Source organism: Camelus ferus, chromosome 33 (assembly GCF_009834535.1).
Source record: "Camelus ferus isolate YT-003-E chromosome 33, BCGSAC_Cfer_1.0, whole genome shotgun sequence".
In the NCBI taxonomy this organism is placed as follows: Eukaryota; Metazoa; Chordata; class Mammalia; order Artiodactyla; family Camelidae; genus Camelus; species Camelus ferus.
The window spans coordinates 17,831,398-17,971,563 of record NC_045728.1 but is presented as its reverse complement, the minus strand read 5'-3'; the positions used below and the strand labels follow the sequence as shown (position 1 = coordinate 17,971,563).

The following is a 140,166-nucleotide window of genomic DNA, read 5'->3' as shown; positions in this document are numbered from 1 at the left end:
TATAGTTTCCCAAGTACAGGTCTTTTGCCTCCTTATGTAGGTATATTCCTAAATATTTTATTCTTTTTGATGCAGTGGTAAATAGGATTGTTTCCTTAATTTCTTTTTATTATATTTCATTGTTAGTATATATAAATGCAACAGATTTCTGTATATTGATTTTATATCCTGTAACTGTCAGATTCATTGACGAGCTCTTGTAGTTTTCTGATGTCATCTTCAGGATTTTCTATGTGTAGTACCATGTCATCTGCAAACAGTGAGAGTTTACTTCTTTTCCAGTTTGGATTCCTTTTATTTCATTTTCTTCTCTGATTGCTGTGGCTAGGACTTTCCAAACTATGATGAATAATGTGGTGAGAGAGGGTATCCTTGTATTGTTCCTGACCTTACAGGAAATTCTTTCAGCTTTCCACTGTTGAGTATGATGTTAGCTGTGGCCTTGTCAAATGTGGCCTTTATTATATTGAGGTATGTTCCTTCTTTGCCCACTTTCTGGAGAGTTTTTATTATAAATGGATGTTGACTTTTTTCAAAAGATTTTTTTTGCATGTACTGAGTTGGTCATATAGCTTTTATTCTTCAATCTGTTAAGGTGGTGTATCACATTGATTGGTTTATGAATATTGAGTGATCCTTGCATCCCTGGGATAAATCCTACTTGATCATGGTGTATGATCCTTTCAATGTATTGTTGAAATGGGTTTGCTAGTATTTTGCTGAGAATTTTTGCATGTATGTTCATTAGTGATATAGACCTGTAATTTTCATTTTTTGTGATATCTTTGTCTGGTTTTAGTATCAGGGTGATGCTGGTCTCACAGAATGAGTTTAGATGTGCTCCTTCTTCTGAAATTTTTTGGAATAGTTTCAGAAGGATAGGTGTTAAGATCAGGAGCAAGATAAGCATGCCCATTCTTGCCACTTTTATTCAACATAGTATTAGAAGTCCTAGCCATAGCAATCAGACAATAAAATGAAGTAAAAGGAATCCAAATTAGAAAGAAAGATGTAGAACTGTTACTGTTTGCAGATGACGTGATGTTATACATAGAAAATCTTAAAGATACCACCAAAAAACTAGCAGAACTCATCAATCAATCTGGTAAAGTTGCAGGATGCAAAATTGATATACAGAAATCTATTGCGTTTCTGTGCACTAACATAAACTGTCAGAATAAGAAATTAGGAAAACCATTCCATTCACAATCTTATCAAAAAAAGAATATAATACCTAGGAATAAATCTAACTAAGGAGGTAAAAGACTTAACACAAGAAAACTGTAAGACACTGATGAAAGAAATTGAAAATAACACAAACAAATGGAAAAATACACTATGCTCATGGATTGGAAAAATTAATATTGTTAAAATGACCATAATACACAAGACAAACTATAGAATCAATGCAATCTCTATCAAAATATCAATGGCATTTTTCACAGGACTGTTAACAAATAATTCTAACAATTCTAACAAATAATTTTGTATGGAAAAGACTCCAAATAGCCAAACCATCTTAAGAAAGAACAAAACAGGAGGTATCATGCTCCCTGACCTCCAACTATACTGCAAATCTATGGTAATCAGAAGAGTATGGTACTGGCACAAAATAGACACATAGATCAATGGAACAGAATAGAGAGCCCAGAAATGAACCTACACTTATATGGGCAGTTAATCTATGACAAAAGAGGCAAGAATATACAATGGGGAAAAGACAGCCTAGTGGTGTTGGGACAACTGGACAGCTACATGTAAAAGAATCAAACAGGACTACTTTCTCATTCCATATGCAAAAATAAACTCCAAATGAATTAAGGACATAGCTGAAGACTTGAAACCATAAAACTTCTAGAAGAAAGCATTGGCAGTATGCTTTTTGACATCAATTTTAGCAATACTTTTTTGGATATGTTTTTTCAGGCAAGGGAAACAAGAGCAAAAATAAGCAAATAGGTCTACATCAAACTAAGACGCTTTTGCACATCCACCATCCACAGTTAGGTTGCACAAAAATCTAACAGCCTGTGAGTAAACAGGAGGTCTGGTCCTTATGAGATCAGGTCATATGTGGAATCTAAAAAAACAAAACAGAACAAAACAAAAGATAAATACAAAACAGAAATAGACTCATAGACATAGAATACAAACTTGTGGTTGCCAAGGGGGCAGAGGGGTGGGAAGGGATAGACTGGGATTTCAAAATGTAGAATAGATAAACAAGATTATACTGTATAGCACAGGGAAATATATACAAGATCTTGTGGTAGCTCACAGGGAAAAAAAATGTGACAATGAATATATATATGTTCATGTATAACTGAAAAATTGTGCTCTACACTGGAATTTGACACACTGTTGTAAAATGACTATAACTCAATAAAAAATGTTTAAAAAAATAAAAAGAAAGCTCTGGGTTCTCTCTTTAAAGGAAGCCATGTTGTGGTGAGGAAATTGCTATGTATGCTTTCATCTGCAAATAACAGGAAAACCACCTACAGTTGCTGGAAATACAGAGGTTCATTTTTCTCACTTATCAAGAAGTTAAAGGTTGGTCCTGGTTCTCTGATTCAGAGACATCAGGGTTGATGCATCCATGATTCTCTTGACTTTTCTCTCATGGTTAGAAGATGGCACTGCAGATCCAGCCATCAATTCTGCATTCAAGAGAGAAAGAATGGGGTAGAGGGAAAAAGGCAACACTATTCTCATCTGTTTTATTTTATTTTATTTTTCAGGAAAGCAGAATCTTTCTCCGAATCCCCTCTCTCTTGATCAGCAGGCTCCAGTTTTGTCCCATGGCCCAGACCTGGGTCCTTTGGCCATCTCTAGATGCAAGGAAAAATGGAAAAGCAAGTATTCTGCTTTTTCAGGTTGCGTAGTGGAAGGTATAAATGGACATGAGGTTTGGGGATGGCTCTTTTAGGAGCCATTTAACATGATCTTCCACAACCCCACATTCTTTCCTACTGAGTAGGAAGCGAGGCAGAGTTAATTTCTCAAGCGCAATATGCTGGCACTTGTGCCATGGCAGTTTATTACATAAACGTGATGTCCAGACACAGCAGACAGGAGCCACTGTACTCCACGAGGTCACAGAAAAGAAAGAGCACAGCATATTGTGCACCAGAAATGGGGGGAAAAAGTGGCCAGAGGACAGTGAGTGTTGAAAGAGTTAAGAGTGAAAGGGGGAAGAGTCACAGAGACGTTGACACAGAGCAGCATGCAGAAGACAGCAGCCTGAGGACCCACGTCGGGAGCAGAAAGGGAAGAAATGCAGATGCTGTAGCCAGGGCATCACATTTGAGAACATGCAGAAGAGCATCCTCTGTGCAATGCCTACACCTGGTTGGAAGAGATTAAGGAAGTCTGAGGGTGGAGTCAAGTTGATACTGTGTATCACTGTCATTTTGATCTTACCATACACCTGGACTGGTGTGGGAAACCAATCTGATGTATCATTAAAGCTGTACTTGACAAATACAGTTCTTTTATAATTTTGAAGAAAAAGATACTTTGACATAAGTAAGAATCATCTGGTAGTTGAGAGATCACTTAAGAGTAAAAACATAGAAGCCAGAGCAATGGAGATAAATTCTCCACTCAATTCTATGTTTCAATTCCCTAAATTTCAATTCTTTTTATGCTATTAATTAAATTAATTTTCTTCATGGGCCCAGATCATTGCAAATCATACCTGTGTGTGTATACATACAACAAAGCTTTCTTTCTTGTTCTCTTTTATTTTACTAATTTATCAATCCAAAAACTACTTACAGAGCACCCATTCTTTCCTTCTACACCTTTCCTACTTCCCGCCCTGCAAACCTTAAGGGAGTCATGATGGGAATTACAGGTGGCGGTTTGGGTTGAGAAGATACAACAGAAAACATATCCAGTCTGGATTGATACGCAGAAACTTCTCTTCTCCCCTCCTCCCTCCAAGAACCCCGTCTCAGGTCCAGGAAGCAGATCTCAGTAATAAGTCAGAAGGATTAATTACATGTCTAGCTCTACCCCTGCCATGCTGGGTAGATCACAAGACTTCTCTCTGTTTCATTGCCTTTTTTTTAACTAAGACAAAACTAGTATTATTCTTTTCTTTTTCCTTCTCCTTTCATCTCTCTTGTCTGACTACCTAACATATTTGTTACACAGATAAATGAGATATTGCCGGTCACATTTCTCTGGGAAAAAGCAAAACCAAACTATACATGAAAATCTTTTCCCTTCAATTGAGCTTTTATGCCTACCACCAATGGGTCCGCTTGGAAGCAAGGATGTGCAACTGTCTTGAGAGTATCAGAGAACTCCGTCATCTGCGTTCTCAGGCTGCCTTTTCTATAGATAGACTGGTAACTGAATGCATATTTGCTTTCTTCACTGTCTTCACTGATACCTCAGTCTAAGGCACGTCTATGTATGACATCACATTGTTCTCTGTAATTTTCCTTTTTACTATCATTGCATTCATTTGCATAACCTATGTTTGTAGAGTACTTACACTGCACCCAACACTCATTGTTCTAAGCTTTGGGATACAAGAGTGAATGGGACAAAATTCTATGTGCTCTTAAATCTTGAATCCCTTGGAGAAACACACAATAAATCACACACACACACACACATACACACATACACAATGTCAGGGGGTGATAAAAACTAAAAAGAAAATAAAGCAGGACAAGAGAAAGAGATGGGGAGGCTGTGATGCTTTCATGGGTTAATAGTTTAGTTTAGCAGTCAGGGAGGTCCTCTCTGAAAAAGTTACCATTTGAACAGAGACATGCATGAGTGAAGAAAGAGCCATTGTAATATCCAGGTGAACAACATTCTAGGCAGAGGGACACAAATGCCAAGGTCCCAAAGTGGAACGTACAGGGCAAATGCAAGGAATAGCAAGAAGAGTAAGGGGGAAGGTGAGCAGAGAGGCAGACAAGCATCGGGTGTAGGAAGCCTTGTATGTCATGGCAAAGAATTTACTCTAGGTGTATGGGAAGCCATTGAAGGGATATGAACAAGGAAATGACATGATCCGACCTATGTTTCAAAAAGTTCCCTCTGGCTGCTGTGGGGGAGAATAGAACAAAAGGGTAGAACCAAAAAGGTGAGTTTGGAATCTCAACAGATGATAGAAAATGATGTCTCGAACTAAAATGGTACTGACGAAGGTGGTGAGAGACTGTAAAATTGTGAGGTAACTTGAAAATAAATCCAATGAGATTTTTTGGTCAGTTGAATGAGGGCTATGAAAGAAAGAAAAATTATGGCCAGTTCCAAGATTTTTGTACTCATGAACTGAATGAATAGGGGTTCCATTTAATAAAAGAGTGAACACTCGGGGAGAAGCAGAATTGTGGAGAGTGGAGAAAGGAACTCAGAGTTCAGTTCAGGATGTGTTTAGTTTGAGATGCTATTAGAAATATGAGAGGGGATGTCGAGTAGGCAGATAGATACAGAAGTGTCAAATTCAGAAAAATGGTTGGGCTGCAGATATGAATTTAGGAGTCATATCATGAAATTGGAAATCAATTGAAGAAAAGGAGGGTGTGATCAACTGTATCAAATGCTTCTGAGAAGCTAAGAAAGATTGACTGAGAACTGTCCATTGGATTTAGCCATATGAAGATCAGCAGTGACCTTGACCAGATGGACATTGCTGATCTTGACCAGATCAGTACATTATCGGGATCAAAATCCTTAGAGTTTTGACTAGACAATTATTATATAAAGATCTGTTACATCAATCTCTGCAGCCAAATTGTAAATTTCATGGAAGTAAGGATGCTGTCTCTTTTAGTCACTATTTTATCTCTGTTGTTTGGCCCAGTGCCTGGTGCCTCGTAAACCCTCTGCAAATATTTGTGGAATATTCCATTCTGTTCAGATTATTTCAAAAGAATTTATTGTCAGCAATTCTCTTGAGGTTGTACAGTGTTTGGGGACTTAGCAGCGGTTACAACGGATTGGAAAGGGTCATTTACAAAGTTGTTAAAGGACCAGTCTTTTCTTTTGATAAATATTGACTTTCTAAGTTTACAGTGGTGAATGTGTCTCAAGACTGCATGGTAAGCAGGAAATGCCTGATATTTGGTAACCTGAGGTTTAAAAATACATGCATGTTTTAACTACTAGTTGGTGTATAAAGTAAAAAATTAACTTTGAGAGAAGTCATGAGAAAGAAACAGAATTTCTCCTATGGTTATTATCTTGCAGGAGGAAACGAACACCCTGCAGTGTTCAGAGGGCTGGACTTCTATCTTTGAGCACATTTTCAGCACTGATTTAGGACAGGTAAGAGCTAAGATTTCCCATTTGTTCATATTAGCTCAGATTATCCCTTTTCCTAAATTCCCAGAAGCAAACTAAATACCATAAAAACTCAGCAATTTTTTTCTCAGCTCCCCGAGGAACATTCAGTAAATTACTGCTTTAGTGCCTGAAACAGCTCCTTCTATCCCCAAAGCTTTAATGCGGATCCCCATTTGCTCTGAGTTTATGGATTTGGTAGTCTGGCTCAACGAGTCACTACATAGACACAGAAAGCTGGATGTTTCCCCATGACCAGGTGGAATAATAATTAAAATCAGGGCAACCAGATTCAAAGATGATTGAAATACACCCAGGAGGAACTAGAGACCATTTGGAAAGGCTACAAGACTCCCGTCATATAAAATCTACTTTTGACAATGATGGTGGATAAAAATGAGCCTCTTGAAAAAAAAGCATTTTGGAGGAAAACAGAAAGGAAATCGCAATTTTCCAGAATTTCACGTGCTATTAATATACAGTGTGTATTGGTATTAATATACCAAGCAAATGACCAGACCTAGGGAAACGTTAGGGGAAGGGAGAACTCAGTCAGTGAGTGATTGAAGTCTGTAACACATTCAAACTGCGAAATACAGCAATAGCGCTGAACTCCTCCCACTCTTAATTACCACTGAAACTGAAAACGCACTGCAGACTACCGTGTGGTGTGTTGTTCGACTTCCTCTTGCCCTTTGACCAGAAAAGAAAGAGGAGACTCACAGGGTCAGGGCCAAAGGTAGAGAAAGGCTCACTGCTTATTGCTATGATGTTTTTGGACCCACAAGCCTGGTAGCTTTCTCCCTTAAGTACTGAATCTGAAAAATAGTTCTATTTTACATGTTCTGGAGGACAGAATTAATTCTGGCTCTAAGTGCCTGTGAGTATAAGCTTTAGTTATTTAGAGCAGACTAAACCTAGAGGAATATGGGTCCCATTGAAAGCCTATGGCTGAAAGTCATATTCTCAGCCTGCTTCTAACACTGGTGATTCATTAGTTCAGTCCACACGGATCACTGAGCACCTACTATGTGCTACTCTCAGTGCCAAGCCTGAGGTTTTAAACGTACAAATGATAAGCAGAAACAAACGTGTAAACCTATTACGGCAATGGAGTATTAAAGGGCTCCTCCATAAGGAAGGAGGGAGTGGTCGGTCTTGGTGGGCACATACTTGTGAGGCTTCAGAGAGGACTGTTAGGTGGAATCTCAAATGGTAACAGGTGAGCAGCTGTGGAAGGAGGGGGAGGCTGAGCGCAAGGTGCCAGTGGATGGAGGCAGAAAATAGCCTGATGAATTGAGGGACGAAATCAAAAAAGCAGAGAGAGAATTGGAGAGAGTTCCAAGGGCCAGGAGGTAGGGGATGAGGGGGAGAGAAGGGAGAGCAAGACAAAAAATAGCAGGTGGTACTTACTACTGGTAAGCAAGAAGATGTGTCCTCCTCCTTGAAACTTGAACAGACTTTGTGCTTAAGATGGGGATATATTGCCACGTTAAAGTTAGTCAGTCTGCTTCCTGGGAGTCATAAGCCAAAGTTACATTTATACTATCTTGAGACTGTAAAACTAATTCTTTCCCCTTCACGTGTTCTGGCACTGGTTGGGGTTCTTAATTGGTTGAGGTGACCCAACTTCAAGGCATCTGAGCACACGGTGGTCCTGCTGACTTTCAACACTAACCACAGAGTATGTGGGGGTGCCTTTGGGGATCACCTTGCTGCCCCTATTATGCTGCAATGATGCTCTTTCTTTTTATAGTCAGAGTGAATCACCATTCTACGCTTGAACTGTCTTTTCTGTGTGCCAAGAAATGAACAGGTAAGAGTTGCATTTTCCAATTCTTTGGAATCTTTACTGTGTCCCTTGACTGAAGCCTTTCCGCCTTGGATTCTAAACCCAAGGGCCATGGCTCGTTCCAGGAAGGTGGGCAATGAAATGTACCAGTGTAGTGTAACTAGCGTTTTTGTGTCTCAGGGAAGAGTCCATCTGAAAACCAGTCTTGAAAACCTTCTTTAGTCAGCAAGTCACAGGGAGTTCCCCACAAAGCCATGTGTGTGAGCTGGGGGAGAACTGATCTCCTAGCCCCAAAGGCAAGGCAGTGTCCTCTTTCACACCAAGACCACTCACAGCGGAGAATCCCACCCTTGGGGAGCAGTGCCGGGATCTGATGTTAGAACAGCCAAGTGTCAGGGCTTTAAGCTCTCCATCACTTAAACGTTATACAAATGTTCAACTGAAAGTTTTTAGTTCTCTAAATCTTCATTCCATTTGGAAGTTCAAGGTAGGGATTCAACTTTATTCTTTTCCCAAATGACTAACCAGTTGTCCAAAAAACACAATTCTTTTCACCACTTTGTTACATAATCGAAACTCATTTATATCTACTTCTGTACTCCATATTTTGTTTTATTCATCGCCTGTCTATTCCTACAGCAGTGTATCAGAAGTAAATACTGCAGTTTGAATAACTGGCAAAGTCCTCCCCAATATCCTTCCATATTAGGGTCTTCCTGGCTCTTTTGGCATATTTTTAATTCTCTCAAGTTTTAAAATTGTTTTGCCAGGTTCCAAAAGAATGACATTAAAATTTTATTGGGCTATAATAAATTTATATGCTGGTTTTAGGAGAAACGGACGTCTTTACAACATATATCTTTCAAGCCAAGAATACGAGATGCCTCCTTGTTTATGTAGATCTTCTTCCTCATTGGACACTGATTCTTAGTGATAGCAACTAGTTTATTCTCAAGAGAGTTTTTTTTTTGTTTTTTTTTAATTACTAATCTTGCTGTGAGAAGCAAGTTCAACAGAATGAAGTCATTTCCTGCTGGGTCACCAAGTACTCTTGACAGTTAGCATAAACTCATTCATGTATTGTTGAAAACAGTGTTGTGATGATTAACTATCCAAGATTCCAGGTTGGAGTTTTTGGGGTTTTTTTGAACTGAATATAGGCGGATGGCCAGTTGAAAAAAAACTGCTTGGAAAATTCAAGACATTCAGAAACCACCAATGTATATTTTTGTTATTTGCCTGTGAAGAATTTCTTTTGTTGAAAGATTGTGTCATTATTCCAGAGCAGGAATGGAGGCTATAATGTTAACTTGGCCACAAATTTGTGGCACCTCTGAGAATTGTTTGCGTAAATGCGCTGGCTCAAAGCCGCATCTACTGGTTCAAAACCTATTCCAATATTGACAAGACAATAAAGAAGAACAGTGCATGCCAAGTTATTTATCAAAGCTTGCCAGAGAAGTCACCATGCCTGCTTTCCTTTTCTGTTGCGTATTCAATACCTAACACAGTGCATTGTGTATAATTGGTGCTTAACTATCTGTTGCAGGAATGAGTGGAGTCTTCAGCAAGGGTTATATGCATGCTTTTAAAGGTAAAAATTTGAAGGGTGTAATTTGCTTCCAGCCTGGCTGACTACCGTGCCCTCTGCTTCCAGGTAGCTCAGACTGCTGACATCTCCTGCCTTTGCCTCCCTGATAACCTTCTCACAGCCTGCTTTTGACACTTGGTCAGCAACTCCCAGTCAACCTTCCAGTCCAGTGCTGGGTGTTCCCAAGAAGCTGGCTTCTGTTTTCCTTCCCATCAGCCTTCTGTCACCAAAGGTCCTTTGTGCCTCCTACCCAGCCAAGTCCCAATACCTTTAACAGCCAGTAACATTTTGCTGCTGGCACCAGAATCAGAGAGTACCACATTATAATTTGAGTGTTGGGATGATACCTTCATGAAAGATTTTTGCCTGGTCTCCATGTCTTGAGGAGTAGGCTAGTGGGCTAGAATGAGTCACTCATAGCCAGAATGAGGCAATGAAAATACTTGAGTTTACGAGTAAGAATGATGTTAAGTCAAAGAGAACACACAGTGAAAGAGAAGCGTGTCTACACAAGTAATCAAAGCCAGGAGAGTCTGTGACTGGCGTTAGGAGCAGGAAAAGTATGTCAAGGGATGGGAGACTAGAGCATATTGAAGGATCTATTCAAGAGAGCTGCAGTCCGAGCTGAGTTTTCCCATACTCTCAGAGACACATGGCACGGGCAGTCTGAATTTATTTAAATTTATTAAAGGATGAAGAAAATATATAAAAGAATGATTGTTAAAGAGGCTATTACATCTAAGTGAGAATTATTAAAAGGCTAGGAGAGTCACAGGGGGAACAGAAAGGCCAGGAATAGATTCCAAAATCATTTCAGAAACAGAGTCAGTGGGAATGAATGGCTATATGGCCAAAAGTTATGAATTCTTGAAGTACTAGTTGAAGTAGGGAGAAAGTGCAAACAGAAAAAATTCAAATGTAAGAATATGGCCCATAAAGATCAATAGACTTTGTAAAAATTCAGAAGGTGCCATCACAACTTCACGGGTCCTTTTAAAATTGGCTATTTAAAATGCATTATCATTTCTGTTTATGAAAATTCTGTAAGACTGACATCCTTTAAAATTATTTCCATTTTAACAATACTGAGAGTGTGACTTACCCAGGTTTACATAGCAGCTTGGAGACACATCTGTAAGGAGAATTTCGGGCTTTTAATCTCCATGGCCTGCTATTGGACCCCTCGCAGTCCCAGGCCAACTCAGACTTACACACACACACACACACACACACACACACACAATCTCCTAAATTTTTAACATGATTTCTGAGACTAAAATTAAAGTGATTTCTCTATTATCAATACTTCTAGATATAAGTAGATAGATAAATAAATGTATAAATAAATATTGTTCAGTGTTTCTGGAACAAGGGAGGCGGCCCCATTTTTACACCTTTTTCAGGAAGTCTAGAGTGACAAGTAAGATCACTGGTACCTCCCTCTCCCCACCTCCTTCTCCCTCCCTTTACCCTTTTCTTCCTTCCTTCTTCCTTTCAGTTTTTTTTTTTTCTAGCAAACATTTGTGGAGTGCTAATGAGTGCCAGCTCATGCTGGACTCTGAGAGATATGGAAATAAAAAGACTGAGTCCCCTAACCTCCGGGGCAGTGGGGGTCAAGCTTGCAAGAGCTGTCTCAGAGAACATTTGAGGGTGCTTGAGGGGAATTTGAGTGCTGAAAAGCCTGCTCTCAGATACTGGGGTGAAAAAGGGTAAAGGTTTTTCCCAATCCTGGCAGGAGCCGCCTGAGATGGGGGAGGGAGGGAAGGGGACGTGCCTTCCCATGGGACACAAGGTCACAGTCATATGAGTACAACAGAGGGTTGTGTGACACAGATAGGCGGCCACTCTGTCCCACCCCCTCCCCAGCACACAGGGGCTGTGAACTTGGAAGAGTCAAGTGGCATTCTTTGGCAGAACAGCTAGGGAGAAAATCTTTCTTTTGGTTGTGGAAAGAGCTGGAACTTTTAGCGAAGCTACATAGATTTCAGTTTTTGCCTCTACCAATTACCAGCTGAGCAATCTTGAGTAAATAATTGCTGTGAGCCCTGGCTTCTCCATCTGTGAACATCCCAGGAGATAACGATGAATGATCCTGTTTCCTGAATTATGTGAATTACTTTTTAATCCTTACAACAGCCCTATGAAATAATTACGCTGATGAGTCCCATAATACAGATGAGGAAACTGAGGCTTAGGGAGGTTGTGCATATTTTCAAAATTTACATACCCAGTAAATGGCAGAGCTGGAATTTGAACTTATGTCGTGACTTAAAATGCTATGTCTCTGACCATTTACATTCTTCTGCCTTTCTTCCAAAGATCTGTATGAGGAACTAAGTGAAATCAAGTTTTACTGAAATGTTGGTAATTAACTTGACTATGAAATGCCTAACTGTTCTGATACTTACAATCTTAGTTTTAGTTAGAGAATAGATTTAAGCCTATGTATTTATACTATTTTTTCAAGCATAATTCCCTTTCTAATTAAAATTTTCCCTTAATTTTCACATTTTTATTTTTTAGTTTGTTTTGTCACATAATTGCCTTTTAAAAAAATTCATTATTTTTACATAATTGCTTCTTTTGTTTTTAATTGAAGTATAGTTTACAATGTTGTGTCAGTTTACATAACTGCTTTTTAAGGAAGGAAAAATCTTTTGAACATTGTAAAAATGGTTAAATAATTAGCATACTCTTATCAGGGTAGTATATACCTTTATTAACTGTGATCAGCCATAAATGGTCATTCTTTTCTTGACTCAGCAGTGACACGGGAAAGGATCGGGTGACTGGGAGCTGAGAACCTGGGTTCTAATCCAAGGTCTGAGTTCACTGGCCTGTGTTTATTTTAGGCCAGCCGCTCTTTTTGGGCTGCTATTGCTTCACATTAAAACAAAGATACTAGATGAGATGACTCGAAAAGTCCTTGTAGCATGAACAGACTGTGATTCCTTGTAATTTTAAAAGAGGATGTAGTTCAGAAGAACAAAATTAAAATCAATTTCTGTTTTAAGACTCTTGACAGTAATATACAAAGTGGCTCTCAGCAAGTGATAGACGAGAAACAGAAACTGAATTTAAGAAATTTGACTTGATAATTTCTAAGTTCTTTCCAGCTTTGAAATTCTATCATCCAAATCATACTAAGTGACCTCAGAGTACTTTGTAATATTTCAAAGGACTTTCAATTCATTTATCCTTTCTGATTCTCATAGGGACAGTATGGAGTAGTGAGGGGCCTTCTGGGCCAAGCTCTGTCCACTACACCACAGCATTCTCCTGACTCAATAAATATCAACTGTTAAAGAAGATTGCTTAATTCAAACTATATTTTATTCTAGTCAGCGAGATGAGTAATCCCCAGTGATGAATTCCTTTTTTTGAAAGTCCAAAGTCCTTAGTTCATCAGTTTTTGAGTCATTTGTCAGGTCAACAAGGTTAGGACAGACAATATTTGCAACTTTCCCCAAATTCAAAATCAGAAAAGCTGCAGAGTGAGTTTTGCTTTTTCTTTTCAACTTAAAAAACTCAAGTAGTGGGGAAGGATATAGCTCAAGGAGTGGAGTGCATGCTTAGCGTGCACGAGGTCTTGGGTTCAATCCCCAGTACCTCCTCTAAAAGTAAATAAATAAACCTAATTACCTGCCCCCCCCAAAAAAAGATTAAAAAACAGTCAAGTGAATAATATACTAAACTATCTTATCCTAAAAACCATGAGCCTATGAAGATATTTAGCATCTGTGTCTGAGCAGCTTGTCTTTCAATTACAGATACCTGTATGAAACATTTGGTTGTGTTTGTAGAAAAGATTAATTAAGCATGTTTCCACTCTTTCAAAATATTAATATATTCATTATTGTTGAAGTAGCTTGTTACTTTTTATGGCAGTTTTACACACACATAATAAGAAAAAAATTTTATCCACACAGAGGAGTATACAGTGACTATAATCTCCATACCATGTGGTCCAGGCTGCTCTTCAGAAATAAGCCCTGTTAACAGCTACTGTTGCTCCTTCATGTCGCAGTTGCCATTTTAATTTAAAATTATATGCTTACAGCTCTATTTCTCAATTTTTCAGCTTTAGAAAGTATCTCCTGACTTCTGCCTAGGAAAGATGAGCAATTTCTTGTGTTTATATATCCTCGCAATTTCTTGTGTTTACAGATCCTCACAAGTTCTTGTGTTTATAGATCCTCACAACTTCTTGTGTTTATAGATCCTCGCAACTTCCCTGTATCCTTCCACCACCTAATTTGTGTTAGTTATATTATTTATAATAGAGTTATGTTATAGTTCTAATTTTTCTAACAATTATATTTTAAATTAGTCTTAGTAACTTTAAATAATATACCTAAATTTCTACTTCTGGATTTCTTTATTAAGACAAACTTAAAAAAAAAGATAGGTTTTTTTTTAAGTATTTGCATTTCTTTTTTTTATGATTTCTTTGTTTTGGGGATACTTAGATTTATTCATTCTTTTTTTTTTTTTTTTTAATTTAAATGGAGGTACTGGGAATTGAGCATAGAACTTCGTGCATGCTCAGCACGCACTCTACCACTGAGCTATACCCTCCTCTGCTAAGATAGACTTTTTTAAAAATTGAAATATAGTCAGTTACAATGTATCAATTTCTGGTGTACAGCACAATGTCCCAGTCATACATATGCATATATATTTGTTTTCATATTCTTTTTCATTAAAGGTTATTATAAGATACTAAATATAGTTCCCTGTACTATATAGAATAAATTTTTTTAAAATCTATTTTTATATATAGTGTAAGATAGACTTTTGACTTCCAGTTATATAAGAGTGTCCATCTGTCAATACACCTCTCATGTATAGATATATCTGTATCTATATATCTATACGTGCATGATCAAGGTTTAATATATTTACATTTTTCTCTGTAATTATAACTAAAAGTCTTCTGAAGAGTAAAAGAGCCAGTCCGTATAAAGCATTCAGCATGGTGCCAGGAACTTAGGTCCTCTATAACTACCAGCTCTTATTATCGACTGAGTAGTTGGATGATCCTCCTTTGAGAAGGAAATGTAAACTTATTTATGAAACATTTGCAGCTTAAATGAGATTCTTCTAAGCTGGAAGAACAAATAGATCCTCCCTCCCTCCTTCCTTTACTCCTTTTCTTGATTTCTTCACTTCCTCTGGCTCCTACTCAGAAAGCATTGCTTCTTGTTTTCTTTCATGGGCTGCGATTTGTTAGATTGTTTCTTTGAGGTTTGTTTGTTTTGTCTTGTTTTATTTTGTGTAGGAAGTAAGCTTTTGAATTCTTGAATGTCTAAAAATAGGCAACTGGCTACCTGGCTGTAACAAGTTCCCCTTAGAAGTGCCAGGTCCAGACTGGTTCAAGATTGAACTCTGCAGGGAATGAGATTTATTCCAAGGTTTATTAAATTTCTGGTTGTCACTCCCCCTCCTACTTCTGCTTAGGTCTTTTGCACCGAAACAGTGGACCAAAGGGCAAAGATCTTAATCATGCAAGACTCGGACCCAAGACCTGGAACTCAGGAATACTTCCAATTTAGTGTTCATTCCCCAAACTAAGGCAGAACGGTGCCCTGTTTCAACAGGAAGTAGTCAGAACAGTCATCACCCCACTCCCTCAAAGATTTGGTGAAAATTAAAACAGGAGGGGGGACTGAAACAGAGCTCCAAAAAAAAAAAAAAAAAAGGAAAAGAAACAAACAGAGTTCTCCTGCTGAGTTTATGATTAACTTCTCCATACAAAACTTTATTCTCTTTCTTGTCCTGCCCTGTTCCTCTCATGATTGAAGAGTATCAAAAAAAAGGTGGTGGTGGGGGGAATGAAACCAAGTAGGACCCTGAGGGACCCTCCCTGATACATAAGCCTCTCTGTGTCCCCGTTTCTTATTTGTAGAAAAAGGCGTTCGTCTCCTAGGCCTTCCCCAAGTTCCAAAGAGCAGACTCAAGCGGTTACTAATTAGACACGTGAGGATGCAGAAACAAAAGAAAAGCAGTCAAGCAAGAGATGTACTGACAGCTTAAACAGTTCAGCAATAAAACAGTCACAGGGCTCCTCATGTCTCCTCAAGGGGTACACACAACAATCTGATGCTTTAAGTTGTTCTGCAGAAAAGAAGTCAGCCCCCCCCCCCCCCACCGCTAACCTGGTGGAGGATGGTGATGGCAAGCTGACCACAAGCACAGACTCCTGACTGGTTGGAACCAGAAGGTTGATGATTCAGATTCCTCGGGAAACATCACTCTGTTACCGCAGCACCAACTAATCAGAAGAACGCCCGTGAGCCGACCACACTTCCTGTGACCTCCACGTCCCCCCCGCCCCATCTCTAATGTTGCTTTTAAAACCTCTTGCCTGAAAGCCGTCAGGGAGTTTCGGTCTTCCAAGCAAGACCTGCCAGTTCCCCTTGCTTGGTGCCCTGCAATACATGCTGTAAAATGGTCTTTTTTAGCCCTCACATTTGATGGACAGTTTGGCCAGCTTTCGAAGTCTAAGTTTCATTTTATCCCCTTAGAACTTTGAAGACATTTTGCCAATAGAATGCAAGATTCACAAGGGTAGGATTTTGGTCTGTTTGATTCTCTGACATATTCCAAGGACCTAAAATAGTGTCTAGCACACAGTATACACTCAATAAACATATTTGTTTCATTAGTGACTTGTCTTCTGATACTAGTATCGCTGAAAAGAAGTTGCATGATAGTCAGATTGTCATTCTTTTTAACTACTCGCCTCTTTGAAAGCTTTTAGGGTTTTCTTTCTGTTCTTCAGAGTTCTAAAATTTCACCAAGGTGTCTAGATGTGCTTTTGTTTGCTTGTTTTTCCTGCTCTGTAATTGATGGGCTTTGTTAATCCAAAAACTCTTTAGTGTAGATTTATTTCATTATTTTCTTGACTATTTCTTTTTCTCCATAGTCCCTCTACCATCTAGAATCACATTTAGAAAAATATTAGATTTCGTAGTACTAAATTCCACGTGTCTTAATTTTTTTCTCATATTCTTTGTTATTTTACTTCCTATCTCCCAGGTAACCAACTTGATCTTTTTGTATGGCTATATTATTATTTAGCAATTCCACTGAAATTTTTATCTGTAGTTTCCAAGAACTCTTTCAGGTTCTCTGACTGTTACTTTTCATCACAAACTGTAATTGTCCTATGCATGCAATAGATTATAAATTCCTCTGATGACGCTAATTAGCATTTTATTGCTTTTATTGGAATTGTTTTAAATATTAATTTTCTTAAGTGGCTAATGTAGGTGTTAGCAATATGATTGATATGTGTGTAGGTATAGATTAGGTTTTGAAAAATTCTCTTTAACTGCTTGGATTATCTTTTTTCCTTCAGCCTCCATTATTTGTTTTTCCAAGGCTTTCCTTTAACATTGTTTTTTCTTACAAGTTTGATGTTCCCTGTTGTCCATTTATAGGAGTGAACGAAACAAACACCTTAATTTAGTGTAGGTAGCTTGTGGGTTTCCTTTTTAATTGTTTAGACTTGTTTTTCCAAGAAGCTTCTTCTCGTGAATAGAATGACAGCAGTTTTTGTGTTAGTAGGTGGGGTCTGTGGACAGGAAGGCTTCTCTGTAGGGTTTCCTGTGGGCAGAGAGCAGGCAAGCAGGCCGGGGAACCAGAGGTTTCCAGATGGAGCGGGGGAGGTGCATTTTAAGTCTGATTTAAGTACAGTGAACTCTGAGTTTGTTGTCAAAATCCAGAATTCCTTCATTGTCATGATCTTGTATACCTGAGGCCACAAAATCCTCACCAGGAACCCTCTCTGGCTGAGAGCTTGCTTTCTAGAGGGCAGTGGGGCTGGCTTTTAGCTTGAGGGCAGAAGTCTCAGCTGCCAGGCTCTGTTTGCCCAGGTCAGAGGAAAGGGGCCCGGCTGTCCCTAGGCACTGAGCCTGGGTTTTTAATGAGGCCACTTAGGATTGTCCCACGCCCATCGCTGTATTGTTGACTGTGAGCTCCCCTCTGGGGCCCCCTTAGGAAAACACATGCTCATTTCTTGTGCCCTGGCCTGCAGTGTCTGATACACTTTCTCTCAGTCCACCCATCTGTCTTCTGCCTTTCAGAAATTTCTCAGAACTTCTGGTCTGCTGATGGCACACTTTCTTGTTTCCTATTCCAGTTATTATCTCCTCTTTAAAGAATTTTTTTCTGTCACCCCGATGGCCATATGGGAGGTCGCAGAGGTAAATGCATGTGCTTCCTCTACCATTGTGTGTGTGTGTGTGTGTGTGTGTGTGTGTGTGTGTGTGTGTGTGTGTGTATTAATATGCATTTGAAAAGCAAATACAATAGCACATCTAGTTAATTCTTTTGAGGAAGATGGAGTCCAGTAAATTAACAGACTACGATCTCTGAATTCCTTCGTTGGTTCAAATATTTTGCTCAGTGTATGCTTATTAAAAACCTTAATGTGGAACAACATGTCAGAAATTACAGTTATAAAGTCTGAAAATTAAAAAAAAAAATAAAGTGGTATTTTTAGAATTATTTTACAGAATTCTTTGTACACCAAAATGAGTATTTGGCCATTGTTGCTTTTCCAGTCCCCTCACCTCTGGCTTTAGACTTGAGTACCCCACCTCCACCGTAAGTCTGAAGCACTGCTTGCCAAGGCATTGTTTTAAGGACATTTCTGTAATAAGTGCTGTTCAACTCTTCTGTCCTCTGGCTTATCCACGTTATTTGGATTCTCCTGATTCAGATTGCTATCCTCAGAAATTTCTTAAGTGTTTGGGTTTCTTAAGGTTAGGACAAAATATTAAGACTAAGACAATCAAAAAACTCTTTATTAGAAAAAGCAGAATCCATATCTGAACAGAGCAATGTGCTTAACAGTAATAAATCTGGCAAACCTAGGCTCTACCATGCACTAACCCTGTACCCCGGGCAAATGATTTAAACTTTCTAAGCGCCACTTTTCTGAACTTGAAAATGACCATAATAAAAGTACTTACCTCAGAAGTTTTGGGAATTAAGATAATATACATAAATCCCTTAGCACAGTCCCTGACTTATTAGATGCCTACAATCATTATTAACATCCACAAATAATTCACATCTCTGTTACAGGGCAGTTCTGGAATAAACATCCAATTTCTTCTTGTTAAGATATTGCTAAAATGTAAGGAAACATTTCTTACTTTCCTGTTCCATCTTTAGGCATTTTTTTGGTAGCAAAATAAATATAACATAAAATTTACCATTTCAGTCATTTTTGAGTGTACAGTTCAGTAGCCATTGCCACCATCCATCTCCAGAACTCTTTTTATCTTTAAAAATGGAAGCTCTGTACCTATTAAATAATCATTCCTCATTTCCCATTCCCTTCATCCCTTGGCAACCAGCGTTCTGCATTCTGTCTCTATGACTTTGACTACTCCAGACACTGCAAATAAGTAGAATCATACAATATTTGTCCTTTTGGGACTAGCTTATTTCACTTAGTATAATGTCCTCAAGTTTCAGTGTAGCATGTGTTAGAATTTCATTCCTTTTAAAGACTGAATAATATTCCATTATTTGTATACACATTTTGTTTACCTGTTCGTCTGTCGATGGACACAGGTTGCTTTTTGGCTGTTGTGAGTAATGATGCTATGAACACGGGTGTACAAATCTCTTTTCAAATCTCTGCTGTCATTCCTCTTGGGTATAAACCCAGAAGTGAAAGCGTTGGGTCATATGGCCCCTGACTTTTTAATTCTTACTCTTCTCCTTTGGGGTACCATGCCAGTTTGCATTCCCGTATTGGAGGAGTTTATCAGTCAGTCACATACCAGATTTCTTTTCTTCTCTGTTTCATAGATAAAAATGCTGGTACCTCTTTTCAAAGAGGGGAGATGGGGTCCTTCTCCTCAGCTGGCACAGAGTCAACCTGTGCTGTTTCACCAGGATGACTCACCTGGCAGATCCACTCACCGGTTCCACAGGCTCCTCCGAGGACCAGGAGTCATTCTGAAGCCCTGTTCATTTATTTTTTCAGTTTTCAGTTTTATTAGGTAGAACTGTTACAATTTGACTGCACATATACAACATATTGCATGTAAATACGTATACAGAATATACTGCACATATCTTTTAAAATTTACATATATGTACTGTTCATTGTTACTGAGAATGTTTAGAGCTTCAGCTTTTTAAACTTACATAGTTATCAAAGGGATAAAGCCAACCACAAAATAAGAATTAATTCAAAAACATGCATACATCCCACTATTAACAGCAACATTCTTTATAATTGCCAAGATATGGGAGCATCCTAAGTGCACATCAACAGATAAATGGATAAAGAAGAGGCAGCATATATACGTAATGGACTTCAACTCAGCCATTTGTGGCCCTGAACCACTGTTTATTTGAGAGGGGAGCATCCTTTCAGCAAGCCACCAGAAACACTTCCACAAGGACTACCCTCAACTACTCTAAGAGTAAGGAAGTAACTAGGAGGCCTTCTACCTCTCCCTGAAAACTCACTGCCATTTAACAGTGCTACCAACGGTATCCGGGTACCGGAAATGCACCAGGTGTGTGCTAGGCAACAGGGGTGCAAGGGTTCGTGAGGGTTGGCCTCTCTGTTTAGCGGGGAGCTTGTAAGTCTTCCTCCATATCCCCTCAGAATAGAGTATAACCAGACTGTCTCACCCAAGGATGTTAAAAAAGTTGTCAAAGAGTATTTTCATGTGCTTTGACAATGGTGGATCTTGGTATAGCAGGTTCTGTAATTGGACATTTTATAGCCCCTGTAAGGAAAAGAACACAAAGTTACAGATTCAAAATGAGATATAACGTTTTAGAAAGGATCAGAGCAAATGAAGGGGGCTCTCCTGAAACATAAAAACATAAGCTTTATTAACTTCACAGTAAGTCTGCTTCTGGATTTGAGTTATATTAAGAAGATCCTTTATCCTCGCCGTCTCTCCTTTAATAGTCCTACAATGTGCCTAAAGTTTCTGCCATGATTCTCATTCCACAGTTAAGAAATGAAAGAGTTTAGTGATATTGGAAATGTTTGGGTACCAGATAACACTTAAGCCTATCAGGCTTGGAGGATAAACAAGGTTTTTGTTTTTTTAAATGTTCATTGCAGAAAATTTGGAAAGGCACAAAGAGAAAAACAGATTCATCTATTAATTTTTCTACTGCCCAAGGATAATCATTCCCATCATTTTGGTATCTTCCCAGTCTATTTTATATTTCCTCAAATTTGTAACCTGCTCTTAAATTGATGATGATGATGATGATGATGGTGATGATGTTGCACAACAATACTCAGTAACATTTCCAAGTCATGCATTTCATCAATATATACTTAAACATTTAAAGAAATTTTTTCTTAAGAAAAGGAAAAATAAGACTTCCAAACACTATTGTTGAACTGATCCTCAAAGCTAGACAGATGGCTAGTACCAAAAAAAAAAAAGGCAGCTGCTGCCACCTAGAGGAAAATGCTAAAAAAGTACTGAAATGAGATTTTAAGATGATGTTTATTAAGCTGAGATTTCAAGGGGGCCAATTCTGTTGCTGTTTTTCTTCCTTTTGCCAATTTGGCTTTTCTCTCCTTTTAAAAAATTATTTATTTGAATAGGCAATAGCTTTACTAGCTTAACATTTTAAGTAACGAAATGGTGGACAGTGAAAAGTAGGTATTTTCCCATTCCCGCTGGCCTGACCATAGTTCCCGTCCATAGAAGTAGTCACTGTTGGCAATTCTTTGTGTATCGTTCTAGAAATTGTACATACATAAGATTCAGTGTCTGTGCATATGAACATATGGATTCATATATTTATTCCACTCCCCAAAGTAGTAGTGTATTGAACTCACTTCTCTCCACTTTGTTTCATTTTCATTATCTGGTTATTCATGTCAGCATATATTGTTTAGCTTTTTTTAGTGCTTGCATTGTTCTCCATTTGACCATGATCTCTTTCACCAGCCTTCAGCTGACAGATATTTAAATTGTCTCTGTTTTTCCTATTTCTTGTCTGGTGATGTAGTGAGGTTCTTTGTAAATAAATCCTTGTACATGTGTCAAAAATATGTATAGATTATAATCCTGGAAAGGAAATTATTGAGGCTTTTGATTTCTTATCCAGCTCTCTCTCCCCTTCCCTTCCTCCCCTTTTCCCAATATAATTATATCAGAATGTCTAGTTAAGTCGAAAGTCAGTGTTTACATAACTGACTGTCAAGTATTATTCACCACTGAACCAAGTAGTGTATTTCAATCATATCTTCTTGCTTAACCTTCTGCTTTTCCTGGCATTAACACTTGCTAATCACCCCTGGCCAAATTGCTTAGTTTTCTACATCCCATCACTATATTTTGACTTGGCAGACTTTTAGTAATAATTTTTGCCCAAGTTCTCAAACACATTAAATAATCTATCAGTTCTGTTTTTCTCCTTAAATGTCTCCCTTCCACACTTGCACAGGCCTCTGTTCTAGGGATGGTTGCTTGCCAGGTGCGATAAACATCTATCATCTGAGGACTTCCCCTCTGCCACTCTCCTGGGTGCATCCTCTGTTTTTTTCTGGTTCTAATGTCCTCCTCTGTCTTGTTTACTCCACATTGTGTTGTATTACTCTCTTTGGTAGTTTCCTCCTAAATGATGCAAGGTAGGCAGATTATTCAAGACTTGCATGTCTGAAAATGTCTGAAATGCCTTCTTTTCCCCTTACTTTTGGTGGGAGTTTGGCTGGATATAAAGTTTTCAGTTATGAGAAGTTTTATCTCAGAATTTTGAGGGTGTTGCCCTATTGTCTTCTAATAGTCTGTGTTGCTGTTTTAAAGGCTGAAGCCAGGCAGATTGCTGATCCAAGTACAAGGGGTAGCCTGGTTTTTCATTCAGGAAGCTTTTAGGATCTTTATTCCGGTGTTCTGAAATTTTAGCATGATGTGCCTTAGAGAGTGTGGCAGGGCCAAAAAGTATGCCTGCCTTCTACTGTGCAGAGGGCTTGTGAGAAAGCCCTTGCCTGGCCCTGTGGGACATCCCCCAGCCCCCTTGCCTCCAGGAAGAACCTTGTGATCCAGTTCTCTCCAACAGAAGGAATGTGGGTAGAAAGGATCACATGGTGGTGAGATCAGAGGAACTGACTGAGGTCAGGGAGGAGAGAAACACGGATACACCTCACTCTTGGCTGACCATTATGGAGCAAGTGTGGGGAGGGGGACCCAATGTCGCTTCTTACTTCCACTCAGCCTCCAGTTTCAGCCCCACTCCCCACTCCTGCCCCTGCGCGGTGCTTGGCGACCCTGTGCTGTCCTCTCTGGGAGAAATCACTCGATTATTTCTTTCACAACCTTTTCTCCAGGCTCCTATGTTTGCAATTTTCTCTACTCTGATAAGTAAATTGGCTCTCATTCATTCATTTTTTCCACCTTCTAAAAATTCATCAAAATTCTTTCCTGCTGTTCTCTTTGTCTTGATGAGTTACATCATTTTCTCTCCTTTAACTATAGCTTTGGTGCTGTTTGGGTGGATCCACAAGTGTTATTAGTTTCCTAGGGCTGCTAAGCCAATTACCATGAAATTGGTGACTAAAAACAACAAAAATATATTCTCTCACATTTCTGGAGGCCAGAAATCTGAAAATGGTTTCACTGGACTGAAATCAAGGTGAGTGAGGGAGGGCAGGGCCGCGTTGCCCTGTAGACTCTGGGGGAGAATCTGCCCCTGGCTCGTCCAGCTTTTGGTGGCTGCAAGCATTCCCTGGCTCATGGCTGCGTCACTCTGATCTGCACCCCTGCAGTCACACTGCGTTCCCTTGTGTCTGTGACACATCTCCCTATATCTCTCTCCAGTGAAGACGCTTGTTGTTGCATTTAGGGCCCACTCAGACAATTTAGGGTAATCCCTTTATTCCATGGGGCTTAACTTAATCACGTCTGCAAAGTCTTTGTCATTTACAGTAACATTCATAGGTTCTGGGGATTAGGATGGGGACATATCTTTGGGAGCCATTATTTATCCTACCACAGGGAGGGAAGATAAAAGCATATGATCAGTCTATTGTTTTTAATGGAGATCCTTTCCATGTTTTCTTCTAGTACTTTTATTTCTATTTTGGGGGGCATGGGGGGAGGTAATTAGCTTTCTTTCTTTCTTTCTTTCTTTCTTTCTTTCTTTCTTTCTTTCTTTCTTTCTGTACTGGGGATCAAACCCAGGATGCCATGCATGCTGAGCTTGCACTCTGCCACTGAGCTATATACCCTCCCCACCCTCTTCTAGTACTTTTAGATTTTCTTTTATACATTTAGATCTTTGATCCAGTTGGAATTTGTTTCAAAATGGAGCGGCTCTATTATCCCAAACAGTAATTATTAAATGTTTATTCTTTCCGTTTTAGAGAGAAAACAAAGGTAGCTCACTCTTAAGAGGAATAAAAAATTAAAACGCTAACATTTATTTTACTGGAATCAGTTCAAGAGCATAAAAAAAAGAAAGCTAAAAAATAGATATAATTTTGGAGAAATTACCTCTGCTCACTTTGGATTCTGGAGAATGTGAGTGACGTGCGCCCACCCCCTAGGCATGGAGAACAGAAAGCCCCCTTCTGCAGTATCATTCCTCAGCTGATGGGAACACCCCAGCCTCAGGCAGCAGGATGGAATATTACAGGCATTAGCATTACTCCTACAGACTAACAGTGGGAGAATGGTGTGGGGCGGGGATGGATGTCCTCAGCTTCCTTCTGGCTTTTCAGCTTCACAAAGAACAACACACTTTGAGGCCTGCAAAGCCTGTCACTGCAGAGCATGTAGCTGGTGGTAAGAAGACAGAGCAAGCCTGGTCCCCAGTCAGACTTCCCAGGGACCACAGGCCTGGCTGTGCCCCCACCTAACCTGAACAAGTACAAAATATTCAAGCTTCACCCCATTTCAGACACACCCTGGGGCAAATAGCCCGTTGCCTCCTCTGGGCTTTCTGTGCAGGCTGCGAAGAAAGATTTTTCGATCTTGGCCTTCTTTTCACTTATTTAAGGACAATTTAGAGTAGACCAGGAATAATTGTTTTCTTGTTAAGCACTATAATTTAGCTCCTTTCTGGACTTTGTGTGTGTGAGTCACTTTTTGCGGCCGTGCCAGGAGATGCAAATAAAAGAATATTATTTCTGAAAACTTGAGATTTCAAGCTGAGTCTTTCATTTCTATTGGCTTGTTAGTTTTTGTCTTCATTGTGACATTCATTTCATTGAAGAATGACAGAATCTGAATCATGTTTTTGTTACAAGTGCTAATGCAACAAGCTCCTTCTCAGCTTCACATTATGTCTTTTGTATATGGGTCATTAGCTGTTGGCTTTCTTCTTCTCCACGTCCTCTTTCTCACTTACACATCTATTTCTGGGGTCCTAGATCTGTCTCTATGGGTGATATAAATTTTTGTGTGCGTTTTACATATATATATTTCTTTTACTTTTCTTACCTCTCAGTAACCCTCTTTATCAAAGTTTGACTATTTTATACTTGTCCAACACCTGATCTTCCTCCTTGTAATAGTACAAAAACTCCATCTAATTCTGTATCTTTCTTTTCAATGTGCTCAGTGAGTGAAGAAAGGAGGTAGTGAGTTGGAAGGGAGAATGAGCTGTGGACAAAGAAAGAAGAAAAGAAGAGGGAGGTATATAATAAGAGCTGGTGGCTCTTAAAGAAGATCTTGGGAAGAAATTTGAACCCAATATCAGAAAGCACATTTAATTTTGAACTGTATGGAATGCCTGGCACATGAACAAATGTCAGAACAGTAATAAAAAGTTAGGACCAGCAGGAATAAAAAGTTTCCTCACATCTCCTATTTTTAACCTTGGCTTTTTGTGAAAATCTTAGCAGAAAGCACAATTGCCTGGTTTACAAACTACTTATGTTTGTAAAAGTTGTTAAGGTGGGAGCAGAGATTTTAGAATCAAAAAGACTTGGTTTTAATTTTCAGCTTTGGTATGTGATCTTGGTCAAATTACGTAAAAGCTTTAGCTTTTTCGTAGTAACTTCATCTCCGGAGTGATAAAGGAGAAAATGTATGTAAAAACCTTAGTGCAGTGCTTGGCACTTTAACTGACCCAGAATGTCGATTAATTCATCTTGCAAATATTTATAATATGTTTGCTGTGTCTGCCGGGTCCTAAGGATGCTGTGGGGAATGGAACAGATAAGATCCCTGCCCTTACAGAGCTTACACTCTAGTGGAAAAGGCAGATAATAAACATGTAAGCAAATAAATAAAATGATTTATTTATTTATGTGGCCGGGAGCAGCAGAGAGGACCTATGTTAGCTGAGGAAGTCACAGAGGCTTCACCACAGCCTGAAAGATGAGAATGAGCCAGTGGACCCAAGTGTCGTTTCAGGCAGAAGACTCTGGATCCCTGGCTTAGAGACTGGGCTCCACTCGCTGTCAGAGGCCATCAGGGCAAGGTCCCCCCTAGCCTTCTTGTGGCCTTTCTATAGCCCTGCTCTGAGAATAGGCTTTGACTGGGCCTATGACTTTCCATCCTCATCGAGCTCCTTATCCAACTGAAATTCAGTGGTCAAACATTATAACCATCTCCTTAAACATACTCTAAACTGCCTGGTCCATCTCGTGGAACTTTACTCTCTTGGCGCAACCTAACCTTGTTAAATCCAGCTGTCCACCCTCCACTGCATCTGCACCCACTGAGTGTAGCCAAAGAGCAGCGTGCAACCTCATTGACTCATCTCATTTCACATTCCTGGAGGTCCTTGTGCAGCCTAGCCAATCATATGAGATTTCCTGGGACCTTCTCTTCTCCACTCTTGATGAAGAGAGGGGATGGCGCATATGATCCCTGCCCTCCCTCACCAGGCGGATAAGAGAGGGGCAGCCCTGGGAGTCCCAGCTCACTGAGTCCTGGGCCCCTTCCTGCCACTCTCTCTCCACCAACACCATGTCATCCCACTCCCCAAAGCCCAGCTCCCTTCTCTCTAGAAATGTATCCTTATTCAGTTAAACCCACAAATCCTGTTCAAAGAATCAAGGGGGCAGGTGACTCTTGGTAACTGACAGGAGCTTACATCAGAGGAGTAGCGGTACATAAGGTCATTTTAAATCAGTTGTCGCATTAATCTTGGGGTAATCATCAACTTCTGTCTCTGAGGTTTGCTATGATGATGATGCGTGGCGACCGTCTTAGACGTGGTAGAGTATTAGCGCATCCATGAACTCTAATCCAATATTTGTAATTCAGTCAATTTTATGAACATCACAATGGTCAAATTTTTCAGAAATTTTATGAGTCTGGTTATTAATTCGTCAATTAATTAGAATCGCAAGCCTTCTTTTTACACGTCTTTTGCTTTCTCTGCCTCTAGTGCATGCGTGTTCACCATAAAACCACACCCTTAAGGCTTTAATTAGAATATAAAGGCTAGTTTTATAATTTTAAAATAACTATTAATCTTTTACTTCTAATCCAAAGAGTATCACAAATCCACCTCCATCCCATCTTGGTTCCTAAAGTTCAAAGTTTTGCACACTTGCAAAAACAAACCCTTGGTGTTCAAATTAAAATCAGACCGGTTTTCTTCCCATTTCACGTTGCTTTTCTCTGCTGTATAATCTATGAGTTCATCGTGGGGTTCATCACCTCCCCTCACTCCAGGTGACTAGAGACACAGCCCTGGCTGCTTGCCGAATGGGCTCTCAGGGGCTGGAATCCACAGTGGATTCCCAATTCAAATCCCCTCTTTGTGAGATTTCACAATCTGTCTAAGACTGTTTCCTTCCTACTCTGGCTCCATCTACTGGACAAAAATGACCGAAGCTGCCTACGTTTCTCCATTATGGCTTTGTTCACAATCTTCATATTAAGCAGAACTCTAATACATCTTCCCTTAACATTGTACGTGAATTTGACTCTGTCAAGTTCTATTCCTGGACAGAAGGAGTTTAAGTGGTTTTTGATCATACCTGCTGGACACATTTTCTTCCTTGGAGGAAAGTTGCAGTGTTCTTAAGAGCAACTAATGACTTTGGTTAGTGGGGGCTTATGGAAGCTAGAATCTTCCATTCATTTTCACTGATCCTCAGGTACTGCTTTCAATGTGCAAAAGTTCCCTTTCTGGAAGATCTTCCATTGATCATTGTCACCTCTACTAGAACCACAGGGACTGACCTGGGTCTTGGGTTCTGAGGGAACATGTTGCTTATACAGATTTCCAGTCACTTCGCCCTCCTTATCTCAGGGAAATCTGGTCTACCAGGTTATCTACGTATTTCTAACACCACTTGGAACCGCATTTCTGGCTGTTTCACTTTACTTGTACTCTCAAGTCCAAGGATAAATATCTTTAGTTCATTAATTCTTTCAACTAATATTTATTGAATACCTACTATGGTCAAAACATTGATTTACTTAAACTCAATTATTTACTATACTCTTATTGGGAGTGTATTAAAGTTGCTACCCTCCTGAAGAGTATATTCTAGGAGGTGGGGGGAGGGTGAGCATGAAGGCAGACAATATAAGTAAGTAAACATAAAGACTGTCAGATGACCAGTAAGTGCTATAAAAAACAATAAAGCAAGGGAAGGAGATGAGGGGTGAGGGGTAGGCGGTTGTTATTTTATGATTTGCCAAGGCCTCACTAAAAATATAACATTTGAAAAGACACCCAAAGAAAGTGAGGGAGTGAGGCATGTGGTTTTCAGGGGGAAAAGCATTTCAGATAGAAGAAACAGCAAGTATAAGGCCCTGAGGTAGAAAGCCTGAAACAGGAAATAAGATCAGATGGGAGCAGATCGTGGGGGATCTTGTAAGCCATTGTAAAGCTCTTACTTCTGCATGGAATGAAATGGGAAGCCATCTGAGTATTTTGAGCAGAGGTATGACATGATCTGACTTAAATTTTTAATAAAATTGGTGTTGAAAAGAAACTACAAGGATAGCAAATGCAGAAGCAGAGGAATAAGCTACAGGGATATTGCCACAGTCCAGGCAAGAAGTGATGGTGGCTCGCTACCAGGGAGGTAGCAGCTGAAGCATAAGAAGTAGGCTAATTTTAACAGATCCTAAGGATAGAGCTGACAAATTTGCTGACGGATTGATTACATGGGGGATGGAAGAGTGATGGCTGTGAGGTTTTTAGCCTAAGAAAACCAGAGGAGAGAGTTTCCATTAGTTGAGTCAGAGAAGACAATGGGAAGAGAACATTTTTCTCGTGGAGGATGATTCAGAAATCAGTTATCTCATTTAGCATATGTTAATTTGAGAGCCCTTTTAGACAGTCAAGTAAAGATGTCAGGTAGGTAGTTGGAAAATCAGATTTGGAATTCAGGCTACAGGCCTGAGCTGAAGATACAAATGTATACTTCAGCAGCATATAGGTGTAGAGATGTATTTTTACAGCCAAGAGTCTCCATAAGATCCCCCAGCAGAAGGAGGGCAAATAAAAAGTTTGAGGACTGATCCCAAGGGTGCTCCAATATTTAGAGTTGGGGACATGAGGACAAACCAGTAAAGAAGACTGAGAGGGAGTAGAACCAAGAAATGTATCTTTAACAGCCACATGTAAATCAATGAACTTAAAACACCCCCTCACAGCACACACAAAAATAAACTCAAAATGGTTTAAAAACTTAAGAATAAGACATGACACCATAAAACTCCTAAAAGAGAACATAGGTAAACATTCTCTGACATAAATCATAGCAATGTCTTCTTAGGTCAGTCTCCCAAGGCAAAAGAAATAAAAGAAAAAATGAACAAATGGAACCTAATCAAAGATAAGTTTTTGCTCAGCAAAGGAAACCAGAAACAAACAAAAAGATAACCTACAGAATGGGAGAAAATATTTGCCAATGATGCAACCGACAAGGGCTTAATTTCCAAAATATATAAACAGCTCATACAGCTCAATATCAAACAAACACAAACAAACAACCCAATCAAAAAATGGGCAGAAAGATCTAAATAGACATTTCTTCAAAGAAGACATGCAGATGGCCAACAGGCACATGAAAAGATGCTCAACATTGCTAATTATCAGGGGAATGCAAATTGAAACCATAGTGAGACATCACCTCATTCCTGACAGAATAACCATCATCAAAACATCTGTAAGTAATAAATGCTGGAGAGGGTGTGGAGAAAAAGGAATCTTCCTACATTGTTGGTGGGAATGTAGTTTGGTGCAGCCACTATGGAAAACAGTATGGAGGTTCCTTAAAGAACTAAAAACAGACTTACCATGTGATCCAGCAATCCTACTCCTGGGCATGTATCTGGAGAGAACTCTAATTTGAAGAGACACATGCACCTCAATGTTCATAGCAGCACTATTTACAATACTCAAGACATGGAAGCAACTTAAATGTCCATTGACAGATGATTGCATAAAGAAGATGTGACACACAAACACACACACACACACACACACAATGGAATACTACTCTACCATAAAGAAGAATGAAATAATGCCATTTGCAGAAACATGGATGGACCTAGAGATTATCATACTAAGTGAAGTAAGTCAGAGAAAGAATATTATATGATATCACTTATATGTGAAATCTAAAAAATGATACAAATGAACTATTTACAAAATAGAAACAGACTCACAGACATAGAAAACAAACTTATGGTTACCAAAGGGGAAGGGGGTGAATAAATTAGGAGTTTGGGAGTAACAGACACAAACTACTGCAGATAAAGTGGATAAGGAATAAGGATTTACTGTACAGCACAGGGAACTATATTCAATAACTTGTAACAACCTATAATGGAAAAGAATCTGAAAAAGAATATATATGTATAGCTGAATCACTTTGCTATACACCAGCTAATACAACACTGTAAATCGACTATACGTCAATTAAAAAAAAATGTGTCCTTAAAGATGAGGGGAAGAAGCATTTGTAGAGGGAAAGAATAGTTGGCATGACAAATGCCACTGATGGATCAAAAAGAGGACTGAAAATTGACCATGACATTCACCATGTGGAAATCATTGATGACCTTGACTCAGGCGATCTCAGGGAAGTGATGAAGTGGAAGGCTGACTTTAATGGTTTAAAAACAGAATGGGAGGAGACAAATGGAACATAGAATACACATAACTCTCCTGAGGAGTTTTTCTGTAAAGAGGGACAGAGAAATAAAACAGTAGCTGGAAAGGGATGTGTTTTTAAACCAAATCCATAGAGGTATTTTACATACAATAAAATGCTTAAAATTTAAGTATATTTTTCTGTGAGTTTTGACAAATGTCTACAAACTAGTAACCACCATGGCAATCAGCGTACAGGACACTTGCTTCATCCTAGAAAGCATCCTCACACTTCTTGCTATCAGCACTTCCTCATCCTCAAACCCAGGCAACCACTGATCGCGTTTCCATTACTATAGATTCTGCCAGTTCTGGACTTAATATCATGGCATCATACGATATGAAATTGTTACTGAAGGCAGGTTCGTGTACCTGCCACACCATGAGGTCAAAAAAACATTGAAATTTGGAGCAGAGAAAGGTTTATTGCAGATCCGAGCAAGGAGGACAGGGTGGCTCATGTCCAAGAAAATCCCAAACTCCCTGAAGGGTTTCAGCAAAACATATTTAAAGGCCAGTTAAAGGACGGGGCTGTTGCAGGGTGCGTGATCAGCTCAGGCACAATTCTCTGGTTGATGTTGCGGTAACCAGGTCAACACCATCAACCTCCAGGCGCCAGAAGGTCTGGAGGCTACACGCTTTCGATCATCAAGTAGTTCATTTCTTCCCTTTGGTGGTGGCTTTTAGCATCAGAAAAACCCAGAACATATACATGAGATACTATTATCTGGGTACTTCAGAGAGGAGCTACAGCAGAGGATATGGGTGGGGGTGTCCTGATCCTGGAAGGCCTCACAGGTCCTGCTTGGTTACACAATCTTTTGAATCTTGAGACTCATCCTTACTGCTGTGTTTATTAGCAGATTATTCCTTTTTTATTGCTGACTTATATTCTATGGTTGGACATACATGATTTGGTTATCTACTTGCTGATGGGACACTGAAGTTGTTTATAAATTATATAAATATATGTATTTATAATGTATATATGAGTATAGTAGACACAGAGGCAAATAAAAGATTTTTAACCATGTGTGGTGATGGATGTTAACTAATTTAGTGATAATTTTGCAAAATATCTGGTAGCGAGCCTCTGACAGCGAGTGGAGCCCAGTCCTTAAGCCAACTATAGAATCATGTTATATACCTGAATGTTAATTTCTTCACATTTTTGTAATACAAAGATATTTTATTGAATTCTGCATGACCACTTTAAGATGATTTGTGAACATGTAAACATTTATGTATACTATATCATTATATGTAAGTAATATACACCATTTATATGTGGATAATCCATTATATCATTTATGTATAAATAATTTTTATATAATTATATTTACATGTATTATATATATTTAATTTTGTCTGGATTAACTTGGTCTTTTTATGTGAGGAAAATCTTTTCTAAACTACCACTTAGATGTCAAGGAATATAATGTTAGCACACACAAAATAATTAGTATTTATTTATACTCTGTGGTAATAGATAATAGATACTATGATGAAAATGAATTAAAATCTGATTGCATACAAGAAATGTTTTTGCTTTTCTTTCATCCAAATATATCAGGCCATTCTCCTTTCTTTTGTGTACAAAGGCTCATGTTGACTGAGCAAGCCAAAGTAGAAGAACTACTCGAATGAGTTAAAGGAAAACCAAGTGCATTGAATCTCTGGATTATATAGCCATGGAAGGGATATGAGATCTTTAAGTGAGAAAAGTAGATTGAGTTCTTGACTCACCACTTGTAAACTATGTGTCCTTGGGCAAGATACTCAAACATTCCCCTGAATTCCAGTTTTTCATTGTAAAATAAAAGCAGTAACAGCGATAATGTAATAGGGAAGAACACATCTGACTCCATGTTAGATCTGTTCCTTTAGCTCTGTTTAACCCTGTGCTCTGTTTCCTGTGCTTAGTCATGCCGGTTCTGCACCTTTTGTGAAAGAATTTTTCCTAGAGCCAGAGACAGACAGGGGAGCCTAAGGCCCTGACCTTTCAGGGTATAACAGTTTTCCATTCATATAGAGATAAAGAGTTGCAGAACAGAGAATAACATTTGTCTTGTTGGAGGTTTACGGAAATATCATGACATGACCTATGTGGACAGCTGCAAGAACAAAGGACTCCTACACCAAGAAGTTTGCAACAACCAGCAACATCCACTCCCCTTTTCTATAAAAGGAGCCTGAATTCTGACTCGGGGAAGATGGATCTCCAGGCCATTAGTCTGCCATCTTCTCGGTCTGCTGGCTTTCCAGATGAAGTCATTATTCTTTGCCCCAACACCTCCTCTCCTGATTTATCGACCTGTTGGGCAGCAAGCAGAATGAGTATGGGCTTGGTAACAATAACATGCACAAGTTAGGTGCCAAGCTGGTCCTGCATGTTCATCACCTTCTTTAGTCTTCACATCAACCTTCTGAGGTGGGAACTGTTATTTTCAACCTACAGATGATGAACCTGAGGCTTGAGAAATTAGGTAATTTGTCCAAGATCTCACAGTAAAGAAGGGATGAGGTAAGGATTCAGTCTGACTCCAGAGCCCACAATGTGAACTATTACACTATATACCTTACCACAGTAATATAATGTGATAATCAGAGTAGCTAATGTAAGTGATAATGCTTAAATTGCTTTACACATGTTATTTTCACCTCATTAGAGCGGGTATCGTTAATCAAGAGAGGGCCTCAAGATATAAAGAAATGAACACTGAGATTGTTGGTCCTGGGTCCTGGAATTCGAGTCCTGAGAGCTCCATAGATTAGCTGAGTGATTGTAGCAAGTCACCTTCAATTTTATTAATCTATAAAAATGATTAAGTATCATTTAGATCCTTCTAGCTAAAAGATTATGTCATTTTGCTGTTTTATTGACCTTCTGGATGTAGCCATCTCTCCTCTGCTGGCTCGATGGTTTCCTGCAGGAGACTTCGTTGCATTCTCCTTCCTTGTTCCCACCTCCTGAATGCCTTGAGTTCATATACAAGATTATGAAAAAGCACTGCATGCTTAGAAATACCTGTGAACAATTGAATGACACATCTTTTTTCCTTTTGAAAGTTTTGCTTATTCTGTTTTGTCTTGAGGTGATGTATTTACACTGTCCAAAAGTCAAAATGAGTCGTACACTGAGGAGTCTTGTTCCCTGCCCTGCCCCATCTACTGTATTTTCCTTTGCCCCCATTTATTTCTTCCTTAGACTCCTTCTAGAGGATCATCTATGCAAGTTCAAGCAATAGGAATATAAATATTTTTATCTTTTCCCCTTTCTTAACACACAAAAAATGGTGCATTATATTCCCTGTTATAAAATTTGCCTCTTTCATTTAACAATATACTTTGCAAATTACCTTGTAACTGGGCCAAACCCTATGGGGCTTTCTCGGGACAGACTCCTCCCCATGTCCTCTGCTGTGGCTCCTCTCTGAAATACCTAGATAATAGCATCTCCTGAGTTGTTTTTCAGATGCTAAAACTCCCACCAAATGGAGGAATTTAACTACCTGATGATCATGAGCCCTTAGACCTACTGGCACCTAAGGACTAATAATGTTGACCACTAATAATGTCAACCAACCAGAGAATTGTGTATGAGCTGATTACCATACCCTGCAAGCCCCCTCCCTCATCTGGCCTCTAAAAATGCTTTGCTGAAACCCTTCACAGAGTTCAGGGCTTTAGGGCACAAGCCACCCGTTCTCCTAGTATTGGCACCTTTATAATAAATGCTGCACTTTCCTTCACCACAACTGTGTCAGGAGATTGGCTTTCCTGCACAGGGGCCAGCAGACCCAAGTTTGATTCGGTAACCTTACACCAGTCCACACAAAGAACTTCCTTCACCTTATTATTTTTTTTCCAGCTGTGCATTATTCAGTTGTGGGGCAATGCCATAGTTTGTTTAACTAATCTTCTAACGAAGGACACTTGAAGAGCATTTCTAATGTTTTGCTATTACAGACGATGCCGCAAGTGAGTAACGTGGTACACAAATCACTTCATATTACACACGGCTGTGTCTGTGGGACAGATTCCCACAAGAGAGATTCCTGGGTTTAAGAGTAAATGAATTTATAATTTTTATAACTATTATAGTTTTAAGACTATTACAGTTACATAACTAAGTTGTATAGAGGTTGGATCATATACACCAACTAGGACTATATCGGAGTGCCTGCTTCCAGTCATGCTTCACCAGTTATGCTGTCAAATGCTGGATTTTTAAGTAATCTGATAAGGAAAATGGGAATATGGAGTGATTTTCATTTGCATGAATATGTAGCTTTTGGAAAAAGAGTTGGGAAGTTGAAATATCCATCAAAATTCGAGGTAAGTTTTGGTACAAGTGGATTCCTCAAAGCAGACCCCAAGTCTGAAGCTTTGCAGCAGACTGATACACAACAACTCACTCTGGAACAAAACAAAAGTATTTTTCTGTAACTCAAAGACTTATGTTAAGCAAGTTCAAGGAAGTTTGGCAATTGCTCTGTAGTTACTCAATCTTAATCCAGAAAGAGCAAATGCTGCATTCCTGGAAACTGGCCTTGAGCTCCCTCTCAGCCCTGTTAACTGAATTTTATTTATAGTTGGGTTCTAGTTGTGCCCACATATTAATAACCCCAAATTAATAACTGCGTATTAATAAACTCCAAAGGCAAAATGATACACAGACAATGTCTTCAACAGATATTGTAGAGCAAAAATGGTACAAACAAGATGGAAACTGGAGGAAATCCCTTCTGATATTGAGTCAGTCTCTCTCTTTCTCTCTCTCTCACATATATACACACACACAGACACACACACACACACACCAGCAGAAGCATTTCTTTCAGAATTAAAGAAATGGAACACTGTTGGTGGGAATGTAAATTGGTGCAGCCACTATGGAGAACAGTATGGAGATTCCTTTAAAAATTAAACATTGATTTACCACATGATCCAGCAATCCCATTTCTGGGCATATACCCTGGAGAAAAATATAATTCAAAAAGACACATGCACCCCAATGTTCATAGCAGCTCTATTTACAATTGCCAAGACATGTAAACAAACCAAATGTCCATCAACAGATGACTGGATAAAGAAGCTGTGATATATATATATCTCTCAAATTGTACATTTGAAATATATATATGAATATATGTATATGGTTGTGATATGTAAGTGTGACACACACACACACACACACATACACGCACAATGGAATACTACTCTGCCATAAAGAAGAATGAAATAATGCCATTTGCAGAAACACGGATGGACCTGGAGATCATCATTCGAAGTGAAGCAAGCCAGAAAGAGAAAGAAAAATGCTGTATGACATTACTTATATGTGAAATCTGAAAAAAGGGACGCAAATGAACTTACCTACGAAATAGAAACAGACTCAGAGACATAGAGAACAAACTTATGGTTACCAGAGGGTAAAGGGGGTAGGAAGAGATAAATTGGGAATTCGAAAATTGCACCTCTTGGGGAGTGATGGCAATGTTAACTCTCTTGATTGTGGTGGTGGTTTCAGTGGTGTAGACATCTATCAAAATTCATCAAATTGTACATTTGAAATATGTGTAGTTTTCTGTAGAGGAATCATACCACAATAAAGGTGTTAGAAAAAACAAAGAAATGGAAATGTGTAGATTCTGTTCTAGTTTTCCTCTCAGCTCCAAGGGTGAATAAATCCACTTTTTGTAAGGATGTAATATAAAATATGTCATGTTTCTATTATGTGTGTATGTTATAAAAACTACTATATTGAAGGCCATCTAGTATCATTTCCTTTGGTAACACTTCACATTTAATTTAAATATAAACTGTGCCTCAGTTTATTCATCAATAGAATGGCAGTAATGCTGATAGCCACCTCATAGGGTTTTTGTGAAGATTTAAAAAGCCCAAAAATGTAAAGTGAGTGCTTGGCCCAGAGTAAGCATTCAATAAATGTTAGCTATTATCATATGTATTCCTTTGTTAGTAAGAAATTTCATGGAACTACCGAGTCTTTGGACATGGTATCCATGGAAGGCACACATTACTTCCATATATTCAGGAAAGTCTTCAAGCCTTAATTAATGCACAGTGGTCAAAATCAGCACAGAAAGTATGAGTGGTGGTGGAAAAGAGTCCTCTAATGGTTAGTGTTAATGCTAAGCTTGTTTGATATTTAAACCCAAGTGTGGGAGGCAAAATAATGGTGCACACACACGTCCATGCCCTAGTCCTTGGACCCTATGAAAATGTTCACTTGCAGGGCAACAGAATTTTTGCAGATGTTATGAGGAGTAGGAACCTTGAGAATGATTATCCTGTATTATCCAGATGGGCCTAAATAAATCGCATGAGTTCTTAAAAGTGAGGACTTTTCCTGTTGTGGTCAAAGAGAGAGATGTTGATGGAAAAAGCGTCAGAGAGATGTGAATGAGGACTCACCAGCAGACCAGTTGTTGTGGGCTCTGAAAAGGAAAGTGGGCCAAGGAATGCAGGTGGCCCCTAAAACCAGGAAAAGGCAAGGAAGCAGGTTTTCTACTTAAGCATCCAGAAGGGAATGAGGGCCTGCCCACTCCTTGATTTTAGCTCAATTTGGATCCATCCTATACAGCCGTGAGGTAATCAATTTGTTACAGCAGCAAAATGAACTGATAAACTGTTGACTGAAGAAAACCACGCAATATGAGAGCTGTGAGTTTCAGTGTTATTGGGGGACCTAATGAGGAATACAGTTGGGGAGATGGCCTCTCAGGTAGCTCTGAGGAGCTGCTCTGGAGAGGCTGGGGGTGAGGAGCTCAGGAGATCCGTGATTTTGGAGAAGGGGGATGTGCAATCAAGCACATCTTGGTACAAGTTTACTGTTAGTCATGAGGAACAGACACCTCAGTTAATGATTTTAGTGCTTTTCTAAGTATGGGAAAACACAAGAATCTGGGTTCATGAAACTTCTAAAAATATCTAACCATCTAAGGGGTCTGTTCTGTCAATTTTCCTGGAGCATGGAGAGCCTGATCCCCAATCTTCACCCTGAATTCTTTCCAGGGTGTGTTGCAGATCAGTGAGTGCAGTGGCTAATAACTCAATTTCTGTAGAGCTGGGTGGTGAGCGACATTCCTTAGCTGGCAACACCAACGTAGCAACCTTTTGCAAGGACATAGAACTTAAGTCCATTTATTACATGCTTTGTACTAAAAGAATTCAAATGAAACATCATGAACCTACAAATCATATGAAAACTATACATTCCACCGGCTTGAACCACAGATGAATTAGGCACACAAAATGCTGCTTTGCTGTGCTGCAGCATTCTAGATGGCTTAGCTCAGGCCTGAGGATGAAGAAGGCTTCTGAGGTTTCAACAAGAGCATCAAATCATTGGTCCTTCAGGACAACGCTGAATCTGTCTCTTCTGGGAGACTCCCACCTAGAGGTATAAGGGCACTGGGTGATTTTATGATGTTTGGTGAAACTGGATCTTTTGGAAATTCTTTGGGCAAGAAATAGTTCGGCCCAAATTTCAGAAATTTTCAAGTATAGCATACATCACATTACTAAAATTGTAGCGTGGAAGGAATTCCAACAACTTTATCTGATAAAACTAAATGAAAATAGGTGGATATTTTGCAGTTCACCATTTTTTTTTATTAATAGACTTTATTTATTTTAGAGCAGTGTCAGGTTCACAGCAGAACTGAGCATATCTACAGAGAGTTGCACACAGTCCTCCCCACCCACACATATATACTCCCCTACCCTCAACATCCCCCATCAGTGCGGCGTATTTGGTACAATCGATGAACCAACATGGGCACATTATTATCAACCAAAGTCCATAGCTTACAGTAGGGCTCACTCTTGATGTTGTACATTCTATGGGTTTTGACAAATACATCATGACATGTAGCCACCACTATAGTATCCTACAGAATACTTTCATTGCCCTAAAAATCCCTTGTGCTCCATGTATTCATTCCTTCTGCCCTCCCTCTCCCCAAGCCCCTGGAAACCACGATCTTTTTATTGTTTCTGTAGCTCTGCCTTTTCCAGAATGTCATTTGGTTGGAAATGTACAGTTTGTAGCCTTTTCAGACTGGCTTCTTTCATTTAGTAGTATGTCTTTTAAGTTTCTTCCATGTCTTTCATGGCTTGATAGCTCATTTCTTTCTTTTTTTTTTCACTGCCCATGTAGTTTTAACTTACATATGTGTACTCTTCATTGTTTCTAAGAACGTTTAGAGATTTAGCTTTTTAAACATACATAGTTATCAAAGGACTATAACCACCACAAAATAAGAATTAATTCAAAAAGATATATACACCCTGCTATTGCAGTTGCCAAGACATGGAAGCATCCCAAGTGCATATCAATAGTTGAATAGATAATGAAGATGTAGCATATATATATGTAATGGAATACAACTCACCCGTAAGAAAGAAGGGTATTTTGCCATTTGTAGCCCTTCATTCACTTCAAAAACCAGAATTTTATAACTGGCATAAACATTTCCATTACATCAAAAACATCAAAATACCTAGAAATAAACTTAACCAAGGAGGTTATTTATACTCTGAAAACTGAAATGACACAAAGAAATGGAAAGATTTCTTGTACTCTTGGATTGGAAGAATAAACACTATCAAAATGGCCATACTACCCAAAGCAATCCACAGATCCAATTCAATCTTCATCAGAGTACTCACAACATTCCACGACGGAACTAGAACAAACAATTCCAAAATTTATAAGGCACCACAAACACAAAAAAGACCTAAAAAAGATTGCTTTGGCTGTTTGGGGTCTCTTGTAGTTCACTTTTTTCAATAGCAATCATGGAAATAAAGACGGACTAAAGTATGTTACTGACTTGCAGTGCAATATGGTCCAGAAAAAATACACTAATGTTGAAATATCAGAATTTTATAAATATCTCAGGGGCAATTAAGTTATATGTAAATCCATCTGGAAAGTTTCTGTCTTCTGAAGTACTTATATTGTAGAACCAAGATAAGTAAATAACTCTTATTCTAACTTATTTCAATGGCACTGTGGTCTCCATGACATCTTTTTTTTTGAGATTTACTGATACTTTATGACCCAGTACGTTGTCAATTTTATGTGTTCTCTTTGAATTTGTTGGAAAATTGGATTAGTCAACAAAGTACAGTTGACTGCCCATGTCAGATTTACTATATTCTTACTGAATGTTTGATCTATTAGTTACTAAGAGAGGCATGTTAAAAAAATCTCACAATATGTTGCATATTTGCTCATTCCCATGAAGCTCTGTCTTATATAATAGTGTATACATATATAATCACATATATAGGCTATGTTGTTAGATACTTGTAAGTTTAGAATCATAAGATATTGCAGGCTAATTTAAATGTTTAGCATTATAGAGTGGCCTCATTTATCCTTTATAATGTATTTTTCCCCTGAAAGTCTATTTAATCAAATAGCGACACAGCAAATCAACTTTCTTTGCATTGTATTTGCATATGATTTCTTTTTCTGTCCTTTTTGTCTTTAACCTTTTTGTCTTTATAATTTTGATGTGTCTCTTCTAAATGTGGTGAAGTCAGAATTTTTCCTTCCTATATGAAAGTCTGCCTTCTCATAGGTCAATTTAACTCATTTACTTGTGATATACTAGGACTTATTTTCAAGATTTCATTGTATCCTTTTAAAATACATGCTTTTTAAACGCATTCTTCCCTCCTTTTATTTTTTCTTTGGGAGCTTACATGGCGTATTTGTCAGGATAGAGGCTAAACTATAATAATAACAAGGAAACTTTAAAGTAAGTAACTTAAAGTGCATAAATGGTAGCTTCTCAGCACTAATGAATTTATCTACAAAACAGAAACAGACTCACAGACATAGTAAATAATCTTATGGTTACCGAGGTGGGGAAAAGGGATGGGAAGGGATAAATTGGGAGTTGGAGAAGTGCAAATACTAACTACTATATATAAAATAGTTAAAAAACAAGTTTCTTCTGTACAGCATGAGGAAATATATTCAATATCTTGTAGTAGCCTATAATGAAAAAGAATATGAAAATGAACATATGTATGTATATATATGACGTAAACATTATGCTGTATAGCAGAAGTCGACATGTTGTAAGTGACTATACTTCATTTAAAAAAATTAATATGCAGATCAAGAAGACTGTAATAAAGATGGAAAATAAAAACAAAACACAGTATCTGTGAATTGCACGAAAGTGCAATATAAATGAATGAATGAATGAATGAATGAATGAATGAATAAGCAAATGCTAACTCCTCACTCATGGAACATTTCAGAAGTGGGCCAGGATGGGGATGGGGTGAGGGGAGACCACAATAACACAGGTAGGCAACTCTGCTACATGAGGTCCTTTAGGAATTGGCCCTGCCATTGTGCTCTCTGAATTCTTAACTTTCCTTTATTTTTGCATCTCACGTGACCACTCTGGTTGTTGTCATTTTCTAGCCAGTGGGAGAGGAAAACAGAGAAGGCTTCCTTATAAAAAGATTATCTGGTTGCACACATCACTCCCACTTGTGTACAACCAGCCGAAACTGTAATAGGGACACGCCCAGCTGAAAAAGAAGCTGAGAAATGTGGCCTCTGGCTGCCAAGTCATGTGCTTAGCTAAGATCCAGGGTACTCTGTTACTAAAAAGAAGGAAGGGAAAAAGGATTCTGCCAATAACACTTTGATCTTATTACTTCTCTCCTGATTTATATGATATATTGGTCCAGCAGTATAGTTCTATCTTGCTTTTATCTTTATTCTCTGATAAGATCAATAATAATGTTATAATCAAGTGTTATTTAGAGTTATCCACACAGTTGCCAGTTTTTTTGCTTATCATCTCTTCTTGGTTTTAGTCCTTCCTTTTGGGCTCCATTTCAGTATTCTCGAAGAATGCTGTTAATTGTCCGCTGTTGCAGAACAAACTGCTCTAAAGTATAATGAAGTGAAACAACATTTATTGTCTCACAGCTTCTGGCTGTCAGAATTTGGTGCGGCTTTGTTAGGCCCTCTGCTTCGGGGTCGCTCCCAGGCTGTGATCAAGGTGTCACTTGGGGTTGTGGTCCTCTCAAGGCTCAACTGAGGGAGTATCTGTTTCTCACCTCCCTCAAATGGTGGTTGAGAGGGTTCAGTTCTTTGTGAGTGGACATCTGGACTAAGCTCTTGGTTGCCTGCTGACTGTTTGCCCAAAGCCACCCTCTGTTCCTTCCCCTGTGAGCCTCTCCAACATGCCCGCTTCTTCATCAAAGCACGTCAGCCAGGAGGGCAATAGAGGAGGAAAGCTGGCAAGACAGAAATCCCAGCCTTTTATAACCTAATCATAGAAGTGACATCCCATCACTTTTGCTGTATTTGTTAGAAGTAAATTGCTAGGTCCAGCCCACACTCAAGAGGAGGGGATTACACCAAGGCATGAATTCCAACAGGTGGCGATTATTGGAGGCCATATCAGAAGCTGCCTACCACAAATGTTCTCCTTAAAAGTTCTTTTAGTGAGAGTCTGAGGGCAATAGTGCTATCAATTCTTGTCCGTTTAAAAATGTCTTTATTTCAGCCTCATCTATTTCCTCTGAGACTTCGAATAGAAGTATGTCAGACCACTCAGTATTGTAACACGGGTCAGTGATGCCTGGTACGTTTTTCCCCCTAGCCTTTCTTATCTTTGGATGTCATTTTGGAAAGTTTCTATTGCTATGTCTTCAGGCTAGCCGATCTTTGCTTCTGCAATACTACTGATCTCTAACCTTTGTACATTTAGACATTTCAAAATATGCTTCCAAATGGCTCATCATCAAAGGGTAAACAGCGTGGAAACTTGAAAATCTTTAAACTCAACGATAAAGAAAATATTTTGTCTCACGCTCTGGATGCAGCCAAACATACAATTTAGGAAGATTTAAACACTTAGAGAAATTTAAATACTTCTTTTAAGAAACAAAATTGAAAATTAAATAGATAAACGAGTTTATACTGTATAGCACAGGGAACTATATCTGATATGTTGTAGTAGCTTACGGTGAAAAAGAATATGAAAACGAATATATGTACATTCATGTATGACTGAAGAATTGTGCCATACACCAGAAATTGACACGTTGTAAACTGACTATACTTTATTAAAGAAAAGAAAAATTAATGAGCTAAATATCAAAATCAGGAAGTTAGAAAAAGAACAAATAAGTAAATCTAAAGAACTTAGAATGAAGAAAATTACAAAGATGAATGAATAAATAAATTAGAAAACAAAGATACAACAAAAGATCAACGTCCAAAGCTGTTAATTTGAAAAGATGAATAAAGTAAAGTTTTGAAAAGATTATTCAGAGAAAAAAGGAAGAAGACTCAGAAAATAGATATGAAATATAAAAATAATATAGCTATAGATATATCAGAAATTTTTTAAAAAGATAAGTAAATACTAGGAAGATTTTTATGCCAATAAGTATTGCAAATTAGGTAACATACACAATTTGCTAGGAAATTATAACTTTCTAAACCAGCTTTTGGTTTTGGGGGGTGGTAATTAGATCTATCTATTTATTTATTTTAACGGAGGTACTGGGGATGGAACCCAGGACCTCCTGCATGCTAAGCACGCACTACCACTGAGCATACCCTCCCCCCTAAACCAGCTTTTGAATAGAGAACATGAATAAACTTGCAAGTGTGACAGATAAGTAAAGGGAGGTAATCAAGCATTTATCCCACTTTTCCTATACAGCTCTATTTCAGGATATCTGAAGAGGAAATGAGTGCCAGTCTATCTTTATAGAAGTAGCCTAGGTAATCAAAGAAGAATGATTGGTAGAATTGGAACACCAGCATTTTGCATCCCCAAGTGAACTGTCCTCAGGGTCACAAAAAAGACAACCAACAATTAACATTCAAGGGATGTGTTTAGAAGTATCTAAAAAGTAAACTTAACAAAGAAATGGGACCCGAAACAAGAGCAAGCCAGTTGCTGTTCTTATTTGCACATAATGATTTAATTGTAAGCAATGACAGAGGAATTTATAGTGTGTAAGGTTCACAAAAGTTGTGTGTGTCAGAGAATGGTTCTTGCAAAGACTGACCTGAGTCCTGGAGGCTGGCTACAAGTTAGCCAGGCGCAGGCAGAGGAGTACACAACATAATGCAGGGGAGAAAGGTAAGAGGCAGGACCAATGGGAGGTGGAAAAGGGCTTGATCAGCATTGAGGGTCCAGCTGAGCACGTTGTTTTATTCTACTACTGGTGATAGAGTATACTTTCAATGGTGATGGAACATTCAAGAATTTCACTGAAAAAGTGAAAATAATGGAAACCTCATTTAAAATGGAGTTGGGGAGCCCTGAATGGGGAGCTCTCACACATCACCACTCATTGCCCTTTGCAGATCCCAGCAGGAAGAAGCATACGTTGAGCTCCCTAACAGGAAGCAGCTTAGTTTACACACCCCAGTAAGAGGAAAGATTTTCTCCTCTCCCAGCAACAGCCCAGCCAATGAGAAACCACTACACTCAGCCAATGAGAAGCTGCCACTACAATGAACTCTCATTCTCCTCTAATGAACTTTTGCTCTAAACAACCCCTCTTAACTTACTCCTCTTCTCTGTAAAAGCAAGCCCCTTTTCTTTGTTCTCTGACCTTGCCTGTGTTTGCCATAGCTTTCTTGAATTGCAATTTCTGTAAAGTTTCTGAATAAACTCACTTTGCTGGTTATTTTATCTCTAAATTTGACAACAGTAATATGATCAGATCAATATTTTAATAAGATTAGCCTACTGGCAGTATGGAGGATACCTTAGAGCAAGATAAGCTTGCAGGCAGGAAAACCAATAAAGACAAATACAGCAATTTATTTAAATATCAGTTATACCTTTAAATTTAGGAAACTCACCAATATCATCAGCCTTATTAATGAATCACCTGGGGGTGGAGTGAGTAATTTCTTGGAGTGAAATATGCTTAGATTTAATTTCATACTCCTTTTTAAAAATTTAGAGAATGATAATTTCTGACCTTATTCCTAAATTCTACAGGTTGTGTAGAATCTTAGCACCTACTACCGAATATAGAGTTGAAAACCATATGTAATATAAATATATATTTACAATATAACATATATAATATAATATATAATATAATAATATAATATAATAATAAAGTTTTATGAAAAACATGTGTAAATATATAATAAAAATAATAAAGTGGTCATTTCTTGTGCTTATGCCCTGGACTTGGGACCAGGAATTCAAATTTTGGATTTACAACTCAACAGCAGTATAATTCTAAGTCACAACCACTGTGTACCTCGGTGTCTTCACTGTAAAATAAAAGGGCACCGATTATTTTGTTCACTGCTCTCTCTCCAGCACTAGCATAGTGATTTGCACACTGCTAACATCAATAAATGTTTATTCATTAAAGGCATATTTACTCTACAGAGTTGCTGTGCTAGTGAAATGAGATAAAAATCGTGAACATTGCCAGAACAAATAATCCCAAAATTTATATGGGACCACAAAAGACCCAGAATTGCCAAAACAATCCTGAGGAAAAATGACAAAGGTAGAGGCATAACCGTTCCAGACTTCAGAGAATACTACAAAGTTACAGTAATTAAAACAGCATGGTATTGGCATAAAAACCGACATATAGATCAATGGAGCAGAAGAGAGAGTCCAGAAATAAACCTACACACCTACTTCATTTAATCTATGACAAAGGAGGCAAGAATATACAATGCAGAGAAGACAGTCTTTTCAACAAGTGGTGGCTGGGAAAACAGGACACCTACATGTAAATCAGTGAAGTTAGAACACTTCCTCACAACATACACAAAAATAAACATGAAATGGCTTAAAGACTTAAATATAAAACATGGTACCATAAAATCCCTAGAACAGAACATAAGCAAAACATTTTCTGATATAAATCGTAGCAGTATATTCTTAGATCAGTCTCCCCAGGCAAAGGAAATCAAAGTAAAAATAAACAAATAGAAGCTAATCAAACTTAAAAGCTTTTGCTCTGCAAAGGAAACAATCAAAATGAAAAGATAACCTACTGAATGGGAGAAAATATTTCCAAATGATGCAACTGACAAAATATACAAACAGCTCATATAATTCAATATCAAAAAAAAAAAAACAACAAAAAACAAAAACAAAACCCAGTTAAAGAACGAGCAGAATACTTAAATAGACATTTCTCCAAAGAAGACATACGGAGGGCCAAAAAGCACATAAAAAGATGTTCAACATTGCTAATAGTCAGAGAAATGCAAATCAAAACCACAGTGAGATAACAGCTCACTCCTAACAGAATAGCTATCATCAAAAAGCCTACAAAATAAATGCTGGAGAGGGTGTGGAGAAAAGGGGACCCTCCTACACTGTTGGTGGGAGTGTAAATTGGAGCAGCCACTATGGAAAACAGTATGGAGGTTCCTTAAAAAACTAAAAATAGAGTTACCATGTGATTCTGCAATCCCACTCCTAGGCACATATCTGGAACACCCTTATTCAAAAATATACATGGACCCCAATGTTCATAGCAGCATTATTTACAATAGTCAAGACATGGAAGCCACCCAAGTGCCCATTAACAGACAACTGGTTTAAGAAGATGTGGTATATATATATACATTGGAATATTACTTAATCATAAAAAAGAAGAAAATAATGCCATTTGCAGCAAGATGGATGGACATAGAGATGATCATATTTAGTGATGTAGATCAGACAGAGAAAGATAAATACTGTGTATCACTTATATATAGAATCTAAAAAGTAATACCAATGAATCTATATGCAAAACAGAAACAGACTCACAGACATAGAAAACAAACTTATGGTTATCAAAGGGGAAAGGGGGAGGGAGCTAAATTAAGAGTATGGGATTGACAGATCCAAACTGCCATACATAAAATAGATAAGCAACAAGGATTTACTGTATAGCACAGGGAACTGTATCAAATATCTTATAATTACCCATAATAGAAAATAGTCTGAAAAATATATATAACTGAATCATTTTGCTGTACACCTGAAACTAACACAATATTGTAAACCAACTAACTATACTTCAATTTTAAAAAATTGTGAAAGCTCCTAATACAGTTTTTAACAAAGATACTATGAAATGGCTGCTTTGTGCCAGGCACCATGCCAGGTGCTGCGAATATGCAGATGAATAAGACAGCGTTCCCACTCTTGAGAGCATCAGGAGTGGGAGCTACACAAGTACTTGTAATAGAGCATGTGGTACCTTGAAGCTCCGTAGGTGCTCAATAAACATTGAATCTGAATTTTTACAACACTTTACAGTTTACAAAGTACTTTCATGAACATTATCCTATTCGAAACGATGGGTACCGAATGTTTTACAAGAATAAACAAAGGTCTTAGGCATTCCACAGAGGGAGGAGTAGGCATGACGTCATGGGAAAGATAGAATTTGAGATGGATTTCAGAATACAGGTGGATTTTGACAGAAGTGTAAGATGGAAGAGTGGGAGTTTTATAAGACAGAAGAATACTTAAGCAAAAGCTTGTCACAGTTACTTCATATTGCTTTTTTACCCGTGTTCATAAATTATATGTTTATAAATTCCTTCTGGAATACTGCTGAATACTGATATCTGTAATTTTTGGAATCTACCCTAACTGGCCTTTGAAAATCTGGAGAACATTTTCCCCCCATCTTTAATCTTCATGAATTCTGATGATGACTAATGGAAATTACATGAGAGTATTCATTTATTCACACTTACTGAAACCCTGATATGCTCAAGGCCCTGTCCCTGGCAGTGTGGGGGCTACTAAGGTGAACTGTGTATACAACCACCCCACGAGTCGGAAAGCTGTAAGTGCCAGAACAGAGCTGAAGCTAGATTTGCACTAGGAGGGCCAAGAGGAGAGCAATCATCTGCAGGTCCACCCCCCTTCCCCCACCCTCTGCCCCCACCTCTTCCTACAAGTTATTCATCTGACTTTGGAGATTTGATTTTTTTTTTCTTTTAAATTAACTGTTCTTTTACAACCTCCTCTTTCAGATTACTTGCAGGGTTTGTTGTGACCTTTCCAACTTGAACACTTTTCTCTTTATGGGAAGATTGAGGCAATTTCAGAGCCAAATGACTACCATCTGTCTACCCTTAGGTTCAATACCTACCATACACTGCCCTGAGGGAGTTGACTCAGGTCTCTATTGTTCTGAATATTCTTTAAAGTAGCTTTTATCATGTTAGCATATTGCAATCAGCCACTTAACTTTAGCCTTTAAAGAATAACCTTAGGCAGGAAGGCCCAAGAAGAGTTACGGTTCTTTGTGACGCACTATACTTTGTCTAACCCTCAGGATGGCCCTGAAGGATGGAACATTTTATCCCTGTAGAAGTGTTACGGAAATTCTGAGCCTCTACGAGAGTAATTTATCCAAGGCCTCAGAGCTCAAAAGTGGTAGACCTTGGATTTTAGCATCGCTGTTTATGACCTCAAAGCCCACGCTTTTCCCACCACAACATATTAACCACGATAAAGTGTACTTTTAAATTCATCTTTCTGATTTTGTAAAAGTCTTTAAGAAAAATCTTGGTTCATCAAAGTTCAGGCTTACGGATTTCAGGTACTCACTCAACGAGCATTTATTTGCCATGCAAAGACTAGAATCATTCCTGCTTTTTCTAGGATCCCTTGTTTATTCATTACTGTGATCATTTATAACTTTATAGTCACAGTTATTCTTCTGTATATTGGCATTCTGAAATTTCTTAAGTTTCCTACTGTCCTTGTTTGACAATGGCTAGAATTCCCTTTCATCAAAGATGACAATCACCTACGTAGTTTTTTTTTTTTTCTTTTTCCTAATGGGCAGGAGGAGGAGGGAAGTGCAGAACAAAAGTAAGTGGTTTCACTGTGTCTTCCCGTCAGACGTTCAGCTCTCTTTTATATATTTATTTATTTGTTTTCAGCTATCTTAAGATTTATTATTCCTGCATGGCAATCCCAGACGCAAACAAAGCACCAAGGTTAACACAAGACCTGGTCAGTAGTTAAAACGAAGCGCAGAGCCCCGCCCCTAGAAAGCCCCGCCCCCAAGGCGGGGAGCCGGCGGGGAGTGGGCGGGTCGGGTCGGGGCGGGGCCACACGCCGGGCGCTCCGGGTTTATAGGTCACCCGGAAAGCGAGCGGGCTCTCAGCGGCGCTCGGAGCAGGCCCTCGCCGGGATCCCTTCACGCGCCCCTTGCCGCGTTCCCAGGCGTCAGGCTCCCGTGCAGCGTCCGCCGGCCCGCCCTCGCCGAGCCTCCCTCTCGCAGCGGCCTGCGTCGCCTCCCGTAGTTACTTACCCGACAGGCTATGGCCGCCCGGCTCCTGCGCGCCGCCTCCGCCGCCCTCGGCGACGCGGCCGGCCGGTGGGTGCTCCTCGCCGGGCCCCGCGCGGCAGCCGGCGGCCTCCGGGAGAGCCGGGTGCCGGGCCGGGGCGCCGAGCCGGGCCTGGGCAGCGGCGCGGCGGCGACGCGGACCCTGAGCGTGTCGGCGCGCGCTCGGAGCAGGTAAGGCGTGGGCGGGTGGGCCCCTCGGTGGGGCGGCCGGGGTCCCTCAGCGCGCGCTCTCGTGCGGGCGGCTCTGGCTTGGCACTGCCCGCCTCACGCCCCGCCTTCGCCGTGGAACCCCGCTGGGCGCTTGGAGCGGTCGCTGTCCCCCTCCGTAACGCGACGAAGTTGCCTTTCAGACCCACCGACGCCTGTCGGGGAACGGGCACCGGGACCCCCGCTCTCCCGTCCCAGCGCGTCCTGTGCCCTCGGGAAAGCCGGGCGCTCCGCTGCCGCTGCTTCTCCGCGTGATTTGGCGCGGGTCTAACCTTTGCTCTGCCCGAAACCCGGGGTGACCTTCGTAAGATGCGCCCGGTTCATGTCCCTGCCGGCAGTTTCATATCGGGCCTTCCTCCTGCTCTGTTAGGACGTTCTGTCCCCAGGTCTTTGTCCACTTAGGTTTACTGATTTATTTTTTAAACAGAGGTACTGGGAATGGAACCCAGGACCTTGTGCATGCTGAGCATGCACTTACCACTGGGCTATACTTTCTTCTCCCCGCACTTTGTCCATTTAGAATCCACCCGCTCTGTCCCCCGAACTTCCCAGCGTGCTCTCTTCTGCTTGGCGTCGGACTGGCAAGGCAAGCTTTTGAGCTGGGCTTTGCCACTTATTGTCCAATTTGCCATGTTTGTAAGTGAAGGATAGCAATCGTGTCAGTCTCACAGGGTTATTTGAAAAACAAATAAGAAAAAACAGGTACTGCAGGTAGTCTTGTGACTGGCTGATAGCGAGGGCTCAGATGCCACCTGTTAGCATCAGCAGCTTCCTAGGCCCGCGGTGTGGAGTGTTTTGCAATAAATGTTGAAAGAGGTGTGAAAAAATTTCCCCGAAATCTGTTGCAGTTTTATATTCTTGAGCATGTTTGTTTTTCAAAGACATAATCCCCTTAGATATAATAGAGATACAGTTGACTCATAATTTAAGAGCACGGCAGCGCGGTGGAGCCTTACTGTTCTCTGACCTCTTGCTGTCGTGTAGCAGGAACTGCAGGGAGAAAGTGTTGGATTTATTTTCTTATTTGATTTCTTTTTGGGGGAGAGGGAGATGGGGGGGTAATTATGTTTATTTAATTTTAGAGGCGATACTGGGGATTGAACTCAGGACCTGAGCATACACTCCACCACTTGAGCAATACTCTCTCCTCTTACCTGGTTTCTTCTTGATGAGGTTTCTGAGAATAGGAATGCTCATCTTCTCCCCCTTAATCCCATAAATGGAGTAGGTGCTCAATAAATTTTTGTTGCATGAACTGTGAGGGAGATAGTGGGGAATGCAAGCCGGGTTTATTTTACTCCCGTTTTCTCTACGCTTTTCCTGTCTTTGACCTCCCTCTACTTGGATGCCTTGTTTTCTTCACTGGATGCTTTCTTGAAAAATTGGGTATAAATTGGGATAGATACTGAGAATCTTTGTGCAACTGCTATTTAAAGGAACATGAAAGCTCTTGTAAATGGGAATTATCTGCCCCAAATTTAGTGTTTGATGTAATATAGCAAGTTGTCTTAAAGGGCAGCACATCTGTTCCCTCATAAACCTGCTCTCCTTGTCATGGGTACAGTTTCTGTTGATGGCCTGTGCTTCCTGTCACAGACTTTGGAGCTACAACGAGATTTTCCAGCTCTTATTAATCTGAGACTTAATGCTGTCCAGTATGGTCACCACTGACCACAGGTAGCCGTTTAAGTTTAAGATAATTAAAGTTAAGTAAAATTAAAGCATCGGTTTCCCAGTCCCATGGGCCACATTTCAAGTACAGGATCCCCTTATGTGGCTAGTGGCTGCTGTCTGGGACATCACAGCCACAGAACATCTCAGTTATTGTGTAAAGTTCAGTAAAGTCAGACAGAGCCGTCTGGAAGCTGTAGTTCTGACTTTGAAGTTTGTTTAGATAAGCTTTCAGTAATTGAGAGTCGAAAAACTCCTTTGACTCCAAAATACCCTGACAGTGCTTTATATTTGGTAGTGATTTAGGTGGCAAAGGACTTTCACATACATTATTTCTTGACTCTGAAGACAATCCTAGGTGGGGTAGATAAATGAGAAGAGGAATTTTATATTAAGTAGCAGACAACTCTAGAACTAGAAGTCATGTGGTTTTTGTCTTCTAAACAGTGTAATAGTTGATAATTCTTTAGCCTGTAGGGTCATGTGTGAGAGTTAAGGTGTCTGTGGAAGTGGGTAGCCAAGACGGGGCCCTTTTCTTGGACCAGTTGCCCAGGGCCACCCCACACAGTGAGAGGGTGGGCACCAGCAGCTATCACTCCTCTCGCCATTAGAAGTCTGTTAAGAGCTTTACCAGGGCAGCCCCTGACAGCTTTGTCAAAAGAGCTGCTGGGGCTGAGCAGAATACAAGACAGTGCATAGTGGGTAACAACTGAAGAAAATAGTTGTGGTGCTGGCTGATTGATTGAAGGTGATAGAGGATTTGGAAGGATCATATTTATTTCCCAGTGCATGAAATCCTGTCCTTCTTGGGAGCAGCTAAAAGCTTTTTGTCAGTTCTTAGAACTGGGGAAGAAAAATCTACAAAACTCAACAACACCAATTAAAAATTTTTTTCTCTTCTTTTTAAAAAACTTTTTTTCTTTTACCAACACCAGTTGTTAATAGTGAATGGATTGAGTTACCTGGGTAAAGTACATGTGTATAATGCTTTAGGGAACAAAAGGTTTCTGCAAACTTTCTCTCCTTTAATTCTCTCAGCAGCTTGGTCAGGTCACTGTTTTCCCCATTGTACCCATATGTGTACCTGGGGTCATTTAACATTTGCATGTGTCAGAACCAGGGCTAGAATCTAAATCTTCTCTTTTTTTTTTTTTTTAAAGTTTTTTTGGTAGGGGGGAGGTGATTAGATTTTTTAATGGAGGTACTGGGGATTGAACCCAGGACCTCATGCATGCTAGCATGTGCTCCACCACTGAGCTATACCCCCCAACATCTTCTGACTCTTAAGTCGTATATTCCGTACTTTCTCAGCTGCAAAATTACTTTTTCTCTCTCATTTCCGTTTCCTCTTCTGTAAACCTGTTACTGCTCTTAGTCTGCAGTTTTTTCTGGGGCTGTGCACCTGTAATGTGTAGCAGCCGCTCAGGCTCCTTAGTAACAAAAGGACTGGGGCTTTAAATAAGTTATTTGTTGAGCCCTACTCTGTGTTAGGAGTTTTGCGTAGGTTGTCAGAACTATAGATACATGTTACCCTGATTTAACAGAAGAGGAGTCTAATGTAAGGGTTGGAATTCCTTTGCCAGAGCCTAGCTGTCGAGTGTTCCAGAAGAGTAACAGCCCCCACACCTCCGGCCTTCAGTGGTGTGTCTAGCCACGGGGTTCCTTCCTCCTGTTGTACTTGTAGCGTTAGCTACCAGACGTTTTTTGATGTCAAATCTCTAGATTTCTGCGGCGCTCAGACCTGTATTTCCATCTGGCCTCTGGACATTTGCACTTGTTTTTTATCATTAAATTAAACAGGTCTAAACTTGAACTCATTTCCAGTCTTCCCCAAAGCTCCTTCTCCTCCTTCACTAACCCTGGGTTAAACTGTACTCTCTAATTGCCCGAGCTGGAAATTTCTACGTTATTTCTTCCACCTTGTAGAGCTGGTCACCAAAACTTTTAAATTCTGCCTCCTGCATGTCTCTTGAATCAGTGTCTCCTACATCCTTGCTTAGTTTATGCCCTTTTAACAACCTCCAACATGGTCTCCCCGTCTCCAGAGTATCTTCATTTCTAGCTGTTCTTCCCTGCAAAAATGTTAGTTGCCTCTTTGAAAATCATGAGTAATGTTTGGGAATACTTGCTTTAAAAGCATTTTTTGCTGTGAAAAATAGTTGGAGAGCACAGGCTGTTTTGAGGGACATTCTCTCCACCCCCCCATCTTTCTCACACACACACACACACTTCTGATCAAAATTTTTAATTAATAGAATCCCTTTTTTCAGCATTGAATTATCAGGGAGAACATTATCTGATAGGGGCTTCAGCTGCCATGTTTGTGAAATGAGATGATTGGACTTGATAATTTGCAAGATATTTATGGCTCTGAAATTACGTAATTTCAGGTTTTACATACATGAAGCATAGTTTTCTTTGATTACCATCTATTGGCAGTAGTGACAATTGCAAATAATTCTTTTAGGCTGAAGTATATCTTTTCAATTGTGAGGTAAACATGAAAATGATCAGTAGTGGAGGATAAGGAATCTAGTTGAAAATATGATTTCTTTTGCCAGAGTTTGGACTGATGTTTGTGAGAAGGGTGGGAAATTTAAGCTAGTCAGCTGACTGATAACTAGTAACTAACTGATAGGTTCCCTGTAATGAAACACGTAAGGAGGCATTATATTTATCTTCCCACAGATTCAAACAACAGCAACAAAAAAAACCCTTTTGTAGTCCCTTTGTTTTTGAGTACACAGCATGGACCAAGATAAGATGTTCAAATACTCAGAAAACCATCAGACTGCTGCCTCTCAGTGACCATACTCATCAGACACTTGCATAACAGGTGCCTTATCAGTGTAGCAGAATGATTTCTTTTTAAAGTTCTCCACAACCGGGGTCTAGTCTTTTAGGGACACATTCATAGAGATGCACCACAGGTGACCTTGATAGGGATGAGTGTTAATGATTGCTAAACATGTTCATATAACCGCGACCTGATGGTGACCACTGGGGCAGCACATACCACAGGTGGCCTTGATGGGACGTACTTACTATTTCCTCTGAGGTGCCAGAGCTCCCCTCCTGATAGGTGTGCAGATAGATAGGCCTCTGATTTGTGGTGTCTCCTTCTCCAGTAAATTTTGGAAAGAAAGGAAAACACTATGGAAGAGGATATTTGTGTGCATAGACACACACACAACATAGTTCTCTGACTTTACCGGTTCTTTTTTTAATTTAATTTTTTTTTTTATTGAATTATAGTCAGTTTACAATGTTGTGTCAATTTCCAGTGTAGAGCACAACTTTTCAGTTATACATGAACATACATATATTCATTGTCGCATTCTTTTTCACTGTGAGCTACCACCAGATCTTGTATATATTTCCCTGTGCTATACAGTATAATCTTGTTTATCTATTCTGCATATGCCTGTCAGTATCTACAAATTTCGAACTCCCAGTCTGTCCCTCCCCACTCCCTTCCCCGACCAGCAACCACAAGTTTGTATTCTATGTCTATGAGTCTGTTTCTATTTTGTATTTATGTTCTTTTTTTTTTTTTAGATTCTACATCTGAGAGATCTCATATGGTATTTTTCTTTTTCTTTCTGGCTTACTTCACTTAGAATGACATTCTCCAGGGATATCCATGTTGCTGCAAATGGTGTTGTCTTTTTTTTTTTTTTTTATGTTGTCATTTTTTAATGGCAGTATTCCATTGTGTAAATATACCACATCGTCTGTATCCAGTCATCTGTCGATGGACGTTTAGGCTGTTTCCATGTCTTGGCTATTGTAAATAGTGCTGCTATGAACATTGGTGTGCAGGTGTCTTTTTGAAGTAGGGTTCCTTCTGGATATATGCCCAGGAGCGGGATTACTGGTGACTCTACCAGTTCTTAAAACAATTAAAGTACGTTTTGAAATTACTGAAAATAATAAAGGACTGCTTCCTTTTCCAGCTCAGAAGATAAAGTAACAGTCCACTTTATAAACCGCGACGGTGAAACATTAACAACCAAAGGAAAAGTTGGTGACTCTCTACTGGATGTTGTGGTTGAAAATAATCTGGATATTGATGGTTTTGGTGAGTTTGGAACATTCCTTAAAACTTATAAGTGGAACTATCAAATAAATACGTTTCAACTTTTTTTTTTGAAGAATTTTAACCCATATAGCTTGCTAAGTAAAATATTAAAATTAGGATGTGTTAGTGTTATAGTCTCACTTATAGAGAGTAAGAGTGATACTATGTTTCTATCCTTGGAACATTTAATTAGCTGTGTGCCCAAAATTCCCTTGCCTCATTACTTTATTGATTATGTTTGTGTTGCAAAGCTGGGAGTAGCAGGTGGAGTTGAAAGATAACAGGTTAGTGATAATAAATGTCTTATCACAGTGAGTAGTTAAATAGTTTTAACTTAAGCCTTTTTTAAAAAAATTTTTATTTTGAAATAATCTTAGACTTACAGAAAAGTTACTAAAATACTGTAGAGAGTTCCTGAAAATCTTCACTCAGTTTCCCCTACTTGTAACAGTTTTTATAACTATAGTACAATAATTAAAACCCAGAAATTAACATTGATTCAACGACTTAAAAACTACAGATTTATAGAATTTTTCTAGCTTTCCTGCTCGTGTCTCTGTTTTGGGATTCAATCCAGGATCCCGCATTGCAGATAGTTACCATATCTTCTTAGTCTCCTTCAGTCTGTGACATTTCCTCAGTCCAGTTTTTCATGGCTTCGATACTTTTGAAAAGTGCTGATAAGTTATTCTGTAAAATGTTCCTCAGTTTGAGTTTGACTGGTTGGTGTTGTTTTTTTTTTTTTTCAGTTTTTGCATATGCGTTTTTTTGTTTTAAGGGAATTTTATTTTGCTTACTACTTTTATTTCATTTTTATTAAGTTATAGTTGACATACTGTATTAGTTTCAGGTGTACAACATAATGGTTTGATATTTCTGTATATTGCAAAGTGATCACCGTGGTAATCACCACGGTTAGCACCATGGTTAGCAGCCATCACCATAAGTAGTCTTAAATGTCATCTCACCTTCGTACCAGGGTAGTTAGTCTACCTCTTACTAGAGAAGGAAGTGTTTTGTTTAGGAAGTTTTCTCTTCTAGGCTTCTCACCATATTCCTTAATCACTCACACAAAGCCTATCTTAGAGCCCAGAGGTACTTTGTATATCAGTTGCCAGTTTTGCTCAAGCACTCTCTCTGTCTAGAATGGTGATTCTCAAAGATGGTTCCATCAGTGTCACTTGGGAAATGCACACTCTCAGGCCCCGTTCCAGACCTACTGAATCCGGAAGTCTGGAGTAGGGCCCAGAAATGTGTGTTTTAACAAGCCCTCCATGCTATTTCGATGCCCGTTGGAGTCTGAGAACCACTGGTCTGCAGTGAGGTCCACGGAGCGTAGCTGTCTGTGCTTCTTCCAAGGCGCGGTTCACGGTGCACTTTGAAGGACTGTTTGAGGTCAGAACTATGTCTCCTCCTCCGTTTTCCTATGATATAATAAATATTCTTCTCTATGTTAATGCTCATCTCAGTTTTCCTTTTTAAAGAGAAAATCCCTCTCCTCTGTTAGATTGTGAGATTTTGGAAGGCTCTTATCACTCAGGTAACCTCACAGAGCAGACTTTGTCCAGAGCTGGCGCTCAGTAATATTTGCTGAATTTCTGAATCTAATGTCAGTTTCAGGGATAACTAACACAGCTGCCATCTGAGTGCAGGCTTCATCCCAGCATATGTTACCTGTTACTGTAACAACTCTAAGAGGTAGATTTTTTTTCTTTTAACTTCTATTTTATAGATGAAGAAACTAAGGTCGGAGAAGTTAATGTTCCTTTGGTCATACATATAGCAAATGAGAAGGTTAACATTAAAACCTAAGTCTCACTCCTCAGCCTCTGCTTTTTCCTTTATGCTATATTCTCTAAGAAGCGTCTTTCCTTTGTGGACGCTTGTTACAGAAATTAGGTGATGAAATAGTCAATACAGTTTTAGTTTAAGAGTTTTTTTAGTCTAACGTAGTGCTCACCTGAGTGATAACCCAGAGAGTTTCAGAATCTCTGAAGAATTTTAAAATGAAGATACTTTTAAAAATTCAGACATCTGTGTTACGTCCTTGATGGTTCAGGGAGTGAGGGAAGTTGTGCAGGTATCCTTTTAAGAAGCTCCATGTGATTCAGATCCATGCTGTGTTAAGAATGACTAGGGAAAAGAACCCATTGATAATTTATATATAATGTGTATTCTGTAAAATTTATATGTAATTGATCTCCCTCATGAGTTCATATTCATAAAGCAACACTTTTAACTAAGCTTCGTTTCTCTGAGTTACTCTCTCACAGATGAAAAGTAATACATTGCACAGTAGTTGAGAATAGACTCTGGAATCAGACAAATTATGGTTCATAACCCAGCATTGAGGGTTATGAGGCCTGGAGCCAGTGACTTTGCCTCTGTATGCCTCAATTTTCTCTTCTATAAAATAGGACAGTAATAGTTCTAACCTCATAAGGTTGTTAAAGATTAAACGGGGTATTGGAAGTGAAGTGCTTAGCACAATGGCCGTGCTGGGAAGAACAGTAGGATTTGTGGCATTTTAACTTGGCCTACTCTCCTCCTCCTCCCCCCAGTTCAGCAGCAGCCTTGAAAACCAGCAGCCTTGTGGCCACTGGAGGGACAGACTGGGTTAGAGTTCCTCGGGAAGTCGCATCTCCAGAATGTCATCACTTGTCTTGCAGCTTCCCAGAAAAGCTGCATTCCAGGGAGTTGTTAGTGGATCCGCCTCAGAGGTTGCTCTGTCTGGAGGCTCTACCCCCAGGACTTGTGTCTGAAATAATTACCTGCAGTTGTTTAACACTGTGCTGCCTGAGGCTGTGACACTGCTTGGGGCAAACAAGAGCCTGGCCAAAGATCTGGGGAACGAGGTGTCCCTAGTGTGCTTTGAAATACTTCGGGACCTTGAAGGCCATGCACACGTGTAGGACTGTGCTTGTACCCTGAAAAGACCTGACAGGGCCGGGTCTCTCATCTCTGTCTGACTTTGAGGTCTCATGCAGGTGAAGGCCAAGACTGCTTGAGCATGAAGGTGTGCCTAATCACACACTGAGTTCCTCTGCAAGCAGTAGAAGACTTATGGTTCAGAGTACTGAAGGAAACCTCTGTCCTTTCATCTCACTGACCACTAAGCTCACTGAGCAGAGACATTGGTGGCCACACACTGCAGGGAATACAGACTTAAGAGAATCAGTCTGGGAAAGTCACTAGAGAAATAACAGCAACCAAAAGCCAGTAACGACAAACCCAGGGGAGAGGGTGGTGATCCTGATTTCCAGAGTTGCCATACTGTATTACTCAAAATGTCCACTTTGCAATAAAAAAATTCAAGACACCCAGAGAAACAGGAAAGTATGGCCCATACTCAGGAAAAAAAAAAAAGCAGTCAATAGAAACTGTCTCCAGGGAGGCCAGGTGTTAGACTTACTGGACAAAGATGTTAAGTCAGCTATTGCAAAAGTCGCGAGAACTGGAGGAGAGTAGGTGGAGATGTTCTTTGGCCTCTGTGCATCAGTGCAGTGGACTCTGTCACCACTCTGAGTGACGACACATGAAAAAAATACTGAACGTTGTTCCTGCCCTTGTGAAGGCTGATCTTGGTGTTCTGGGAAGGCCAGCATGGAGGCTGTGATCTGCTTGACCTGGTTCTATAGTTTTCTCCACAGATTCAATCTCAGTTTTAGGAAAAGACACGTATAGTAGGCTCTTCACTGCAGAGATGCTGGTAGTATCAAACGTTTGAAAAGCCAATGCCCGTCAATGGAGGACTGATAGAGTCGTACAATGCGGTTCTGTATGGCTGTGTTAAAAAAAAAAAAAAAAGGAAAAAAGTATCTGGAAGGCATCTTAAAAACAACCATCAGTGGTTACCTGTTGGTAGGAGGTGGGCAGGAGGGAGACCTCCGTTATAAAACTTTCCATCCTTTTTGATTTTTGAACAATGTGAAGGCATTACCCATTTGTAAATGTATTTAAGAAAAAAATTGAAGGAGACAACCTGCATGTCTAACAAATAGGAATTGTTTATCTGTGATGCGTTTTTAAGTTGCAGTATGCATCCCTTACAAAAATCATGTTCACAATGGATTTGTAATAACTTAAGTGGATACCTATAAGTGAAGAACACAGTGTATTTACTTTTAGTTCCTTTCAATTTTTTAGAAAGAATTGAAAAAATATTAGATGTTTGATTTTGATTGTTTCTTCTTGATCTGATTGTGAGTTTTTCATCTTTGTGTTGCTTTTCTCTATATTTTAACTTTGTATAGTGACTTACAACCTTAATACCCTGTGACTTTGAGTAAGTTACTGACCTTCCCTGTGCTTTCATTATCCTCAGATGAAGATAATAATAGTACTTACCTCACTGAGCTTTTATAGGAGTTAAATTACATCTTCAGAACAGTGTCTGACACTAGGAAGCGCTTTAAGTATTTGCATTAGTCTGTTTTATTGTATAAAAATAATTTGCACAGTGATACCACTTTGCACCCATTAGGATGGCTATTGTCCAAAAAAATGGAAAATCACAGATGTTGGCAAGGAGGAGGAGAAACTGGAGCCCTGGGTCATTGCTGCTGGGAATGTAAAATGGTGCAGCTGCTGTGGACACCAGTAAGGCGGTTCCTCCAGAAGTTAAATGTAGATTTGCCATGTGATCCAGCAGTTCCTCTCCTGGGTTTTTACCCAAAGAACTGAAAGCAGGGACTCGGGCAGATACTTGTGTACCCGTGTTCACAGCAGCATTGTCCATAGTAGCCAGAAGGGAGACACAACTCAAGTGTCTATCAGTAGTTGAATGGAAAAGCCCAATAGAGTGTACACACACAATGGAATTTTATTTAGCCATAAAGAGGAATGAAATTCTGACACGTGCTGCGATGTGGATGAATGCTGGAAATGTTATGAAAGTGAAATACACCAAAGGACAGACACTGTTTGCTTCCAGTTACGTGAGGTTCCTAGAAGAGGCAAATTCATAGAAACGGAGAGTAGAAAAGAAGTTACCAGGGATTGGAAGGAGGGAAGAATGGGGAGTTAGTGTTTAAGGGGTACACGGTGTCTGTTTGGGATGATAAATTTCCGGAAATAGATAGTGGTGATGGTTACACAACATTATGAATGTACTTAATGCCACTGAATTGTACACTTAAAAATAGCTGAAGTAGTAGGTTTTATATTATGTATATTTTACTACAATAAAAAGATTAGGATAAAACTATAAATATGGAAAGTAGCATTGTTATCTGATTAAAAATCAGCACATTTATTATAGAAAATTTTGGAAAATTTAAAAAGCATGTAACATAAAAATCATCCATTCTAGTCTGCATAACCACTAATAACATTTCTGTGCTTTTTAAAGCCTATATTGTGGTTACATTTTATGCAAACATGAATTACATTAAATAAGGGCAATATAAAAATGTCAAAGTTTATTATGTACAACTTTTGAAATTGTGTGAAGCTATGCACAGTTTTAAAATGTGAGGAGATTCGCTTAGTTTTAAAGCTGACGGTTGTGAATTATGAACTGTGTTTGCACTAACGCCATATAGTGGAGTTGCTTTAGCTGATAAATAGATTAATATTCCCTGATCTTTGACAGGAGCAGGTGAACCATGTTGTTTGTGTGCATTGAAACTTGTGATTCCTACGCTGCTGAAAAAATTTACATCTTAATATCCCACAACAGCGTCAAATAAACTTTTAAGTGATGGTGTAGTGCTGAAATGCAGCCCCAGGTCAGGTCACTTTGGAGTGCAGGTTATAGATGACATAGCCCTCTGCAGGGAGTTACACAGCCACCCCGACCCTCGGTGCTGTTAATTCAGGAGTGGCTAGTGTTCAGGCACAAGCGCTTAGAAAATACAGTTTTAAAAAAGAGGAATATTTTTAAGTTCACAAAAGTTTCTTGGGCAAAGGTGTTAAAAACTAAGACTGGTGACATGGTTGGAGGCGCAGCGCTGAGGAGTGGTCTTCAGTCCGCAGGGGCTGACGCTTGGCTGTGCCGGGCTGCTGGGCACGTGAATGTGATCCACGCCTCGGCCCTGCCCCCGTTTGCATTTATTTCTATGAGAAGGTGTTTCAACTTGAGCTCTGCCCAAGCCTGAAGCTGGAGAGTGCCTTTTATTCTCCCTCCTTGCCTGTTCTCTACCTCGTTCCATCAGCAGCCTCGGTTGGTTAGCGTGTCTCCGGTGTGTCCTAGTGTCTCCGTCCTGCAGTCACTACCTGGGGCTGCCGCACTACTGTGTGCCTGGCCCTGCCCTGCTCTGCTGCTGCTCTTGAGCCCAGCAGCTGGGTGACTCTTGATTAAAAACCACGGATAAACTTCCCCTTTCATTTGGAATAAAATCTGCATTCCTTACCGAGCCTGAAAGGCTCTGCATTATCTGGCCCCATCTGCCCCTCCCCTCCCCCCATCGTTCATTGTTCTTTCTCGCACTTTGGCCCCACTGGCGTTTTATCAAGAGCTGAACTCATCCAGAGTTTCTGGCTTTGAGACTTTGTACACACTTTGCATTTTTTTCTGCCAGGGACACTTCCCTCGCTCCATCCTGACAATCTTGCGCGTGATGCTTGTCATCCGTGTCGTCTCGGTGTGCGTTCCTTCCTTAGCAGGGCTTTTCCCGACCACCCAGCCCAAACTAGGATTCCTGTCATTGCCCTGAACCTGTTACTCTCTGTCACAGCATCCTGTTCGTTCCTTTCAATGCGTTCGTCAGTCTTACTAATGGTAGATTTCTTTGTTTACTTGTGCATCTTTCTCCCAAGGCCTTGTGATGAAGAATGAAACCATTCTTGTTTTATTCCTCATTGTGTGTGAAGTAAAGGAATGAATGGATAAATGAATAAAAAGGGACAGTTTTAAATTTTGGAGGCAACAAATGTATAAACATTCCTATTTCCAGCTTTTAGAATTAATATGGATCATTTGGATGATCTTTAGGGTGTATTATAGTATTCTGTCGCTAGGGGGCAGTTACACCTCTCTAATCCAGTTTACCTAACATCTCAGGCTTACTTTGTTTTTTTCCCTAAACACTACCTATTCTCTTCATGTGGTTGTTCTGAGGGCAGTTACTTATGTTGGGTGATCCTGATAATGGTTCGTAAAATCTCTATTTATTCCTGTCATGTTTATTGACTCCCTACTAATACAATGAATATCTCACTCTGCTGGATCAAGCTTTACTCTAGAAAATTACCTTTTATATTTGTATGTAGTTTCTTATTTTTAATATATAATATTCCCACACAGCTGTGGTCTGGAGTTTTGTTTGGGAAAGGGGTTAGGCAGTCTGTCTTGTAAGCATCATTATAGACCTACAGATTATCTTAGTATAAGTTACACGCATGTGCATGCGTGCACACGCATGGAACAGTTTCTTCCTGATGGAAAACTCTCAAATTATGTGGCAAGAAAGGAGCAATAGTCTGCAGAAGGCTTACTTTCTCTGGAAATTAATTAATTAATACTTTCTAAGCATTTGTGCAAAAGCTTAGTATTAGTCTTGCTTATGAAAAAATACCTCAGTCCAGAAGAGTTTTTTTCATCAACCTTGAAATAAGCCAGTAACCTTGCCTTCCTTATTCTTAATGTAATTTTAAAGTATACAAATTTGAAATCTTGCAGATTAACAGGATTAAGGTTCTTAATCTAGCAAAATCAGAAGTACAGTAAAACCAAAACTTATCAAGAATCCCATAATTTCAAGGTGGCAGGCTGTGTGAATTATAAATTTTATATTCGTTTCATTACCTTTCACAATTGTAAACAAATACCTGTCAGCCTTTGTCAGTATCGTGTGAGCCGTGCTGTTTAGAGACGTCTGATGTCTATGTGATTTGTTGACTGTAGTGCAGGTATTTTAAACTGTGGTTATAATTTAATATCATTTTAAAAGCCTATAACAGTTTCAGCCAAGCATTCATTAAGTGCTAATGCTGAAAAATACATCTGAAACTGAGTAATTTTGGAAGAGACGTTAAATGTGACAATGCTACAAAGAAAGCCAAAAACCTGTCATAAGTTGTATTACTATTAATTTAGGAGAAAGAACACTGAATTATTAGTCAGAATGCCAGCAAAATTAGGGCAGCACTAAACTGTACGTACCTGTAAGTTCGTGCAATTGTGTAACTAGGCAAGGATGAAGGGGGAAATGCTGGCACTGGGGGCTAGTATCAGTGTGGCTGTAATGTTTCCCCAGGTCGGTCAGGTTGTCATCTGTGCTCAGGTTTGGCATATTTTTGATTATTTGACAGGTAAATAATCTTATAACTACAAATAAAGGTAATAATAATGTCAAAAGTTTTAACTTCAAATGTTTGTCCTACCTAAGTATATGTTACAACAAAAATATGTTTATAGATTTATGAGCTATAGGAACCCATCTTCCTACTTTACATTTTGTCTCATTGAGAAAATAACTCCTGAATTAAGAGATTTCAACAATTTTTAAAATCTTTGAGAGTGCATTCCTGTGTGTATGTGCACATATACACAGATACACATATGTATACATGTATACACATTTGCCCCATTCATTTACTCTTTCATAACCAACCACTTATAAAAACACTGAAAGCTGTTAGTGGTCAGTGTTGCTTTGGGGCTGTGTATAAGCATAAGTCATATAACTTCTGCATTTTCAATCCCCATCTCCTACTAGCAGATATAATCTGCTATTATATCAGTGTACCCATATTTTGATTAGCTATCAGTTTTGGATCAAAGGTCCTGTATTGTTGTTGCTTTTGTGTCCTTTTTCCTTTTTTTAAGTTGCCTCCCCCTGCTTGTGTTGTGTCGCTGTGTATGTGATAAGCCTAAAGACCAGCAAACACTCCTCATTTTGGGGATAGGTTTTGTTCACCAAATCCATTTTCTGGTCAGCCACTTGTCATTTGGAATTTGTTTCACCAAGGAATACTTGGTGGCTAAATTTTCAGCTCAACCACAGAATCTATTTCTTCAAAACTTAATCACCATTTATAGCCTGATTTCTATGGAAAATGCATTGCAGCTTCTCCCTTCTGGTACCAGATCAAGAACTCCTTAACTCCTGGGCCACCCTGCTGCCCACACACACACCCCACATGCACTGTAGGGTGTGACTCCAGAGGCAGGGCAGGCACAGGGAAATTTGTTTTGAGTGATGAACCTGTTCAGTATCCTGATTGTGGTGGTGGTTATGCAGACCTGCACATGTGTTAGGATTCATAGACTTGTATATCAAAAGGACCAAAGTCAGATAGATGCTTTATAATTGGGGGCTTCCTCTAACTACAAGACCAGGAAACTAATAAGTTGGAGGAAATAGCCATCATGAAATCATGAGAGGAGAGGAAAAAACAGAAAAGGAGTCACTTTTTCTTAAAGCTTTCTTTTTCAGTTTTAGACTCTTTTAAAATCTTTTTTCCTCCTAAATACTTTTCCAGAGACATGTCTTCACTATGTTCTAAAATTCTTCTCTTTTGTATAGACCATACAGTTTAAACGTAAAACAATGCAAAACAAAACAAAACAACAACCTCCCCAAATTGATCAGATTGTCTTCTTATTTTGGAGTTTTGCATGATTGTTTCTTTTTGCAAGTGCTCCCCATAGGATCTTGTAAATCTTTGCTGCAGACTTTTTTCTGTAATGATACTTGTACCACAGTATGACCATATGCTTCTGTGGTTCAGTGATAGCCCTCTTATACAGGCTGAGTTGATGTTATTCTGAGTCTGTAAGTCTCTATTATATGTGAGTTTCTTCATAGTACAAAGAATAAGAAAAGCATACCTGTTGACAACCTGTGGCAGAAAAAGTTTGAAAGGAACTGTTAAAAAACAAGGGATCGTGGTTGTGGTGCATTTATGTAAAGAATAAATATGAGACTAGAATGTATAGGAGGAATTTGCATGTAGGAACCAAAAGTTAATTTTCTGTACATATTCAACATTTGTCAAATGTTTATTAGGATGCTCTCTTCAGCTCTGAGCTTGGCAACTTAAGCAAGATGTGGAAACAGTTGGCAAGGTTCCTGGGAGGAGGAATGGAAAGTATTAGAGACTGACAATAAAGCCTGTAAGGGAGGTTAAAAGAATTGAAATTTCCCAGGGAAGAGAGAGTGTAAGCACGTGAGGGACTGGAACACTGATGCTAACTCTTCATTTAGACTGACCAGGTGGTACAAAAAGGGATGTCCTGAATTTTCTGGAGGGCTTTATTGGCATGTGAACTTTTCTCTTCACTCCAAGACGATTGAGGCCATATCGCACCCATCTCTTCTTCCCGGGGCTTTTCTGACATCGCTCTTTTCTGGTTCTCGCTCTGCCATTCAGGACATTTGTATTTTGACTCCTTTCCTAGGAGGAGGGGGTCTCTCCTTGGCTCTCAGCTTCGTATCCTTTTCCCCTCTTTTCCCCTCCCCGTTGGTGAAATCTCATGGCTTATTGCTTCTGTCTTGTTCATCTCAAATCCATCCTTTACACAAGGCCACCAGCAAGATCCATCCAGAATAAGCCTGCCATGTCACCTTCCTACTCAGTTCTTTAGCAGCTGCCTGTAACTTCAGCAGCGCCCACTGTCTCTCCAGGGGCTGGATCTGGGCGAGGAGGGGTAGTGTGACGGTGCTCATAACCTCCCGCCAGTGTCGTCTCTGCCAACCCACCCACAGTGGGTGTGTGAGTTACCTGCCCAGTGTGTCAGGAAACAGGGAATATGGTTTTAGGACAGCTTCAGGCTCCTGAGGAGAGACCCTCCATGCCTGATCCACTTTCTGCCTCTGTGGCTCCCAGGAGCCTCATGCTGCCCTGGACTGAGTTTTGTTTTTCTTGCTTCTTCTGTTACACATGGCCTGTAGTTCGTAGGATGTGTTCTTTCAATAACAAAAATCCGAAGGAAAGTATAAGCTTTTTAAATTGGGAAGATTGCTGGAATATTTTATAAGGAGGTTTTACTTACATTTTAAGACAAAAGAAGCTGGATTTCCTGAATATTGTCCCACAGGACCTCCAGAGGGATTTGCCGTTTTAGTCTTGAGTGTGTCTGGATTGGGTATTGATGAGATAAAAATAGAGAACAAGGTTAGGACGTATTTACTGAATACTGGTGAACAAATCCATTAAGAACTCTAATGCTTCTTTGTGGAATCATAAAATATTAGGGCCAATAGGCCCACAGGGAGCATCTGTCTCAACCTCTGCTCTCACTGTGCAGATGAGAAGAAAACAGGCCCTGGACGCGGCAGCCAGTGTGGTGGATCCATCTGAGCCCCAATGCCTGGTCTCAGGGTTGCACTACACCAGCTCTCCTTCTGCTGCAGGGATTTTCAAACTGTCTGTCTATCTGTCTGTCTGTCTGTCTATCTGCCTATCTATTTATCTGTCTATCGACCAGTTGATCTATTGATCTATCTTTTTTTAAAGCAGAGGAAGCCCACTTCCTTTTAAGTAAGATATATCCATTTACCTTTTTGTGTGAAATGCTTCAAATTTACACAAAAATAGAAAAGTAAGCTGCTTGTTCAAATAACTAGTTGGTACGGGTATATATTTCTATATTATGTAAATGTACCATATATGCATTATATGTTTATATACTTAATATTCAAGTAAGGTGACTTAAGACTATTGAGTGGCAGAAATTAGTTGTCTTCAACGTCGGGAAACTTAGCTGAGGTCACGACTCATCTCTAACTAGTTGTATGACCTTAGTATATTCTTTTAACTTCTTAGGTTTAATTCTTTTTAAAAAATTATTTTTTATTTTTTAAATTAACTTTTATTTTTTATATTTATTTTTTGGGGGAGGTAATTAGGCTTATTTATTTTTACTTTTTAATGGAGGTACTGGGGATTGAACCCAGGACCTTGTGCATGCTAGGTATGTGCTCTACCACTGAGCTATACCCTCCCCTCTCTTAGGTTTAATTCTTACTCTCATGTTTAAAAAAAGTTGAATTACTCTGAAGTTTTATTATACCTCCCAGATAATAATAATTACCAACACTTAAATAGTGCTTACTATCTACCAGTCACAGTCATAAGTAAGTTTGTTAAGTACACCCTGGTAGGTAGTTCTTGCAACTATCATATGAGGTTGTCTAGTTACTGTTGAAGAAACTGAGGCATGGAGGGTAAAGTAGCCCAAAGGAGGTGCCATAGGTAAAGGGTAGAGCTGGGATTGAAGCAGGAAACCTTGCTCCAGAGTCCGTGCTTATGACCCCTGTATGTCACTCTGTGGTCCCACTCGTTCATCCTGTTACTGATTTGAATGAGACTTAATAAAAATGAATGTATAAGGAAGCTTCTTTTTTCTTTCTTAATCTTTTTAGAATAGTAAAATACAAATAATAAATGTTTAAGAAAGAGCAACTCTTGTTAAAATGATAAATTCATTCAGAGGGAAATTAAGAAGGTTATTGTCAATATTGACTGTAGTTCTGTTACATATTTTAAGTGGTATTTATTGACCAAGAGAATCTAAATCAAACTGAAGTTATTCCTAGGACTCTCTCATCTCTACAATTGTATAATGGCTTTAAAAATTATTAAAAAACAAACCAGAATAACTTCTTTTGATAGAATATAATCAGAACATGATTCTGGATGATTCTGTTGTGTCAGATTTTCTTCTGGATGCCATATTTTAAGAAAAGCTCAACCAGACTGAGGGAAGGGATTTAGAACTGTGTTATTAAAGAGGTATGCCCAGCCTGGAGAAGGAAGAACATTCTCAAATATATACAAATTTATTGTTTAGAAAGACTCACTAAATAAACAGTCAAACTCATAGAAACAGAGTAGAGAGTGGTTGCTGGCGGATTAGGGAGGTTGGGGCAATAGGGAGGGTTGTAAAAGGGCACAGAATTTCAGCTATAAGATGATTAAGGTCTGAGGGTCTAATGTAAATCATGGGGACTATAGTTGATAGCACTGTATTGCTAAGAGAATGGAATGTAAATGTTCTCACCAAAAATACCTACATACCTACATACATACATACATACATAAATGTATGCATGTTACATGTGTTAATTAGAAAAGTATCAAATCATCATGAAGGGTGCTTTAAATATCTTACAATTTTATATGTCAGTCATACCTCTAAAAAGCTGGAAAGAAAAAAAGGATTTGACTCCATGGGATAGAGTAGGTAGACTGTTACAGAGGAACAGACTTGAACTCAGTAGAAGCTGCACGTGAACTTAACCTCTGGGAAGGGGTGTTGCAGAACAGAGTAAGGTGTAGTTTGGTTGGACTAGATGACTTTTCAGTTCCCTCTTCACAGTACCCAGCATGTGACATGCGCTCAATAAGTTAATGGTTCAACTGATGACTTTTATTTTTTTTAAATTTTTTTGTTTTGTTTTGTTTTTTAACATTTTTTTTATTGAGTTCTGGTCATTTTATAATGTTGTGTCAAATTCCAGTGTAGAGCACAATTTTTCAGTTATACATGAACGTATACATATTCATTGTCAAATTTTTTTTCGCTGTGAGCTACCATAAGATCTTGTATATAGTTCCCTGTGCTATACAGTATAATCTTGTTTATCTATTCTACATTTTGAAATCACAGTCTGTCCTTTCCTACCCTCTGCCCCCTTGGCAACCACAAGTTTGTATTCTGTGTCTATGAGTCTGTTTCTGTTTTGTATTTGTACTTTTTTTTTTTTTTTCAGATTTCACATATGACTGATCTCATATGGTATTTTTCTTTCTCTTTCTGGCTTACTTCACTTAGAATGACATTCTCCAGGAACATCCATGTTGCTGCAATTGGCGTTATGTTGTCGGTTTTTGTGGCTGAATAGTATTCCATTGTATAAATATACCACTTCTTCTTTATCCAGTCTTCTGTTGATGGACATTTAAGCTGTTTCCATGTCTTGGCTATTGTAAATAGTGCTGCTATGAACACTGGTGTGCAGGTGTCATTTTGAAGTAAGTTTCCTTCTGGATATATGCCCAGGAGTGGGATTCCTGGTTCATATGGTAAGTCTATTCCTAGTCTTCTGAGGAATCTCCATACTGTTTTTCACAGTGGCTGCACCAAGCTGCATTCCCACCAGCAGTGTAGGAGGGTTCCCTTTTCTCCACAGCCTCTCCAGCATTTGTCATTTGTGGACTTTTGAATGATGGCCATTCTGACTGGTGTGAGATGATACCTCATTGTAGTTTTGATTTGCATTTCTTTGATAATTAATGATACTGAGCATTTTTTCATGTGCCCATTGATCATTTGTATGCCTTCCTTGGAGAATTGCTTGTTTAGGTCTTTTGCCCATTTTTGGATTGGGTTGTTTGTTTCTTTCTTATTAAGTTGTATGAGCTGCTTATATTTTCTAGAGATCAAGCCTTTATCGATTTCATTTGCAAAAATCTTCTCCCATTCCGTAGGTTGTCTTTTTGTTTTACTTACGGTTTCCTTTGCTGTGCAGAAGCTTGTAAGTTTCATTAGTTTCCATTTGTTTATTCTTTCTTTTATTTCTATTGCTTGGGTATAGACTGTTCTAGAAGAACATTTTTGAGATGTATGTTAGATAATGTTTTGCCTATATTTTCTTCTAGGAGGTTTGTTGTATCTTATCTTATGTTTAAGTCTTTGATCCATTTTGAGTTTATTTTTGTGTGTGATGTAAGGGAGTGTTCTAGCTTCATTGATTTATACGCTGCTGTCCAGTTTTCCCAACACCATTTGCTGAAGAGACTGTCTTTATTCCGTTGTATATTCTTGCCTCCTTTGTCGAAGATTAGTTGACCAGAAGTTTGTGGGTTCATTTCTGGGCTCTCTATTCTGTTCCATTGGTCCATATGTCTGTTTTTGTACCAATACCATGCTGTTTTGATTACTGTAGCTCTATAGTATTGTCTGAAGTCTGGGAGAGTTATTCCTCCAGCCTCTTTCTTTTTCTTCAGTAATGTTTCGGCAATTCTAGGTCTTTTGTGGTTCCATATAAATTTTATTATGATTTGTTCTAATTTTGTGAAATATGTCCTGGGTAATTTGATAGGGATTGCATTAAATCTGTAGATTGCCTTGGGCAGTATGACCATTTTAACAATATTGATTTTTCCAATCCAGGAGCATGGGATATCTTTCCATTTTTTAAAGTCTTCTTTAATTTCCTTCATCAGTTTTATAGTTCTCTGTGTATAAGTCTTTCACCTCCTTGGTTAGATTTATTCCTAGGTATTTTATTACTTTGGGTGCTATTTTAAAGGGGATTGTTTCTTTACTTTCTTTTTCTGTTAATTCATCATTAGTGTAAAGAAATGCAACTGATTTTTGAACGTTAATCTTGTAACCTGCTACCTTGCTGAATTCTTGGATTATTTCTAGTAGTTTTTGTGTGGACACCTTTTAGGGTTTTCTATATATATGTATATATATATAAAAATATGTCATCTGCATATAGTGACACTTTTACCTCTTCTTTTCCAGTTTGGATCCCTTTTATTTCTCTCTCTTGCCTGATTGCTGTGGCTAGGACTTACAAGACTGTTGAATAGGAGTGGTGATAGTGGGCATCCTTGTCTTGTCCCAGATTTTAGTGGGAAGCTTTTGAGTTTTTCACCATTGAGTACTATGCTGGCTGTAGGTTTATCATATATAGCTTTTATTATGTTGAGATATGGTCCCTCTGTACCCACTTTGGTGAGAGTTTTTATCATAAATGGGTGTTGAATTTTATCAAATGCTTTTTCTGCATCTATTGAGATGATCATGTGGTTTTTGCCCTTTCTCTTGTTGATGTGATACATTACATTAATTGATTCGCTTATGTTGAAGCACCCTTGTGTCCCTGGGATGAACCCTACTTGATCATGATGTATAATCTTTTTTATGTGCTGTTGGATTCATTTGCTAATATTTTGGTAAGGATTTTTGCATCTGTGTTCATCAGTGATGTTGGTCTGTAATTCTCTTTTTTGGTGGTGTCTTTACCTGGTTTTGGTATCAGGGTGATGGTGGCTTCATAGAATGAATTTGGGAGTATTCCCTCCTTTTCAATCTTCTGGAAGAGTTTGAGAAGGACAATTATTCTTTGTATGTTTGGTAGAATTACCTGGTGAAGCCATCTGGTCCTGGACTTTTATTTGTAGGGAGGTTTTTTATTGCTAATTCGATTTCATTTCTAGTGATCGGTTTGTTCAAGTGGTCAGTTTCTTCTTGGTTCAGTCTTGGTGGACTGTATGTTTCCAGAAACTTGCCCATCTCCTCTAGGTTATCCATTTTGGTTCCATATAGTTTTTCATAATATTCTCGTATGATATTCTGTATTTCAATGTTATTTGTTGTAATTTCTCCATTTTCCTTTCTTATTTTGCTTATTTGTGCTCTTTTTTATTCTTCGTAAGTTTGGCCAGAGGTTTGTTGATTTTATGTACTCTTTCAAAAAACCAGCATTTGGTCTGATTAATTTTTCTATTTTTTTTTTAATCTCTATATTATTTATTTCCTCCCTGATCTTTATTATTTCTTTTCTTCTTTTGACTTTTGGACTTTTTGCTCTTCTTTTTCTAGCTCTTTTAGCTGGTGGGTTAGATTGTTTATTTGAGATTGTTACTCTGAACTGATGACATTTAGAAATGTGGAGCAGGAGAAATATTCTTCTCTCTTTATTTTAAACCAGTGTGACTCTTAAAGTGACTTATTTGATTCTGTCCTGATTACAAGGAGAGGTTGAGAAGAAATATTTAACTTTATTTAGATGTTTGGTTGCTTTCTAATTCCTCTTATATATCATGAGGCTTCATAGATCGTATTGAGTTCTCCAGGAGAAGATAAGTAACTAGCATAGCTGCTGTATAAATTATTACTGTATATGTTTTAAATGCATTCATTTTTATGTGTATGCATGTCTCAGTTTATTAACTTGTAAGCTCTTTGATAGTAGGCTTTATTATTTTTGTGTCTCCCCTCACAGCACCTAGCCCACAATCTTTTTACAATAATATTTAAAGTGATTTCAAACTGTGTGTATGTGTGTGTGTGTGTGTGTGTGTGTGTGTGTCCTTAATTCTCATTATTATTCAGAAAGAGTTCTGTCATTTATGTATGCTAATGTTGACTTTTAAATTTAGAAATTATGTAACGTAATTGAAACCGGCCTTGCATTGTGTCCGCTGTGGAGGGGAATGTGCTTAGTGTTTCGCTTTTGCAGGTGCGTGTGAGGGAACCTTAGCTTGCTCGACCTGTCACCTCATCTTTGAACAGCACATATTTGAGAAGTTAGAAGCAATCAGTGATGAGGAGAATGACATGCTTGATCTGGCATATGGACTAACAGACAGGTAAGATTTTAGGGCCACTTTGCCGTAATAATAATCTGGGAGGATAAAAGTTGTCTGAGTTCAGGTCTATCTGTGACCAGGACCATGTGGATAATAGTGTTATCCCAGTGTGGATGGATAGTAGTTACAAGTTTTAAATATCAAATATGTGACATTTCTCTATGTATTCTACAGTTTAACTCGTATGCAACTTTCCTTTTAACAAAAGTTGAAAAAAATTAATTGAAAGTAGTAGAAGTATAAGTTTTAGATCCTAATAATCTACTTTAGTCTATTTTTATCCCAAGAATCAATATTTATCACAGTTTAATGAGTTAGGTTTAAATTGAATGTTTTTTATGGTATTCTTGGAAGACAGATTTGATAATTGAAAGGAATTATAATGGAAAGTTTTACCTACTTGGAAGAACAGAATTTTCAAAAACAAACAGGTAATAGTACTTATGTTAGAATGAATAGCTCTATTTCTGCATGTACGTTAGAGTAAATTAATCAGAGGTTATTCTTATTAATTAATAGGTAGTCTTAAAAGTGGTAAGATTGATAGTAGCAAGTGGTATCAAGTGATAACTTATTTTTTTTAAAACTTATCTAGTCCTTTGGTTGGCGTTAGGGAAGATAGCTAGTTGATTTACTGTCTCAAGGGATAAGATAATTCGAGCTTACTTAATTAAGGTTATCTTTGGTGTTTAACTGTAATTTGATGACCTTAATGAAAAATAATTTTTTAAATTAAAAATACTAGTAATAATAATAGCTTTATTTCATGTGTATTATGGGACCACAATTTTGTTAGAACCTGAACATAAACTATCTCATCTAAGCGTCACAAAAGTTGTAAGATCCTTGGTATTTATTGTGTCTGTCATCTGCCTGTCTCCCCTTACATCTTCAGGTGTCACATTCTCTATCAACACTTCCTTTTTCTCTAAATGATTATGCACAGAATACACTCAATGGTTGTGTTAATTTGGTTCTGAGAATTGTTTCTCTCTTAATGGAAGGGGTAAATCACAGCTAACTGTTTGCCCTTTTATTCAGATGAAATTTTTAGATGCATGTAACAGATAATATTCTAAGTGGAAAGAAAGAAAAATGAGAAGGAAGGGAGAGATACATTTAGGAAAGATACTTGAATGTGAGAAGATAGAAAAGACCTATTGTAAATGTAGACTAGCCAAGAATTTTGATAATAAAATTCAGAATCTTAGAATGAGACAGTGGAAAGCAGGAAATAGCTTTTATGGTGTTTTATAGCTGGTGTTCTTAAGGAGAGACAATTTTAATAGAAATGCTTTGTGCAGAAAGAGTATGATGCTTTTCACAGGTAGGATTTAGAAAACACTGACATACTTGGGAGTGGACATAATTTTGTTCAAAAATAGTAACTGCATGTAAACTTCTATTTCTAGGGTACCTTATACTTCCAGAGAAAGAAACAAGAAAACTCAGTCTTTAGTTCATAGGTTTATTTTATTTTATCTATTTATTTAATTTTTTAAAGTTTTAAACTTTTTTTATTGAGTTATAGTCATTTTACAATGTTGTGTCAAATTCCAGTGCAGAGCACAATTTTTCAGTTATACATGAACATATGTATATTCATTGTCACATTTTTTTTCGCTGTGAGCTACCACAAGATCTTGTATATATTTCCCTGTGCTATACATTATAATCTTGTTCATAGGTTTATTTTAAAATTATGTGCTGTGTATTAAGTGTCTTTTAATTTTTGAGATAGAAGAGCATCCTTTTAATATTTGCTGTAGGGTGTCCTTAACCTTGACTGTTGGTGGCCTGATGATACGCGGGCTCATCTGGCACTTACCGTGCTGGTTACTTGTCTCCTTTTCCCATTAGGGCAAGGGCTATGTCATATTTCCTCATAGTATCTCCAGTGTCTGACTTACAGAGGGTGTCACCAGCTCTTTTTGGAGTGAATGGTTAATAGATTCAGGAACTATCTGTGAGTCTACTTTTGATGGCTGTCATTGCTTCCTGCCATCAGAGTTTCCATGGGTAATCTTCACAGAGGCCTCAGTTTTCACATCTGTGAAATAAGGATACTAATAGCACCTACTTCCTAGGGTGGTTGTGTCGAGTCAGTGAATAAATACACGTGAAGCTCCTTGAATAGTGCCTGGTGAAGAAAGCATTTACTAAATGGCTGTAGTTGGCCTTCCAACTATAGTATCAGTTTAAATGCTGGGTACTTGCTATGTGCCTAGGAACTTAACAAAGTTGACTTCTAACATGCAGGGTTAGGCAGTGTTATCACCATTTTATAGAACAAGACAGTTCTCAGAGACTCACTCAAGGCCACACAGCTGGAAAATGACAGAGCCTTGGTTTGAATTGTTACACTGGATCCCAAAGCCCTTTTTTTTTTTTTTTTTTCACTGTTTTAAGCTGCTTCTCTGCATTGAAAACCAAACCTTAGAAGTAAAGTTAACACAACACCTAGTGTATTTCTTCCGTCAGGTATGTGCGGCAGTGGTGACTGGAGAAAATGTCTTCAGGGTTTGCACAGGTGTGAGATTTTGTGAACTAGTAGTGAAATCAAGGAAGACTTGCTGTCCCCTCAAGATGTGAGACCCTTTCTACACCTGTAGATCTTCAGGCTGGAGGCCTTCCATGCGGAAGGCGGGCCGTGAAACAGCCACGGCACCACTGCCTCATCTGGGTCACAAAACCAGCAAGGACTCCCAGTGCCCCACCTCCCTGTGTCCCCACACACTTGTGGTTCCTCGGTTACTACCCTGACTAGTCTGCCCTGTGTCATTGCTAGCTGTTTCCAGCCCACTTCCCTTACTAAATCAGAAGTCCCCTGAAGACTAGCATTGCCTTTGTGTGAACTCCAGGACATGCCCTAGGGCTCACCACAGCCCTAATGAATTCATCTGAACTGGCTTGCCTCGTTTTCCCTCTTGCAGACAGAGCTTAATGCATAATTGAGTGTTGTCAAGGCTGTTTCTGGTTCAACGAATAGGAATTACTGGAGGAAGAGGGTGTTTTCTGTCAGCAGTCAGTATTCCCCTCACTCAGAAACCTCCCCGCAGCCCCTCGTCGCTCACCAGTTAGAACCGGGACCCCTTCTCTGCGTTCAGAGCTGTCGCGGCCGGGCCGCCTTCCCAGCGCGTCACGCTCCTGTCCTCGTCCGGCCTGCACAGCACCCGGCTGCACACCCGTGCTGCCTCACGTGTGCCTTGGATCCCTGCTACCTTTGCCTCAGATGCCTTTCTCCCTTGTCTTTTATTAAATGTTAAATCCTACCTGTCCTTCAAAGCCCTTTCTAAACTCTGTTTCCCCTGGCCAGAGTAAGTGCTTCCTCCTCAGCCCTTCTAGCTTCCTCTCTCTGCCATTTGTCACAATCTCACACATTAATTATCTGCAAATATGTCTCAGCTCTTCTATTTGACTGAAAGTTCACTCCTTAGTACTGATGTTAGCGACTGATCCTCGCCGCAGGCCTGTGAGGAACCCGCTTGTTATCCACCCTTGGGACGAGATTAGGAAACGGATGTTTGACAGGCTTGAGAAAGTTGCCTGGGAACACACCATGTTCAGTGCTGAGTTCTGGACCCCTGGTCTGTTTGCCTCTGGCCCCCATGCTGCCTCCTTGTAGCATTCCCGGTGCCCAGCGTGTAAGAGGTGTTCAGTAAGGATTGGAATGAGTTGCTGTTCTTTGCCTAGGCACTGATGTGTGGTACTGTGCCTTTGAATGCTCAGTAAGTGCTTGAAGAATATGTTGATGAAACTGAGACCTGCAGATCACAGTCCATCAAATTTAAAGCAATTTGATTATAATATTAATACAGTATTTTTACGTGCCACTCAGAAAAAGCACTGCTGATTAAAATATGGTGCAGTTATCACTTAAAATTTTATGCATATTGGAAGAGCTATTTATATTTAGAGCTATTAAGACATAGATTTGTACATCACTGTTAAAAGAAGAAAATATAAATAAAATTAGTCATAATTCTGAAAAAAAGAAAAGAAAATGAAATTATATTTATTTTTACAATGAGTTATTTGCTTTCCTAATACCAAATTTATGCTGTGTTTCTGCACTCTTAATTTTTGTTTTGTAATCTTCTCGGACTTATTTTGACTGGTAATGAAATTCAACACTTGTAGTGTTAACATACTTCCTATAACTCAGCTGAAGGGACACCTATATAAATATTGTAGCCAAGCTTGCAGCTCTGATGTGACTGCCACCTCACAGTGGCAGTCATTCTAAGATGCATTTATTTTCAGAGATGCCAAAAACGTTGGAAAAATAAATGCATCTGGTAATTGATGGACTTATGTCTGTATGTTTATTCCACGTTTCTTATTTTAAAGGCTTTAGAAAGTCTAACTTTCCTTTATAGTCTGTGTGGTTTTAATTATCTGGGAATTGACCATTCTCTAGGTGTTGCTAAAACCTCAGTTCTCTCTCCACTGTGTCTTGCCTTCTCATTATTTCATTGCCTGTTGGTCCTGTCATCAAAGAGCAGAAGTTCTGATAAAACCATTAGTAGGTGATAGAAACTAAAGATTAAAATGAAGCTTTGGCACATCTCACTTTTCATTTTTCACAGTTATGTTCTGTTACCCTCTAGATGAAAGGGTTAGGTATGTCTTTTTCGACTAAATGGAAATATAAAAGGTAAATAAATCCCTAATTGCTTAGGGGTAAGAAAATGTCCTACTAACTTCATTGTTTTGTGAATAATATATACTTAACACTAAATCCTATCTCCTCCCTTTTTTATGAAGATCCCGGTTGGGCTGCCAGATCTGTTTGACAAAGTCCATGGACAACATGACTGTTAGAGTGCCGGAGGCCGTGGCCGATGCCAGAGAGTCCATTGATATGGGCAAGAACTCCTCCACGCTAGAATAAGTAGGACTATTTTCACAAAATTTTACCTATTTTTATAATTATTATTTCTTAATGTAATTAAGTGAGAACATGGGTGAATGAGTTTATTATTATGACTAGATGTACTGCTTTAATTCACTGTGGGTAACTGTTGGATTTTGTAGTTCTGAAAGTAAGCGGTCTTTATTTTGAATAAATTATAAAAGCAAATCAAATATTAGAAAGTAGTTAATATGATAAAACCTTACATATTTTACCTGTGTTTGGTCAGCAGTGTTAGCAAATGTTTTCACATAAATCTTATACCTATTTACTTATAACATAGGTTAAAAAAATTTTATTATCTCTATTAAATGTGGTGGAGGCAGAGATCTGAAACCGTCTGTCTAGGGCCACACAACAAATTAGAAGACCTGTTCTAGAGCCGTATCTTGTTACTGCAAGTTACGTGTTCAAATTGAAACTGGAGAAATTAGGAATACCCTCCTTATAGCAGTACTTAACTGTGACTGTGTATGGACAGTTTAATCATTCAGTAAGCTACATAATTTCAGAGACGGTTAAGACCTTATAAATAAATATTTAAAATTTTGATTCAGTGAAAAGTCCAAGGCTGAACACAGGTGATAGAGCACTGTCAAAGAAATTTGGTTTACTTCTGGCCCCAACTGGAGGAGTAAACTAAAACTGAGGTGTATTTTTTTTTATCCCAATCAGAATGGTCTGTCTTTGTAACCTTTTAGAAATAATACTGATTTATAAATCTCTGCCTGTAACCGAAGGGACATCTTACAGCTTAGGTTTTCTCTGTCCTGAGCTGCTGCACTGCACAGCCTGGGGTGCTGTCCCCTTGGCAAGGACAGAGCCACAGTGTGCGGTGAGCACAGCGGGGCAGGGCCCAGGGTTGGGGGAGGGCTGGAGCGCCGCGGATCCATGAGCACGGCAAACCTTTGTACTTTATCTTCACTGTGAATAAACTGTTCAGTGATAATAAAGGGGTACAAAGTATGCTCTTGGAAGTGTAATAAAATATCAAGTAGTTTGGACTATTGGTGGGGAAGGGCAGAGCTAATTAGTAAAAAGTGAATTATAAGGCGCTCGTTAGCCTCAGGTGCACCTGTGCAGCTTGAATGTTTACACAAATATTTGTCAAGGATGGTATTTGACCTACAATATTTTGTCATGTCCATTGAGGATACAGAGATGAACAAGATTAGGAGCTCACCTTTTATTAGGAAAAGATAAAATACATGTATGCTTCAACTGAACTAAATGCCAAGTAGGATACTTTTATTAAACTAATTATCATGTAAAAGTGATGAAGGAAGAACTCAGGGCGTCGTCTGATGTTCGTCTGACACTCAATAACTATCGAGTGCTTTCCATGTGGAGCGCAGTCTACTTTTAAAGCACTTCAAAACAATGTGTTCTCTTAATTAGACTCCATATCCCCTTGTATTCTTGCGTGGATTTCCTAAATTCTCCTTTCCAGAGCACTTAAATGATGACATTCAGCCCAAGCCCTCTGAAATTTAGTCTAATTATGTCAGATTTTAAGAGAGAGCTTCATATTAATGAAATTTAATTGTATTACTTAAATAAAACCTACAAAACTTATTAATTAATGATACATCCTATAATTGATTTATATAAATGTTATTTTTTCAGTTTGAAAAAAATCCTTTCATATTCAGTGAGTGTGTATTCGAGATAACAGCATTAGTTATCTCTTGCTGCAAAACACATTACCCCCAAACTTAGTGGCTTGAAACAATGTTTCATTGTCTCAGTTTCTGTGGGTCAGGAACTCAGAGTGCAGAGCAGGGATGCTCATCTCTGCTTCACGATGCCTCTGGTCTGAGCTAGAAGACTTAAAAGGCCAGGTGCTGGCATAATCTGAAGACTTGGGATTCCCTCATGTGTCTGGTAAATTGATGCTGGCGTCAGCTGAGGGTCCAGCAGTGGCTGTTGACTGAAACACCCACATATGGCCCTTCGGGTGTCCTGGGCTTCCTCACAGCATAGGGTTGGGTTCTGAGAAGCCAGTGCCCTGAGAGAGACAGCATGTCAGCATGCCAGGCAGAAGCTGTGTCTTTTTAATGACCTTGTCATTTAAGTCACACAGTGTCACTTCTGCCTGGTTTTTTGGTTTGTTTTGTTTGTTTGTTTTTTTTTTCATTAGAACTGAGACACTGGTCTGGCTCATCATTTGAAGGGAGAGATGTCAAAGAATTTGCAGACATGTTTTAAAGCCATCACAGTAACCATTATTTTCAGATTAACTTACTGGCACGTTATTGCCTGTGAAAATTGGCCTTTTAACTAACAGTGTTCTAAACTTTTTAAGAAGGACTAGATTTTACTCTTGTGCTTTGAAAGATTCTCATGTCTTTATTATGATGGTTCATTTGTTTTATTCCGTAACTCTGAACAGTTTTCTTCTTGATAGTTGATTTCAATTAGAGGGAAGAGAGGCAGGCTTCCTCTCAATGCTGTGTAATTTCAGTTTACATTTCTCTGTCATTCTGCCACCAAGAAAGGCATCTCCCCTTGGCATAGTGCTCTAAATAATCTTTGGTTATGTGCTGATATGTAATATCGTATTTGGTCTTCACAGGTGAAACCAACCTGTAATTATGTAAGTAATTCAGAACTGCTGAATTCACTTTTACAATGAACCATTCTAAAAATTTTCAAGATCTTTTAAAAGTAACTATTTAAATATATGGTGATCCATGTGGTTTTTATAATGGTCATTCAGCATTTATTAGAACAATTACATTTCACTTGGAAAAATGTTTTCTAAGGGAAACTTAGTTCATCATGTGTTTTTGCATCTTTTCTTTTTCTTCCTTTTTACGACTACCTGAAATTTTGTGGTAAATCACATTTTAGATCACAATTTCTTAGATGGCTTTCATATTTATAGGCTAACATCATTCTATAAGTAAAAAATAGAAATAATTGTATGTACATTTCTAAAAATAGTCTGAAACTTTAGTCTTAAAGTATAAACCATTCAAGGACATCACAACATTACATATGAACTCTGTTTCCTATTTGAGAAATATTTAAGAACAGAAGCATGATCTTGGTTAAGCAACAACAGGACTCCTTTAGTATGTCAACATGTCACATGATACCAGGTTAATTTTATCAGATTATTGTCTATTTAAAAGTTTCTAGCAACTGATAAATTAGAAAACAAGCTGGCAGGAGGAAGGCATGATCACTTGCAGACACAAATAAATGTGGCAATAATAGAACAGAAACAGGACGTTGAAAGATAATTTAAATCGACCAGAAGCAACTTAAGAGAAATTTATGGGAAAGATCTCTACAGTGAGAGGCACTCCTTCTGCAAAAACTGTTAGTAATAAATCGCCTAATCAATGTCTTATTCCTCTTTCCTTTTGACTTCCATTTGCTTATCTTAGTATCTCGATGTGTTGTTTGTCATGTAACTTTTAGGCTTGATTTGGTAGTGATTTATATAATTAAGCAGAGCCACTGTGCCTCTCTGGCTCCCGTTGCCTGCCAGCCACTGCTGAAGCCGTTAAATCCCCGGCTTGACAGGCACAGTCTTTGTTGCTCCCTCATCTTTGTCCTGGCCTGCCTCTCAGACTGTCCTTCACAGCAGCTCCTGCGTGTGGCACTTAACTGCATTTTTCTCCTGATAGATTAAGCTTTTAGGAGGAAGGACTGGGTTGTGTTCACCTTTGTAACTGCAGTTTCTATTGTAGTAGTCAGCCCACAGTAGGCGTAAAATACATTGTTGAATTAATCAAAACTTGGTCTGATAAGGAATATGCTTCTAGCATTTTGCTCTTTGGCAAAAGAGCAGTAGCAGTCACCTGTTCCTGATGAGATTAGTGAGCTCAAGACAGGCCTGTATTCTGTGCCTGCATCCCGACTCCGGCTTTTATTTTTAACTGAAGTGCAGTCAGTTACAGTGTGTCAGTCTCTGGTGTTCAGCACAATGTCCCAGTGATGCATATACACACATAGATTCGTTTTCATACTTTTTTTCCATTAAAGGTTATCACAAGGTACCGAACATAGTTCCCTGTGCTGTACAGCTCCACCTTAACAGGAGTCAGGATACAGAGGGGTGTTTCCTTGGGAGATCAGATAATCTTCACTATATTTAAAAGGATTGTGTTCAACTTATGTTTTTATTTTTTTAATGTTTTATTGAAGTATAATTGGTGTACAATATTATGTAATTTATAGATGTACAGTACAGTAATTCAAAATTTTAAAGGTTATACTCCATTCATAGTTATAAAATATTGCTCATATCCCTTGTGTTGTGTAATATATCCCTGTAGCTTATTTTATACATAATAGTTTGTACCTCTTAATTCCCTGCTGCTATACGGTCCCTTCCCCCTTCTCTCTCCCCACCAGTAATCACTAGTTTGTTCTCTGTATCTGTGAGTTTCTTTTTTGTTATATTCACTAGTTTGCAGTATTTTTTAGAGTCCACACATAAGTGTTATCATAACAGTATTTGTCTTTCACTGACTTATTTCACTTAATACCTTCCAAGTCTATCTGTGTTGTTGCAAATGGCAAAGTTTGGCATAAATCATAGCAATATTTTTTTGATGTTTCATAAAGCAAAGGAAATAAAAGCAAAAATAAACAAATGGGACTTAATTAAACTTAAAAGTTTTTGCACAGCAAAGGAAACCATTGACAAAATAAGACAACCTGAATGGGAGAAAATTGCAAATGATATGACCATTAAGGGGTTAGTATCCAACATATATAAATAGCTCATATAATTCAACATCAGGGAACCAAACAGTCCAATTAAGAATGAGCAGAAGACCTGAATAGACATTTTTCCAAAGAGGACATGCAGATGGCCAGTGGGCAATGAAAAGATGCTCAAACATGCTAATCATCAGGGAAATGTCAAAACCATGAAGAGAGATCACCTCATACTTGTCACAATGTCTGTCATCAGAAAGAACACAAATAACGAATGTCGGCGAGGAGGTGGAGAAAAGGGAACCCTTGTAAACTGGTGCAGCCACTGTGTAAAACTATTTGAAGATTCCTCAAAAAACGAGAAAAGGGAACTCTCTTACACTGGTGGTGTGAATGCAGAACCAGAAAACAGTATGGAGATTCCTCAAAATCCTGAAAATAAAACTCCTATATGACCCAGTAATTCCACTCCTGGGTATATATCCAAAGACCAGAAACATAAATTTGAAAAGATAACACACCCCAATGTTCATAGCAGCATTACTTAAAATAGCCAAGATACAGAAGCAACCTAAGTGTCCATTGAAAGATGAATGGATAAAGATGTGTATATAAACAATGAAATACTACTCAGTCATAAGAGAGAATGGAGTTTTGTCACCTTTTTTTTTAAACTTACCTTAGCTGAAAAAGTTTTTGAATGAGCTGAATGCAGGTGCTTCTGCTAGCCTTAGATCTTGTAGGTCATTGATTCTTGACATCTGAGTGCTGAAGACCGATAAGTGGTACATGAGCTCCATCCTCTTGAATCACGTGACACTATTAGGACCACACTTGCTAACGGGTGCTGCTTCACCTTGGACGTGTCTAGCATCCTGTGTTTCTGACAGCCCTCAACAAGTTCCCATCAGCACTAGCTTCCCATTGGTCCTGAAGACGACTCTTCAGGGCAGTGGAAAGGGGATGGGGAGTTCACAGAATCGTTTCCCAAAGTAAGTCAAAGACAGGTATTGAGAAACACTCTTAGTAGTTTTGTTTTAATGTTCTTCTTTAATTGACTCTTCGTTTTGTAACTGAAGTCTGAAGTCTGAGAGAGCCTTCAAGAGACAGCAAAGTAAGCTCTCTCCCATAATGGGGGAAAAGTCTGGGATTTATCATTTGAAGACTTGGGTACTGTTGAAAAAATTATCTGAAACTTGGAAATAAAGCAAAAAGATTACTGAAGCTCTCTTCAGAATAGGGCTTAGAGGATTGTCTGACGGGGCCACCTAGGGATCATCTGAAATTTAGGGCAGGGGAGTGGGCAGACTGTGTCCTGTGGGTCAAATCAAGCCCAGCACCTGTTTCATGTAAATGACGTCTTAGGGCAACACAGCCATGCTCGTTACTTACTGCTTCTGGCTGCTTTCCCACTGCAGCAGCAGGGCAGAGTAGTTGTGACGGGGATCAAATGGCCTGTTACGCCTGAAGTACTTGCTCTCTGGTCCTGTACAGAAAAGGCTTGCTCAGCCCCGCTCCAGCAGAGGTGACTCTGACTTGGTACTTACTGTTGCTCAGGACCCAGCCCCTCTAGAGTTAGATGTTGAATAACTTGGAAAAGATGCATACGTTGCCAAGGATTTGGTAGAAAATATAACTCCAAGAGTTAAAGTTTCCTTGCCTTGTAAGGCATGATCCAGTTTTGTATCTGTTTCTGCAGTCGTACTACAGCATTCTTTGCCTCTTCTGTGTGTGTGTGTGTTTGTGTGTCAGTTTCTCATGTCTTTCTTTGAACCAGCTTTGTCATTCTGCTGGTCCCCTGGCTAATGAGTTAAATTGTCAACACGTGCTCACTATATATTTGCATGAGAGTGCTTGCTTTATAATTTATGGAAAATTACACAGTGACTGAGGCCTGGCTGGGCCTCCTTGTCAGGGTTCCATGATGAGATAGTCGCTTAACTCTGCTGAGGCTCTGGTTGCATATCTGGTGAGTGGAGATAATTTTACCATACCTCAGCCAAACTCCTCTCTCATCCATAGAGTAATAGCCACTGGACAGAGTTTAGTAATTATTTAAATTAAAAGATGACGTGTATGAACACTTTTGTTAACTGCAAACCACTATGTGATTGTTGGTGGCTGCTTGTTGACAAGGTTTAAATCTTAGGTATGAAAGCATAGGTAGAATTCCTGTTACGTATGAATTACAAACTGAGATTTGGGGGGGGTAGTCAGGTTTATTTATTTATTCATTTTTAATGGAGCTAATGGGGATTGAACCCATGACCTTAGCAGGCTGAGCAGGCAGTCTACCACTGAGCTATACCCTCCCACCTCAGAATAGTTATTATTTTTAAAAGCAAATGTGTAAAGAGATTAATCTTAAGCCTAACTACCCATCTGATGAATGCACTGAAAATGGAAATGTTTTATTATATTTTCTGAAAATGGAAATGCTTTATTCTATTTTATGTTAGAGATGTTCTGTTGATAACCACATATATTCAGTCCTTAAGAAGTAGTTACAAGCTGAAATTTTCTAAGCTGTAATAACTACAAAAGGAAGCAAATAAAAGAAGACAGCTGTGTTACATGGACTGGCAATCACCCTGCCTTTTTAATTGAAAGAAAGAATAAGGAGCAACTTCCAGTAAGGGTAAAAGAAGAGAAGGACCTGTTGCTGAAAATGGAAGCATACAACTTGTTTACTTTTTAGAGCAACATGAGTTCTTTCAAACCACACAGTTCCTTGTAATACTCAGATACAAACTGCTGTGTGGATAATAGCTTACTCCCCACCCACTAAATTCAGACATACATAGAGTTTTAATACAGTTTTTCAATCAAGTTCAAAATTTTTTTACACATTTCTTGACAGCCCAATTGATTTTTTAAAGTATGATCACTGGATGGAGCTTGCATGATAGATAAGCCATTCCTTGATAATAAGCTGAAGCACGTTGGGGAAAGTTTTGTGCTTCCGCTGTGAGAGTAACGTAGTGGGCTGCGGCTGGCTGCTCAGTTGTGAGCCGAAGGGGGTCCCGTACAACCACGTGACCCCGCCAGTCCGATTCTCATGGATACAGTAATTTCAAGTTGACGAGATCAGATTTGAAGACCACAGCTCCACAACTCCTGTGATTTTTTTTTTTTTTTTTAAAGTTCAGTCCCTTTTACTCATTGTTCTATTCCAAATTCCTCCAAGGGAGTATCTGGCACATATAGGTGGTCAGTAAATATTGGCTGAATTTATTGAATGATGCTCTTTTGAAAAGACCTACATCCTTTGCCCACCAGTGTGCTCTGAAAGATGTCTGGGGTAAAATAACAGAGGCTTGAGAGGAGAAAATCTCCAGTTAGTCTTTGGATTAAATGAGTATGATTATGTTAAATGAGTCCACTGAAGCAAACAAAAGAAAAGCAAAAAGTTTACATACCATTAACAGCTTTGGAGGTTAAAGTCTTGGGTTATATCTCTTATCAGGATGATGAGGAGTCAAACTTGCAAGTGTTTTAAAATCTTTATTTCTTTTGCCAGATAGTTGAACTCCTAGAGGGACACAATGATTGTTTCTTTTAAGAACGGTGCCAGAATCTACTAAGCTGAAAGTGAAGTGTTCATATACCCAGCAGGGGAGTGGGCATACTTTGACCTGACACCCTGTGCCTGGCCATCACACCCTTAAGGGTATGGAGGCTTCTTTTATTGGGAGGATGAAGAGAGCGTAGCATCAGGAAGCTGACTTCTGTGGCTTTTTCTTTCTCCACCACGGACTAAAACATTCCTCTAACCATTGCACCAGCTTTCAGCCAGCCTGGCGGTTACGTTTGTGTGTGATCCTGTGCAGTCTTGGAACTCTTCCACAGCCCCAGTGAGAACCCATCTTGTGTGGGTGAGAGCCTTGTCTTGATGTGGTTAACATGCATACCTCAAAGTACCCATCATCAAGCCCAGAGTTCATGCCGAGCAGTGGGATAGTAGAACATCACACGACATTAGATTGTGAAACCACCTGTTGGCACTCACGCTCCATTATTGCACAACTTTTTTATGCCACAAGTCCAATTTTGTGGACTGACTATAGCCTTCCAAACCAAAAGTTGTTTGGAGAGAGAGCAAAAGAAAAACTAAACAGGAAATAAGAAACCAGCAGTCATCACCTAATGCAACTGTGCAGAAAAATATTTAAGTGTTTTCAAAATGTTTGTAGATATCAAAGAGCCAAACCATCTGGGTGAAGCATTCCCATACTCTCTATTTTTTTGCAGGAGCATTCATTTTGAGCTGGAAAAAGCTCACCACTGCCCAAGTTAACATACTTTGCACTCAACACCTCATCCCAAACTCCCAAGCATGTTAAATTCTAATTAATAATAAAACTTAGAAGTGCATGGCTATTCTATTAATGCTTTTCTTTTAAACGTGTGACCATGAAGCTTGAGAAGGAGAGGAATCCCTCCTTGTCCCACTCACACTTCTTGCCAAGATACTAATTCCATTCTAGCTCTTTCCCCTAACCCACCCCCCCATTCCCCCTCCACCCCACTCCTTCCACCCCTCCCCCTCCCCCCTCCATGTCTTCTTTTTTTTTAAACTCCGCTCCTTCAAGCCTTCTGATCTGATTCTTTGGGGTCACTCTGCCTACCCCCACTCCTCACCTGACCTTGTCTCTTTCCTCCCCTTTGCGTGGTACCTGTTATGTCCCCCTTCACCATCCATGTCTAACCTAGTACCAGCCCCAAGTAGTTGGCAGGAGGGAGCAATTGATACTTTCACAGGGGGGTGAAGGGGTAATTAGGTTTACGTTTTTACTTATTTATTTCAATGGAGGTACTGGGGATTGAACCCAGGACCCCATGAATGCTAGGCATGCACTCAGCCACTGAGCTCTACCTTCCCTGCAGGACTTGTTAGTCTTAAAAGAAATTTTCAGTTTGATCACCCGATAAACCCAGACTGCAGGTGAGGGGCTATGATTTTGACGAAGGTGGAGACACCTAAGAATGTCTAGGCTCAGTTTCTGAAGACGCAGAAGTCACCCAAGCAGGGACCAGCACTTGGGGCCATGGCCATCCACAGGGGGAGGACAGGAGGGTGGCAGCAGCTGCGATGTCCCTCCAGCCACTTGGTGCCAGTAGGAGGGCAGGCCAGTATTTGCAGATTTTTTTTTTCCTAAGAGCAGGTGGGGCCCATATTTTTATGTGAAATCTCTTGACTGTTGTATGTTTGCAAGGATCTAAGTTGTGTTAGGGTTAGCTTTTGTTTTTAATATTATGTGAGATGAATAAAACAGCCATAAGCAGATAAAGTGGGCTGCCACCCTACAGCCTCTGGTCTAGAGAACCCCCTGAGAAGCGGGTCAGTTGAATCCTAGTTACTAGGACTTCCGTTATACTCAGAAGGCTCTGAAATGTCAACCCGGGTCTCTTAGTCAATCTGATTTTCAAGGAGCCTCAAAATTAATTCACTTGCTACAGGTTCTCTAGTCCTAGGAGGCTGAAGCAAGCCTGTAGGTTGACCACGGACTGCAGTGGATCACCTGGCCTCTCTAGGCAATTCTGCCTGATTCTAAGATGCCCTCTAGGCCACAGGGGTTTCTGAACAGTCCTTATCCTCTCCTGTCTCCATGTGGAAAGGGCCAGGTGTGTCATCCAAGATCCCACCAAGTCTTGTTTTAATAGGCCTAAGAAAACTTGAACAAGCCTGGAGTAAAACTATGCTCTATTAGGATAATCGGTCTGAAAATTAACTGTCATTCCACCATCCACAAGTGAAGTCTGTGCTCCTGCAAACAGCATGTAAGAGACTCTGAGTCTCCTATCTTAGGCTCTAGAAACACAAAACCCTGTTGGTTCCCTGGATACATCATACAGTTTCATAATTCTGCATTTAGACTGATCCCTGGAGCACCCTCCTGCCCTTCTCGGCTTGGCGAACCCTTGATCCTCTTCTAGACGTCTCGGGAAGTCTTCTCTGAATTCCCCCTTTCTGGGTCGCCCACAATATGCTCTCATCTGAGCATCTCCCATGTTAGACTGTACTGAGATGGGCTGTTGTGGGTATCTTCCACTGAGCTGCATCCTGCCTGTGGTGCTGCCCAGAGCACAGTGCTTGACGCACACCGGTCAGTCAGTAGATGCTTGTGCTAAAATGTTGGAGAGCAGAGGGTGGGTGCCTTCCTGCTACGGGGACAAGCCATGTGAGCACTAAACACAAACCCCCAAACCAAAAGGGCTAAATATCCCAAGCCAGACAAGAAGTCAAAGTGTGAATAAAGAGGTACCAGTAACAGTATTGGACCCTGGTTTGGGCATGTTTTTTGGCTTGCCTTTGAAATGTGTTACATAGTTACGGTTAAGGTGTTTTTTCCCTGTCTTTCTCATATTTTGGAAGGGCAGAGATGTCTGATCTAATAAGGTGTGTGACCTTGGAAGAGGAAGGAAGGGAGGGAGAAAGGAAGATCATATCCATTTATTCATTTAGCAAATATTTACTGAGCGTCTATGAGGTGCTGGAAATTCAACAAGGATAAAAACCAAACCAAACCAAACCCCACAAATTCCTGTCCTCACAGCTTACTTCCCAGGGTGAGGGTGAGGATAGAAATAAAAATATAGGATATTTCTTATGATGATAACTGCTTTGGAGAATAACAGAGCAGAGAGAAAGGCATTGAGGTGGGGAGAGTGAGGAGCTGCGTTTTAAGTGATGTGGTCTCGGGTGGACGGGGAGCCCGGGGGTGGGGCAGCAGTGGCTGGAGGTGGGGGCCAGGACGGGGGTTAAAAGGTCAGTGAGTGAAGGGCTTTCAGATGGAGCCACCCCCACCCCCACCCACCCAGGAGGCCACAGCAGGGACTCACCTTTATTCCTGGGGGATGGAAGCCACTGGAGGGCTTCAGTTTAGGGAAAAGCAGATGTGATGCTCTGACTGATGTATGCCCGCCTTTCTGTGCTGGGCGTTCACATACGTTACCCCATTGAATCTTGTAAAGGACCCCGCAAGGTGTGTGGCATCAACATCATTTTTGCAGGTGAGAACTTGTATGACTTTTTCCAAAGTCACACATGCAGGAAGTGGGGGAGCCAGGGAGGCTTAACCTCTGTACGAGCCCTGGCTTCGTCTTCCTTAAGACGGGAATGACACCTGTCAACCCTACGCAGTTACTGTGAAAATCAAACACCACTATATATAAAGGGCCCAGCAAAGTGCTTCAGGAACACAACACATGTCAATTAGTTTCCTTCTTTGTCCCAAGGTCACACTCACAATTAAGAACAAGGTCAACAGCAGCTAGGAGGCCTCCACAATCAGCCTAAATTGGACACATCCATGTGCTTCTGAGATCTTAGTTTCCTTGTCTCTCCTTTCCCCCTCCTGTCTCGGGGTTCAGTTCCCTTGTCTTCCTAAGGTGATTTCCAGTTAGAAAGCTCTTTATTGGTTCTCCATTGTCTTGGGGGAGTATTACACCCTCTTGACCACCAGTGGAGGCTGGTGCAGGCAGTGGGAGCTCCATCCGCCCCCACGGATTGTTTGGGAGATGTGACGATAGGATGGGCAGGTTAAATGCCAACGTCGTGGTCAAGTTTGATTGGGTCAGCGGTCTTGCCAGAGGGCTGTGCCTGAATGCCCCAAGGAGGATCTTAGAGTTTCTGAAAATGAATGCAAAATACAAAATGTCACTGCTCCTCAAGCGGTGCTGGAGTGATTCTGCCTCTTGTATGTCATCCTTATTACTTTATAATTACCTTCTGACCTTTACTGACTCTGACAGTTGTGAGTCTTTAAAAAAAGATGCAAGAATATTGCCATTATGCAGTTGCCTGGAAACAGGGCCCAAAATACATCTGGCTTTAATAGAAGAGCTAAAATGAGTTTTCAGTTTTTGGCTTTGTCTCTCTTTTCTCTCTTCTCTCCTCCCCTCAACCCCATCCCCCCCCCCCTTTTTTATTGTATCAACCATGAATTGCAAGAGAATTTCAAACTAATCCTTTCTGAACTGTCTGAAGCCAAGATGCTTAATGTGGAGAGCGTTTTTCCATCCTGAGAAGCTGTAACAACACTAACTGGGAATTAGGAAACCCAAAGCCGGGGTCACTTACGCCCAGCATGTGTAGAATCTGGATTGTCAAGTCACTCGCCACTCTCTCTGAGGAGGCTTTGGCCAGCTGTCCTTGAGAAAGCCAGAAGGACGAGATGTCAGTTGTCTCTCCATCAAGGCATGTCCTAGTACAGTTTGCCAAAGGGCTACAAACATCATTTTCTGACCCATAAAAATGTCTCTTCACCACTCCAACCCCTCTTCCAGGATTCATCCTCTCTCCCATCTACCCTTTTTATGACGGCAATAGCCAGTCAGTCCATAGCTCGTGCCCATTGCAAACACAAGAACTCACAACCTAAGAAAAAGAGAAGAAGAAAGAGTGGAAACAAGAAACAGAATATATTCCATTGCTACTGTGCCCGCTGTTTGGTGTCTGCCTATGGGAATACACTGGTCTGCAAAGGTCACACACAGCCTTGCTAGGTCATGAGGGCCCGAGGTCTGCAGGCCGGGCCAGCGTGCCAAGCCCTGCTTCTCCTGTGACACATGGGGAGGTTCAGGGACACGGACTTCTGCAAGGGGAGGGACGAGGATGCCTTTAGTTAAGAACTGGTCTCTAATTAGCTCCTATTGCCCAACATCACTCCCAGGCTGTTTCCAAACCTTCCTGGTCATAACCACTGGAGGGCTTGTTTAAAGGACTCATTTGAAGCTTCACTTCTGAAGATTCTGATGCACCAGGGTGATTCTTATCAGGCAAGTTTGGGAAACACAGGGGTCAACAGGGTGGCGTCTAGGCACCTTGGAGCGGCAGACAAGGCCTTCTGTGAACTGGCTGCAGAGTCTACCATCTCTTGTGCACACTTGTGGCTCCAGCCATCCCACCCACGTGTACCACCCCGTGCCACAGCACCTGCCCGCACTTACTACGGTTTACCTGCCGCTACCCCATGTTCTGCTTTCTTTAGTTCACCTCTCCCTCATGCTCCTCGTTTTGAATCAAGAGACTTGACTGGTTTCATATACCTGTGTGCTCCATCCCACACTTCTGCAAGAGGACCTGGCACCTGGTGGGCACTCGACAACTCCGTCCGTTAACCTCTGTTTGCAACACTAGACTGTGAGCTCCTGGGAGCCAGGCCTTCATCTCTGCTACCCTAGCACCTCGTTCAGTGCCAGTCGCTCGAATGTTAATTGAATGGATCATTGAGAAACCTGACTTTATAACCAGGCGTGGGTCCACTCAGGACTCTTAGTGGAGGAGGGGTGAAGCAAATGTAACTTTTAAGGGGGAGAAAGGAGCCAAGTGGTGGGAAACCATGGAAACCTGAAGAAAGGTAGAGAAAAGAGAGACACAGAGGACAGTGGCTCAGAGCCCGGGCTTTGGAATGCGATATGTGTGGTTTACAGACCTTGCCCCACCGCCTCCTGGATTTGTGCCCTCAGGCAAGTTGCCTAACTTCTTGGAGCTTCACCGTCTCATGTACAAAGTGGGGGTAATCACTTCTGTTTGTTGAGCACTATGTGCTGAGCGCTTTGCATCTATTCACTTGCATGAGCCAAACAACATCCAGTAAGAAGAATATTACTCCCATATACCCATCACCCAGCTTCAGCAAGTATCAGCTCTCAGTGACTGCTGTCCAGCTGTGACCTCAGCCCCTCCAACTCCCACCCTCCATCCTTCTGTCAACTGAAATAAAAGCACATAGTGTGAGAGCTGTGAGTTTCAGTGTTGTTGGGGGACTTACTGAGGACCACAGCTGGGGAGACAGCCTCTCAGATAGCTCTGAGAGGCTGCTCCGGAGAGGCTAGGGGTGAGGAGGTCAGGAGAAGGGGTATGTGCAATCAAGCACATCTTGGTACAAGTTTACTGTTAGTCACAAGGAACAGATACCTCAGTGTTTTTAATGCTTTTCTAAGTATGGGAAGATGCAAGAATCCGGGTCCATGAAATTTCTCCTGAAAATACCCGACTATCTGAGGGCCTGTTCTGCCAGATTTCCCAGAGCACGGAGAGCCTGATCCCTAATCTTCACCCCGAATTCTTTGCAGGGTGTGTTGCAGGTCAGTGAGTGCAGTGGCTAATGACTCAATTCCTGTAGAGCTGGGTGGTGAGCGACTTTCCTTAGCTGACACCCCTCCCGCCCACCCTCACACCCTAGTTATTTCCAAGCTGGCCCCAGAAAGAATATCGATATGTTTCATACTGCTTTGATAGCTTCACCACGCCAGGAGTTACTCTAATCTAAGTAAACACACTCAGTTCTGGATAGGAAACACAGTTGGACGGCTTGCCTGTTCTTGCCATTCTTGTCTTTCAGCTTCTGAACCTCCCTTCTCAGCCCACTGATGAGCCGATATGGCTCAGGCTGCAGGTGGCCCTGGAGTTCGAGAATGAATGAGGCTTAGCGCCCCGCTTGCCCAGGGAGAAGGTGGCTGATGGAGAGCACAATGGGAAACGATCTCTCTGGGCTCAGCTGTATGAAGATGGCAGATGACTGGTCCAGGCCACAGCCAAGCCAGGCTGTCCCTGTATAATAGGCCTCCAGTCCCGAAACCCCAGCCAGGTGGCACACTGCCACCATTGCTAGGAAGACACTAGGGTTCTCTTCTGGGGATGGTTCCGAGGCCACCGAGGCCTCATTAGAACCAGTGTCCTTCAACAGCAATGAGATTTAGCAGCTGGACCAGCAGAACAGCAAAAAGAAAAGGTGCTTTTGACTAAATTGTCACTTGGTCCTATCACATCAGGCTGTCATTTTGGCCAATTTTTTAAAGTTCTTCGTGCCCCAAATCTGAAAATTCTAAAATCCCTGAGCTCTTTGGTGAGCAGAAAACTGTCCTGAGTACTTTTTTCTTCTTTCAGACCTAGATGTCTCTGCCATTTTGAGACCAATGTGCTGTTTAAAATTTCCTCCTCTTCTGTTTCTCCCAGCGCTTACTTTGCTACTTAAGCAATTAGCTCTAAGTTGACTGGTTCACCACTGCTCCAGAAGGAAAAAAAACCAAGTAATCCTTGTGTAAAAGGACATATGATCAAGCTGCCACCTCCTAATTCTCTCTAAAGGTTAATATCATCAGTTCCTCTCGAATGAGACTCCAACCTGATGAGACTCCAACCTGATGGAATCCCCTAATGTATTCTCTGTGATCTAAGGTGAGCCTGGAGCCAGAGAGAGAACTTTGTATATTTACTTATTTTTGGTAGTGCTACCAATATTCCTACTGCAATGTAATTTCTGAGGGAGGCAGTATATTATGTGATCAGATAACAACCACCCCAAGTCCTTCCACTGGGGCAGAGCTCCTCTTTCCTCCTAATAATGAGCTGGAGATTGTCAGCGGTGGGGAGGCAAGTATCACACTGCTTTCTATTTGTTGCAGGAAAATTTTGATGTCAGCCGCTGGCTTGCAGGGGAAACTGGTAGGTCTCTGGGAGGAAAGCCTGCTTATCTGGGCTCTGCCTAAGGGCTAGCAGAGGTGTCTACACCTCCATGTCTGCAATTCAAAGCACAGCAAACAAGTAGGTGATGCGGGCCTCACTGGGGGGATTACTGAAATTCCTGTTCCGAGACGTCATTTAATCAACCTGCAGAAGGGCTGCCTCCACCGTCTCTGGTCCTCGTTCTCTGCGTGGTGTCTGTGAGCCCACTTTCAATTGCTATTTCAGGAAAACCTAAGACAAAAAGGTGGCTCTACTGACTCCCTCCAGCACCTGATGCCTGAAAGCTCGACTCACCCTGACCCACATCTTGTCTGGACACTGTTTTCTCTACCGCGTTAAGAAGCATGGCTACATTCACTGACGTGTGACAGTAGCTGCCTTACCAGACAAGACCACAAACCTCAGTGACAATACAAACAGGCTTATTTCTCATTTACAGGGGTTCCAGTGTGGGTCTGGCTGCCCCCTCTATCCCGAAGCAGGGCCATCTGGAACACAGGGGCCCAAGGTCTCTGCGGCAAGGGAAGAGAAAGATGAGGAAGGTGCCTGGCTCACAGCCCATTGGCCAGAATTAGCCACGTGACCCCAACCCAACTTGCAGGGAGGCTGGGAAATGTAGGCTGGGGAATGTGAGATACCTGGTGGGCACTGATTTTCTCTGTCACATTCGCTGCCATGATTCCATGATTTTCTGTATTTTCCAGCAAGTCGCTGACAAAAATGTTGAATAAATCAAAGTCAGGACAAAAGCCCGGCATGAAGTGCCTTCCTTCGCATGTTTTGGCTCAGTGAGAGCCATTCTTCACACTCCAAATATTCAGCTCCCCTGTGGGGTTCAGGGTAGGCTCTGTGTCCCGGCAGGGGGACTTTCAGGGAACTCCAGGGCCCTAGTCCTAAAGGAATGTTACTCTGCACAAGGCTTACGCCAAGAAGGATGCTTTTCCTTTGCAAGAAACCAAGATCATTCCTAGAAGGAAGAGACTAGGAAAGTAAGTTCAAACAGTTCTCTTTTGGGTGGCTGAAGCTCATACGCTCAAACTCCTCTGTTGGAGTAGGATTCCAAGTCCCAGCTGGAAGGTGATGCGTTTTGTCATCCTGTTGCTCAGTTCCTAATGAACACAAAGAAGGCAGTAGCTAGAGAAAAATGTTGCAGGCAGCAAAGGAACTACTGAACAATAAAATAGAATCCTTGTTCAACTTTTACCCTGGCAGATCCAGAGACCGTGAGATGGAGACTAGCCGCATGATAAGAGTACAGACAGGGAAAAATTGAGCACAGGTCAGAAGTCAACAGTCTTCTGCAGCTTGGGAAACACATAGAGATGGGTGAACCTTCAACAGGGTGCATCAGCTTTGCGTGGGTGGTAAGCGAGAAGTCGAGTGAGAGAAACACACTCCAAGGGCACACTGGAATCTTAAGAGAGGACGGTGAGGGGCAGGTAGGATTTTCTTATTTATTAATTTGTCAGAAGAGAACTTAAATCGAAGAAGGAAAGACAAATGAGGGGGAGAAAGAATGGAAAGAAGGAAGAGCGAGAAAGGAAGAAAGACTTCCTTAACTGATAGTTCGCAGCCTTCCAAACCTAAGTAGGACTATAAGATGGCTGGGTGCACACGCATAGTTACTCGCTGGGAAAGCAAGTTGGGATCCAATGCTACAGACGTCATATCATGTGCCGTAGAGATGAAGAGATTTTCTGGAGTGCTGTGGTTGGACTTTTATCACTGGAAGGGGGGACCAAATCCAAGGTGCCATGATGAGGGGGCTTCTTTTTCCTTCAAGGAGTTTTCAGTCTATGACCTAGGTGTCACCAGAAGCCCTTCTGGCTCCTAACATCTAGGTAATATCTTCCCATAACATATTAACATAACACAATAACATCAGTTTTACTGCTTGTGGAGGCCCACTGCCAAATTTCTATCAATTCTTTGGGACTAAGAAGTCCCACAGCCCTACGCTCTTGGCTTCACACAGGCTGCTTTGGCCTTTACCATGTTGATCAAACCATGAAACTTCACCCTTTCAACAGTTTTCAAACACATACATGCACCCCACACAGCATTTATGAGCATATATTTATCACTTTGTGACTTTACTGAAGTTAGAACACAGCAGTTAACATTTAAAAAATCCCTTTTAGGATAAATTGGGAGTTCAAGATTTGCAGATGCTGACTGGTACATATAAAATAGATAAACAACTTTATACTGTATAGCACAGGGAGCTATATTTGATATCTTGTAGTAGCTTACAGTGAAAAAGAATATGAAAACAAATATATGTATATTCATGTATGATGGAAACATTGTGCTATACACCAGAAATTGATGCAACATTATAAACTGACTATACTTCAATTAAAAAAAAAGGCCAAAACAAATCCCTTTTATGGAGATGTTTACCAATTTTGTCAGTGGAAGACTCAATAGTGTTAAAATGCTGACTCTCCCTAAATTGATCTGTGGATTCAACACATTGCCAGTTAGATTCCAGGAGGCTTTTATGTAGAAATTGACAAGTTGATTCTAACATGTGTATAGAAATACAGAGGACTTAGAATAGCCAAAACAATGTGAAGAGGAAAAGTTTGAGAACTTACGTTACCTAGTTTAAGACGTATTATAAATCTGTAGTAATCAAAATGATGTGATATTAGATAGATACATACAGATCAATGGAGCAGAATAGAGGGTTCAGAGATAGACTCACACATATATGTTCAATTGACTTTGACAAAGTTACAAAAGCAATTCAGTGGAAGAATGATAGCTCTTCAACAAATGGTGCTGGAGAGATAGATGTCCATAAGCAAAAATATGATCTGTGATCCATTTGGAGCAAGTATGGATCACAGATCTAAATGTATGACCTAGAAATATAAAACTGCTAGAAGAAAAGATAGGAAAATATCTTTGTCACCTTGAGTTAGGCAAAGATTTTTTAGCTATGACACCAAAAGCATGATCCAGAAAAGAAAAAGAATGGATCCATTGGACTTCATTAAAATTAAGAACGTCTGCTTCAAAAGACACTTTTAATAGAATGAAAGGTCAAGCCACAGACTGGAAGAAAACATTTGCAAATCACATACCTGATAAAGGATTTGTATCCAAAACACAAATAACTCTCAAAACTCAGTAAAACAACTCAATAAGAAAAATGGGGTCATAATTTTAATGGACATTTCATAAAGGAAGATATGTGGATGGAAAATAAGCACATGGAGTGATGCTCAACATCGTTTGCCATCAGAGAAATGTGAATTACAATCACAGTGAGATACGACTACACATCTTTAGAATGTTTAAAATTAAAAAAGACTGATGACGCTAAGCATTGCTGAGGATGTAGAGGAACTGAAATTATCATACACTGCTGGTACAACCACTTTGGAAAACAATTTCTTAAGAAGTTAAACATAAATCTAAAATATGATCTAGCCATTTCCCTCCTGGTAGAATGAAAACATGTTTATGCAAAAACTTGGATGGGAATGTTCAGAGCAGCCTTATCTGTCATAGCCCTGGACTGGAAACAATCCAAAGGCCCACTAACAGGTGAATGGATAAACAAAGTTTGATATATCCATATAATAGAGTACTTCTTAGAAATAAAAGAGAATAAACTATTGATATACATGAAAATATCAATGAATCTTAAAATATTACACTGAGTTAAAGACACTAGACTGTAAAAGAGTACATACTGTATGATTTCATTTATATAAAGTTCTACAAAATGCAAGTTAATCTATAAAGACTGAAAGAAGATCATTGGTTACTGGGGTGGGCAGGGGGATGGGGCACGGGGGAACTCTAGGTGTGATGGATGTGTTCACTGTCTTGATCGTGGTGATGGTTTCAAGTTATCAAATTGTATACTTTAAATGTGTACAGTTTACATCAATTACACTGCAATAAAGCTGTTGTTAAAAAAAATGTAAACATTCCTGTTCTCCAAAGTCCTATGTCAGGCTTCCCCGCCATGAGGAGTTCCTCTCCTGGCCCTTTCCCACATCATCCTTTGACCCTCTCTGCTTCCTTCATCTTTCCTCCCTGCCCACCGTCTCATGCTTCAACAACAAATTTCTTTCCTCATCTTATGTTGAACAATGTACCTCGTCCCTCTGCACTCTGTGAACTTTTGACTCTAGCTCAAACCTTGACCCTTACTGTCCATCTCATGGTGGTTCAGTCCCCAAGTTCCAGAGCCAAAGTGGATTCAGAAGCCCTGCTCTCTCCTTCTAGCCCAGAGCTTCAGCAAGTTACTCACCTCTTCTCGGCCCAAGTCTCCTAATCTATAAAATGGCTGTGAAACCAACAGTATTCTTTCAAGATTTGCTGTGAGGGTCAAATGAGTTAATAAATACAGCACATTGAGAATGTGCTGGCATGTCACCATTTAATACATGTTAACTGTTGTTATTTCTTCTAGGACTTAAAAGCATTTGTTTAAGATTAGATCACTCTTTCTTAAGGAGTTTGATTAAAAATGGGCAGAGGAGCTGAACAGACATTCTTCCAAAGAAGCCATACAGATGGCCAATAGGTACCAGAAAAGGTGCTCAACATCACTAATCCTCAGGGAAATGCAAATCAAAAAGGTGCTCAGCATCACTGATCAGATCAGGAAAAGCACAATGAGCTATCACCTCACACCTGTTAGAATGGCTATTATCAAAAAGACAAGAAATGACAAGTGTTGGCGAGGATGTGGAGAGGGAAGCCTCATACACGTTGGTGGGAATGTAAATTGGTGCATCTACTCTGGGAAGCAGTGTGGAGATTTCTCAAAAAAAAAAAAAAATAGAACTACCATATTATCCAGAATTTCCACTTCTGGGCATTTATTTGAAAACAAAAACAAAAACAAAAACACTAACTCAAAAAGATGAATGCACCCCTCATATTTGTTGCAGGATTATTACAATAGCCAAGCTATTGGAAACAACCTGTGTGTCCATCAGTGGGCGAGTGGTTAAAGACTGTTGTATATATACACAATGGAATGCTATTTAGCCATAAAAAGAATAACATCTTGCCATTTGTGGTAACATGGATGGACCTTGAGGGCATTCTGCTAAGAGAAATAATTCAGACAGAGAAAGACAAATACCATACGATCTCACTTATATGTGGAATTTTAAAACAAACAAACAAAACCCCAAGCTGACAGATACAGAGAACAGATTGGTAGTTGCCAGAGGGAGGGGATGGGAAGTAGAGAAATGTGTGAATGGAGTCAAAGGAACAAACAGACTCCTAGCTATAAAATAAATAAGTCACGGGAATGTAATGTACAGCATAGTGACTACAGGTAATAATACTGGAATGCGCATTTCAAAGTTGCTGAGAGAGTAAATCTTAAAATTTCTCTTAAAAATTTTTTGTAACTATGTCTAGGGATGGATGTTAACCAGACTTGTTGGGGTAATCATTCTGCAGTGTATACAGATGTCAAATCAGTATGTTATACACACCTGAAACTGATAGGTTATATGCCAATTATACCTCAAAAAAATTTTTTTAATTAAAAAAGAGGAATTATGACAATAGAAAAAGAGTTAAGTAAAATATGGCAATGGAATATTATAAGAATGTGAAAAATGGTTCCTCTTACGAATCTATAATTTGGGGGAAATGCTTGTTAAATGAAAATAAAGCAAGCTTCATCGTCATGTACACAGTGTCATCTCAATCATGCTCAAAAGCCCAAATGAAAATTATGCACAAGGTAAAGAATGGAGGGAATTATATCAAACAATTGAGTGTTATTGTTCATAATGGAAAAAAATTTTTTTTTCCACAGAATCCTCTAATTACTAGTGCATACCTCTGCAGGGGCTCTGAGGCCAGTCTGCTCTTTTATTAACGACCTCTTATTTAGCCAAGCCCTTGCAGGAAGCAGCACAGTGCAACCCAGGGTGGAGGGACATGTTGGAAAGGGAGGGGAGAGGATAAAAGCAGAGATGTGTGAAAGAGGAAGAGGACACTCTAGGGAAGGTGGGAAATGCCAAGGGGATGTTTGCTTTCCCATTGCACCTGGAGCCGGACGGGTTCACTCGCATGCCCACCCTCCCGTGGGCACGGCCAGCGAGCCTATGGCTGAAGATCACTCTAGCACCATCCTCTGCGGCGACCCCTAATGTGGAGACCTGGTGATGCCACGGTGGCCATGCACATGTTTCTCTTTGGCTCCGGGTCTTGCCTGTCAGAAATGACACATTCATGTTGATAACTACAGAGACCAGGATTTAATTATTCATTTTCTGCACAAATCGTTTCCTGGTTTTCCATCCCCAGCAGAAAGTCAGCTTTGGTCACGCTGACAGAATTCTGAGCCTTGTGTATGCTTTAGTTATATGTATTTAGTTGCAGGGAGAAGACAACATTTTTCTTTTGTCCTTTCCTAATCTTCTCTTAATTTTGATTTCTGTGGGGAGTAGTCTGTTTTCCTGATCACATGAGCCTGTGAGGTGAGGCAAGGCAAGGAGTTATCTCAGGTCTTGGGCGCTGGTTGGTCAGCCAAGACTTTGTGGCCTGGAGCAGTTGGTAATTTTAGCTGGACATCTCTCTTCCTCATACTGATTAGGCCCCCAGCACTGTGGACGGAGCCCATAGGCCACAGGGACATGAGTTTTTCCAGGGACTCTGGGTGTCAGACTTTCGTTTGCTACCTGCGCCTCCAAGCTGGGGAACTGGAGACAGTCCTAATGCCTGTGGACCCCTTTTTACTTTTTCTCAAGAAATCAAGAAAATGGATCTACTATAATACAGTGGCAGAGCAGGAAGTGGGGCCTTATTCCTCAAGTGAGCCAAATGATGAAAAAACATTTGGACCATTTCCATGGGGCAGCCTGGCTGTAAACCATCCAAAGAACCCTGGCGGCCAGACTGCCATGTGCCTACCTTGTCTGTCCAGGGGAGGCTTGGGGCCAGCTAGAGGGAGAAGGTCCAGGCTAGGAGAGAGTGTTCCTGGTCACCATTCTGCTACCACACCAAGGAGAATTCAGCACCGAGGGCAATCTGCAGCTACAGGTTTTTAAAACAAAATTACTTTAATTTTCATGTAAGTTAATTATTATTACTATTAAGACATGAAATTACTATTAAAACACAAAAGCTCATTCATTGTTGAGTTAGAAAATACAGAAATAAAGATGAAATCATTACCCTTAATATTTTGATGTATTTTAAAAAATAATATTTCATTGTCATTTTTTACATCACATACAAGGTATACAATTTTTGTTTCCTGCCTTTATTACTTTATATAACATGACTATTTTGCTGTAGTGTTGAGGATACTTTGCAGTCATCTATTTTTTTTTTAACTGATCTTTTTTTGTTTTTTGGGGGAGGTAATTAGGTTTACTTACTTATTTATTTTTAAATAGAGGGCCTGGGGATTGAACCCAGGACCTTGTACATGCTAAGTATGCACTCTGCAACTGAGCCATATCCTCCCTCTGCAATTATCTGTCTTAATGTTTGCTTAATATTCTTTCCTACTATAGCTTCTTTAGCCGTTCTTTGATGGGTGGATATTTAGAGTATTTCCTATTTTTTCAGTGTTATAACCAGTACAGCAATAAACACCTTTGTTGATAAAACTTTTTTTATATTTCAGATTATTTGCCTAGTATAGAGCACCCAAAGAGGAGTCTATGAGTAAAGATAATAAAAATGGCTACCGTTTATTAAGCACTTACTCTATACCAGGCACTTTTTTCTTTTTGCATTCTCTTTTATTGAAGTATAGCCAGTTCACAATGTTGTGTCAATTCTGGTGTACAGCACAATGCTTCAGTCACACATATAAATACATATATTCATTTTCATATTCTTTTTCATTACAACATATTGAGCATAGTTCCTTGTGCTGTACAGTAACAAGTGCTTTATATTCATTATATGATTTAATTATCATAATCCCAATAGATTTATATTATTATTTATATTTTACAGATACAGGAAGGCTCAGACAGTCACGCAGATATTAAGTGGCAAAATTGGGATTAAAATGCTGTTGGGTCTAACTGTGAAATACATCTGTGATGGTTAATTTTATGTGTCAAATGGGCTGGGCCAGAGTGCTCAGATATTTGGTCAAACATGATTCTGGATGTTTCTGTGAAGGTATTTTTGTATGGGATTTAAACTTATTTATTATATTTATTTATTTATTTATTTAAACATTATTTTCATTGAGTTATAGTCATTTTACGATGTTGTGTCAAATTCCAGTGTAGAGCACAATTTTTCAGTTATACATGAACATATATATATATATTCATTGCCACATTTTCTTTCACTGTGAGCTACCACAAGATCTTGTATATATTTCCCTGTGCTATACAGTATAAGTTTTGTTTATCTATTCTACATATGCCTGTCAGTATCTACAAATTTTGAACTCCCAGTCTATCCCTTCCCACCACCCTCCCCCTTGGCAACCACAAGTTTGTATTCTATGTCTATGAGTCTGTTTCTGTTTTGTGTTTATGTTATTTTTGGTTTTTTAGATTCCACATATGAGCAATCTCATATGGTATTTTTTTCTTTCTCTTTCTGGCTTACTTTACTTAGAATGACATTCTCTAGGAACATCCATGTTGCTGCAAATGGCATTATGTTGTCAGTTTTTGTGGCTGAATAGTATTCCATCATATAAGTATACCACAGCTTCTTTATCCAGTCATCTGTTGATGGACATTTAGGCTGTTTCCATGTCTTGGCTATTGTAACTAGTGCTGCTATGAACATTGGGGTGCAGGTGTCTTTCTGAAGTAGGGTTCCTTCTGGACATATGCCCAGGAGCGGGATTCCTGGGTCATATGGTAAGTCTATTCCTAGTCTATTGAGGAATCTCCATACTGTTTTCCACAGTGGCTGCACCAAACTGCATTCCCACCAGCAGTGTAGGAGGGTTCCCTTTTCTCCGCAGCCTCTCCAGCATTTGTCACTTGTGAACTTTTGAATGATGGCCATTCTGAATGGTGTGAGGTGATACCTCATTGTAGTTTTGATTTGCATTTCTCTGATAATTAGTGATATTAAATTTGAATTGGAGGACTTGAGTAAAGCAAGAATGCCCTTCATGATGTAGGTGGCCCTCACCCAATCAGTTGAAGGCCTCGGAGGGAGTGGGGGAGACTGACCCTCCACCAAGCAAGAGGGAATTTTGCAGTGGATGAGTTTAGACTTGAACTGCAACCCCTGGCTTTTTCCTGGGCCTCCAACTTAATGACCTTTGAGCTTGAACTACAGCATTGACTCTCTTCTGTGTCTCCAGTCTGTGTCTCTAGCTCACCCTGTAGATTTTGGACTGTCAGTCCCCATAACTGCATGAGCCAAGTCCTTAAAATACATCTCTTTCTCTCTATATATACACATTGTATCAATTGTGTTTCTCTGGAAAATCCTGACTAATAGAACTTTCTCTCACTAGGATATTTTCAAAGTTTTTGATAGCTATTTTCAAATTGCTTCTCAAAAGGCTTAACAATGAATATCGCTCCCAGCAGTGGGTGAGCGGACATTCAGCAGAGAGGAGAAAGGCACCGTGTCCGCCTCACCCACATCATTCAGCATTCGGCTTTCAAAAATCCTATTTATATTCTCTGTGGAAAAGGACATTTCAGTGTTGCTTGAATTTACATTTCTTTTTCTAACTAAAGAAGTTGAGCGTTTCTTTACCTTTTTTTTTTAGCAGATAAATATGCACATATACTTCTTTCTATCTTTCTTTTTTAAGAATTGAGTTTTTTACATTTACGTTTCTGGAATATGTGTCAGTGCGTAAGGCAGGATGAGGAACTGACCTGATTTCTCCCCAAATGGCTCATAGACGGCCCAGTATCCTTTATGGTCTAAACCCCTGGGCTGTGGTTTCCTCATCTACCAAATGAGAGTGTTGGATTAGAAGTGATTCTCAACTCTTACCACACATTAGAATCACCTGGGGTACTTTTTAAAAACATAGTTGCTTGGGTTTCCCTCCATAGTTTTTGGTTCAGTTGGTATGGAGTGGGAACTGGGATTTTTTTTTTTTTTCTCTCTTTCTCGGGTCTTTTACATTTTAATGTGCCCCCAGGCTTGGGAATGACTGAGATACCTGACCACTGAGATCATTCCACCTGTTTACTCCAAACTTGAGGAGAAACCATTGGTGACAGCTGTGAGCCACGATTCTCCAGGTTAAAACCCCCACCCAGCTGTGTGGCTGGGGGGCCGTGGGTCAGGGGATTCCCTTCCCCTCTTCCCTGCTCCTTGGGGCACCTCCTGAAGCTTCCTGGTCCATGAGGATGCCAGCCCAGCTCTGCTCCCCATGAGGACTTCAAAGTGGAGAACTCAGTGATTCTCTGCCAGACTTGGATCTCTACAGAAACTTTGCCAACAAGAAATCTAGTAGCAGAGCAAGGCGGTGCATGTGTCCTGTAAGGAAAACCCAGCTCTGGCTGACTTTGCTGGCTGACTGTTGGCCTGCTGCCTGTCTTTACCCAACCTCGTAATCCACGCATTGTCCCTGGTCCTGCATTCCTGCCAACCACCACACTTCACTCAGCTCAACTGGGACACCATCTTGGAAAGTTGTTCTCAAGCCTGGCTGCATGTTAAATCCCCTGGGGTGCTTTTAAAAATGCTGATGGCTTGGTCCTACCCTCAGCGATTCTCAATTCATGAGTCTGGATGGGATAAAAATATCGTATCATTATCCTATTTCCCCAGGTGACTATGTGTGGTCAGATTTGTGATCCATTGCCTGGTAGATGATGGTTGGATTCAAGCTGCATTTAGAGAGAGAAATACTGTTACAAAAGAAAATCCTAGTCAAATTAATTTTTTTTTTCAGAGAGGTGGGCAACCAAAGGGAAAAGAAAATGAAATTGATGGCCCAGTATGGGAAACCACATTCAATGGCCAGGACTATTTTAATGTGAACTCAAGCAGGAAGCACAGTGGGGTGTGAACTTCATTATAGCTCCAAAGACACTGGCAGGATGGAGGAAGGAGAGCCTGGACAAGCTCGCAAGGCAACCAGGGGGCCAAGGGCTTGGAAAACCCAGAAAGAATCCCGGCTAGGATTGGAACTCAGGGAGGCACAGTGGAGGGAGAGGCTGGAGGCAAGTCAATGACCCAGTCGGTGTTTGGGCACTTGTGGATCAGGTTACAACACCCAGAGTGAGTCAGAGAAGAGCATGGTGTGGTGGCTCCATCTGTGGGAGAAGTGGAGTTGAGAACAGGGGCTGCTGCAAGAGCCTTCATTCCTGGGGAACTTACTCTTCTGTTCCTCTTCTGGAACGTAAGTGCTTTGAGGGCAGACGCACAGATGTTGTCAGCCCCTCTATCTCAGCACAAACCACAAAAACTGGTGCATAAAAATAGGTTCTCTGGTGCTGGTCTGTTTTAGCGCATCCTAAGTCTGCTGACTGCAAGGCTCCCATCCCCTCCTGACAGTGAGGAACATCTGCTCTGCTCTGGGATCCAGCCGGCAGGTCCAGGCTGCCAGGTAGAGCCTGTTGACCGATATCTACATGTCGGTCTGGGAGCAGGGTCTGCAAGTGGGGAGTGGCAGGATGATTTCTGCCAGGTTCCCACTACCCCTAATCCTTGGGGTGGGCAGACCGCCCACCTCACTCCTCACTTCCCCCAGCCCCTTACCGTCTGCCAGTGACGGAGGACCCTGAAGAGAGTTCCTGAAAAGGAAATGCCTGGGGCTACCTGTTTTGACTTTCTGGGGAAAGAGTCAGTAAGTCTTCAAAAGGGGCGGGTTTTTCCTCCAAACACACATGAAAAGCTTTCCCAGCGCCTGGGTAACAGTTGGCAGTTTAGCCAAACACTTTCAAGGACTGCTTTTCCGACTTGGAAGAGGATGTCCTCAACTTTAGAAAAGCTGGAATGAGCTATTGCCAAGGCAACCAATAGAACCCATAATATTTGGCCTCACCCACTTCCAGCAGCCTCCAGTCAGCTGGAGGGGTCAGCGGCAGGAGGGAGCAAGCCCTTCTAAGTGGCTGATCCCTGCTTCCCTCCAGCCCCTTCCCTGATTCTCTTCAGGTAAATGCAGTTTATTACATCTGACAGCAGACTCTGCAGCAGTGGTATACACAGGCCATGTCATCTTTCATCTCACAGTCTGAGGCTGCTCCCTTATTCAATCCACGTCCTGATTCAGAGAAATGGAGTTTTAAAACAGGCTTTCAGGGAAGTTCAGAGAAATCAATCTTTCCCGTCGGCTTTTCCTGGATTAAGGCAACAGCCTCTTAAAACCTGCCTCTCTGCTTCCATTTTCACTCTCCTACAGGCCAGGCTCTTCACAGCTCAGCCAGAGTAATCCTTTAAACGATAATCATGTCATGTCACTCCCCGGCTTAATTTCCATTAGTGGGTTGAAAAATCTTGATCAGAATAAAATCCAAGCTCCTTCTGAGGGAGGCCCAGGGCCCAATGACACTGGGCATCACTGGCCCCCAGCCCTGGCCCGCAGTCCCTCACCTCACTCCCTCAGACTAGCCCACTCCTGCATTCTTCTCTGTTCCCAGTTACTTCATGAACAAAATCCAGCGTTAATAGATATGCTCAAGTCCGTAAGATGGGGCTAAAATCTGGTCTTACTATTAGATCATCAGGTCCTGGAAAAGATGGCAAAAATATGGGGGGAGAAAATGGGAGGCTTGGGGGAGAGACTCTAGAAACTGTTTACACAAAAGATGAGAGTGGAGTTCACGAAGTAATATTATTCTAAGATTTATTCATTACATGTGAAATGCTATAATGTTATGTGATAAGAATTCCTAGAACAACCACTTAAATATATATACATAAAAGAAAGAACTAGAGATAAAAAACCAAGGGGAAATAAAATGGAATACTAAAAATTATTATATCACTAAATCACTATATTCATTAAAAAAAAAAAAGACAAAAGAGGAAAAAGCAAAAGATGGGAAAGAGAAAAACAAAAAGCAAGATGGTAGTTACAAACTGAACCATGTTGATAACTACAATAAATGTATAGTTTCCTAGTGCTGCTGTAATGAATTACCACAAATTAGGTGATTTACAGCAACAGAAATTTTTGTTTCTGTGGAATCTAAAGAAAAAAAAAAGAAGACACTAATAAACTTATCTACAAAACAGAAACAGACTCACAGATATAGTAAACAAACTTATGGTTACTGGGGGGAAAAGGGGTGTGAAGGGATAAACTGGGAGTTCAGGATTTGCAAATATTAACTACTATATATAAAATAGATGAAAAAAACCTATTTCTTCTGTAGAGCACAGGGAGCTATATTTAATATCTTGGAGTAACCTATAATGAAAACGAATACAAAAATGAATATATGCTTATGTATATGTATGCCTGAAACAGTATACTGTACACTGGAAATTGACACATTGTAACTGACTATACTTCAATTAAAAAAACAAAACAAGACAGAAATCTATTCTCTTACAGTTCAGGTGGCCAGAGATACAAAATCAAGGGGCCAGGCAACATTGGTGTCTTGCAGGGCTTCTGAGGGAGAATCTGCTCCCTGCCTCTCCCCTCGCTTCTGGGGATTGCTAGCAATCCTTTGTTTCTTGTCTTGTACCTACATCGCTACATCATGTGTCTTTGTCTTCACATGGCCTTCGTCTCTCTGTGTCCTGTTCTTTTCTTATAAGGACACTAGTCATTGGATTTAGGCTCTCTCCTAATTCAGAATGACCTTGGCAAATTACCATCCCCGAAGACCCAATTTCCGGATGATGTCACATTCTGAGGTTCTGGGTAGACACAAATTTGGGGGTGACACTATAATATTACAAATAGTGAGTCATTGAATATTAATAAATTAAATACTCTGATTAAAAGGCAGAGATTATCTAGATTTTTTAAAAAGCAAGACTCTACTAGTATATGCTGTTTATAAGAGATGTATTTTTTCCCAGCTTTATTGAAATATAATTGACATACAGCGCTGCATGAGCATAAGATGTGTAGCAAAATGATCTGGCCTACAGATACTGTGAAATGATTGCAACAAAAAATTTAGTTAACATTCATCATCTCATACAGATCCAAAAAAAACAAAAAACAAAAACAAAATAGAGAGTGAGAAAGATTTTTTTTGCTTGTGATGAGAACTCAGAATTTACTCTCAACAATTTTCAAATATACCAGACAGCAGTGTTAACAGTAGTTATCATGGTGTACATTACATTCCCAGTACTTATTTACCTCATAACTGGAAGTTTGTGCCTTTCGACAACCTTCATTGAATTTCAGGCCCTACCCGCCGCACCCACACTCTGCTAACAACAAATCTGAGCTCTTTTTCTATGAGTCTGGTTTCCCTTTCTCTTTCTTTTTCTTTTTCTACTTATAAGTGAGATCATATATTTGTCTTTTTCTCGCTGACTTATTTCACTTAGCATAAGGCCCTTAGGGGCCAACCATGTTGTCAAAAATGGCAAAATTTCCTTCCTTTTTTATGGCGGAATAATATTCCATTGTATAGAAAACCACAACTTCTTTATCCATTCATCCATTAATAGACAACTTAGGTTGCTTCCATGTTTTAGCTGCTGTAGATAATCCTGCTATGAACATGCGGGTACAGATATCTCCCCAACACAGTGGGGTATTTTTTAGTATTTTTTTTAAATTGAGGTAGAGTTGATGTACAATAATTATAAGTTTCAGGTGTACAATATAATAATAATTCATAAATTTTAAGTATTATATTCCATTTATAGTTATTATAAAAAAATTGGCTATATTCCCTGTGCTGTGCTAAACATCCCTGCAGCTTATTGATTTTATATGTAGTACTTTGTGTCTCCTAATCTCCTGGCCCTATTTTGTCCCTCCCCCTTTGTCTCCCCCCTGGCAACCACTAGTTTGTTTTCTTTATTTGTGAGTCTGTTTCCTTTTTGTTGTATTCAATTGTTTGCTTTATTTTTTGGATTCTACATGTAAGTGATGTCACACAATATGTCTTTCGCTGTCTGACTCATTTCACTTAGCATAATACCCTCTAAGTCTATCCATGTTGTTGCAAGTGGCAAAATTTCATTTTTTTTGTCTGAGTAGTATTCCTACACACACACACACACACACACACACACACACACACACACACACACACACCCCTTTATTCATCATCTGTTGGTCAACACTTAAGTTGCTTCCGTATCTTTGCTATTGTAAATAATGCTGCTGTGAACATTGGGGTGCATGTATCTTTTCAAATTACAGTTTTCATTTTTTTCAGATAATTACCCAGAAGTGGAGTTGCTCAATCATATGGTAGTTCTATTTTTAGTTTTTTGAGAAACCTCCCTACTGTTTTCCACAGTGACTGCACCAATTTGCATTTCCACTGACAGTATACAAGGGTTCCACATCCTCTCCAGTGTTTGTTACTTGTGGTCTTTTTCTTAAGAGGCATTCTGAGAGGTGTGAGGTGATATCTCACTGTGGTTTTAATTGCATTTCTCTGGTGATTAACGAAGCTGAGCATCTTTTCATGCATGTTTTGATTATCTGTATGACCTTTTTGGGAAAAATGTTTATTCAGGTCTTCTGCCCATTTTTTAATCAGGTTATTATTTTTTGTTGCTTTGATTTTCTTCAGATATAGTCCCAAAAGTAGAATTGTTGGATCATATGGTAATTCTATTTTTAGAAAAACCTTCATACTGTTTTTTCCTTAGTGGCTGCACCAATTTACAATCTCACTAACAGTGTACAAGGGTTCCCTTTAGATATAAACTTTAAACAAAAGACAGATAGGTTAAAAGTAAGAGAGTGGAAAAAATGTCTACAGTGAAAATTGGTGTGACTATAATAATTAAAAAAAGCAGACTTCAAAATAAGGAATATACCTAGAGATAAAAAGGGACATTCCATAATGATAAAAGGGTCATCAAGAAGACATAAAAATACTAAAAGGGTATGCATCTACCAAAATAATACAAAAATAGATGAAATTGGAGAAAATAGACAAGACCATAATTATACTTCACGATTTCTTAGCAAATTATAGAAGTACATTTGAAAAATCAGTAATTATATGGACAACTTGAAAACCAGTATCAATCAACTTGTCCTAAGTGTCATTGACAGAACACTACACTCAACAACAGAAAAATACAAATTATTTTCAAGTGCACATGAAACATTTACCAAAATAAACCACTAAAGAAGTCTCTTGTTAATATGAATTTTGTGATGACTAATAAGATTTAACAGTTATTCATAATACCTTTGACTGTATTCTCTGGAAAATTATATTTTTGTGTCCTTTTCCAAGATTTTTTACTGGGCTCAAACTGCAGTAGCTTTTTGACTTTGAGCACATCACTTTGTCTGTCTGAACCTTCTTTTTATGTAATTTTTGATCATTCATTCATTCCTGCATCTGGCTAATATTCATTGAGTATCAATATTTGTCAAGCACTGTCTAGAAACACAACAGTGAGGAAAATGTAAAATTCTTTTTCTCCTGGAGCTGACATTCTGATAAGAGGAATAACTATCTGACAATGTGATGTCATATATATATAACATATATGAAGGCAGTTTTACACTATAGAGCAAAAACATGAGTGGTTATAATTGTTATTATTTTGCATTTTCAACAAGGGTGTGATTAGTAGGACACTAAAATGTTCTCTATGTCTCTACATAGCAAACCCCATGTCCCTGCCTTGGACTTTATATGACCGATTTCTTTGGGCTCAATAATTTTATCTAAGAAGAATGACAAAGAAAATTCAGTAAACTTCCTAGTTTACCAAGTGAACCAGCCACCTAACAAAGAACAGACGGTCCTAAGTATTGGTCAAGGTTAATTTTTGTGTCATGAGAAGGGACAAAAAAGGGCAAGAGCATGGGGAACTCCCAGAGAGGACCAAGCTGAGAACTGAAGTTAACACCAAGCTCCCATCCTGGGAACTGAACGGAGAAGAGAAAAAGAAACAGGCATCTTTTTTTTTTTTTTTTTTTTAAATTGAAGTATATAGTCAGTTACAATGTGTCAGTTTCTGGTGTGCAGCATAATGTCCCCATCTTACATACCCATATGTGTATTTGTTTTCATATTCTTTTTCATTGAAGGTTATTGCAAGATATTGAATATAGTTCCCTGTGCTATACAGAAAAAAACTTTTTAAAAATCCATTTTTATATACAGCAGTTAGTATTTGCAAATCTTGAACTCCTAAATTTATCCCTTCCCATCGCCTTTTCCCCCAGTAACCATAAGACTGTTTACTATGTCTGGGAGTCTGTTTCTGTTTTGTAGATGAATTCATTAGTGTCGTCTTTTTTCTATTTTTAGATTCCACATATAAGCGATATCATTCCAGGTGGAGACAGGCATCTTTATCCTCCAAAACCAAAGCCTCCACTGAAGTCTCCAATGAGACTGCAAGCTTGAAGAGGGTGGGGAACAAGATGGAAGCAGGGATATCACTGTATTCCCAATACCGGCCACAGTGCCTGGCATAGAGTCACTCAATAAATACCTGAGGCATGAGGTAAAACCTCCATTCCAGGTATTATATTTCAGATTTAGCAGAAATCCCTATGAGGGGACATGAGACAGGATTTTTTTTTTTTTAAATCAGACTAAAGAAAACTGCTTATCTGAACCACATAATCAGTCTTTCTGGAAAATCACAGAATCTACAAACTATCTTTAAAAGGTCATTCTTTTTCAGGGTCAAGCATTTGAAAAGGAAATAAATTCCCAGAGACCCAGTCACATCAGAGATAGAATTGAGTTTAAGGAAGGATGTCAGAGGGTTATATAGTTTTGTTTTTTGTTGTTAGTTTAATTCATTTAGGTTCCACTCACCATTATAAATACATGCATCAAGAGCACTCAGTAAGAGAGAACTCAAGTTTTTGTTTTCCTCGCTTTACTGAGAAAAGTTGCTATTCAAAAGTTGCCAGCACTCAGTAAGAGAGAACTCAAGTTTTTGTTTTCCTCACTTTACTGAGAAAAGTTGCTATTCAAAAGTTGCCAGCTGCTTCTCTGTATCGGTAGAGATAAGTCATCTTGGAAAGGACAACTTGAACACTCCCTCCACCCTTTTTTTTTTTTTTTTTTTTTTGAGGTTTTTTGAGGTTGATGAAGCATTTCATTTTATTTTATTAATTTGTTTTAATTGAAGTACATTTCATTTAAAAAGTTCTTTTCAGGTGCACAGCAAAATGTTTCAGTTATATTGAACACTCCCTTTATTCAGTTACAAATTGTAACGAATAAAGGGCAAACTTTTCTTGTTTAGTTGACGAAGGCTATCCCTGAAGGATCTCTAGGGAGTGAGCGGACAAATTTGCATCAGAGCCAACGAGCCCTCTGGGAGGAAACAATTTGAAAGTCTCACCCTCCTCTTTTTCACATAACAGCTTTATTGAGATCTACTTCACATATCATAGCCTTCATGCTCTTAAAGTATTAAACTCAGTGGCCTTTTGTATATTTACAGAGTTGTGTGATGACCACCATCATCTCCTTTTAGATTATTTTCAGCACCCCACAAAGAAGCTCCTGCCCTCTGGCAGTCACTCCTCACTCGCCCGGTCCCAGCACCAGGCAGCCACTAATCTATTGTCTGTCTCTATAGACTTTGCCTATTCCAAACATTTCATATAAACAGAATCACACAAAATATGGCCTTTTGTTTTGTAGTTTTTTCATTTAGTATGTTTTTAAAGTTCATCCATGTTGTAGCAGTATTTCATTTCTTTTGTTTTTTTGCTCCTTTTTTTTTTAAACATTTTATTGAGTTATAGTCAATATATACAAGATCTTGTGGTAGCTCACAGTGAAAAAAAATGTGACAATGAATATACGCATGTTCATGTATAACTGAAAAATTGTGCTCTACACTGGAATTTGACACAACGTTGTAAAATGACTATAACTCATTTCTTTTTTTAAAACAATAATTTCTTTGCTTTTATTCATAGTTTTATCAACTGAAGATAATAGAAACTAAGTTTCCTAATCAACATTGTTTTATTTTGCCTTTTAAGTAAATTTAAAAAATTGTGGTGAAATATACAGAACATGCAGTTTTTAACCATTTTAACCATTTTAAGTTCAGTGGCATTAAGAACGCTCACATTATAACACAAACCATCACCACTGTCCACTTCCAGAACTTGTTCATGATCCCATGCTGAAACTCTGTACCCACTTACTGTATTTAACTATTCTGGGTACTTCGTATAAGTGGGATCATACACTATCTGTCCTTTTGTGTTTGCCTTATTTAATTTAGCGTAATGCCTTCAAGATTCATCCATGTTGCAGCATAGATCAGAATTTCCTTCCTTTTTAAGGCTAGATAAACTTGCCTTCCATAAATATACCATATTCTGTTTATCCATTCATCCATTGGTGGGCATTTGGATTGCCTCCACCTTTTGGCTATTGTGAACAGTGTTGTGGTGAACAGTGTTGTTATGAACATTGGTGAACACTGGTGTATGAGTATCTGTTTGAGTCCCTGCTTTCTGTTCTTTTGGGTATTTATCTACAAGTGGAATTGCTGGATCATATGGCAATTTTATGCTTTTTTTTTTTTTTTTTGAAGAACAACCATACTGTTTTCCACAACTTCTATATATACCATTTTACATTTTCACTAGCAATGCACCAGGGTTCCAGTTCCTCCATGTCCTAACCAACACTTGTTATTTCCTGATTTTTTGATATATAGCCATCCAAATGGGTATGAAGTGGTATCTTATTGTAATTTTGATTTGCATTCACCCAGTGACTATTGATGTTGAGTGTATTTTCATGTGTTTATCAGCCATTTGTATATCTTCTTTGGAAAAATGTCTGTTTAAGTCCTTTGCCCATTTTTGAATGAGTTGGATTTTTTTTGTTGTTGAATTGTAGAATTTCTTTATATATTCTGGATAGTAATCCCTTATCAGAAATATGATTTGCAAATATTTTCTCACATTCTGCGTTTCCTTTTTGCTTTGTTGATAGTGTCCTTTGATGCACAAAAGTTTTTGATTTTGATAAAATCCAGTTTGTTAATTTTTTCTTTGGTTACATACGCCTTTGGTGTCATATCCAGGAAATCATTGCCAAATCCAATGTCATGAAGATTTTCCTCTGTTTTCTTCTAGGGGTTTTATAATTTTAGCTCTTACTTTTGGTCTTTGATCTATTTTGAATTAATTTTTATATATGGTATTAGGCACTGGTCTGTTGGAGAAGAAAATGTTTTCCTCTACCCTTCTAGGTTTTCAGCTCATCTAATCAGATTGACCTAAGGGATTAATAGGAGGGGGAAAAAAACTAATTGTGCATGTATGGGGGTCCCACAAGGACAATGAGATGCAAAGAAAGTTGGGCAGTTGACTTACACACTCCTCTGAGCAAAGGAATGGGGTAGGGGCCTGGGGCTTCACTGGGGGGGAGGGTCATTCACAGGATGATAAGATGAACAGATGTGTAGGAGTCAGGTGTTTGTTCTGCCATGCAGATATTTCATTCAGCTAAAAAGTTGCTTATCTTTATGGGCCAGGCTCCCATCTAAATTCTTTAAGGTAATTAAGAGAGGGGTAAAAGTTTTTCTTGCATCTGCTGGGTCTTGATTGCCTTCAGCTCAAAATAGTCTATGTGCCAAAGTGACATTTGGGGGAGGCTCATTCTGAACCCCTTCAGGTCTAACTTTATTATTTTGAGTATGGATATCCAGTTTTTTCCATTGCTATTTGTTGAAAGGCTGTCCTTTTTTCATTTCATGATCTTGGCACTCCTGTTAAAAATAATTTGACCATATATGTGAGGGTTTATTTCTGGGCTCTTAGTTCTATTCCATTGGTCTATATGTCTTTTCTTATATCAGTGCCACACTGTTTTGTTTACTATAGCTTTGTAGTAAAATTTGAAATCAGGAAGTGTGAGTCCTTCAACTTTGTTCTTCTTTTTCAAGATTATTTTGGCTCTTTGAGGTCCCCTGAGATTCCATACAAGTTTTAGGATGCAGTTTTCTATTTCCACACACACACACACACACACACACACACACACACACACACAAAAGTAATTTAACTAGGGATTGCACTGAATTGTAGGTCACTTTGGATTGTGTTGACTCTTAATATTAAGACTTTAAATCTGTGAACATGAGATATCTTTTCAATTATTTAAGTCTTCTATAATTTCTTTCAGCAATATTTTGTAGTTTTCAGTATTTGAGTTTTTCACTTCTTTGGTTGTGTGAATTCTCCAGTATTTTCTTCTTTTTAATGTTATTGTAAATTGGATTTTTCCTAATTTTCTTTCCAGATTGTTCATTATTCATGGATAGAACTATGATTGACCTTTGAGTGTTGATTTTTTATCTTGTAACTTTGTTGAATTTGTTTATTAGTAACAACAGGTTTTTTTTGTGTGTGTGGAATCTTTAGGGTTTTATACATATAAGGTCATGTCATCTGCGAAAGAGATAATTTTATTCTTCTTTTTCAATATGGATATCTTTTATTTCTCTTTCTTGTGTAATTTCTCTACCTAGAACTTCCAAAACTCTGATAAATAGATCTGGGGGAAACAGGCATCCTTTTCTCATTCCTGATCTTAGAGGGAAAACTTTCAATCTTTCATTATTATATTGAAGGTGTTTCCTTCTATTCCTAGTTTGCTGAGTGTTTAATCATAAAAATATGTTGAATTTTGTCAAATGCTTTTGCTGTATGATTGAGATGATCATGTGATTTCCCCCTTTAAATCTGTTAATGTAGTGTATTATAATCAATTGATTTTTGTATGTTGTAACTATCCTTGCATTTCAGGAATAAATCCCATTTGTCATGGTGTATAATCCTTTTAGTATGCTGTTGAATTCAGTTTGCTAGTATTTTCTTTTTTTTTTCTTTTTTTTGAGGATCTTTGCATCAATATTGATAGAGATATTGGTCTATAGTTTTCTTTTATTGTAATATCTTTATCTGGCTTGGTATCAGGGCAATGATGGCCTCATTGAATGAGTAAGGGCGTATTCTCTTCTCTTCAATTTTTGGTAAAAACCTGAAATGGATTGGTGTTAATTCTTGTTCAAGTGTTTGGTAGAGTTCACTAGTGAAGCAATCTGGCCCAGGCTTTTCTGTGTTGAGATATTTTTGATATTAATTAAATTTCCTTACTAGTTATAAGTTTATTAGATTTTTCTATTTCTTCATAATTCAGCATAGAGCACAGCCAGGTGTGTTTATTCTTTGCTATTTGTTGAGTGGATGAATAAACAAAGATGTTGTATGTTAGGGATGGAGGCAGGCTAAAGGGCTAAGTCTGGAGGCTGAGGCACTGCCTACAGAAGGAGAAACAGTAATAATAATGATAATGGTGACCATTTATCAAGTCTTTACTCGTGTTGTGTTATACACATTGCATGCATTAATTCATTTAATCCTCATGAAGAGCTGCGAGGTGGATGTTATATTTCCCTGCTGAGGAAACTGAAGCTCAGAAAGGGCACCTAGCTTGCCCATGGTTACACAGCCAGCAAGACACAAGGACTTGCAGACAGCGTTTCCAGCCTCTTGTAGTAGGAAGGTGCAAGCAACGGATTTTTCCTTCTATCACAGCTGTGCTCAGGGTCAGTCACTGCCTTAGGCACTGTGTACTGAAGTTCAAAGCATAAAAAACCTGACTGTCCTTGAAAGTGTAAAAGATGGGAAGGATCTGGTGGCTGATCGAGGAACAAGATATGACCATGAGGCAGCAGTAGCACACAGTCTTTATTTGGCTGATGCTTTAACACATTTGCATGTAGGGGAGCTCCCTTATGATAGGAGACCCTCCAGGCTACAGTGTGGGGACCTCCACTCAGACAAGGAGAAGAGAAAGGGGACTTCCAGGGGAGAGGGGGTCAGAGAAGGGGTTTACATGTCTAGGTGATGTCACTCAAGTGGAGCCTCTGGGTCAGAGAACTTGGAAGGGTGGTTGACGGCTTGGGGTCTTTTTAGCCACAGGGTCCATCTTATCTGTGGCTAGTTAATGTTGGGCAAGTGTCATAGGTTATGCAAAGCAGACAGGCTCTAAATCTGCTTATTTGGGGTTGAGGATTAACAGACACCCTCACTATATATAAAATAGATAAACAACAAAGACCTACTGTACAGCACAAGGAAGTATATTCAATTTCTTATAAATAACATTCAATGGGAAAGACTATGAAAAGAAAAAAAATATATGTATGTATATGTATAACTGAATCACTTTGCTGTACACCTGGAACTAACCCTATATATCAACTACAGTTCAGCTAAAAAAAAAAAAGAATCTACATATTTGGGCTATGTTTAAGACAATTGGAAGGGTACAAATTTGAGTTCGGTGTTATCAGGATTTTGAGTTAATGGGTCCTAGCCTTCTTTGCAGATGTAAACAACCCAGGAACCAATATACAAAGGCCATGTTTTGGCTCATTAGTATAACCCTCAGGGAGTTCTTAAGCCCTAAGAGAGAATCAGACCAACATTACAGGCCCCTAGAAGCCCATCCAGAGCTGCAGCAGCCCTGTTACACAGGGCGCTTCAGGAAAGGAAATGATTCACTTAAGATGACCACTAAACATGTAGAAATTAAATAAACATTCTAAATAGAAATGTCAATAAATTTAAGCAACAAATTTTAATCAGAGCCCCCTGAATAAAAAGTAAATAAACAAATAATGATATTACTTAGAAGACTTTTTTTTTTTCCCTCTCAGTGCATTTGCTTGATGAGACTTTAGAAAGTCCAGGCGCCTCTCTAGAGTTGACCAGCGCCATGTATGTGCAAAAGTGGGCCTGAGCTTGGGGAGCATCGGAGGGGACTCATAATCATAGCAGCTGACAGTCACTCACCCTTACTCTGTGCCAGACTCTGCTTTTCAGAGTGTGGTCTGTGGATCAGTGCTGATCCATGATCTGTTTGTTAATGGTCTATGACAATGAGTCTAGAAGTGGAGAATAAGCACTTAGATCTAACATTGCTCCAGCTTCCAAGCATTGTTCTAGCATTTCATCTTCCTTGCATTTTATAAAAGCACCCGCCCAAGTCTGAAAAAAGAAACAACCAGAAACAAAAACAGGTTGTTTACATCAGATAGTTTGAGAAGCACTGTTTTGCAACATTGTTATTTCTGAAGGACTGATGAGGAAACAGGCTCAGAGGGATGAACTATTGCCCCAGTTTATACACTTGGCAAGAAGGTGCTGGGATTTGAATTCAGGTGAATGAACTTCTGGTCTGCGGTCTCGAGGACCATGCTGTGAGCCCTGAGATGCTGTACCTCCCCCCATCGCGATCATGTGGCTGCAGCGACTCTGAGCGGAGTCCTTCCATTTAATGGCTCCAAAGCCCTTTCTAGAACTTGAGCTGAACTGTCACCAGGCAGGAGGTAGGCAGGGAGCTGCTGGTGGGGTCTGGCCACTGGGGTTGGGAAGGCGAGGGCAGAGGTATTTGGGTTATTCATCACTTGAGGCCAGGAAGCCAGGGGTTCCAGCCGCAGAAACGAGGGCTTCAGCACTTTGCACTAATTACTGCGGTTTCACAGCTGTGATCAATTCACATTTTCTCACTTTCTGCTCAAGCCTGGTCTACAGGGACCGATGTGAAGAGGTGTAAAAATAAGTTCTGTTTCCAGCCAGATTAATGACTGGGCTCTGCCGAGGCCGCCGTGCGCCTGCCTGGCCTGCAAGATGGATTGGCTCAGGCCCCCCCAGGGCCAGCTGCAGGAAGGCCACGCTGGCCGGCACAGGGCTGCCTGAGGGGGCACAACTGAAGCCAAGAGGCGGCCACCCTGTCCAGAGCCTGGTTGTGACTTGGTCTGCAGCCCCCACTTGAAGGCCCTTCCTCCCTTTCCCCACCCACCCAGCTCAGTGATGTGCTGGGAAGATGCAAATGAGACAAGTCTGTAAAACACCCAGGACAGGAAGCAGGAGGTTGGTGATGCCCAGCCAAGGTAGCTGTTACTATTGTTAGTGGTATTATTAGCGCTGCTTACTTTTATTACTAATTTTTGTAAACACCTCTCTCCTCCTACTAAACGTTGAGCTCTTTGGGAGTGGGGACTGTTCCTAATTTCCTTTTATCCCTGGGACCTCGCCTGGTGCCGGGCACACCATAGATGCTCTGTAAATGCTTGTTGACTGAATACACCAGTTGATTAAATCAACTCCAGTTCCCATTATTTCCTCCTCCTAACGCCTTCATTTCACTTGTTGCTGGCTTTCTTCCCCCATCATATCCATGTCCTATAAATAACTCACTCATCCCCAGGCGGGCTTGCCCCACTATTCCTGGGAACCTGGCCTCCAGTCCCTTTGTTAAGCAAAACAGCTTTCAGTCAGGGATGCCCCTACCCTTTCTGTTCATTCACATGCATCGATTCAGTCCATCCTGAGTGTGTTTGGATCAGGCACTGAGTTAACAGCTGGAGGACACAGTCCCTGCCTTCATGTTGTGTTCTGATTTGGGTGAGCACACAGCAGGGCCCCGATCCCAGGCTTGAGGGGCTGGGGAAGAGGTCCCAGAGCGGGGAGGGTGGCTTGGCAGAGGGGCTGTGGGATGAACTGGAGGAGGGGAGAGGGGGGCTGGGGAGGTGAGCAGGAGCCAGACAACAAAGGCCTTGTGAGTCCCAGCAGGAAATTCAAACTTTATCCTGGAACCGGTGAGGAAAGTCGGGTGGGGTGGGGGCGACACACTCGAGAAAGAGTCTGGAGGCTGACTCTACTGGATTTGCAGGGTAGACAGCTCACATTCACTGCAGAGTGGGGGATGGGCTGGAAGAGAGAAAGTCTGGGGGACAGAGATAGAGGTTAGATTTTGGTAGATTGGGTTTGCTTCTACGAACAGCCTGAAAATCCAGCACCCTCTTGGTTGCCACAGCCAGAATCCTGACAGGCTTTTTTTTTTTTTTTTAACTGAACAAACAGCTGCACAAACTCTGATCTAATCCACAAACTACTTAAATAAATTATGTGTGTCAATACTCCAAAGGCAGGCAATATGACACAATGTATTTCATAAGGTGGTGAGTGAGGGGGCTGTGGGCGTCACCCACTGCATGTGTGTGTGTGTGTGTGTGTGTGTGTGTGTGTGTATGTGTGTTGGGGCAGAGCCCAAGTCAGTGTGCAGTCCTTGCATGAATGATTTTCAAGCTGCTCACTGAATTATGAAGTCCAGAAATGACACTTCTGAGAAACAGCTATGGAGATTGGCTCACTCCGCCTCAAGTCAAGAAGTCGCAGGTGGTGGGGCAGAGGGGAGGCCGGGGGCTACTTACAGCCTCCTGTGTGTAAAGAGACAGATTTGCCGGTGACAGAGGTAAACCAGGTTTCCTATTCCTGCTGACAACAGGGGATCAATACACTTAAAATTCAATTGTTGGAATGAAATATTTTGGCTGAAACAAAGTTTTCCTGGGAATTTGTGAGGTCTCCTTTTGGGGTGTCCTGGAGGAGAGGACAGGGAGTGGCTTCCTGAGAGCAGGAGTCCCTGCCCCTGCTGGGAAGGCAACTCAGAGCCTGAAAGTGGCCAGAACGATCCAGGTTGTCCTGCAACAACCAGAATGGTCCAGAATGACCCAGAGCTTGCAGGGAAGCCGCTGCCATGGCCAGACAAAGGATAGGGGCGGATGGGGGGGTGACACCTCGAGACAAAGGTTTGGGTCATCCCAGAATGGGCTGAAGTGCACTGAGCACCAGCTGCGTGCCGGGCACCAGCTGAGGTATCTGCCCTGCCTGGTTTTACTGATGCCTCCGAGCAACGTCTTGTGATCAAACTACGAATAACCCCAGTTTACAGAGGAGCAAACTGAGGCTGAGATAAGCTAAGTAGCTATTCTATGTCCCCAGGGTAAGTCCGTTCTGGGGTTCTGTAGCCTTCAGCCTCAGTCTGCTTCTTCCTTCTGGGGAAACACGTGGATGGGGGAAGGGGACAGGGCGGACTGGACTCTCTCCAGCAGCAGCTCTGGGACAAGATGGCCTAGATGTCAGGGGCCGTCCTGGCTCCTGTCCTGGTTCCCGAGCCACTATCCAGCACCCATCTAATGAATTTCCTTTGGGCTGATGTTAGCCAGGATTCTGTCCCTTGTAGCCGGTGAGCGCTGGCTGACAAAATTGCAGGTTGGCCAGCAGAAGCACCCGGGTTTGGATCCAGGCGACCTGACTCCGAAGCCTCTTGATGGCTCCAGACTGTGCCGGGGGCAGAGCTGCCTCTGTGCTCCCCTCATGTGGAAGGAAGAGACCCTGCAAGAGCCCAGGAGAGTCACTGGGAGTTGCCCAAGAGCCACGGCTGCTCTGCCCATCAGTGCGTATTGACAGCTAAGATTCCAAGTTTCCAAGTTACGTGCTCGCCTTCCCGCTTACATCTTCGGAGTGTTTATATCTTATGAGTGAAGCACAGGGGTGGTGACCTCGGTCCCATCTCCTAATGGCTATGCCCCTGCTCAGGCCAAGAGTTCAGCCCTTAGAGTGGTCCCCGGAAGCCACAGCCAGAGCCCACCTTACCCTCAGCACTTTGCTGGGACTTGCCTTCCCCACAGAGTCCATTGGCTTCTTTGCTCCCTCCCTCTGGCTCCTAAGCTGTGGTGTGATGCCATGCACGGTCAGCAGCTTCCTGCCTGCCCTCTTTCCTGGAAGGAAGGCTTAGTTCCGAGGTGAAGGAACGTGGTGTTTCAGGAAGCCCGTGGGAGACAGAGAGTGGTTGGGGCTGCACTTGAACTTGCCTGTGAGATGTTGGTCTCACTCTGCTGCCTCCATGCAATGGTTTTCCACTTGTGTCAGCGTCTCTGGTTCCCCTAAAGATTGTCCTGCCCAGTTGGCCAGATCTGCTCACAGGCAAGCCGATTTGGTCAGGAAAATGCCAGTTTGATCATTTTCTAGCCTGGTGTGTTTCCTTTGCCCAACCTGAGTTTCTTCCGTCTGGCTCTGAATTTTTTCCTATTTTTCCTGGCTTGTTGCACGGCTCACTGGCCCATCTCTTGGGCATGAGGCTTCCTCGAGTCCAGCATACTGTGTCCTGGGAAGCCAGCAGGGAGGCCTGAGGTAGAAAATGGGACTTTTTAAAAAAAAAAACAAAACCATTTACTTCAAGAGCAAGCAGGCTCTTGAATTTGTGATTCAGCGAACTCATCCAGCAATGTGGAAGAGATTAGCTCTCCATTACTCCAAACTTGAAAAGCAAAATAAATACTAATGGACCGAAGCAATCAGTTCATTAATCTTACGATGCCGTTTCTTTTCTTTGATACCCTGTATAATTGATTACATTCTATTTACTTTTATTTCATTTTTGAATAAGTGATATATGCACATGGTTTACGAATCTGTAAGTATAAAAACTTTGTGTAGTGATAAATTTCCCTCCCAACTTTGTTCCTCATCTGCCCTGCCCCACACAGTCACAAATTTTAATGTTTTAAAATGACTAAAGTCTATCTTTCAGACTTATGTTTGTTCTCTCTTAGGCTTAGTTTTAACTTAATTTTATCTGACAGATTTAAAAAAGACTCTGTTTTCTCACATTATCTGCTGAGATGATCAGTGCTTTGAAAATAAAGAAAGTTACATAACAGAGAGCCTGCAATCTTTGAAATACTTGTCTCGGGTGTTTTTACAAAGCAGAGTCTCCACTGATTTCAGATGACCTGATAGGAAGTTTTGTGTCTCGAAATCCCAGAAAGATGCATTGAGTGTCCACTTGAATCTTAAGGAACACAGATCAATGGCCGATACCATGGAAAAGTTATCTGCAGTGGCGCTCACATGGTAGAAGCCCTAAGGAGAATCTCTGGCCAGTCATGCCCTTTGTCCACTCAGGGTTTCAAACTGTCAGCAGCAGCATGTGACCAGAGAGATGTCAGGGGCGACTGTCTCCTTGGGAAATGCCTTCAGTTGGGATCAACAAATATGTCCTTCGCATCATCACTTACCACGTGCTGCCCAGGTCAGTGAAGGGCAGAAAATGGCTGAAAGGTAGTTCGAAAGTTGGATGTTTTGGCTGGAAGTGGGTGTGGAGAGGAGGAGAGAGAAAGAGAGAGGATGGGAGAGAGAAAGAACAGCAGGAAGCAGAGACTTTCCACGCTGGCAACACAGGAGAAGCAGCTAGGGAACCTTGAAAAGCTCTCGGTCCCCAAGTCTCACATCCTAGAATCCTGATTTAGGTGATTTGGAGTGGAGTCCAGGTATGACTATGTTTTTAGAGCTTCTCTAGATGATTCTACTGGGTCGCCAGATGACAAGCCACTATGCTGAGGTCATCAGAGTCCAAAATATTTACCTTGAGTGGCACCGACATACAAAGGCAGGTTATTCCAACTTGTGTGGTGTGGGTTTCATAGACATCAACTTGCTTTGCTACCAGAGAGTAAAGTGAACAGTAAAAATGCTTTTTCCCCTCATGGATCTAGATAAAGTCATCTGCTATTTATTTGACTTTGAGTGTGTACCCCAGAGCCAAGGACAAAACTAAAAGACGCAGCACAGGACTCAGCTCCCTTGCAGTTTGGCATAACGTGGATAGTCTGAACCTTCATGGTTTGGTGTCTTGCTCTTCTCCTCTGGGTTTCCCTCCCTGCCCTTCTCTGTAAGATGGTCATTACCTTCTTTTCTTCCTACCTGTAAAGAAATCTGTTCGGAGCTCCCTGCACCTCAGGGAGAACCTTCCAAACTGGTCCCTGCTCTTGGAGAATCAGCGTGCATGGCTCCGAGAAGATGAATAAAGGGTGTAACTTTATTTCATCCAGTGTTTCCCAAGCTTATTTGACTTCAGATCACTGTTTTGTGTTCATGGGAGAGAAATGAGATGCTCCAAAGACCGAAGCTCACATCTTTTTTTTTTTTTTCTTTGAAGTGCAGTCAGTTACAATGTGTCAATTTCTGATGTACAGCACAATGTCCCAGACATGCATATACATACATATGTTTGTTTTAATATCCTTTTCCATTAAAGGTTATTACAAGATATTGAATATAGTTTCCTGTGCTATACAGACGAAACTTTTTAAAATCTGTTTTTATGTATATATTGGCTAACATTTGCAAATCTCCAACTCCCAAATTTATCCTTTCCCACCCGCTTTCCCCCAGTAATCATAAGATTGTTTACTATGTCTGTGAGTCTGTTTCTGTTTTGTAGATGAGTTCATTAGTGCCCTCTTCTTTTCTTTTTTTCAGATTGCACATATGAGTGATATCATATGGTATTTTTCTTTTTCTTTCTGGCTTACTTCACTTAGAGTGATGATATATAGGTCCATCCATGTTGCTGCAAATGGCATTATTTTTATTCTTTTTTATGGCTAAGTAGTATTCCATTGTATAAATATACTACAGCTTCTTTAGCCAGTCACGTCGATGGACATTTATGTCACTTCCATGTCTTGGCGATTGTATACGATGCTGCTATGAACTTTGGGGTCCAAGCTTACATTCTGAATGAAGCACTTACTAGCGTGTTAGCTGGTTTCTAAGATGGCCCTCAAGGACTGTCACTTGTGATGTTTATGCCCCTGTCTGGTCCCCTTCTATGTTGAATCAGGGCTGACCTGTGTGGCCAGTGTAACACTGTATAAGTGATGGTGCATGATTTTCAAAGTTAGCTAACAAAGGCAGTTGTGGCTTCTGCCTTGTCTTCTGGGTTCACTCACTCTGGGGGAAGGCAGCCACCGGGATGTGAGGGCACTCAAGCAGCTCTGGGATGAGGTCGGTCTACATGGGAGGGGAAGTGAGGACTCCCATCAACGGCCAGATCTTCCCTGATTGATGTCTTGACTGCAACCTCATGAGAGATTCTGAGCCAGAAGTGCCATCTAAGCTGCTCACATATTCCTGACTCACAAAGATTGTGAGAGATGGTAAATGTCTATTGTTGTTCTAAGCCATGATGTTTCGGAATAATTTGTTATTCAGCGATAGATAACCAACATAATGAGAGATTTTACCTTTGGGTCTCAGTTTCCTCACCTGTAAAGTGGGTACTACAGTACCTTTCTCATGAAGTTATTGTGCCAAATTTTAAAGGAGAAAATACCATTCACTGGTGGGGACCCTCCAAAGTTTAATAGGTATTTCCTCCTGTTAGGTGGCAGAAAACTGACGTGGGGTGAGTGGACGGGGCTTGGAGAGTTCCACACCAGTTTCTAGGCATTAAAGACCTTATTGTCCACATGAGTCCCACAACCATTCCAACTCACTGGGAACTGTGGCAGATTGGGGTTTGTGGGTAAGAATAGTGAGAATGAAGAGAAAAAATGCCAGGTTAGAGTTCTGGATCCAGGGACCCACACATGGACCACCACCTGGCCTCCACCCATCTTCTGAACTCCAGGCCTGGAAAGCCAACCACCAATTGGACAGCTCCATAACCAATTCATCGCAGGCTCTTCTAAACTTTCTCCTCCTCTGGTGTTTCCTATTTCGGTGAATTAATGAGCCGTTAACCACCCAGTCCCTGAGCCAGAAACTCGAGGGTTACCCTGTACCCAGCTCTAAACCTCAGTCACCCACCATGTCCTGTACATTCTCATGTTAAATATCTCTTCTTAGTCGGTCCCTCTTTTCTATCCCCACTGCTCCTGCCTTGGTTCTGAGGATCCTCCTCTCTTTCCTAAGCTACCAGGAGCTTCCCCAGAGTTTCTCTGCATACACTCCCCTAATGAGCTTTGGAAAATGCAAATCTCTCCGGGCTAAAATTCCTCAATGACTCCTGATCCCATAAGACTGAGTCATAGATCCATACCATTGCACACAGGGACCTGGCGATGGGCCCCTGCCGCCTTCTGTGGCTTCACCTTTGACCTGCACCCAGCTCACATCCTTCAATTCAGCCATGATGAACTCCACGCTATTCTACTGTGAGGTTTCATGCCTGCCCAGGGCCCTTCTCCCACCATCCTCCCTGCCTAGGAAGTTCTTTCTTACTCACTGTTCCACCCACCCTACAAACACCCCCTCAAAAGCACCTTGAAGTCTTCAAAGAAAGTCTTGAAAGGTCTTTTAAGATGCAGTGCAAGCACCAGAGGCTTGTCGAAGCCTTTCCCGACCACCCCCCGTCCTCTCTGGGTTGGATGAGTGTCTCCATGGTGGGTGTTCCCCATTTCAGCAGTAACTGGCTGAGTGGGGGCGGGTGTAGGGGGATGGAGTTTGAGTCTGTTAGGCAATGGTATGAAAAATTTGCTCAGCGGAAACCGTCAGTGGGAGGGAGGGTGATCCAGGATTAACTCTATTTTGGATTTGGCACCAGTACTTTGGCCCCCGGCCTACGTGAAACTAGAGGGAGCCTGGAGGGGGTGAGGCCGCTGGCTGGGAGAACTCTGTCTGTGAGACAGCAAAGGCTGACAGACACCCGCTCTGGCCCTCCAACCCTCCATGCTCTGGCTTTGGGGTTTGTGGAAATTTCAATGTGAATGTGGGAGAAGGGAGTATGGAGGCAGCAGAGAGAAAAGGAGGAAGAAGACAGATTCTTGAGCAATGCAACCAGCGGCTGGGAGCAGGCAGCCCTCAGAGGGGAGTGCAGGGACAGGACTCTGGGTGGGAAAGGGGTGGGAGAGCATCACCCCATTTAAAGACCCTTTTCCAGGCTACTGGACATTCAGGTTTGCCCCTCCTTGCACCACCGGTCAGAATCCTATGTCCAGGTTGCCTTGAAAAAGCAAAGGTGTGCCTGGAGCACATTCACCTCCTGACTCCAGTCACTTATCCGAGACACTCTGACCACAGAGGCCCCTTTCTCCACAGCGGACACACTTATCTTGCAAACGAGAGAAAATTGGACATCAGAAAAGGAACCTGCCGCGTGTGCTCTCTGCTGGCTTGGAGAGGGTCCAGCGCAGGCATTGGCTGGGAGGCCCTGGCTCCGTTCTGCTGGGATGCGCTCGTGCGCTGATGGAGGTGCCTGCCCGAACACCGTGGTTTTATTTAACCAATTCAAAAAGAAGTTAACTTCTCCCGAAGAGTTTCATGTAATTGGAAACATGCATCCTGGCAAGGAGGGATGGAGAAATTCTTGGTACGGCTCCAGCCTAAAGGGCAATCTATCAACGGCAGGGTCCTGACAACGGCTGGTGCACTGCAGCCTGGCGGGTCTGCAGGGAGATGCAGCCTAGTCTCAGCCCGCCCGGAGGCAGCGCGGGAGCAGGGCTGCAGCTCCTCACAGAAAGGCAGAAGAGAGAGCTCCATAAAGGAAAAAGGGAGGATGGAAAATATGGAATTGTTTTCCCTACAGTGATGGCAAACTTTTCCAACGAGAAATGTGGCTCAGACTGGTGACAGGTCAATATCATGCTGTGGTACGTGGGTGACAAGGATGTTTGTTGTCCATATCATGTGGCATAGGAGAAAGCAGTGGGGTTCTCTGCTACTTGTTAATGAGTCTCTCTAAGCCTACTTCCTCAGAGATAATTGAGGCACTGGTGCTGTCCCTGGGTTAAAAAAATGACTTAACACAACATGCCTAGTGCAATTACTGGCATTCCAGAGTAATGATAACCTTGCAAGTTGATGACTTGACTCCCTCCCACTAGTTGTAAGATCTCATCAGCCAGCTAATGGGGGGAGAGGAGACACCACTGGACCAAGCCGGAAGGTCCCTGGGCCACGTTGGTGCCCTGGGGCTCTGCGCTGCTCACACACTTTCCAGGCCTCTGGGCTCCCTCCTGAGGGCTCTGTGATGCTTCTGCTGGGATGGGCTCTCTGCTGCTCCTGGCCTCACTCTCAGGGCTCCGGCTCAGCCTCCCCCGGATCCTGACGGCCACACCTCTGTTCTCTGTGCTTCTCACCTGACACTAACCAGGCTGCTCTGACCTCCCAAAGCTGCAGGGGTCTTCACTCACCCCTTCTCCAGCTGCTCCCTTCCCCCAATTTCAAGAAGTTTCCAGGAACCATTATAGGGACCAACTTCCTAAGGAAATAGAAAGTTCTCCTGAGGCAGCCTGCCCTTTCCGGCCTGACGACATTCCTGGATTGGAGAGAAAGAGTGAAGTCCTAATCTTTGGGATGCCCAGGCCTGGGTTTGAATTCTGCTCACTTATGGGCCAGCTGTGTGACTTTGGGCAAGTCATGTCTCTGGACTTTGGTTTCTTCAATTGTAAAATAAGAGTGAAAACAACCTCATGGTGATAGTGCGAAGATTTAATTAGGATCCAGCACTGGGGAGATGTTCAGTAAGTGTACTCCAGGAAGCCTGGGTGAACAGCAGCATGGCGGGTGGGAGTGGGGTCCTCATGGCAACACGCGGTCCAGGATGAGCTGTGGGAGAGGATGGAGAGGTGTGCCGTGCTCTGAGCCTGTCTCCCCTCCAGCTTCTTCCCAGGCCCTGCTCTGGCCATGGCACCTGTGTGGATGGAGGGACAGGGGCCTCTGCAGCTGCCACAGCCTTTCCCTCTCTGAGCTGGAGCCAGGCTGGCTGTTTCCTCAGAGCCCTGGCGCTCCTGCCCACGTGGCAGCGACCTCCCGGGTAACAGCAGATCCTCCAGCCCCGGCAGCCCACCATGAAAGGGGCTGTGACGGGGCTTTTATCACTTGGCTGAGGCCCTGGGGCTGTGGTGCCCCTGGTGTCTAAGTTAGATATTGGGACCCTGGTTCTGACACAGGGACACAAAGCTTGGAAACCAGGCCCGGGAAAACCAGCAGTCAGATAAAGTTGAGATGCAGGGATTGGGTCCAGAAGAACGTGAACTAAGAGAAAGGGGAAAGGGCCCGTGTGTATAAGGCCCCCTTGCTCCTGGCACTGCACGAGCATTTTATACATATTTGCATCTCATTTATGTTTCTACACCAATTCTATAAAGTAAGCACTCTCACCAGTCCCATTTTAAAGATGAAGTTAAGGCTGAGAACTTACGTGACTTGCTCAAGGTCACCCAACTCTAATTCCTAGGGTCAAGATTTGAATCTAGGTCCTTCACAGCTTAAGCACGAACCCACTAGGCCATATGGGGTGTCAATTCTCTCAATAGCCTTGCAACGTGTGGGCATCACCCTCTTCTTACTCTTGTGAGAACTAAGACCCAGACTTACCCAGGGATTCCCAGCAGGACTTTGAAGCCAGGTCCGGCTCATGCCGGAGCCTGAGTGAGAGCAGTACCCTCATCCTTCTCCCGGGTTCCCTCAGGACAGGGCACGCACAAGTGGAATTTTGTGGTCCCTGATTACTGAAGACTTTGAATCATTTTCAATAATACTGACCACTTCTGTCCACTTAGTAAAATAAATTTAACATCAAGAGGAAGCCTAGAATTTATGAGGGATTTGTTTAATCTGGTACCTTATTACAAGAGCCATTTCAACTCACTGAAAGTATGTAAAGTATTTTGCATTTAAGCAAATAAAAGTCTTATGAGTCCACTGATAATTATGCAACCTCAAATTTATGGTTCCTAGGTTTCATTAGATGAAATGTGAAGTATAACAACAAACTTGTAAGATTATGACACATTGAAAGAGGAATGTGAAATGTTTATTAAAGCAACAGGCATTGTTGAAAGCGCTTGGGGAATCTTAATACTTGAGGATGAGAATGAAGAATTTTGAGCAAACACCAGCATTACTTTCTCCTCTGTTGCCATATTCATTAACATCTGTCACAAAAGGTCAAGAGACCCAGACAATTTGCATAAAAATATAATTAACAACCAGAAGAAGGTGAGTCGGGGAACCAGGCCCAGGGGAGGTACGAAATACCTTTAGAACGTCCAGAAGTCTCCCTCTTCATTTGTGTGGGCCAGGAGCTCAGAGTCAGTCTGGGGCTATTTCTCAGGTCAACGTTAGAATATGCCTCTATGAAGGCCCTGAAAAGGTGAGTTTTCACCAATGTCCCCCTCTGAAGGTGGTGGTGAATGAAGTCTTTTACAAATCCATATGTTGCCATCACTGTGACCCCTCATCTCAAAAATCATACAATTTTGGACCTTTTCTTCAGCGAATATTATCTTTTAATAGGTACATTTTAGTGAAACTGGGGCCCACCTAGACTAGTCTTTGGAAGGCAGGTGATGGGATTACTTGGAGCAGCGCCCCTTAGCTCTTCAAGTCACTCCTGCTGTTTGAGTTTTCCCCACTGAGGTCCATCTGGCAGGGCCCAGAGATCAGCCCCACCACTCACTCCCCATCCTTGAGCTGTGCCCTGTCCAAGTGCCTGCCCTGCACGATCAGAACCCATGATTGTGTTTTATGCCACTAAGTTTGGGTGGTTTGTTAAGGAGCCACAGATAACCAGAACACGGTAAAGTCTCCTCAGTTTTCAATGCAACAGCTAATTCAAGATTTTAAGACAACAGTCATGCAACCCTGCCGCTCAATGCAGCTGCCCAATCTGTCCCCTAGGACGCCAGTGTGAGCCTTCAGCTTGGAGAAATTATAAATGGTGGGCAGTCGATGACAAATGGGACTGCAAGAGAACCAGCAGGGAATGCAGACAGGTCTTGCAGAGAGGTGGCAGGCCCAGTGGGGTACCCAGAATTACAACAGGTTTTTAAAGAGTGATGTTAAATAAATGAGGGCTCTCACTGGGAGGCTGGAGAACACTGACCATTCTGCAATACACTGAGTCTCAGGCATCAGATACTTAGGCCCTCAGGAATCCATGCCAGCAAACCACTAATAGCTGTTTTTTACTCCACAAATACCAAATATTTGTTCCCTGCAGGGAACTTCAGTCTGGAGGGTCTCATTTGTGTCTCCTTTGCCAGGGAGTAGCCAACTGCTCAGTTTTCCCAGGTTTAGTTGTGCAAAAGCGCTGTGTTGGACAAGATAGGGACCAGTGTCCTAAGGACACTGAGTCATTGCAGTAGAATCTGTGTCAACAAAGCTGCATGGACTCAGGGAGGCATTTGTCACACATTCCTGCCTGGGCAGGCCTGGTTCATCTTATGGTTAGCTTGTTTCCAGTCACCCTTAGGATTGTGAAATCCGTTTACAGAAGATCGCACATCAGCTACAGTTAACAAAGTGTGAGGGCCATTCCTAAAGAGCTAAGTCTTGGAACAAGGAGAGAGCTGCTCATTCAGCCTCTTTTGTTTTATAGGCTGAGAGATCCAGACCCACGGTGGAGAAGGAGCTGCCCCAAGGCCGCACAGCCAGTTGCTGAGCAATTGGCCCCGGAGCTTAGCTGGCCCGACTTTTGTTGTGCAGCCAGCTCATTCTTCTGTGCCTTCACCAGCTTGATGTGTGACTTCATCTTAAAGGTCTTCAGAGAAGACTTTGTAGCCTTCTTCAAGATTTCAATAACATGTGAAGATAGCAGAGTTTTCTAAGAAGCCTGATTTTTTCTAAACCACTCTTTCATATTTCACTATCTGTACAGGACTGTTGTGGAAATATTTTATGTTGCCTTCCCAGCTCTGACGGCCACTGCTGATGCGGTGGGCTTATGTGGCTATATTTGTTCCATAAGACCTAGCTTTCTACTCCCCTCCAATTCATAACTTATTGGACCCAGGAGAGCTAGTCCATCAACTGGGCGGAAACCAATGCTTCTCTCCCTCAAAACTTGTTGCTTGAGTTGGAAACCATGGATTGGTAGTAAGGAGCATCTGATTGGAAAGGCCATACAGAATAATAGCCATTATTTTCTGCCACATGCCAACTGCAGGGCAAGCAGTAAGATCTGCAGACGTGCACTGAAAAGTGATGGTGGCAAAGGGGGATGGAAACCCGCAGAAAGAAGTGGAGGCAGGGATCTTGGGGGCCAGCGGGGGTGAAGGAGAGCACAGTTGTCTGGGGCCCTGGGGCTCCCAGTGCCAATTCTGTACCCAGGGGTCCAGATGGCCCCACTCTGCTTGACCCAGCTCTTTCTCACAGCCAGCTGACCCATCCCACATTGTACCTTCCCTGAGTAGGCTCACAACCTAACAGTGGAGATAAATTATGTAATTGAATACCTGTAGATCCTAATTTGGCAAGTCTGGAAAGGAACTGAATGGTGTATTTTAAGACTCCTCTTCCCAATTCTGAAGACCAGCCAAGATCAAAAACGTTGCCCTCTACACAGTGGAATACTACTCACCCATAAAAAAGAATGAAATAACACCATTTGCAGCAACATGGATGTCCCTGGAGAATGTCATTCTAAGTGAAGCAAGCCAGAAAGAGAAAGAAAAATACCATATGATATCACTTCTATGTGGAATCTAAAAAACTGACACAAATGAACTTATTTACAAAACAGAAAAAGACTCAGACATAAAGAACAAACTTATGGTTACCAGGGTGGGAAGGGAGTGGGAAGGGATAAATTAGGAGTTCTGGATTTGCAGCTACTAACTACTATATATAAAATAGATAACAAGTTTCTACCATATAGCACATGGAACTTTATTCAATATCCTGTAATAAGCTATAATGAAAAAGAATATGAAAAGGAATATATGTATGTATATGTATGACCAAAATATTATGCTGTATACCAGAAATGGACACAACATTATAAACCAACTAAACTTCAATTAAAACAGCAATAACAGATGTTAATACACATCCCACAGCCCCCCCTCAATTGCCCTGAGGAACAAAGTCCTGGCCTCTTGTAAGCCCAACTTCGATACACTTACCTCTCCACCAGTCCTGCCTCAGAATTTATGGTTTTGAAACTCAGATACTATCACTGAAAAAACTTTCCCCTTTCAGAGAGAGACTGTCTCTGACACCCAGCAGCATGGAGTCCCCTCAGGAGTGTCCTCTGGGGGAGTCTCTATCCCTTGCCACCAGCTGCATGTGCCCCTCCCCCTCCCCTCCTCCCACCATTAAGTGTGGTTTCTCCCCCTGCCCCAACCCCTCCCCCTCCCATTTACAACTGAGCCTTTCTGTGCCCCAGGACCACCTCTGTTAGTTAACAAGAGTTTTTCTTGAGAAGCTGGGGCAAAACAGAAGACATTCTAGCCTAAAGGGGGAAGAAGTAATGATCTGATTTTTCACACTCTGGACTTTCCTTGTGTCCTAAAGGGCTTGTGTTTCCTTGTGTTTCTCAGGGGCTACCCCAGGTCCTCCCCTGCCGCTTGCCCTGTGTTTCCTGCATCAAGCTGATTCCCAAAGAAGTTCCACCCACTCCTTCTGGAATCCTTGTTCTTTCCCACAGGGAGGACCCCACTCCCCACCTCTCCACATGTCTCCCCCCATCTGAGTCATTTAGGCTGGAAGAGCATCCTGCTGTCACAGGACAGAGGAGTCTGTTGACAGGACTGTGCCTGGCAGTGGGGCAGGGGAGACTGGTGTTCCTGGATGCATCCCTCACGTCTAATTTTTTTTGAAGCTGCAGGCTCACTTTTATTTTTTTTGAGCCTCATAGTTAATGAAAACACCTGTCTTTTCAGGGAAGCTGTTTAGTACCATCTTAAGCCAAAATGAGAAAGAACATATTTCCTTAATTAGCAAGACACCTTCTAATTCCTCAGAGCCCTGAGCACCTGTTAGGGTGTGAAAGCATTCAGCATGTGGCTTCTGTCCTAGCCCCAGGTGGCTCCTTTAACAACACAGAAGCTATCGTATCCTCTCGGGTTGCTCTGTGACACCGGGAGGGTGTCCCACTCACACTTTTTAAAAAAAATTTTTTTTGGGGGGTTAATTAGGTTTATTTATTCATTTATTTATTTTTAATGGGGATTGAACTCAGGACAGCATGCATGCTAAGCACGCACTCTACCACTGAGCTAAAGCTGCCCCTGCCCCCGCTCTCACTTCTGATTCCTGGGTTATCCCACCTTTCCAAACGTGCTTCTTGCAGCAGCTTCCCTCCATCCTGCCTCTGTTCTAGCTGTCCCTGCTACCTTGGATACTCTTGCTCTTGTAACTTTCTACCATGCGGACTCCTGTCTCTTCTCCTGGACAGAACTAAGCGTTTTATTTCCCATACAGAACCCTGCTAGGTCACTTAGTAAAAGAAAATTCTAATGTGTGATCTAGCACCGCCCCATGGAGCATTCCCTGCTGTTCCCCCTCCTCCATGAGTTTCCCCTCTGCTCCCGTAGACTCCACAACCACCTCCATGGTGCACGGATTAGAGGCAAGTTCAAGGGCTTGATGATGGAGGGGCCATGCCTTAGCAGAAGCTTAGAGCGGAAAGAATGGCAATGATACTGGGGAGACCACAGCATGATTCTAGGTGGCCCAGAGGAGCACATGGGAAGGGATAGAGCGACGGAGAGGCAGAGGAAGATGGATGGCATCAGAGCAGAGGGGGAGGGGCCGCAGCCTGGGAAGGAGAATGCTGTCCTCTAGGGACAGAGCTGGGCTCTGACACAGGGACACCTTGGAGGGAAGGGAAGATCTGAAGAGGGTGCCACGTGGGTGTCTTTGGTTCTATAGATCCGTGAGTTGCAAATGTTTTTGAACCGGCACTCATAACAAGAAAAACACTTTACAACCCAGCAAACACACATCAAACTCTCCCTTAAAACAATTTTCACAAAACGTGCTTATGAAGCATGGATATGTTCCTTTCTAATCTGCTCCACTCCACGTGACTCCAACTGCACTCCATCCCATTGTCTTCCATTAAAAAACTGCTGACTAGGCTCTCTGAGTTGATCGTACAACCCACTAACACGCCACAAGTCACCATTCGTGTGTGTGTACCTATGGTCTATTCCAGTATTTTTTGTTTTTCTGAAACAGGCAAAGGCACAGAAAAATAAAAGACTGTACTCTTCATCTAGACTCACCAGCTGTTAACCTTCCACTACATTAGCGCACAGTGTGTCAATGTAACACACAGATATATGTGCACATATGCACATCGTCAATTGCCATTAATCCTAGTAGTCGTGGTCTACAACGTGGCAGTGAAGCCTGAATTAGCAAATGCTGAATAATTGTTTCTAAGGGAAATAAACAGTTCGGTTCCTGTGAGCCTCTGGGCACATCTTTATTACCCTTGTTTTAGGCATGTTGCTGTGTAAAGATACCATATTTACTCAGTGTAGTTGATTTATTGACACTGAACTCACAGCCAACAGCACTGTAATTTATGCCTGAACACAGCTTATCTAACCCATGTATTTCTCTGTAAAGCACATCACAGCCTTGCTGCACTCGGGAGCACCGGACAGCACTTCAGCTCTAAGCTTGAGGCCATTTTAAAAAGCAAAATCTACCCCCACCCCCCAAAAAAGGTGAAAACCGTGGCACTAAACAGCCCTTGAGGGGGACACTTGTTTACAGCCTGAAACACGTGTGACAAGGAGGCAGAACATCGCCTTGTTCAGGAACGTGTGCACTGGGTGATCCCAGTCCTCCCCTGCCCTGCACACAGCTGTAGGTGGCCACAAAGTCACCGTAAGAATCGATTTTGAGCTTAAAAATAAATTTTAGCAAGTAGGCAAATTTGCAAGTATGGAATCTGTGAATAATGAGGATGGACTGTATATATGTTTGAAAGTTGTCGACATGATATCGCTTTACCCTTGAATGCACTTTTTCAGAGTAAGGACACCCCCGCACAGAACTCCCCTACCATTTAACCACCCAGGAAAACTAACCTTCACCCAGTAATACCATCTAATAGTCCAACTTTGCCAAGGTTCCTCAAGAATTTTAAGAGCAATTTTTGGGAGGACCAGGATCCAATCAAGGTTCATCCACACGTGGCATTTAGTTCTGTCTCTTTAGTCTCCTTTAATCTGAAACAATCTCCTACCTTTTTTTTTTTTTTTAATGACATTGACACTTTTGCAGAGTCCAAGCCAATTATCTCTTGGGAATGTTCCACATTCTAGATTTGTCTGATTGCTTCCTCGTGATGTGAGCTGGTGAAACCTTTTTGCAGGATTACCACCGAGGGGATTTGGGTATTTCTTTTGCTTCCCAGAAGAGGGCTCATGACGTCAGCTTCTCCCTCCACTGATGAGGCTGACTTGGATTCCTTGGTGAAGGTGATGACCCATGATTTGGAAAGCACAGCTCTAGGTAAGGTAAGTAGCCCTGTCCGCTGCCAGAGAGGGGAGACAGAGGGCCCGGGGAGGGGAGACAGGGTGGGGGTTACTGCTGGGGTGAATGGGACAGGGAGGCCTGGGGCTGAGTCCCAGCTCTGAAGAGCCACAGCCTCTCCCTGAGGGCAGAGCCCTGCACTGTCAGGGAGACTTTCGCTTGCCAAGATCGTGAAGAAACAGTGTCTGTGCCTGGGGGCTGAGTTTTAATTTCCAGCGAAATTGAGACAAAGTTCCTTTAGGCTGGATATAATTTATTTTTAAGCTTTGGGCTTGAAGTTGGAGCATGCTAAATACTTAGGAAATTGTTATGGATAGTAACAAAAGACAGAATAGCTGACACTTGACATAGTGTTTTTCCTATGCCAGGGTCACTGGATGATTTAATATTTAATATGATTGTGGTCAAACCAAGTCTGGAGCGGAGCAAGCCTGAAGCATTTCTAGCACCGCGGCCAAGTGGCCGGGAGCCCAAAGTGATATAACCGTGGTTTACTCACCAGCCTTGAGAGTCACCTCTGGGGCTGGTTGAACTCTGCTTGGTATTTCCCAGCAGTGATCTGTAATGCATTTGGGAAGCCTGTTTGAATCATCCAATTAGATCATGTTTTCCAAGGGGCCTGGATGCAGGAATGTGGCCCACGGCTCTGGCAGAGTTGAGCAGAGCCCCCTTCCCTCTACAAGGCGGCATCCACTCTCATTTGAATGTGGTTCATTTTGAAATCTCACAACAGCCCCATGCAGAATCTGGGGGCCGATGTTACTACTCCAGTTTGCAGATGAGGAAACTGAGGATCACAGAGGTTAAGTGACTTGGGAAAAGTCACAAAAATCCTTGAATGGCTGCCATGAACCCAGGCCTTAACTTCCTACTGTGTTTCTGGGTGTTGAGCAGGAGTGAGAGGTCATTACCTGCTTGGGAGATCCCCTCCGCGAGCTGGCGTCAGCCTGTGGTCTGTGCTGGACTCCAGCAGGCCTTGTCTGGTCAGGGAGGGGGGCTGTGTGATCCGGTCAGAGGGCATCCACTAACGGTCTCTAACGACTTTCCACAGGGTCAGGAGGGCTCGCTCCAGGGGTCCCAGGAAGTTATTTAACCTTCCTCAGGATAAGTCTTCTCATCTGGGAAATGTGGCTTAAGACTGGACCTAGCTCTGGGCTCTATTATTGATGAAGATTGAGTCATTAAATGTAGAGTGCTTGCAAGATATCGAATATAGTTTCCTGTGCCATACAGAAGAAATTTGTTGTTTATCTGTTTTATATATACTACTTAATATTTGCAGATCCTGAACTCCCAATTCATCCCTTCCCACCTCCATTCCCCCTAGTAATCATAAGATTGTTTACTATGTCTGTGAGTCTGTTTCTGTTTTGTAGTTAAGTTCATTAGTGTCGTCTTTCTTTTTTTGATCTCTTATAATGAAAAAGATGAAAATGAATATATGTATGTATATGTATGACTGAAACATTATGCTGTGCACCAGAAATTGACACATTGTAACTGATTATACTTCAATAAATGAAAGGACAGAGCTTACATCTTTATTGAGCACTCTATTGTTGTGAATCATTATTGTGTAATGTGTTTAGTAAACACTCAGTAAGTAGCCATCGTGGAGGTGCTGGGACATTTTCACGAACCGTGGTTGTTATTTGAGGATGGTGTCATTGAACAGTCCTTGGAGAGGTTGAACACGCTTCCCCAAGGATAGAAGCCCGCGATTGGTACTTGTACATCTGTGATATGCTCCATGAGATAGTTTTCCATCTTGGCATCAATGTGCATTGAGGTAAGTGCTGGACAGACAGTGGTAAGAGACTTATCCCTTGCCTTCAGGGCACCTGCAATCTAGCTGGGGTGACAGGTGGGGAAGGAGTGCAAAATCCCATGCATAAAAGCTAAAAATCATCCATCTGTCCTTTTCACATTTCTATTTCCCATTTCATTCTACAAAAGATTTGCAGAAAACACACACCATGATAAAAACAAGCAGACACCTGCACAGAGGATTAGGAGGGTGTAGGAAGCCAAAAAGTTGAGAATGGGAATAGGGAACTCAAACTCCAAATATGTTGGAAGGACGTAACTGGTTGCTGCTATGGTTGTGCCATCAATTTGTCTCCCAGTTATTTTTACGGTTATCTTCACTGAAGTGGAGACAATCTACCATGTGTTCAGGGGAATGAAATCTTTTTCTTGTTCTCAGTTCAAAAAGGACTTGATCCCATGAGACCTCCCCCAGTTTCCGGGAAAGGCAGCAGCCTGGTGCTTCCAAATGCTGGCTTCTAAATCAGACAGGCCAGAGGTCAAGTCCATCACTCAACAACTGTGTGACCTTGGGCAGGTGACTGAGTCTCTCTGAGCCTTACTTCCCTCATCTGTAAAATGGGATAAGCATGGTGTTCATCCTCAAAGGGCTGCAAGATGGATTAAATGGTGTGCATCGGGTTTAACAAGGTTCAGGACATGAGAGTAGCAGTAGCTACTACTGAAGTCTGGTGAATGGGGTGGGTGTTGGCATTCACTTAGCTTCTGTGCGCAGAGACCCTGGGGAGAGTCAATGCCGAGGGCCTGTGCCCAGGACGGGGCCTGCTAGCCCTGGATGAGGAGCCTCACAGTCTCCCCTGCAGACTGGCAAGCTGCTTTCCCCATCTTCCAAGGTCTAGGCAAGGGGGAGGTCTTGGCCAAACTGCTTGGACCGCATGGCCCCAGCTGGAAAGCAGAGATGTAGCAAGCTGCAGAGACTCACCTGATGTCCCAGTGGCCATCCCTTTGCACTGACAGATGATTAATTGCATAGGAGAGCAAGTCTGCCTCCCTCTCCTTGGCTGGGATTCCTCCCTATCCCTCAGGCCCCTTAGAGCAGACAGTAACTCATCTTAAACCTGCGGTCTGCCCGGGCCTGATTTGCATCACAAAGTCTGTATGCTCCAGATATGAGTTGAACACATCTCTCCTTAGAGGTGTGGTCAGGGGAGGCAGGGGCAAGCAGGAGGCAGTGCGCTGCTTCTGTCTGAGAGCAAGAGCCCATGAATTGGAGGTGAGAGTGTATATTTGTGTGTGAGGGAGGCTAGGGTTAGAGTAGAACCATTTCATTTTGTTTTCACTTTGAGAATCATACAAATCGTCTCTGGAATCCTCTGACAGCTGGTGGACTTTGATTCAGCAAGCGAAGAATTATATCCTCCAGTTGTGAGTAAAATTACAAATATCTTCAAGATGTTTAGTGCTCTGGGAAAGGGTAGCCAACTCCTGTTGGCTCTGTGGGCTGCTTCCTGTCCACGGCAGAACACAGCCCCTCTCTCTTTTAAAAGGGAAGATGGGGAGCAGGGAGAAGATGTGGGAAGAAGGCACCCACAATGGGGAGACCAGAGAAGAGTACGATTTAGGGACACATTCTGAGCCATATATGGGGAGACAGGAAGGGGAAGGCAGAGTGAAGCACCATCGTCCCCTCTCAGGTTCTGCAGGTGAAATCTACAAAATTCGAGTCTGGGGAGCGGCTGTGTGCCCACCAGCACTCAGTAGCGTGGACCCTACTTGACAAAGCCGCCTTCATCTCAGCAGCAAATACTTACCAAGTCCCTCCATGTGGGAAACAGAGAGCCTAGAATTTGTAGAGCAAGACAATAGAGGATCCCCAAGGATCATTTATTTGACAAAGATTCATTTAAAGAAGGACACAACGATATATGTTAATACTGAACAATGCTTTCAATTTCTATTATTTGAAAAACCAATGCAGTCAAGGCACGTGGCACCCAGGCCCGCAGAGCACCCCTTTGCACCGCTGCTGAGGACTCACCATGTTATTTCTGGGCTATCTGCGGTCTGACTGTTGAGGGCTGGTGTCCCCTTCCAGCCCAGGAACAACACGCGGGCAAAGACTGGATTTGGTTTGTCTGGCATTACAGTGGCCTCGCCTCTCTTCAAGGCTTTTCCAGCCTTGGTGACTAGTAGCGTTTAGTACAGTTTGCCAAAGGAGTGAGCTGAAGATAACTGGTCTCTGTTGATGCGGTCAAGCGAAAGCAAAGATGAAGTACAAGTGAGCAGTTCCCAGACATTGTGACTGACTTTGTGGCCCCACCCAGCTGGATTCTACCTCTGGCCTCTTGGCATCCTTTTGGGCAGAGACAAGAGGGGGTCATGAACACACATTTGATGATGATGTCGATCCAGCAAGTGTTTACTGAACGAGACCACGGGCCCGACACTGTGCTGGGCTGTTGGGGCAGGGAGAGGAGAAGCATATTAAAACGAACGCTCCCTGTTCTCGGACGGTGAGCTTGGAAGCTGGGTCTAGCAGCCCGATAAGTGCCTGGTGTGTATTTGATCCTCACAGCAGTTTTGAAGTCCATTTGTTCAGTATTTTCAAAAAGCTCTGATCCTCTTGGTTCAACCAAGTGTATTGGAAAAGGGGTTGAAGGCAAAACGTTGCGTTTGGAAAGTCAAGCAAAGGGAAATGCGGGGGACGGTGCCTTCAGGTCCTCCATGTTTCAATATTCTCCTCCATAAGGAGGTAGAAACTGACTTTTATTAACAGAACAAATATAAACAAAGATGCCAGTCCTGTACACGCTAGCCTTCTGCCCTCTCGGGGAGCAGAGTGAAGACGAGTCAGTTTTATTTTGGGTTAAGCTCACTACTTTTCTGTCACCTTAGTGTTTAACAGCACCTCATGTGTGAGCTGTGTTTTTCCCCTGGGGGCCTTTATGCCAGCGACACTGCTGGTTTTATTTTTGATGAGAAAGG

The 140,166-nt window shown here is 40.9% G+C and overlaps 1 protein-coding gene and 3 long non-coding RNA genes across 7 annotated transcripts; 2 read left to right on the top strand and 2 right to left on the bottom strand.

Moving 5' to 3' along the window:
* The first annotated feature begins 6,216 nt into the window (after nucleotides 1-6,216).
* Nucleotides 6,217-15,859, top strand: LOC106730307. 2 transcript variants are annotated; one of them, XR_004316897.1, is made up of 4 exons: nucleotides 6,217-6,297; nucleotides 8,069-8,128; nucleotides 9,654-9,698; nucleotides 15,604-15,859. It is a non-coding gene; the product is annotated as an uncharacterized LOC106730307 (long non-coding RNA). The 2 variants fall into 2 exon arrangements; XR_004316896.1 differs by lacking the exon at nucleotides 15,604-15,859 and adding an exon at nucleotides 15,156-15,396.
* A 14,923-nt stretch (nucleotides 15,860-30,782) lies between these two features.
* On the bottom strand, nucleotides 30,783-46,805 carry LOC116661150. The gene is made up of 3 exons (XR_004316920.1): nucleotides 46,713-46,805; nucleotides 46,294-46,297; nucleotides 30,783-30,794 (listed from the first exon to the last, which is right to left on the bottom strand). It is a non-coding gene; the product is annotated as an uncharacterized LOC116661150 (long non-coding RNA).
* Nucleotides 46,806-48,939: 2,134 nt separating this feature from the next.
* FDX1 (ferredoxin 1) lies at nucleotides 48,940-131,604 on the top strand. Of its 3 annotated transcripts, none has more exons than XM_032472425.1 (5): nucleotides 48,940-49,343; nucleotides 55,007-55,131; nucleotides 72,279-72,408; nucleotides 77,176-77,302; nucleotides 130,520-131,604. In XM_032472425.1, exons 1-4 carry the CDS (start codon nucleotides 49,147-49,149, stop codon nucleotides 77,300-77,302), a joined length of 579 nt encoding a protein of 192 aa, XP_032328316.1. In that variant the 5' UTR covers nucleotides 48,940-49,146; the 3' UTR covers nucleotides 130,520-131,604. The 3 variants fall into 3 exon arrangements, with proteins under 3 accessions (XP_032328316.1, XP_032328317.1, XP_032328315.1); XM_032472426.1 differs by lacking the exon at nucleotides 130,520-131,604 and adding an exon at nucleotides 93,913-95,689; XM_032472424.1 differs by lacking the exon at nucleotides 130,520-131,604 and having other exon boundaries at nucleotides 48,941-49,343; nucleotides 77,176-78,898.
* Nucleotides 105,327-117,542, bottom strand: LOC116661127. Its single transcript, XR_004316883.1, has 3 exons — nucleotides 117,471-117,542; nucleotides 105,771-105,774; nucleotides 105,327-105,337 (listed from the first exon to the last, which is right to left on the bottom strand). It is a non-coding gene; the product is annotated as an uncharacterized LOC116661127 (long non-coding RNA).
* Nucleotides 131,605-140,166: the final 8,562 nt, after the last annotated feature.

Coding starts and splice junctions, on each gene's coding strand:
- FDX1 (XM_032472425.1), top strand. CDS start 49,147: ATGGCCGCCCGGCTCCTGCGCGCCGCCTCCGCCGCCCTCGGCGACGCG. Junction 49,344..55,006: donor TCGGCGCGCGCTCGGAGCAG/GTAAGGCGTGGG, acceptor TTCCTTTTCCAG/CTCAGAAGATAAAGTAACAG. Junction 72,409..77,175: donor GCATATGGACTAACAGACAG/GTAAGATTTTAG, acceptor TTTTTTATGAAG/ATCCCGGTTGGGCTGCCAGA.